The 131,711-nt window shown below is 34.4% G+C and overlaps 5 protein-coding genes and 1 non-coding gene across 15 annotated transcripts; 3 read left to right on the top strand and 3 right to left on the bottom strand.

Annotated features, from left to right (window-relative positions):
• Positions 1-39,516: 39,516 nt before the first annotated feature.
• Positions 39,517-49,953, bottom strand: LOC147071786 (RNA-binding protein 1-like). Of its 2 annotated transcripts, XR_015070633.1 has the most exons (5): positions 49,824-49,953; positions 49,468-49,677; positions 46,818-46,886; positions 45,199-45,846; positions 40,807-40,936 (listed from the first exon to the last, which is right to left on the bottom strand). XR_015070633.1 is itself a non-coding variant. In XM_085947128.1 (4 exons), the coding sequence occupies exons 2-4, from the start codon at positions 49,674-49,676 to the stop codon at positions 40,768-40,770; spliced, it is 447 nt and encodes a 148-aa protein (XP_085803254.1). In that variant the 5' UTR covers position 49,677; positions 49,824-49,953; the 3' UTR covers positions 39,517-40,767. The 2 variants fall into 2 exon arrangements, 1 of the variants encoding a protein (XP_085803254.1); XM_085947128.1 differs by lacking the exon at positions 45,199-45,846 and having other exon boundaries at positions 39,517-40,936.
• On the bottom strand, positions 48,645-48,813 carry LOC147071787 (small nucleolar RNA SNORA53). The gene has a single exon (XR_015070737.1). It is a non-coding gene; the product is annotated as a small nucleolar RNA SNORA53 (small nucleolar RNA).
• A 7,961-nt stretch (positions 49,954-57,914) lies between the features above and the next one.
• Positions 57,915-68,952, top strand: KFase (kynurenine formamidase). 4 transcript variants are annotated; one of them, XM_085947124.1, is made up of 6 exons: positions 57,915-58,165; positions 59,714-59,815; positions 62,319-62,451; positions 63,914-64,015; positions 66,329-66,542; positions 68,446-68,952. In XM_085947124.1, exons 3-6 carry the CDS (start codon positions 62,340-62,342, stop codon positions 68,909-68,911), a joined length of 894 nt encoding a protein of 297 aa, XP_085803250.1. In that variant the 5' UTR covers positions 57,915-58,165; positions 59,714-59,815; positions 62,319-62,339; the 3' UTR covers positions 68,912-68,952. The 4 variants fall into 4 exon arrangements, with proteins under 4 accessions (XP_085803250.1, XP_085803249.1, XP_085803251.1 ...); XM_085947123.1 differs by lacking the exon at positions 59,714-59,815; XM_085947125.1 differs by lacking the exon at positions 59,714-59,815 and having other exon boundaries at positions 57,915-58,447.
• A 2,245-nt stretch (positions 68,953-71,197) lies between these two features.
• Positions 71,198-83,939, bottom strand: LOC147071784 (RNA-binding protein 1-like). 2 transcript variants are annotated; one of them, XM_085947131.1, is made up of 4 exons: positions 83,871-83,939; positions 83,441-83,661; positions 76,489-76,584; positions 71,198-72,100 (listed from the first exon to the last, which is right to left on the bottom strand). In XM_085947131.1, exons 2-4 carry the CDS (start codon positions 83,647-83,649, stop codon positions 72,028-72,030), a joined length of 378 nt encoding a protein of 125 aa, XP_085803257.1. In that variant the 5' UTR covers positions 83,650-83,661; positions 83,871-83,939; the 3' UTR covers positions 71,198-72,027. The 2 variants fall into 2 exon arrangements, with proteins under 2 accessions (XP_085803257.1, XP_085803258.1); XM_085947132.1 differs by lacking the exon at positions 71,198-72,100 and adding an exon at positions 73,738-73,929.
• A 594-nt stretch (positions 83,940-84,533) lies between these two features.
• Positions 84,534-93,456, top strand: CkIIbeta (casein kinase II subunit beta). 2 transcript variants are annotated; one of them, XM_085947129.1, is made up of 8 exons: positions 84,534-84,578; positions 84,782-84,857; positions 84,949-85,051; positions 86,188-86,287; positions 88,301-88,392; positions 89,751-89,940; positions 90,732-90,835; positions 93,192-93,456. In XM_085947129.1, the coding sequence occupies exons 2-8, from the start codon at positions 84,786-84,788 to the stop codon at positions 93,194-93,196; spliced, it is 666 nt and encodes a 221-aa protein (XP_085803255.1). In that variant the 5' UTR covers positions 84,534-84,578; positions 84,782-84,785; the 3' UTR covers positions 93,197-93,456. The 2 variants fall into 2 exon arrangements, with proteins under 2 accessions (XP_085803255.1, XP_085803256.1); XM_085947130.1 differs by lacking the exon at positions 93,192-93,456 and having other exon boundaries at positions 90,732-91,654.
• A 4,331-nt stretch (positions 93,457-97,787) lies between these two features.
• Positions 97,788-130,585, top strand: Mvb12 (multivesicular body subunit 12-like Mvb12). Of its 4 annotated transcripts, none has more exons than XM_085947118.1 (7): positions 97,788-98,287; positions 100,541-100,914; positions 125,888-126,134; positions 128,322-128,495; positions 129,134-129,239; positions 130,039-130,269; positions 130,368-130,585. In XM_085947118.1, exons 2-7 carry the CDS (start codon positions 100,662-100,664, stop codon positions 130,452-130,454), a joined length of 1,098 nt encoding a protein of 365 aa, XP_085803244.1. In that variant the 5' UTR covers positions 97,788-98,287; positions 100,541-100,661; the 3' UTR covers positions 130,455-130,585. The 4 variants fall into 4 exon arrangements, with proteins under 4 accessions (XP_085803244.1, XP_085803246.1, XP_085803245.1 ...); XM_085947120.1 differs by having other exon boundaries at positions 97,822-98,232; positions 100,582-100,914; XM_085947119.1 differs by having other exon boundaries at positions 97,829-98,232.
• The last annotated feature ends 1,126 nt before the right edge of the window (positions 130,586-131,711 follow it).

Raw genomic sequence — 131,711 nt, 5'->3', positions numbered from 1 at the left:
TCCTTTCCGTGGTCACCCTAGTGTGCCGAAACTTTTCCTCTGCTTCATCTTCCTAGAAGATCACCCAAAACTACCAATTTTCAGATTCTAATGTTCATATCGAGTACCCAATATGCCAGAAAAAAATCATAATGTTCGTAGTTACGAGTATATTCAAAATTATCTAAAAGTTCTAAGCTTCCATATATTATATCGTTTATCGTGATACTGTATGTATAGGTACATACTTTCTGCATAAAGCCTAAAAATGCGAAACCAGGAACGCAGTTTTCCCACCCCATCTCCAAACACGTTATGCTAGCGTATACCGTTATTTTACGAACGTGTCCCAGAACAAACTACACGTACCCAGTCGACGAAGACTTATTATACGAGGGTGGGTCAATAATTCCTTAGAAAAAAGCATTAAAACAGTTTTTATTTTTGTATTTTTTTTTATTTCTCAACATAATCTCCTTGGAGCTCAATACACTTGGTTAGACGTTTCTCATTTTTTTTTTAAACCGTCAGAAAAATAAGTTTTCGGAAGGTCCTCAAAATAAGCATTTGTCCGATCGATGACTTCTTCATTTGAAAAAAAACGTTGTCCACTTAGCCATTTTTTTAAGTTTGGGAAAAGGAAAAAGTCACTGGGGGCTAAATCTGGCGAATACGGTGGGTGGTCGACCAATTCGAACTTCAATTCTTCAATTTTAGCCATTGATCGTAAACATGTGTGAACACGGGCATTGTCCTGATGAAAGAGGATTTTTTTCCTGTTTAAATGAGGCCGTTTTTCTTCAATTTCGTTTTTTAGCTGGTCCAATAAAGATGCATAATAATCCCCTGTTATTGTTTTTCCTTTTCCAAATAGTCAACGAAAATAATTCCACGTGCATCCCAAAATACAGTAGCCATAACCTTACCAGCTGATTTTACGGTTTTCGCCTTCTTTGGACATGGTTCGCCTTTCGCAATCCACTGCTTTGACTGTTCTTTCGTCTCGGGAGTATAGTGGTGTATCCATGTTTCATCTACAGTCACAAAGCGACGAAAAAATTCATCCGGATTGCGTTGCATGAGCGACAACAGGGCTTTAGAGGCCACCACCCTATTGCGTTTATTGTCGACTGTGAGCAAACGCGGCACCCATCTTGCAGAAACTTTTTTCATGCCCAATTTGTCATGTAAAATAGAAATGACGCTACCTTTTGAGATCCCTGTAACCTCAATTATCTGACTCAACTTTAATCTTCGGTCACTTAACACCATATCGTGGATTTTATTGATCATTTCTGGTGTAGTCACCTCTACAGGACGTCCTGAGCGTGGTTCATCCTTTGTTGATGTACGACCACGTTTAAATTCATTTAACCAGTTATAAATAGTTGCAAGTGAAGGAGCAGATATGCCGTGAACTAAATCCAACTCATTTTTTATTTCCTTTGCTGTTAACCCTTTTATATTAAAATGTTTAATAACAGCTCTAAACTCAATTTTCTCCATTTTTGTAAACAAGCAAATTTTTTTTTTAAATGTACGAAAATAAAAAACAACAACCCGACCGATCTGATTGAAACTTCGCAGCATACTAAATCGGTAGTGCCGCTGCATGAAAACAAACCGCTTACAGTACTAGTCGCGCTACCTGTCGGCTTTTCTAAGGACTTATTGACCCACCCTCGTACTATGCATCAGTGGAACTTGAAAGAGTCCCCACTTTACGTGTGTGATATAAGCCAACATTTGTCTTTCAGCCATATACCAGGCACTGTTTCGTGGATGCGGGTGCCTTATCAGTTCCACTGTGAATTTTATGTGACTAGTTCTATGTTTTTATTTCTGTGATTCTCGCACGCAGTAAGACGCCGCGAGGGGTTTTGGAAGGTTGCAATGGCCGACGGGTCCAACTGGGGGTCGACTGAGTTTTGAGAAACTCTTCCCTTTCAACTGACACACGAGGAATCACCCAGTCAAAATCACACAAAATCTACCTGTTCAAAATGGAAATCATTGTAATAGTATTGAGCAAACAAGCTGTGGTGTGTGACTTACTATTTATTACAGCAGTACGGCGGGACAGGCATGTCAGGGAGCACGGAAAATTAGTATTCATACATTCACAAAAAGAGTGAGCGCAAAGTGCCAACGCGACATCTCCCGAGTGTCGTTTTAAACATTTTAAATGCCGTACACTGCCTCCAAGTGGACGGAAACTCGGATGTATTATAATAATGATTTCCGCATAATAGTTTGTTGACAATTTTGATTAATAGGATTGGGCGTGAGTTTATTTTTATACATGAAACTAAAGGTTGTGATTAGAGTTCTCAAGATGAGATTTCTCGGGAAATCATCAGAAAAGATAAATCTTGATCATCATCATCAGGGGCGCGACAACCCGGTGTGGGTCCTGGCCTCCTCCAATAGCTTCCTCCACCTGTCCCTATCCAGTGTGGCCGCTTTCCAATTCGGTACCCCCAGAATACGGCAGTCACTGGTAGCTCCATCCAACCAGCGAATATTTGGCCTCCCTCTTCTTCTACGTCTAATTGGATTGCTGGACATCACTCTCTTTGCCGGTTCATTATCATTCATACGGTGCACATGACCTAACCATCGCAGTCTCCCGGTGAATCTTGTAAGTTCAAATCATGAATAGAATTCCCGACAATTTCAGAAGTTTTTACTTGACATAACAAAAGGAAAAGTTGAAACGGAAAAAGAAAGCTCTAATTGGAATATCATTTTTTTAAATGGCTTAACTTAAAGCTCTCAATTGTATTTCTGTGCAAAATTTCTCCGTGAATTTTTTTTCACTAACAAACTTAAAAGCTCTTTACTGATCCAGAACTTCTTAAATTTCACGGCAGTAGGTACTTGATTATAATATTGATTTCTTTTCGAGATATCGATAAAATAAAATATATTATTGATTCAAGAATACTCTAATTTTGAAATATGAATAAAGTCGATTAATCGCAAGCTTTACTTGAATCAGGAAAAATATTTTCAATATAAATTAATAATAGATACTATGTCTCAGCGATGAAAAGCTTTTGGCGTGTGACATGTAACACATAATTTATTAATGATGGGCGAGGGATCCAAACAGACGTTTTGGACTATATAGAAATGCCCCATGTTTTGGAATAAGGATGTATAGGGGACAAGCGGGTAGTACCGATGTATAAATTTGATTCGTAAACTCATAAATAGGATTGTCCGAAACGTCACACCGCGGTGTTAAAGTATACAAGTCATCTAATAAATAAATTGGTTTCATACACAATATCTACTCATTTATTGCCATAGTAACGACAACAATGTTAGGTATGTTAAAGGTGGCGAATAAATACACAAAAACTTGGGTGGAAAACGATTTATATTTTACAGATCATGATAGAAAGCGTAGTTTACAATAATTATTATAAAATACATTAGAGAATTTAAATGATACTGCCGATTACTTCACATTGGAAATATGACAACCAAGATTGATACTCAGATGCCTAGTTTCTCGTAATTTGAGATCAGGTAAAATGTTTGTTACACACCTTATGCCGAATTTTGGACATTTATTACACTACTTAAATAAAACATAATTACATAATATGTTTTTGCAATGCCGTCAAATGTTTGTTATAAGATCGCCAGAAGCCGGTACCGACCTAATCCCCGAAGGAGGGAGGGAATTAAGTGGATGTTTCTTAATATATTATATTATATATATGTTTGTTGTTTATAGTAAGTACATAATAATATAGCACTACCCTTACAAAGTATTGGAAATTTTCAATATTTACGTGATTTTTTTTATTCAGCTACAGAAAAACCAAAAAGTGACATTTTCACACAATAAAAAAAATCTTGAATCATATTGAATCGACATTCTTTGGTCAACGGACGATCTCTCAGAACAATAGAGATCCAAGATCAAATTAATGCGAACCAATGATTAATATGAGTAATAAATGTTCTGGGATTTATATTCAACTATGATTTTTTATGAATGTTGAAAAGTCGCTTGTGGTGTCAGATGGTTACATTTAAATTTTACGTAAAACCAGTGCTCGAAATGGAAAATTTCACGAACAGGAACGCTCTATAATTTTCCGAAAAAACGGTATGCTTAATTTTTTTCTTTACATACGTACGTACGTTGGATGTATAAATGCAACAATAAACTTTGAACTTCTTACGCGGATGTATATTGAGCAAGTGGGCAAGGATTGTCAGCGCCGCAGGCGAAAGAACCTCGTCTCCACAAAGTATACCGTCAAGAATTGTATTATTCTTTACTCTTACTTTATCTACCACCCATAATCAGCAGGCATGTTACTTCTACCACCACTCGTCACTGCTTATAACTTATATTACTGTCTCATTTGGGATAGTTCAGTTTGTTAATTAATTAAACTTAAAAAACAACATATCCACATACCTACCATAAAGATTCAAATTAAAAATTAATTTACATATAACAAATTTTACAGATTATAGATTCAAGACGAGCACAGAATATTTTTAAAAAAATTAAAGAAATAGTATTAAAATAGTATTTAAAAATAAAGAAATAGATGCAGCAACTATTAGAAAAAATAGTAAGTACCTATACAGAGACGAGTAAATACAAAATTTATACAGTACATATCTGTATACCGATAGAGCTAACTACGCCATTTAATTATTTAAGAAGTTATCAAACTAAGAATTTATAAATCGTTCACATAAACTCGTTCTCACGCAGGAGGAATATACCAATATCCGAAGCGATTTGGTTGAACACAGTGTGTAAGCGTTCTTAAGATAAATCAATCGGATAAAGCCATGGATGGCATCCACACATCTTCAAACAAAGGATCCTCAAAGATTTCTTTTGGACCTTCTCCACCATAAGGGCCATTAGGCCATACCTACTTCTAAGAAAAGCTTCAAGCCATCATCACCACACTACGTAATTATAGCATTTTAAATTACCAATGGTGTATCATTAATTATCGGCTTTTGAGTTTTGAGAATCGATGTCTCCGCCGAATCTTAGGGGTACATTGGTACGACCGCGTTACAAATACTCGAGTTCGTGAGCACAGCAGCCTTCGGTGATTGAAGTTATCACGAAGAGACGATTTACGTGGCTGGGACACGTATTCCGGATGCCGCCAAAGAGTGCGGCACTTCGTACCCTTGTGGCACAGCCTCAAGGGTTCCATCGCCGTGGCCGCCTCTCCCTCACCCTGCAGCGTTGCTACAAAAGCGACCTATTTGCTGCAGGTCTGACGTGGCGGGAGGCTCATGGCGATGGACCGAGGGAAGTGGCGCCAATGCTTGCCCTATGCCCCAATATTAAGACATGACAGGGTAGAAGAAGAAGTATCATTAATTATATAAGATAAAACATGACGGAAGGTGCAACTCGAGTTGCTAAGCACGATTCCTATAGAATAATATAAAATTGTCATTAATCAGTAAGTACCTACCTATATTCAACATTATAAGGACTAATATTGTAGTGTATGTATATACCTATACCATAGGCCCCACATCGTGAAGCTGGCCCCCAGGCTAGGATCTTTGGTGGGGCCCCCTTCTTATCGCTAAGAATAAAGGCAGTATGTACGGGGTAACAATAATCTGTATATTTAGCGTTTTATTGTATATTTTAAAACATCCATACGAATTATGGAGATGTCGAGTATTGATAAACAATTAAGAATTGTTTCGTATAACCACATAACTATAAATAATAGTATTGTAAGGAAATTCTTTTTTTTTACTATTAAAGCAAATTTGTGATGTGTGTTTATCTCACTTATCTGGTCGATTCGCCTCGCCGGGCTCCTCCTGAGCACGGGCTCCCAGGCTAGAGCCCTTTCAGCCCCTCGTTGTGGAGACCATGACATATATGTTACAATGATGATGCTTTGGTTACCATTATTGTAATATACGTACACTTACCACCTCAGATTAAAGAACTTACCACCGTATTTATTTAATCTATGACTACCATCTAAAATTATTTGTTGTCCGCACTGAACACGTACCTACCTAATTTGTGAGTGTATTTTAAACTAAACGATTCAATTTGTGATGTTTGTCCTTACCTAGTCTCATTATAGTCATTATTATTGCCACGGTGATGAATAATGATAATACAGAACAATAATTTATTATTATGATAGTAATAAAATTTAATTGGAGGATCTTTTTTTTTAAAACAAATTTACAAACAAAAATTAACTAAAAGTTCTCTGCATAGTAGGTATCTATTATTTCTATGTTTTTAAAGTAGCAAGTTACAACGTATGTAATAACACAATAGAAACGTCCCTTAAAAATAAACTAATTACGGTAGGCTATTCAATAGTTTCATACCAAAAACATTTTTGTAGGAAAATGGCATAATGGTGCATTTATTTATTACTCATTGTAAAAATAAGGGTTTACGACACGTCATAAATATTTTTAACACGTCGAGTCAATTGTCGAAATGACATTGAATCAGAAAACCCTGTTTCAACTGTATTGTCGATCTTAAATGCTTATCGGAGTGAATTCTTATTTTTTTAGCAGATTTACACGAAGTACTTTACTTATATTTACTTATAAGTAATTAAACCTTCATAAAATTTATAAATATCCACTCATATTAATCATTTTCAAAACGAAAAAATTCTGCTTGTGGCCACTGGTCAACAGCATTATATGTTAAATCAGTTTGGATACCAACGACAAAAAATATACTTATATGTAATATATAGAAAGGTATCGCCTGCTGAGATGTTTAACCAAATTTCAAGAGAACAAATTTAAATAATACAAAATGTTTTAAAAAACAAGCGATTATCACTAATAAGTAGATTTTAGCGGAATTGTACGATTTAAATTACCAAACTTTATCATATTAATTTTACCACCGAAAATTTTGCCCGCAAAAATAGACGTGGGTATAAAATTAACACGGCGATTAGATGGCGATGAAAATAAATAAGTTTTATCACTCACAATAAAATATAAGTAATAAATTAGTAGGTAAGTAAATTCGCAATGCATACCAGTCAAAGGTAAAAGCGAGACTGTACTGAGATATTTCATACTTTAGAAATTATTATACAAATATGTAGGTGCCATCTTTATTTTTTATTGAATTTAAGTTATTTAAGTACAAAAGGTTTTCAAACAATGTCAGCAAAGGCACAATTCTTTTGTAGCTTGCAGCTGTAGTTACTTTTTTTATGTAAGTATGCAATTATTTGGAGTGTTTAGACAATGCATTTAGACACGGATGTATCGACACAAAAAAGAAAATTGAAAGAAATTTAGGGATGTCATAAATTTTATTTTTAGCCCTTGCACGCCCGGCATGACATAACTTCGTTAATTTTTAATTTTGAGAAAAACTTTAAAAGATACATTCACACATAAATACCTCAATCTAACGAACCGCAACGCAATTTTAAATGAATCCACGAGCCGGAACGGTATATTTTGGAATTCCACGAACCACAACGGCGCTCCGGTGCGTTCCTGTCCATTTCGAGCGCTGCGTAAAACATTTCTCCGTAGCACAGTTCGCCGTGAGCTTTCTATCGGAAAGAGATGGCCGTATACTATACGGTCACCAATTTTATTAGATTCAATATGAACATTAATTCAATTTTCAACGCCGATTTTGACAAAATACATGAATTCAATAATGCAAACCTAAACTAACAAACAATCCAGTATATCACCTATTTTCAAACTTTGTTTGCCGCTGGCTTTCTGTAAACCGACATGAACCGTGTTTTATTTACACATGAATTTTATCTCAGTACTATGAGACCCAAAGAGGTTGGACGATCTTTAATATACTTACGACGATTTATTTCCGATACAATATTTCACGGTGAAGTGTGATACGGCGAACTGTATACGTACAAAATTTCCAGACACGGTGCCAGACATACTATAATTTAGTATGCCATAACCCAAATAGAGTTAATGTAAAGTTAATACTAAAATTTGCATGCAATATACCGTTGTTGAAAGCTCGTATGTTATTAGGCAAAAATAACATTAATTGTAACGATTTCTGTTTGATATTTCGCACCATCATGCGAGAGAGTTACTACTTGGGTCGACCGGACGCGCGAATAATTTCAAATGTAACATACACAGCAATAACGAGGTGTAAAAGCTCCAGTGGCCATGTTTCACTGCGAAATTGCGGCGAACCTTTTACGAATACCGTTGCCAACATTAGTATTCTATTAGTCGTTCTCTTTTGTTTTACTCTTTTTAACATTTCTATAGAGTTGTTATTAAAATATTATGTACATACTCCTAGAGAGTAAAACACAAATCTGTCGGCCACTGATATCCCCAGGAAAACGAATTCTGAATTTAACGGTGAGTAAACGCAGTGACGTCTTATGGGTGGGCAGTTAATCAAAAGGCGGCAAATGAGGAGAATCATTTGGTATATTATATAAAAATAGCTACAATTAAAGAAAATCACTGGTTGGAAACAAAATGTATTAACTAATTTAGGTTTAACAGGATTGTATTCTTTTTTTATCGGGTTCGTGATGTCTAGTTTACTTCCGTTGCCCTTCGAGTCCTTGGTGACCAGAAACGCCATGTGCAGATTTGCGAATAATTACAGTGTGCCTTATTAACCAGTATACACGGAAGTTGCGTTGGCCGTTGAAACTAATGATGCACCCCCCTCTTACAGAGCGTCCCACCTACCGCTCCTGGTCTACGATTTTAGTCTGTATCGAAGGGTCGCACCGTTATTATATCGATTATCGATGTGGAGCGGCATTTTGTCTAGGGATGTCGCTGAGTAATCGTCGTTTTGATTTAATATATTAAAGCGCGATCTTTCTCCAAACCAGAGTCACATACTACTCGTACCTTAAATTTTCTCAGGATGTTTGTAGTTCAGGGAAAACTGTTGTGGTTACAATAAAATGTTATCAACTTTATACTTACAGATTTTTGACATGTATTTCCACAACGTGTACTGAAGTTATTTTCATTTATAAATGGTACATTTTTATAATAAGATTAATCAATCTCTCGCAGACTCACACCGGACTAATGCAAGTAAGACTAAATAAGAGATGCGTATGTTCGGTATCAATTTACAAACGTCGCTCTAAGCGATGCTGCATAATCTTTGCATTATCATAATTCTTTGAGTATTCCTGACACTTGCAGAAGGTGTACAACCTGAGTTTGTCTTAGTAGGTATACATATTAATTAAAAAATAACATATTATTGAGCCAGTCATAAATTCAACTGAGGTAGATTACTCGGATTATCAAAATGATACTTTGATTATGTTATTCCTTCACCAGGCTACTTCAATCACGCACTGGCATCTGAATATTATAGGGCAAACACAAGGTCATATAGTTTACCATATTACCTACACAGTGGCGGCTCGCCGACTTTCTAGGTGGTGGGGTTTAGCCATTAATTATTAAATATACATACATACCTACCTACTTTCTCATATTATACAAATTATACTTATATATAAATAATATGATTATCTGAGTCGTCCTTAGTCACATCGAAAAAGCGTGCTTAAAAATATTAACTTAATTAATACCTATTAATAATTATTATAGATTTACCATTATCAGTTATGAACAACGACGTACAGTGAGCGTTTTTACTCACCATGGGGTCATTTGATTCGCTCCCCAGTATGATAAAATAAATTAAATAGTTAATTTAATCATGTAAATAAGTATGTATATCGTGAGTCGTGACAGTGATAAAAATATCGAACTTGTATTTTTGACATAACGATGTGGGGATGGTCCCTACGAACCCTTGAGGTAGAGCCGCCGCTGTACCTATACATATTATGTTTACCATATTAGGATCGGCTACTACGACGCTGAAATCCGTCCGGTTGTACAACAGGAACAGTGTCGTGCTCTTGTGTGACATTTGGAATATGTACCTTTCCCAGCTTCGTAAAGCTCCGCTTCCAGTGACGTCCCGTGGGGGTAGGAAGATTGAGCGTCGTTTGAGAGCGGCAGTTATTCGAAGGGCGGCAAATTAAAAAAAACTCACCTCACTGGTTTGAAATAAAATGTAATTAACATAAAATATTAAAAAGAACTGTAATTATTTTATCGGGTTTGCGATGTCTAGTTTACTTCCGTTGTCCTTGGACGTTATATCATTGATGACCAGCAATGGCACTTCCAGATTTGCGAAGTAGGTATATTTGTATTATAGGTAGGTACACACTTACCTAATTTAACTAACTAACTAGTTTAAATTTAACTAACCTAATTTAAAATGTATCCAAAAATATTTTTGCCAGTCACTCGCGAGTTTTGGAAGTTGTCAGGTATATTTTTAAATGTATCTGAAACAGTGGACTCGCAATATTGTCTATTGAAGCAGAGATCGCATTTAAATAAAATTAGATTTAGTGATAATTATATTTTGTTAGTAGTATATCCATACAACACACTTCTTAGATATTGGAGTCATGAAAGGATGATAAAAAAAATGGGGCGGCATTTTGGCCCTGCCTAGAGGCGGCATATTGTCTAGGGACGTCACTGTCCGCTTCCATGATCACATTTGTCACCAGGAATTGTCTGCTGCTAAACTCGAGTGTATGTAATGCAGTCGTACCTGTAAACACCCATGATTCGACAGTGACATGGATTCTCATAATTCAGAAGTCAGCTCAGCACAGCGTAAGTAAATACGATTGGAAAAGAAATCATCAAAATTGACATAGCGTAAGCGTCGCATTCAGCTCCCGTGTCAAAGGTTGCCTGCGACATCGTCACGCCGAAAAGGTGACGACTCGCAGTGAATAAAATTATTTTCGCGGGCTTTCTAAAAGCTTCGTAAAGGCGCCATTTGCATTTATAAATGAGCTCTTAAATTTTACATGCGGACTTTTCTTTAAAGCTACGTAGCATTTTAAATTAACTTGTTTAGTATGGCTTTTATATAAATCTAATTTATTTATCCGAATGGCGTTTGCTCGACGTCTAGGATGGCCTGCCTAAATTCACGAAATATTTATTAGATTCGCATCTCCTTCGCAAAATAAAAATTAATATTATACCAATTGTAAAGGTACATGTATTTTGTATTCGTCTTTGTTTCATTTTCTAACCCTGGAATAATTTTGTTATTTATGATTCTTTGGATTTTTAATTTAGGTTTTCGATGTCAACATCGAAGATTACATAATAAATCATAGTAAACACCATTCAAATAATGATAATTGCCAGTGGGGGTGTATTAACCAATTGAGGTCCCTAATCAGAGTAATAATTCACCCCCCCTCCTTTAAAAGTATATACTCTAAAATAATGAATGACATAATAAATCGAACTGTATTATTAATACTAGGTAGGTATAATAAATCCACATAATATTATATACTAGGAAATGATAAGATAAGAAGTAGACTATATTATTATATAGTTATATTTGTTATATGTTCTTGCATTCACCAGCGATACAGATAATATATTCTTTATTTTATATAGTACCGAAATTTTATAAAAATCCTTAGATTAACTCGCTGAAAGGGATTTTTTTAGCTCTCAGTCTTAAATTTTCTCAGAACTAGCCTAATCCATCCCTATCTCAGCCTAATCGGTGATACACAAACAATCTACGCACTGTATCATTGACAGCCTATAGTTGTTGAATCGAGGGAAAATGTTTCAAGGCTGTGACGTGATAGAGCAAAGTAAACTTATTTAGGTAAGTACATAAAATTTAGAAAGATCACCTTTATTGATGACATACTGATATTCACCACGACACAAGTATGTTAGTAAGTACCTAGATCAAAACAATTATAAGGTAAAAATTATTATTATTAATGAATAAACACATTGCAGATAAAATCACCAGACTGTGGTGATATTGTAAAAACGATGACGTTTTAAAACAAAACTCTACACGTACCAATGGCAAAATTATCTCAAAGCACTTCTATCATTCCATTTCGTCACATCAAAGCTAAACAATTTTATTCTCAACCTAAATAATATATTCAAATTATATAATTAAAAGAAAAACAGCCAACAAAAGCTTTTACGCGACGGCCTCGGGGTTTCAAAAAAAAAAAAAACACTTCGCTTTTTAAAAACAGCCAATTAACACTCGAAAGTGTTGTCGCGTTAAAAAAAATAAAAAGCATGCATAAACAAACAAGCGAACACATCGCCATAGACACAAATTTCGGCGCGCTTTCGACAATCACATTAACTCTTTAAGAACCTGGAGAAATAAAAAATAAAGCTTAAAGTTTGTTTTTTATCAGGATTAGCATACGGTCACACTGTGAAGGTAAACAGACACACTTAGGATCAAGACTCCTTTTAAAGAAAGCTAAACGAAACCTCTACAAATACAAGCATATGAGAATAGGACAACTGGACGCCCCACTGTCGTAGACACGTAAATAGAACGTAAACGATGAATTTTAATCAGTTTAAACATAATGTTTTTTTTATTGTGGATTGAGAATTACCATGCCGAAGGCTTTACATAAAAATAAAAATAAACTCTTTTTTCGTTGGAACTTAAACATATGCCCGATTAAATCATTATTTACGTGTGCATATTTAAATCCTCACCAACTATTAAATCATAATATAATAATTTAAATATAAATAATAGTATTAAATATTTTTTAAAGTACGTATAAGTACCTAACGTCTATTTATTTTCGAATTGCGCTGCGTCCAGTTGTCCCGGCGCCAAATCGTCCTAGACCCACCGGAAATAAAAAGAAGGATCGAGAAACCTAGACTGCGGTGGATGGAATGTGTACGAAGAAATAAATACAACATCCCTGGGACTATGGCAATGGAGGAAATTGAGATGTTTATTAGATGTAACCGAAACCCTCAGCGGAATGCATTGCCAATGATGATGATAATGTCAATAAGAGACTTGACCATCCATCTTTCTTTTTGTACCATATCAGCTGTTATCAGACGTCGGCAATGTTTTCCTATCCGTCACTGCTTTAAATAGGGATGGAGTGCTGAGCTCAAACCAGTATCTGAGATTCGTAAGCCAGGACATTTTTCTTCTTCCTGATCATCGCTTACCAGAGATTTTTCTTTGAATGTAGCCCATTTGTTTAAACAAATTATGCGAAACGTCGATAATGCACGTTTCACACGGCACACCTGTGTCCAGCCACCGGTGTGTCGAGATGTCGCATGTACATATAAATGAACGCGACACTCGTGTGTCCCCGTCTAAACGCGTCCATTCATTTATGTGTAAATGCAGCCGCTCGACACACCGGTGGCTGGACACAGGTTTTGGCAAGATTCCGTATTTACATATAAATGAACACGACACTTGTGTGTCCCCGTCTAAACGCGTCCATTCATGTATGTGTAAATGCAGCCGCTCGACACACCGGTGGCTAGATACAGGTGTGGCGAGATTCCGCATTTACATATAAATGAACGCGACACTCGTGTGTACCCATCTAAACGCGCCCATACAATTATGTGTAAATACGGAATCGCCCTCAGGTGTCCCACGTGAAACGGATCTAAAGGTCATGACCTCCATCCAAATACAGATATTATCAATAAATTGAAAAAAACCAGCGCACTGGGACTCGATCTGATAATATTGCTGTCGTGATCAGTATTGATTCAACGAACCGTTGTTTCATTTTCAAACGTTGTAATGTACAGTATGTACTAAGCTAGGTTAGTGCTTAAAGTTTTGTTTAAGTTTATTTTGGGTTGACATTTCTGTCTTTAAAAAAATATGTCGTCTGTCCTCAATGAGCTAAAATTATAAACCCGTCTCGCAAAAAGGACTCCGTAAAGCAGCGGAGGGTGGGAGAGGAGAGTGGGGTTATGTAGACGCGGCGAATGGAGGTTGCTCCGTTCTCTGAAAGGGGACAGCATTTGTATACACTTTTCGACGGTTATGTAAATTTGACTAACGCCGTTTTAACTAGGCATTATTTCCATAATGGCTTTTGCGAACCTCTGCAGTGGGCTTGTTTGTGAATTTTTCGTCTGTGTGACGTCACAGAATGAGATAGTATCTACTTATCTAGTCGTCTCTTCACAACAAAAAGGTTATATCGGACTTTTTTGATGAATATCTGTGTAAAATAATTATCAGACTTGTATGTATAAAAACAATAAAGATCGCGTGATGAATTCCATCATATTGTTAAAAATATTGAAGTACGTAGGAAGTGTGTTAGAAACTAGAGTGACTTCATAACGACTATGCCCGATACAGTCTGAATCTGCATAAGACTGCCCATTCAAGTTTCAGTCTTTCGTAAATAGATAATTGGTTTCAAGCGGAATTGGTTGATATTGACCAGGGCTCGAAATGGAACGGAACGCACCGGAGCGCCGTTCCGGTTCATAAAATCCACAAAATTATCTCTCCGCCTCGTGGAAATATTAATTTGACCGTCTGAGCTAGATATTTCATATAATAAAAAAATAACGCTTATTTTTATAAATCACATTTACAATTAATGTAGTATAGTACACTATAGTTGATATTTTCGTAAAATTATCGAGCGCTCCGGTTCGTAAAATTTTCCATTTCGAGCGCTGATGTTGACTGCATTATGCTAACATTACTATACCGCCAGGTGTTTATTGAAAAAATACAATATTGTGTTTAATTCAATATTAAATTATATATATTTACATATAATTTTACGTAGGTAAGCTTAATTTTTCCAAAAAAGATGATTGTTTACAGATTGTTATCAGATATCTTTCGTTTAAAAATTTGGCAAAAGTGTCCGCTTTACTGTGGATATCTTGTTTAAGAGGCTGTATTATATACGTTTTTTTACGTCGTGGCTGGGACATGTGTTCGACACTTCGTACCCTTGTGGCACGGTCTCAAGGGTTCCGTCGTCATGTCCGGCCCACCCTCACCCTGAAGCGGTGCGGTCTATGCGCTGCATGTCTGTAATGGCGGGAGGCGCAAGAGTTGGCGATGGATCGAGGGAAGTGGCAAGAACTTGCGCTTGCCTTATACCCCAATGCTGGGTCATGACAGGGTGAAAGAAGAAGAAGAAAATTTTTCATGTTAAAAAAACACCTAAAAAGACACCAAAACGCATGTTTTTTCACGATAAAAATACATGCGTTTTTGGAGTCTTTTTAGGCCATTTTTTCATGTTAAAAAAACGCATAAAAAGACTCCACAAACGCATGTTTTTTCACGTTAAAAATTTTTCATGATTTTTTTTCAAAATTTTTTTTCAAATTTTTCATGAACAAGAAAAATATATATATTAATGGATATAAATAATTTATAATCCAACTTTCAAAAAAATCTTACCTTTTTAAGGTACATAATTTATTTAATAATCATACTATACCTACCTATTCTGTCCTGCTAAGTAGAAAGACAGTGTTTTTGATTTTAGTGAAATGAAAACCCAAGTTATAAACTACATTTTCTCTTACACATAGTATGTAAAATTATTGGATTGTTTTGGCAAAATCTCTAAATAAGCAGTGTATATTTAGAGATTGTTGAAATCATAGTATAATTTTCAATTAAATTGTTTCATTTAAAACTATAGGTTTCTCATTTAGTAAGGCGGAACATTTCCTAAGGCACAATTACTGTATGTAAGTACTACCACACTGTTTTTCACTATCAGTACAGGAAATTAACGTGAATTTTAGAAGTTTCATAAAATTAAAAGTATTTTTTTTATTTTCATGTACTTAATTAACATTAAATTATTTTCTTTTTAAGTGTAAAAAACTAAAGCAGTTAACAAACCTATAATTATTATGACTGTGTACAAAGTATTTGAAATCTTATTGGCATTAAAGTAAGACAATTCTTTTTATGTTCTACGGCGTAGAGCCCTCTACGGTGATTATCACGAGCCAAGAAGCGCTTGATCAGCACATTCAATAACAACCATCATATTATTCTGATAATAATATAAATAACATACTGCATATTATGTAATCTTTTACTTCAATAATACGACATATTATGGAATTTATACAAAATAATATTAGATTTTATATTAATATTAATACGACCAAAAGTTGGTATCGGCCTCCTAATATTCATGTCCGGAAATTTTTACGTATGCAGTTCGCCGTATCACACCTCACCGTGAAATGTTGTATCGGAAATATATGGTCGTATACTAGCCTCTTTGGGTCGTATAGTACTGAGATAAAATTTACGTCTAAATAAAACACGGCTATTGTCAGTTTACAGGAAGCCAGCGGCAAACAAATTTTGATAATAGCCGATATACTGGATTATTTGTTAGGTTAGGTTAGGATCTAATAAAATTGGAACATTATTGTCTGCAATGATCCACGAACAGCGCGTATTTTTTTCATTTCGGTGCTATTATAGAGATGACCGTATAGTATACATCAACTGTGTATACCGTATATAGTATATAGTATACATCAACTGTGCTACGGTGATTAATGTAATATGTACAATTCACATGTAACCCTAATTATTACATTATAACATTGAAGCCTATCTATGAGTTACATGGCATCGTATGGATATCATGGAGCTTTGGGGGCCCCCTTACCTATCGGTAAGGATAAAGGCAGTATGACGCTCTACAGTACCGTTTTCTAAACGGTGTACGCGGAAAAAATAATCCGTATATTTAGTGTGTTATTGTATATTTTAATACATCCATTTGAATTATGGAGATGTCGAGTATTAAAAATTGTATCGCACAACCATGTAATTTTAAATAATAATATTGTTGAAGGGAAATAGCAGCGCAGGCGACTTTTTTTTTACTATAAAATCAAATTTGTGATGTGTGTTTATCTCACTTATCTGGTCGACTTGCCTCGCTGGGCCCCTCCTGAGCCCGGGCCCACAGGCTAGAGCCCTGTCAGCCCCTCACCTTGTGGGGGCCATGATGGGTATCATAGAAGCATCGGACGCTTCTTCGCTCTTGATTTGACGCAAGCCTCGCCGTTATCCATGCGGTGCACGTACCCTGCCCACTAATTTCATCCAATCGTGATATGGTCTCATTATTATGGGATATATTATATAAATTAAGACACATATGTGCATGAAGAAATGAATATTGTACAAAACAATTCACGGTCATTTAGGATGGTCAGATGCACATTTATGTAATGTATAATACTATAATTAAGTATAATATGCGTATTTTGGATTCCGCTAGAGATGGTCAAATAAATTCACACACCGATGTTCGTAGATGACTGATAATCCACTAACCTGAGTTAGTCCAATAAGCTCTCCGAATGATAAAAAAAGAACTGGCAAGAAGAATGTCATGTAGGTCGACTGACCCCCCCCCCCAAACTATATTCCATAAACCATATTCTATATGCATATCCAATTGATTTACAATTTAATTTAAATCATTTTTAGCGACTCAGGTTTCACCTCTCAGCATCTCCAGTTATTATGCATATTCACGGCCCGTGTAACATGATAACTAATAATATACAACTAACACAAAATAGAATTTAGAACTTCTTTTTCCTTATACACTTATTAAACTAACATATTGAAATATTCTAAAAAGATATTATTTTCATATAAAGAATTGGCCAGCCATTGGAGAATTATTTTAAGTGTGTTGGTATTTTTGTTTTATGAAAATACGTAGGTAACTACTAAATAAACATACAAACAATACTAAAACGAATCAATTTGAACAACAGAAATCTTAGAACAATTTATTGTCTTTACCTAAGTAGTGTTCATCTATATAATACACATAACAATATTTAAAATACATTTCTTCAGGAATTAATAAAAACGAAAACAGTGTTCACTTACCTAAGGCATAGACGTATTGCAGAGTGATTCATATTTTACATACTCTGTATTTTAAAATTATGTATTAATTCACCGATAATATCTACAGTTTTACAATGGAGTGATTGCGTATGACGATATTCTCTATATTGCAGGAATCGACCTAATTCTAAAAACAAAGAAACCGAATTTATTATGTAGTGTTGTATTTCGTTAAGTAATTATATATGTAAATAACTTTTGAAGTTATACTTCTTTATGCGCGTTTGGAAAATCAGATCAGCGTGTATTTTTGGCGTGTGACATGTATCACATTTTTTTTCACACAAAAAAATACTCCTGATTGGATTCGAACCAACCATTGTTCGGTTATCAGCCTAACGCACAACCATTACGCCACAGAATGATACTGCAATAGTGACGATTATACAGTATAATATTATAGTTTAGAATTGTTCCATTGCTAGGCAGCGAATTTATTATTGTCGTTCATTTGCAATTACTTACGTAAACAAACTATTAAACGTCATTGTGGCAGTTGTTACTTTAAAAATAAAAACAACGATAAATAATTTAGTAATATAAGTTAAAGTGTGTAGAAATAAACCAACGGCGTTCCAATAAGCGATCCTTTTTCTTGAGTGTGTTTATTTTTTTATCGTTTAAATATGATTAAAAGCTAATTGAAGAATCTAGTTTATCACAAGTTTTGTTTTTGTTTTATTACGCCAAAGAAGTATAACTTCTAACACGCGTACATAAGTACACACACCGATTTTTTTTAACAAAGATTTATAATTATTTAAGAATGGTTGCGACATTTAACAGTAAAAATGCACATCCGCCAAGGAAAAGCCACGAACGAAGCCGGGTACAAACGCTAGTTTCCTATAAAACAGAAATGACAATATATAATTTCCAAAATATAAATTTTATAGTGTCTTCATAATATTGCTACGCGGATCATACTGGTACGCAATCGTAGCGCTAACGTAGACCTCTCATTTTTATTCCACTCAAATAAATGAAAATGTCGAGCATTAATTATTGATGTACGACTGATTGCTTTTTAACTCATGATATTTTTCAACAAATCTGCTTCGAGGCGAAGCATAATTGAAATATCTATAGGTGGATACTCTATAATCATATTATGTATCCATATAAAACAGGGTATTTTACACATGGTTCAAGTTTATACATTTCTAGTGAATGCCAGGTAACGCATTTCATAAAAAAAAATATTGTATTAAATGCGTCGCACAGAACGTAGAGATAGATCAGCTTGGAGACGCTTTCATTCAGCAGCGGAATGGTCCAAAATTATGATGATGATATTAATAATATGCATTTAATTGCAAAGTCTTCGTTTCACCACCAAAAGGTCAAATCAATTAATCTCAAACGCCCGCCGATTTGATTGATACTCTGTCACCGAATTTGTTCAGCCCTTATTCGATAATAAAATAATCATAATGTAATTTCCGTGTTTCATTAATAAAGGGTTGAGCGGGCCGTGGCATAATAATATTGAAACGCGGTGTAGTTAATACCGGCGCGGTGTGACGTGGCAATATGGCGGAAGTTCCGGCGCGTCAGAGGCGCCGACAACCGGAAACTCATTAATAAACGCAGCTTTAATGGATAATACGTGTCATTATTCAGATAATTACTGCGTGATATTATATTTTGGTGACGTTAATCCGCCAAATTGAACGTTGGACGCTCCTTTTCAAACTGTGGGATTTCTATATATTATCATGAACATTATCAACCAATGTAATTGTAATAGTAAATTACCATTTCCTCTATATTATAGGTATAGACGTTCATCGAGAAGATGTAATTTTTTTAGGAGGAGTGGTTGTTAGTCGTTCACCCAACCCATTAAATCCTTTTGCTGGATTAAACACACAGTTAAAAAACGGCATATGGGTACCTAAGTGTTGTCAGACAGGGTATCAAACCCACGTGTTCTAAGATAGGGACTCCGTCGGTGATCGATGATGTAATTAAATGACTCTGAATAGCAATAAACTTCGAAAAGGTTATAGAAAAGTTTTAATAGTAGAATATCTATTCATGTGACAAGTAGAATGAAATCTGAATTGAAATCTTAGGGCCAAAGCACACTGCAAGTGACCGTGCGAAGCGCGCGTGGCGCGAGAGGCGTGAATAGCAAGCACTTGCTTTGCGCACAGCGTGGCACGCAACAACGTCAAAACTAACCGTAAGATGTAGTATATATACGGTATTTTGCTGTTTTCCATTTTTTTGTACTCTTACTGAAAAAGCTAAGAGATTAAATTTTCAATAGCTATGACCAGGGAACTCAGAAATAATGGGAACTGAAATACATAACGGGTAAGGCGATAGCAAGTAACCGACTCGAGTAAGGAAGAATCCGGGTTAAACTTACACACGTGTCAAGAATACGTTTTACGTCGAATACTGAAAACTGCTCTCGGTTTATGCATTTACGCTCATTTAATGTTGGTGTATTACACACACTATTGCACGTGCATAATGCGTGCTTCATTTTCGTAGGACACTCACACATTCAAAACCCTGCATCAAGATGCGGCGTATTGAATATAGCCTATCGGTATTCTATTTATTATCTGTTCTGTGGTCATGACAAAGTTCCTCTGGCATAAATATGTATATTATCATCTTTATTATGTTGGTAATTTTATTAAAGGTATTATCAAAATGCCCTGTTCGTTGTTATGTATTCGGTAATTTGTTAATAAAGATTTAAGAAAAATAAGGCAAGAAAACATCATAATCGTGACCAATACCTAATGGCCGCGTGGCTTAGTCTATAGCGTCGTGGGTCCCAGGCTCGAATACTGGGTCTGGCAAGTACCTACACATATAGTTTTTCAATTTGTGTACGAGTCAGAATATGGACCTAATAGATTGAACAAGTGGCTGACATCTTAAACAAAATCTGTCAATACAAACCTCCAATCAGTGGAGGCCCATAATTCTATGATTAGGATCGGACATCGTCGAAAAAAAAATACCTAGGTGCCTAATCATCTTTCACTTATAACAATTTAGAAATATAGTGACGAGATGTTCATAAAAGGGGTTTTCATAAGTTTGACATTTCCTGTAAACGACCGTGTACACTGTACAATAAAATACTGGCACTTGTGGACACATTGGAAAACGGCGAACATTATCAATCTAGTTGTCGCGCGCGGGCCATGTCGCTTTTCCGCGAGTCACTCAGCTGCGAGGCCTAATTCACAGCTTATACCTATCATATTATTATTTTGGATAGCTATTATAGACACCTACCCGCCTAATATTTCACATACCTTGTTCATTAACCCATCAACTGTCTTAGTTATAATAAATTAACTATTTAAATGTTTCTCTCACATCTCCGAAAAGAACGAGATGAACCTGGAATTCACTAGTATACATATTGTAAATTTAGCTGGCAGTGAAGAGAATATTATTATTTACATTTAAGCTACTGTCAGATGGCTAAGCGGTAACGTGTTGGCTTATAACAGTGGTCGGCAACCCAAATGCATTGGCGTGCCACAAAACATGTAATTCAGAGTACTGGACACTCAGCGTGCCACTGAAATAAGACAAGTAAATCTATTGTAAGACAATTTTATTTGACTATAATAATACACGCTACATAAAAATTACAATATTTAAACATTAGCGACTCCCTTGAAGTTCAATAAAATTTTGGAAGCTAACACCTCAATATTTGGTTCATAGTTTGAAGTTTTTAACTTTATGCACATTTCCGAATTTTCTTCAGTTAAACAATTTCAATACGGGTTTATAATATATTTCATAATTATTGAGAATGTTTGCTCACAGTAGTAAAGTTGTACTGAAAACACTTAAAAGAGCGACTCAATTAATTAGTGTCCGCAATCATCGGCTCGTGAAACGGCGACCAGTGTATCATCACAATATAATATTACGTTCGTTACAGTTTATAAAATACCGAAAATTTTAATAAATAGTCATTTTCGAGGCGTGCCACCAAAAACCCTTTTGCGTGCCACCTAGTGGCACCCGTGGCATAGGTTGCTGGGTGCTGTACTATAATGTCGTGAGTCTGGCAAAAATCCACGTGTTATTCTTCAATGTGGCCAACATCCATTTCTCGTACAAACAAAAATATTTTAATACAAGCTTCATACTACGGGGGTCCATGTGATCTTCTTAGATTCGAACACGGTAAAAACCCCTACGAATTTAAGGCATATTTTGACAATATCTGCACATAGAATCATCTAAATTGTAAATCATGTAATTAACTAATTGGGTGAATTAAAAATTTTGGTGAAATGTCATGGTAAAAGTGTGAAGTTCTTTTTAAATGCACCTGCAACTCGATCAGTGTACCAGCCATCGGGTTTCTTTTTACTTTAATTTCATATATTTAAGAAGAACATTTTTTGGTATAAAAAAAGTTATCTGTCAAGGATCTTTTGACTCTTCGAATAACAAAAAATATCCTTAATAATTATTATATTTGTTTTAATGGATCTTTTATGTTGTCATTTATTTTTATATTATTAATTATTATTCTTATGAATATAACTGTGTATTGTTATTTGTCAGTGGACGGGTTAAGTGCCACCGTTATTCACGCGACATGGCACATTTTCATTCTCGTGAAAGTGTTAATTGAATTTCGCGCGGCGACCATAGACAAGTGATGATTGATTGCAAGGGATGATTACCACAAACAACGCAAAATGGCCACCATTATAATCAAAATAATATTATACAATATTTACCCTTCGTCACACTAGGAAAACTGTTACTATATAACATTAGTTTCTTATTAAAAGTTCATACATAATTACTTAATAATTTTAGATATAAGTATATATATATATATATATCTAAGCCCACAGGAAAGATTTCAATTTGGAAAAAAAAACTAGTGGCATTCGGTTAGGCTAAATATTGTAGAGGACGATGAAGAGCTCCCTCTAAACAGACTATATCAAGAGTACTATTGGGGGGGGGGGGGGGTTCACTGGCACAAATTAATGCCGGTAGGGGTGAAGCCAATAAGATAATGATAACCATATCGTAAATATGTCATCGACGCTTTTCTATGTTCGTTTAATCATTGTTATTTAAATAATATAATATATTTTTTAAACTATCGAAAAAGCCACAATCTCTACACATCGTATTTAGAATAAATGATAAATTAATAATAATTACGCAGCGAAAATATTTTATTTTATACTTTCAAAATACAGTGGTTTTTGTGCAAAAGAAAAATCTAACAACACCATTTTTTAAATATAAAACTGATTGTATTCGCGAGCGCATTTTACTAATAATTCAGCTTCGTTAATTCGACCACTGACAATTTTTTCTTTACGCAAATGATGCAATCGATTCACCAGAAAATTTAAAAAGGGGCCAGAATCAGTTCAAACCGGTTATATAATTATTAAATTAGGTATACCAAAATGTTAATAATATTATTGATGTAGTCAGTCAGCGCGTCGGGCATATACGTCACTAAGCGCGTTACTGAATTATTCAACTCATTCCTTATCTCCTTTTGAATTATGAAATTTTGCAGGAAGATGGATCAGGAAGGGAAGATATTAAGAAAGGTATATGGAATTGTACACTTTCCACAATCATCTCCAGGCCATGTCTCAAGAATGGAAAACACTCAACCACCCAATATGCTCTTCTTCATAGACCGGATGTGTTTGGGTTATGTAGAAAAGATAATATTATAATCAGTCGCTTAGTCGTCAAACCCGCTCTGGACGATTTTTCAATAAAATTACTTTTGAATCTACGTACCCTATGTGCTATAATATATAGATAAGTTTACCAGCCTTACGAGGTGCGAGTTTTAAATTCCGCCCTGTTTCGTCAAAAAATCAAAATAATTATTGACTTGAGTTGTCAAATCGGCTGTAGGATAAATAACAGGTTTCTAAATCCGCTCTACATAGCCGACCCATCAAACGTCGTGATTCAAATTTTAGCATACGTTTAAATCGCTATACAAACGTTACCACTACTAGCATCGACGTAAATTGCACAAAACAGTTGTTCGTGATTTACACGAAACTCAAAAAACCTCCAGAGCAGATTTAGCAACTGAGTGAGCTATCCATTTACTTATTATTTACATAAAATACATGTCCGTAAATAGTAAATACGCTGCTAAACCATGAACCTACGAATGGTCGGAATCGCCTCTTCGCATTAAAAATTGAGCTTTTACCATCCCTATTCATATTGTATAATGGTAGGGCGTTTCGATTTCAAGTGAAGTGGAATTTTATTGGGGTGCCTAATAAAGTAATTTGTTATTGGGGACATCTACATAATAACAATTTTATTGTATTTGCTTACACGAGGGATGCTAACTGACTAGATTACTCACAAACACTAATACTTAGGTCTTAGATGGAGTTTTTATTGCAGGAATAATTGTAATTTATAATTTACAATAGATTATGTTAACGAAATTGGACTCCTGTAGCAAAATTTTATATCGATTCCAGCGCATCTATTTTATACACAAGACTGCTATCGGCCACTATCGGCGGCTATCGAGGGTAGTTTTTCATAATTTTAGATTGAGGTATTATAATTTTTACAATAAATTAGTTGTAATTGTTAGAATAAGTGCTATGTTTTAACAGCACCTCTCTTGGCTGTGCGAACCTCAACTATCATCAATAACCGCCGATAGTGGTCTTGTGTGTAGAATCGATGCTGAGAATGATTATACAATGGTTGAATTTATAACTTGGTAGTCTGAACATAACCGGATATGAATAATAAATGATATACTTTATTCATTATTGCCTCGTGGTTTATTCAACATAGTATATATTATGTAATCAAAATCGAATACATTTCAGACTCTATTTCACACAGAAGTGATCATAATAAATGTTGAATGTATTACGCAAATGGTTTTGAATATATGGCAATCTGAAAAAATATCTTTCCCTTGTCAATTAATTTATTTTTCAGGTCCTAATTTATTCTAATTAACTAATTCAAAGCGTTTTATGCTTCATTGCGGTCTTGGTTAATAAATCTCAGAGGATGCACGTGAACCTAGCTACAAGTGAATCTGCAATGCAGCTACTTTAATAATAATTGAATAGGTATAGTTAGTTACCTGACGATTTTTTAATGGATTGATTCGATCATTGTTATATAATCATTCATCCCCTTTAATAGACCGCTTCCCCGAAAAGAACTGTTCGTTGTAATCAGCATTATTAGATAAAGTCACACACTGATAAACACAGCACTAGTGCAACTAAGAGCGATGCTGCAATAATAAACTCTGCTTTGCCCCTCGGGGTTGATAGAGGTGTCGCTAATTGCCTCCGAGTGCTCAGCGTCGTACAAAATGCACTCTTTTATATATTCCGTATGAATTCGCAGGGGAGAATAGGGCTGTTCATTAGAATTATAACACCCTGTATATAGCCAATTAGTTAGATACAACGTGTATAACCAGGGCCTTTTAGCGGTGACGTCCGGTGGGGGTAGGTAGGTCGTGCGTTGCATAGGAGCGGCACGTTCTAAAAGGCGGCGAATAAATGAAGGAATACGAATAATAATATATCTTTAAGAGGTCCTGAGAAAGTTTATCTACCTACTCTTAACACAATCACTGCTAACCTTTTAATTACCACATTTAATTACACGTTAATTATATCTAATGGTCGACGGCTCCAAACGCGCCAGTCGCAGTGTTAAGCACTAAATGAGTTTTAATATCTGTGAGGTGTGAGGTGTGAGGTGTGTACCTATATAAGAATGTTAACGACCTTCCACTTATTTTTCCGTTTCATAAATGACCTCACAGGATTTTTGGTTGTTTTAACCCCAAAATTTCTAATGTTTAAACATAACATTAATCAAAATTTATAAATAAATGTAATTAGTTAGAAAAAAATGTTATATACAATACATTACGCACGTTTCGCCCTACGAAGATCTAATTATAATGGGCATCCATAGACTATAATATTATGTATCAACAGATTTTTGTTTTTACGATAAATGGATGTTAGCCACTTGCTCAACCTATCAGGTACCTACATAATCTGGGTCCAAACACACTTTGAAAAATAATGTGTGAATTTGCTGGACTCGGTATTGGAACCCACGACCCACGACATTACAAGCCAATACGTTACCGCTCGACCATCCTGGAAATTGTGATTAATTTTGAATAATCGAAAATACTTAGGATACTGATTACTGCCCCTTGATATGTATAACTATAATATTATATTGTGACCTTACTTTAATATGTTGAGTACCTAAACTACCCGGTAGAATAGTGGCACAGTGGCAGTGCATCTGCCTCTAAGCATGACGTGTATTGACACCCGCTAGTTCGAATTCCACCTATGGAAAATTCACAATATTGATGGTCAAACATTGGACACCTCGTATCTGATATTCAATATTTTTGACAGAGGGTCGTTAAAATATTATACAAAAACTATTAAATGATATTAAATAAAAACAAAAATACGCTTAGTGCAAAAATAATTTAGTTTATTTTTAATATAACTATATTTTTGTTTTTATTTATTATCATTTAATAGTTTATGTATAACATTTTAACTACCCCCTATCAAAAATATTGAATGTCAGATACGAGGTGTGAATCATCGATATGTTGTTTATATCAATTTCAGTTCAATAAATTGAGCGAATAGCTAAATAATTCGTGTTGCAATAACCTCTACTTTGTGAGACGCGGTTCATCTAAATAATATTTATGTGTATTGTTTCATTTTCATGTGGATAATAATTAAATGGTTTATGAAAGGTACTAAGCTGGTAGGTAGGTATTGCAAATTTAAACTTTCGAAATCAAACCCGTCAAAGGATATACGTTTCTTTTTATTATTTATGGCTACTCAACCTTTTATCGAGAAAATGTTTTATTTACAAAAGCACCGCGAATTTGTCCCCCCAAAACACAAGTCATGTATTTTTCATTCGGGTGGCTGGACGTTTTCTTTTTAAGCTTGTGACGCTTGAAAAAATGAAAACGGTCCGACAAAACGGTGTTCAAAAGTGACCACCAATATTATTCTTCTGCTCTGCACTGCAAGCCCGAATGAAGCTTTTTTAAATATATATTATTCAGGTACCTAAAAAGCATCGTGAGGATGTTTCAATCGAGTGTTTGGCGAAGTTTAACAGCAATAAAGCAGAGTTTTTGCGTCTATTTATAACCATGGATGAAACATGGGTCCATCATTTCACACCTGAGACGAAAGAACAGTCAAAACAATCGACTGAAAAATGAGAATCGGCTCCAAAGAAGGCGAAGACAGTTCCATCTGCAGGCAAGGTCATGGCGTCAGTTTTTTGGGATGGAATTTTCATTGATTATCTTCAGAAAGGAAAATCAATCAACGGCGTGTATTATGCAAACTTATTGCAGCGTTTGAGTGTTGAAATCTAGAAAAAACAACCGCATTTGGCGAAAAAGAAAGTTTCGTTTCATCAGGAAAAATTCATCAGTTCACACATCCGTTATCGCGATGGCCAAAATCAATGAATTAAAGTTCAAATTGCTTCCTCACGCACCCTATTCACCAGATTTAACCCCCTCGGATTATTTTCTGTTTGCAAACTTGAAAAAATGGGTCAGTGGTAAAAAAATTGCCAACAATGAAGACGTGGAGTCTGCGGTTAATGGCTATTTTGAGGAGCTTGACTATTCTCACTATAAACAGGGTATCGAAGATATTCAACATCGCTGGGAAAAGTGTATCGACCTAAAAGGAGACTACGTAGAGAAATAAAAATATTTTTTCCCAATTTTTTTGTTTTTTCTTTGTTAGGTCGGGTACTTCTGGGACTACCCTCGTATACAGCAAAGATGTCGTTCAAACCTCAGAGTAATAATCTTCTTCGTCATGTCGGGTCTTCAGTAGCTACAATGTCACTCCAGAAGTTGGCGAAGGCAACACCATTTTCCTCGGCTTGTAGGATCTCGTCGAAATTGCAGCTTACTGGGCAAGCCTTGCATGAAAAAAGGTGCTCCATGCTTTGCATTTCACGGCACTCGCAGGTTTGGTCATCGAAGAACCCCCACTTCACCATGTTGTCTCGAGTGCGCCCTACCATGGTTCTCACTCTGTATAGGGCTTTCCATATACGGTACCCGAGACTGGCTCCGGGTGGGGAGATGCTCTGCTGGCTTTACCCAATCTTCAAGACCATGGCCCCCACATCCTGAAGCGGGCCCCCAGGTTAGGATGTTTGGCGGGCCCCCTACCTATCGCTAAAGGTAAAGGCAGTGTGACGCGCTATAGTAGCGTTTTCCATGGTGTACGCGGTAAAATTAAGGTGTATTTTTAGCGATTTTTTGTATTTTTAATATGTACATCCATTTGAATTATGGAGTTGTCGAGTATCGGCACACAGTTAAAAATTGCATCGTACAATCAAATGTTTTAATTATTAATAATTAATGAACTAAAATAGCGCCGCATGCGACTTTCTTTACTATTAGACCAAATTTGTGGTGTGTTTATCTCACTTATCGGTCGACTCGTCACGCCGGGCCCTTCCTGAGCCCGGGCCCCTAGGCTAAAGCCCTGTCAGCCCCCCCCCCCCCCCCCCCCCCCCCCTTGTCAGACCCTCAGAGGCTAAGTTCGCCTCCAATGCGGATAGTGTTGCGAATAATAATATGTTCAATCAGAATACTTATACCAAACTAAGTAGGTATTAAGATGGAAAAAGAGAGTGATAAGACATTTTTAAAAGATAGTAAAAAGCATATCAGTACCTATATTAAAAAAATACCCACATACAAGCTTTGTTATACTTAATCTATCTTAGATAGGTACCTACCTGCGGAAATAATTTATAATCTGCATTCAATGTATGCAACATCTTTGGGATGAACAGATTATATATTTTTAAATATTATAATATGTGATATTATTAGATAATTTTACGTTTTCACTCATTGTGGCCCAGCGAAGTCAAAAAGTTAGACATTCATATTGTAACTAGAATATAATTAAAATTAATTATTACATTTCTTAAAAATTGTCCAATAATAATATGCCTAGGTCAGTGGTCGGCAAACCGCGGCTCGCGAGCCACATGCGGCTCTTTGGGTATTGGAGTGCGGCTCTTTGCCAAATTCCCAATTCACATTTTTTACAAAAAAAGGTATAATTGTTGTCATTTTAAATCCGTCCATTGCAAAAGTCGACAAATTAAATTTTTCTTCATTTCATATTGACACGATTTTTTGTGGATTTAACAAGCAAAGAGTTATGTAGCTTCAAATTAGTAGGTCTTTCCGGTATAGCTTTCCGAGCTCATATTCGAGTCTACATAATATGAATGTGAACAATCATTTTCAAATATGAACAATATAAATAGCATTTAGAGAAGTCAAATAACCAATGAGAATTTGGAGTCACGCCTAAAATTGAAAACTACAAGTTACATACCAAACATACAGACACTCCAAAGAAATGCAAGGAAGGTCATTGTTCACATTAGTTTTAAAGAATGCGTGAAAATTGTATGTAACTCATTTTCTGTTAAAATTATATTTATAACTCCAACAATAAAAAAACTTATATTTGCGTTAGTTTTATTCGCAAAATCTTCTTCATTTGATAAATAAACAATAACATTCACTGAAATAAATCATATTTATAAAAATATATGTATGGCTCTCGAAAAATTTTTTAACCGTTGTGATACTCATATTTGGCTCTTTTGGTCCAAGAGTTTGCCGACCCCTGGCCTAGGTAGATAACACCTAAATAGACAAGCACATAATATACTTAAATTTAATCAGTGGAAGTATTCTCAAATCATACCACCAACTATTTTAAACAAAAATATTTTTTCTGAAACGAAAAACTTTTGTAACGGAAACCACCCTTCATAAATAGCAACACTTCATACCCTAACTAAGTGGCAACCAATGGCGAACACATTTCTGAATTCTATCTGACCAATGAACCTTGGCAACATACAATTTGCTTTTAAGTGCCTTTTATTTTATAAAAGAGGGCGATCTCAGATTTGTGGCCGTGGAAACGAAACGGAATTTTCATCCACATGTATATTTATTGTGAAAACTTACCTACTTCTTTTGAAATATTCTCAAGTAATTACATGACGTGTTGTATTAATCAACTAGGGAGATGTAGTTATGATTTATAGAAATAATTAGATACTAGCTGCCCGGTACTACCCTCATGGCAAGTGTGGCGTGATAATTGCTACTTGATGGTGAAAATAAAATTATTATATTGCACTTTGGTTTTAATAATAACAAAAGAAGAATAATAAAATTTACCATTCAAAAATAATTTGTAATGTACGTTAATAATGTTTAACTTACCCACTCCTCTCCTCAAGCAATTTTGTTAGATGCCAGATTAGAGTTAGATTGTCATAATATACAATAAATATCTATCATATGCTCGGGAAAAACCGAATGAAAATTTACCATTAATATTATAAAAGTGTTAATATAAAAGTGAAATACTATAATCGTAATATAATGATAAATTATATCATTATTAATATTCATTTGTAAATAATTTTATATATTATTTACCTTGCCCACTCCACAAGTAATTTTATTAAATTAGGAAATTCATAATTTATTTACAACTTCTAAGAAGAAATGTAGCTGTTTTGTTAACCCAATAATACAACCACTGCCCTCTAGGTAGGTAGGTCCGATAGGTTTTTAAATTCGTAGCAATCAATAAACAAAAAATGACACTTTCTCACATTAGAGAATAAATTGTCATAATAAACGTATTTATCCGGTAGGCACTTTCTACCGTGATCTTTACCATTGTAAAAGAAAGAGAAAAATCGAAAAATATTTTTTTAAATTTAATTTCTCAGGCGAGTATTTTCCGACTAGTTTTCTTCAAGGCTCACCTTTCATTCTCTTGATGCTCAGGTCACTTCTGCTCTTAACCCATTTTTCTTTGCTATTACGTTGTAGTTTCCAATCCTGATATTCTGGAAAATTTGAATCTATAAGCACTCGTCAATTACACAGTGCTACGCAACCGGTGTGCCGCGGCACACCAGTATGCCGTGAGACGATCCTAGGTGTGCCGCGGTGCTTTGCTTTCAAAACAAAAACACAAATAATTTTGTATATTATACCAGGGGCGGCTCTTCCTTTGGGTACCTAGGGGACAGACCCCGGTCCCCTCATCATCATTCTATAATCAATATTCAATTGATATTCATGTTATACGTTCCTACCATAATACATTGATTTTGTATAAATTAATTAAGTATATATTTTATTTGCACCGTTTACCCATCCCTAATTCTTGTTTCGTGGCGCAACCCTGTTAATGCTTCAGTCTACCTACGTAGCAGGTACGTACAACGATAATGTCGGGTCACAGTTCTGAGAACTTTCCGAGTTCCCTTGCAGCCGGGACCGTCTGGAATGGACCCCGTCAAATCAAAACAAATATTTATGCAAGCAATGCAATTATGAGACTGTGTAGAGCATTAAGCACGTCATATGCACGTTTCGCTGTACATGTATTGGTGCTGGCTAAGGGTCGCCACTAGAAATACCCACTCCTACATAAAAAATGTTAGTACCTAGGTAAAAGTTGACGTACATATTATTATTATTATAATAATACAACATATGTCACAAGTTGTTTTAGTTTGCCAGTCAGACGTCAGTGATTAACGGTCATCCATCTATTTAAATATGTTTTAAATTATATTTGTTAATACATACTCCCTATTAGTATTGTGAAGTTTGATTAAGATTTGATTTTTGAAATTTGTAGATAGTTTTCATCTCACGTTACTAAAATAATTTTGATAAATAATATTAAGTAGGTACTATGATGAATGAGGTGGATTATTTATTGAAATATAAGTTCAGTACATTGACATTTGAAGATAAACTAGAAGTGAAACGATTAGGGCCTCATCAACCTAGTGATTTAGTTATTGTGTATGAACTAGTGAAACCAAAAAAAAAATTGACATTTAAATCGGAATGGTTTACTAAAAAAACGTGGTTGACTGCAAGTGTATCCTTAAAAAGACTATTTTGTTTTCCTTGTTTAATTTTTGGTGGTGAAACTGTTTGGGCTCAATCTGGTTATTCAGATTTAAAACATTTATCAGAGAGGCTAACTTCACACGAAACTTCGTCGTCTCACATGAAAAATGCTGTGACATTAAAACTTTTTGGTAAATCAAACATTGTTGAAAAATTAGACAGTGTATATAGGCGTAATATTCAACGCCATAATCAAGAAGTTGACAAAAATAGATATGTACTTTCAAAAATAATTTCTGTGTTAAGACTTTGTGGTTCGTGCGAAATTGGAATCCGTGGCCGCGATGAGACTTCCGAATCCTTGAAGCCGGGAGTGTTTCGCTCAGTGTTCCAGTTACTATGTGAAGATGATCTAATATTAAAAAACTATTACGAAAATTCGCCGTCATTTAAAGGGACTTCAAAAACAATTCAAAATGAGCTTTTAGACTGCATGTACGATTTATATAGAGAACTCCTCAAAGAGGAGATATCTACCACGAATTTTGTTTCAATCCAAGCGGATGAAACAACCGATGTTTCTTGTAAAGCACAGTTGGTTATAATATTAAGGTATATTACTAAACTTGGGACTGTTACTGAACGATTTGTGCAGTATTCTAAACTAGTGGATAAATCGGCCAGTGGCCTGACAGCAGAAATAAAGTTAGTACTGAGTGAATGTGGAATCAATCGCGAGAAATTGATAGCTCAAACTTATGATGGGGCGGCAGTAATGAAAGGAAATTTAAATGGTGTGCAGGCACAGATTAAGGTTGATTTCTCATACGCACATTTTGTGCATTGTTACGCTCATCAATTGAACCTTGTAATGCAGCAACTGTGTTCGAAAACACACAAGGAACTAAAAATATTCTTCGGTAATATTTCTGGGTTCTCATCATTTTTCTCAGTGTCCACGAAACGCACCTGTTTATTAGACAATGTTGTGAACCAGAGGATGCCAAGACCTAGCGCAACAAGGTGGAATTTTTCTGGGCGTATGATAAACACTGTTTATGAAAATTTGAATTAGATGCGGGAGTGTTTTTTTAAATTTCAAGAAGATCCAGGGTGGGATGCAGTAACTTTAAGTGAAGCATGTGGACTCTTAAATCTTTTATACGATAGGTTATTCTGCTGCCTTCTTTCATTTTTCGCGCAAGTTATGCCGGAAGTTGACATTTTATTTCAAAAACTTCAAAAAGTTTCCATAGATAATATTTCAGCAAACTTAGCTATAACACACTTTAAAGCAGCCATATTAAAAATAAGAGAGAAAACGGATGAATTGGGAGACCTCTACGCTGATTTAACATGTAAAAGAAATTTTTCCGCTAGTGATTTGAAGCGCGTGATGAAAGAAGCATGCGATGTCATTGTTGTGCATGTCAGCGATAGATTTTCAAATACTGACCATCTTACCGCTGCAAGATTGGTGGATGTGAGATTTTTCAAAGATTTTTCAAAAAAATTTCCCGATAAAGATTTTGATATAGCGGTTAAATATTATCCATTTCTACTTAAAAATAAATTAAGAACAGAATTACAAATTCTGTATGGACATGAAGAGATATTTACTGAAGTCACCAAACTTTTAGAAATTATTATCACGATACCAATGACGACTTCAGAATCAGAAAGGTGTTTTTCGACGCTGAAACGTATAAAAACATCTTCAAGAAATACAATCGGTGAGGAACGGCTGAATGCGCTTTCCATGTTATCAATAGAAGACGAATTCATCAAGTCCGTTCCTGATTTCAACAACAAAGTGATTGACCGGTTCGCCAAACTAAAAAATAGAAGAGTAGAATTTAATTATAAGACTCTTTCGGACACAGGAGGCATATGAAGATGAAGTAATAGCTACAAAAGGTATGTTTTCTTTGAATTATTTATAGAATCTAAAGCAACAGCTACTATACAAAATAAATCACTTAAGTACACACAATTAATGTTAGAATTCAAAATATTAATAAAAATAGAATATACGTTTTGATTGACATTAATTAGGTATACATATAATATGTATTTCATATGATATTTCACGCCATCTGACCCCACTTACTAAAATATGCTAGAGCCGCCACTGTATTATACAATACTTAGCCTACTTACTTAATAGCCAAATTTGCGGACATAGCTGGTAATATATTTGAGCACCTGCATGAACTTAATAAAACAATGCAAGGTCAGAATGAAAATATATTGACGGGATCTGTTAAATTAGAAGGATTTAAGACAAGGATCTTTACAAATGTACCAAAGGACCTACCAGACCAGTGGCGCACCCAGGGGGGGGGGCAAGGGGCGCTGGCACCCCCCATACATGAAAACTATCAGAATGATTTTAAACATTGAAATTGAAAGCCAATAAACTATACCTACCTTTAGGCTTAGACAAATAAAAACACGGCAAATAAATGATTTTAATTTCTAACATAAAAATTTCGAAACACTAATGTCGGATTTTCTTAAAAACCCAATCCTTAGTGGAACTGTCAAAAAAATCTCGGTGTCCGCCCGAATTCCGGAGTGGTGTATGTCATGGCTGGGGAGGGCTGACAGGCCTCTAGCCTGGGGGCCCGGGCTGTGGGGGCGCCGACGTGTCGGGTTGACCAGATAACTGAGACAAACACACATCATAAATTAGCTTTAATAGTAAAAAAAAAGTCGGCTGCGGCGCTATTATACTTCATGGCCATGAGCATTTTAGATTATATAATTGTGCAATATATTTTCTAATTATTATGTGTTGATACTTGACAGCTCCATTATTAAAGTAGATGTATTAAAAATCGCCAATAATTCACTGTATAAGTACTCTTAATTTGAACTAAAACACAATTTGAAAAACTTTAATGTTGTATTTCACACTGCCTTTAATATTAGCGGTAGGTAGGGGGGGCCACCAAATATCCTAGCCTGAGGGCCCGTTTCAGGATGTGGGGGCCATGGTGTAGGTACACCGAGTGCAGTAGACAAAAGACCGATAAACGAGAAATTAGGCTGTGTTGTGTTGAGTAGGTTTGTGTATAAGTTAAATGCACTAATACTTTTTTTGTTCATTTTCAATTAATATTTTGGAACCTCAATATTAAATAACCAAAAATTGACGAATTGAACATTCAGCGAAAAGAACGACTACACCCACTAGTCCGTGGTAGTGTAAGTCAAAAAAACATTTTTTTCAGTGGAATTCGGCATTAATATTGTAGCTCTTTAGACCAAGCAGGTAGCACAGCCGATAATATTTGAGCAATGTTTAGCATACTGGGCGCACATGTCCAGCATGTTCGCTGTTAGTCACTTTCAATCCGCCAGTCGCTGATGACACGCTCGACGGTTACCGCCATTATGCATCCAATTTAATAAAAACTAAGAGAAATTGTACAAATATACCGCCGTGTATTGTGATATATCATACTACTCACTGTCAGACAAGATCTAGGCCAGGGGAGGGCAAACTTTTTGGCTAAAGGGCCAAATTCAAGAATTCAAAATGAGTGGCGGGCCGCAAGTAAAATACCATTTTTAAATATACACTATTTATTATCATGAAAAATAAACATTATAAAAAAAATAATGAAAAGAATGAAACTGTTGTACATTTTTGAATATTTTTTTCAAATTCAGGTGTTAATTTTGTAGAAATTATCAAAACTGCTTGTAAATGGGCATCGGAGATATTTGATCGTAAAGAATTTTTATTGAGGTTCATGATCGAAAATGTTTGTTCACATATATAGATTGATCCAAAAATAACGAACATTTTTCTTGCATAATCTTTAAGTTGGTCGAATTTGTCTGAATTAAGAGCATTGTAAAATTTGGAGATTTCTTCACGACGATGCAATTCTCTTAAATCAGTGTCACACTGCAGATCAATAATCTCAAGTTGTAGCTCTGTCGGTACACTATCAATATCTATTGAAAATGGATCACGTACTATTGCTAAACAAATTTTAATCTATTGTCAATATTTTTTAAAAAATATATAAAAAAAGTTATTCGTTATCAGAAGTACAATTAATGATATCGGGCCGCAAAAAAATACCCGGCGGGCCGCAGTTTGCCCCCCTCTGATCTAGGCAATAACCAGAAGTCGAAGTGCAATTAACTAAATAGGAGGGGCTTGTTACTTCACAATTTTAACACGTGGACAACTCGTCGATAACCGGAAGTCGTCGTAGTCGAAGTGCGGTTAAAAGTAGGAGGGGTTTATCACTTACACGTTGACAAGAAGATCTTGTTCGACAGTACCTGTATGCATTTAGCTCATTATAAAATTGATTTCATAAAGTGTAGGTAATAAGATTCTATAAGTAGAAGTAACTTTCTTTCGACTGATACTGATATTTTGCATTTTTTTGGAAATAACTCTTTCACCGACAAACATCATTAATTTGATACCAATACTTACAAGTAGGTATCGATAATTTTTGACAGTTACCCTCTTTCAATATAACAGCCCTATTTGCAGTGTAACATTACTTGTTTAATAAAAGATGGCTCATGAAATAAATGCTATAAAAACTTTGATAAAATATCTTTTATAATCTAATAGCCGCCTAAATATGTACTTATTACATACCACAAGACAAGGCCAACGTGCAAGTCAAGTGATGAAGTCATGGAGGTGGTAGCGACCTGGCTTACTGGAATATCTTCAAAAGAATTGATGTCATTGAGGAGAAATGAACTCAGTCCAAGTCATTGAATAATAAATATCATTTTTTTCCTGAGGTATAACGTAGATCATTATTTTACAGTGCATCATGGACAATTCACATGTGTATTAGTATTATTTGCTATGCCCGTTTCAATGAGTAATCATTACCAATCAACTACAAATTGCCTTGGCATAGGTATGGTGCCACTGTAGAATGAATCATCCATGGTTTAAAGAATTATATCTAATACGAAATATCTCTCCTGGGCCATAGTTCTTTTCTAAGATTTGTTGTATTTTGTTATGAAACATAAATTTTTAATACAAAAGCTAGTATTACTAATTCTGTAGTTCAATTTCAGACACAACCCATGCTTCTATAACCATAACTGAACCTTCATACAATTGGCCAAGCCTTTCACATTTGTTTTGATGTACCTACCTCACACGTACGTCTTCACAGAGGATTTTTCAGAATGATCAGGAAATAACAAATAACACAAATTATCTTATAGTATATTTCTATTCAAATTTACAAATCACTGACAAAAATGTAACATTATCTTATTTTATAGCAAGTCACACTAAAATAAACCCAACTTGAGACGAAAGTGTACTTTCTAATAGAGCTCATTATTTGACATTTTTCATTTCTCGAGAACTCTCGAAATCGAAAATATTTCTTTTCTTGTGAAGTCGAGAATGATTATTTGATTTCCTGAGTATACCCGAGATTTTCAAGAAATTGTCATTATTTCGAAATTACTTCTTTTTTATTATTATTCAGATACGGCAAAAAAAATTAACAGGTAGATTAAAAAATTCCATTCACATCAAAAGTTGAGGTGTTTTGGCTCTTTAGCAAAAAAAAAAAAATATCCTACCAAGAAATTGAAAAAAATCAGTTCAAAATTTCCATTCCAAATATTTCTTAATCACAACCTGTACTTTCTTTGCCAACTCTCTCCTTTCTAACGAAAATTTTTAATATTTCGCACCCCCAGTAAAATACTGTCGTAAGTCTGAAATGGGCGTTTTCGAGTTATGGATGTGGTTGGATTCGTATTTTTTTTTGCTATTTTAATAAAATACTATCATATCTCAAACTCAAATAGTGTCGGAGAGAAAGCACTTAATACAGTACATTACTTTCCGAAAACTGTTGAATAGATAATAAAATAGTGTTGTAACTAAGTTACGACAGTATTTTACAAGAAGCTTTCTAAAAAACTAAAACAATACTTTTCAAAAAAATACTGTTGTAACTCTGTTACTACAGAAAAATCTTGAGATACAGCGTAATTTTCTCACTAATTGCATGGATATTATTGTTCTAAAGTATTCAAACAAAAAAAACTGGAAGCAGCAGAGGCAACAATTTTTGTTATCAACAATTAAATGGAAGTAAAATACAAGAAGTATGCAAAAAATACTTTATCAACACATTTGGGGTGAGTGAAAGGTACTGCTCCACTGCATGGAAAACAAGAGATCTTCTTTCCGGAACGCCAATTCCAGAACAAAGAGATCACAAAAATCACAAAAAAATTAGTGATGTTTAAAAAAATGATATAAGAGCTCACATTAAGTCTTTCCCAGTGATCGAGTAACATTATTTGCGTGCACAGACGTCCAAATTGTATTTAGATGGTAAATTAACAATTGCTGAAATGTATCGGTTATACAAAAAACAACAAGCTGACAGCAATATGCCATTTGGAAAAGAACACTATTATACGCATCTATATTTAATGACGAATTTAATATTGGCTTCTTTAAGCCTAAAAAAAGATTTGTGCGTTGAATGCGACCTATACAATAATTCTTCACCACCAGATGAAAAAAAACAACTTCAAGAAAAATATGAGACACATCAACCTGGAAAAAAGAGGCAAGGGATGAAAAGATCAAAGACGTAGCAGAGTCCCGAACTAATGGCCAAAATAGCGTCATTAATGTAGCTGTATATGATTTGCAGGCTGTTTTACCGCTTCCTTGCGGAAATGTATCAACTTTCTATTATAAACGAAAGTTTGGCAATGTACAATCGTACAGTCTATAATATCACTGAAAATATTGCAAACTGATACATGTGGGACGAGAGTCAAGCTGCATGAGGATCCAATAAAATTGGTAGCTGTGTACTCGATTACAATGCATGTAAAAAATATCACCACAATGAGCATTTTATTTTTTACAGTGACAATTGTGCCGGGCAGAATAAAAATAAATACATTGCTGCAATGTATTTATATGCCACCGGGAATTCACAAAAAAAATACAACGATCTCTCATAAGTTTTTGGTCACCGGGCATAAACAAAATGAAGGCGATATCGTCCATTCTACAATTAAGCAGCAGAAAACCAGGGCTCTAAAAAGTGGACCAATATTTGTGCCCAGCCAAATGATTACTATTGTACAAACAAGTAAAAAAACAGGACAACCATACATAGTTAAACCCATGACGACAAATAATTTTCTCAACATGAAAAAACTAGCAGATGAAATCGGTAAAAATTACAACACGGATGAAAATGGAGAAAAAGTTTTGTGGCAGAAGATTAAAGTTATAAAAGTAGACAGAGACTATCCATACATTATTTTTTTTAAAACCAGTTATCATGAAGAATGTAGGAAATTGAATGTTCGACAACAGCAAATAGGCAAACCGTTACCAATGGATGGTCTCAATATATCCAAAGCATATCAAGAGTGGCCAAAAATAACGACAATTAAAAAGAAGGATTTGCTTTCCTCTGCACCGCTAAACATCGTGAATTTTATTATGATTTTTTGCTTCTCTTCCAAGTGATGTTTAAAAATTAAAAATCGTATATAAAAAATTTATTTTCCCATTAAATTAAATAATTAAGTATTTTTTTGTTGTTTTGAACTAATAATTGTATTTTTCTTTTTTTTTCAATAAATCTTTAAAGATTGTACCATAACTTAATATTTTGAAAACCTTCCTTTACAGTGCCCAACAAATTAGTTGAAATTATTAGAGTGATGGTAGGGAAATTTACATAGAAAGTATTGAGTTGATTCAAATTTTAACATGAAATTCTCAAATATCCTAATAAAATACAGTCGTAACTCAGAAATATTCAAATATCTCCGTTTGTATATGTTTTAGAGAAAAATGATGAATACAGTTGAAAATAGATCATGTTTTTCCATAAAAATGAGTAATAATTTTTACATTCAGACTTTTCCTGTATTTACAAAGAATATTTGAAACTTCAAATGGCTCTCCTGCAAAATGCCAATTTTTGACTTACTACAGTATTTTACTGGGGGTGCGATTTATAATGCCGAGATTAAATACTGATTAATAACTTATGATAAGGTCATAGTAAAAAGTTACTGTCAATTAAACAATTATTACGAAACAATGCTTCCTCTCTTTAAAAAATGTAATCCCTTGTTTTGTCCAAATGTGGTCAAGTTATTAATTATTACATATTATTCATCTATGTATTGATATATACATAATTGTTATAGTGAAGTGAATAATGACTAATTTATAATAATATATTAAACAAAGCTCAATCTTAACATCCAATCATCTTATCAATAAAGAAAGGAATGCAAACATATTCTCTTGCATTCATTTAGGGAAATACATAGTATTATATAATACAAAATTAACCGTACATTAAAAATATTAAATGAGATATGGAAAATTATAATTTAACCAAAAGTTACACACTAACATTGGTGGACGCTTTAAACTCAATAAAAAAAAAAACAATTGCGCTGCATAAACTGATGATTCGTAATATTTTTGCTTTACTGTTTATAATATTCAAGCAAAAATATGTGCATAACAGGCTCCACAGAATATTATTTTACGCAATGACTGCCTGATCCCTTATTCTTCACTCACAATTGTACAGGAAACTAAATATACAGTGGAACCATAAAAATATAATATCAATAGAGGCATTCTACGGTAAATTACCAATAATGCTTATACATACAATAAAGCATCTTTTGGTGATACTATACCAAATTATGTTTCACATAGTGAAAACGTTAAATTAATAAATGAATGACCAATCATCTGCTTCCACGTCCAAAATATGACAATAAAAACAACCAATTCATTACGTTATAGGTGCACTTTTAGCAACAAGACAACCCATCAATGTTCCTCCCTCGTTACAAAATACATCTAGTAGCGGTCCCTGCTGTTGGCGGATCGGCTGCGCCTGTCTCTCGAGTAGGATCTTCGTCCGCGCGGTGACGGGGTCCAGTCTCTTCCTCTAGAGATACTTCTTCGCGGAGAATAAGAGCGACCTCTTGACGGCGACCTCCTACGTGGGGGGGTTCGACTGCGAGATCTGAACATAACAGCAAGGAAAGAAAATATTCAATATAGTTACTACACACCGTACACTATTGTTCCAAATCTATCCTTAAATAGGTTCACATGAATACGTGTATTAAATAAGGCTCTAAGTACCAAAAAGTAGTATTGCCTGTAGTTACAAAATACCGAGTCATTGCAGTAAAATTTCATGAAGCAAACCTTTTGAAAAATGTAGTATTACAGTGTGAAGCAATCACGGCAGCTTCTATAATTTTAGGGATTAAGAACTCTCAAGTGTCAACACACCATCGTCAGCTATTTTATATTCAATGCCGTTGACCACTGCAGTGCTACTTACACCATTATAAATAAAACACGCCAAAGGACTTACAACGTCGACAGGTTTAATTATTTTGCTGTATTTTTTTGACTTGCTTTAGGCACTTAGACTATAGTTGAAGTTATTGGCGTTGGTATGTAGAACAATTTTCTATAAAAATGTCAGTTTTTATTATTTTGGTACTTAGCGCCTTAATTAATACACGTATTCACATTATTTATACATAGTGAGGAGGCCGCTCAAAATATTAATAATTACTATCACAAGTCATATCAGCCCTCTGGCTGATTTTCATTTAAATGTATTTTTGTAACATTTAATATCGGCCCCTTTGAGTCTTTATACTTTACAGGAGACCCCAAACACAAGTAAATTTACATTCCACAGACATTAAAGAAAGTGTTTGCAGGAGATATGTATTGACTATCTTTTATCCAGTTTTTCAAGTTTCTTTTGTCACTTGACATAACATGTCATTTCATGTCGAGTACCATACGTAACTCAAAATTGTTAAAAATTGAGATAGGTTTCTTTGACTCTAAGGGGCTGATATCATGTTGAGAATATGGATTGCAATCCCAGACAGAATTATCAAAATTACAGTTAAAATCGAGGGCTTAGTGTCGAACAACACTATCTACAAAAGTGCAACTTTACAGGAGAGCCAAAAATCGTTATTTTAGATTCTTGTAACTTAACAAGGGAAATGTTTATTTAAAACCTAATGTTAATATTTTATAATTTATTGTGTATTGTACATTTATCTTGCTTATGATGATGTTAAAATTTATAGGGATAGTTTTTAAAAAATATGATAACAAGGGTAACTTATGTAATTAGCGTTAAACTTTACTGACGATTTAATAAGAAATTAGAAAAGATTGACATAACGTTGTTTGACTATCATGTCGCCGGAAATGTAAAATAACGTTATCTCAAAAAAAAAAAAAAAAAAACACATTTTTGTAGTTAACGTTGTCTGACTTTAAGCACTCGAAATGGTGGACGATTTTGACTATTTCAGCCAAAATGACAGCCGTAGCACACCATGTGTAAGACGTGTTGATTTGTATTACATACTGAGCAGTAGCACTATGCATATACAAAGTTTCCCCTTTACGGAAATTATTTCTGGAATACTAGAATAAAAATTGTGTGAAGTTTTTTTAGCCTCTGTAACAACCCCTATAATAGAAATAATATATGCCAAAGAAAAATATAAAATTATATTTAATAGTACTTTCAGATTATGATTAGAGATAACGATGTTTCATAGTTTTATATTATGACTGATCAGCAATCCTACACAGTTAGAATATTAACATGACTGCTGTTACACACATAATAATAGCACTTAAGGCCATGCATTAGTTGAGACACGGTCTAAAAAGATCGTCGCTAGGCGATGCGCGGTTTGCGGGTCGCGGGTGCATATGAGGCCTGTCAAACCAAATATTATTTGTCTTATAAATCCAACATGTGTCCATTTAATGTTCTGTTTATTGTTTTATCAGTGACAATAATAATATATTCATTGACATGTTTTCTTTTTAAAGTAAATGGGTAACGTTTTAAGTCATCTTTACACGATTTAGGAATTATTACGGCCGTCGCCATCACGAAGCAAAATGACGTCCTTCCAGCTCTACATGCTCTCTCAGAATGGGAGCGAGTGCAAAATTTCGTCGCGCCTATGGTAGAAAATTATTTGGCGTTTCACTGATGAATCACCTTAATACGTACAACCATGTTTCCCAAAATTCCGGGATAGCACACCCTAGTAGCAATGTTATGTAGAATTGCAATCAAGTTATCCACTTTTTTTCAATATAAATCTAGCATAAAAAGAAATATTTGACAATAAATCAAATTAACACAAAAAGAGGTTTACCCTTACTTTTTTTTATTAAATAAAATATTTCATAAACTGTTTGTCTTGTAAAAATATATTTTATTAAATCAAAAATAACTAGATATAAGCAAAATAACTAGATATAAGCAAAAAAAATTTAACTTAAAAATGATTTAATCGAAGAGATCAAAGGGTACTACGAAGAGATCACTTTAAAATCAATTCACAGAAGTCACTGCATAATTTGAAATGCATTAATTTTCAAAAAGAAAATAAACTCATATGTCTCCACTTTTAATCTTTCAATACCATCGCCGCTTATTAATTTTAGCATATAATAAAAACATTGAAATGTTTCAGAACCAAGAACTTTCATTGAAATATGCATGTTTTAATAGTGAATTCCAATAATTAATAAGTACAAAAATTTTTTACTCTTGGTTAAATGATAAAAATAGACCATTGCTATGTAATGGATAAAATATTTTTCTCATTAACAAGCTTTATACCTAATCAATAACAGAACAGTAACTTAGGACCGTATGCATAGACATATTTATAATACATATAAACATATGGAGATATGCAAGATACATTCCAATTCCATGTAATGCATAACGCATAACCTCACTTATTTAAGTATGACCATGCATATGGCTCATAGTTAATATTATTTTCTCTCTGAAACATTTAAATTCGATCATTTAAAATATCTATGACAAAACTGCTGCATCCGACCCTAGAAAAAAATTAATCATTGGTTGAATCAGATAAGCAAAAGGATTCCAATACCAGACCACCACTGACAAATTTTACCACGATGATTATCAAGGAATGTTAAATTAGTATGTACATACTATAGATATAAATACATATTTTTTTAAACTTAAAAGATCACTTTTAAGTTACAGGCAAAAACTAGGTTTGCAAATTGAAACAGGAAGGGTGGGGTATCTTTTGGTAAGCTTTTTATCAATAGTATAAAAAAAATATATAAAATGAGATCAGGTACCAGACCACATTGTGTTGAGAAGTTCTAAATGATGAGAAGCAGGCAGAGGAAAAATTTGAGGTTAAGTCACCTTCTTCGTCAGGGAAAGGATCGTATCGCTGAATGAAATCCAAATTGTTATTACTGATGGATTTATTTATCTACTGAATTGGGGACCATATTTTTTTTTAACACTTCTATGTGTCAGATATAAATATTATCGACTTAATTTTTTTTCAATTGGCTCTACAATTCAGCATGAATCTTGGCCGCCTCACACAGATGCCATCGCCTGTCTGTATATATTATGAGGTATGTTTCTGCTACACTTCATTGATAATAAAAATAAATGTGATTTAAAAATTAAAACTTCATACTACTCACTCAGTGGCGAGACTCAATAGTTACAAAGCTAACATTGATACGGTATGAAGAGTGTGCCACAAATAATGCAAATTTATCTGTTTGTCCGTATCCAAATAAGGCACCACTGATGTGCACTGGTGACAACTATATTACAATATAAAAGTTCTTTTTATGGTTCATATGAAATAATTAATAGTGAAATGTATGAAAAATAGCGGTGGTAAAATAGAAAATATCCACAATTTCTAGGAAAATTATAAACACCGCAGTTAACATTTGCAAAGTGAGATGTGTCAAACAAAGACGTGCCAAAGTGTCACCAGGTAAACACAGCGTGGTGTACCCTCACAGTAGGTGTGGTTATTTATTTTTTTAAACTGACAATGTAGAGCCCTTGTTCACTACAACGGCTTGACACTGCAACACATTGCAGCAGCTGGTTGGTGAATAGACATAACCACATGCAGTCCACATTATGTATATATAGTCTGGATATGAAGAGGAAGTGAGGTAAGGTATGTATGAAGTGGCACGGAGCAAGAGGGGATCACTCCTCATCTGGCGTCATCATCACTCAAATATCTGGCGGTTAGGCTCACCTACCAACCATTGCAACACGTTGCAGCGTCATAACAGGCCCGAGCTCTCAATTAAAGGTGCCAAAAACTTCTTCAATGCACTCGGTTAAACACTTTATTCAATGTTCTTTGACTATAAAAATTTAGAAAAACCAGTCCCTATTACCTCATTATAAATTCCGACATGTGAATTCATCGTTGCTTTCTATGGTGCCTGCCTATCCACGAATGACAGATTCCCATCGAGCCAATCAAGGTTATATTCCAAAACTTATGTCATCCATGAGTTCAGGAAATTATTCTTAGTATTAGCCTGAGCTTATCACAGCCAAAGCCATTGAATGAAGAGTCGAATATCCATTGCAGAGGTCCAAAAATAGCCGATAATCTTTTTAGAACGCAGTGATGAGTTTTCAAATCGATTGGTGTTCTTTCTGTCCGGGATAGATCCGAATTGTCACACTCGTCTTCGTTATCAAAATCGATATTTGCAAGACGAATATTTAATCTAGCCTTAGTTGAAAGAGCATAGGTATCATTTGAAAGAGAACGGTCGGCAGAATCAACGGGTAGACTAGTTGAGGTGCGAATGGGTGCAATATCGACGGCGACACCAATCGTCGAAATAGTGTCATTCGATACGATTGGCGGAGAGGTAGAGCGATTTGCGGAATCAGTTGTCAGTCGAAGAAGGGTGGAGCGAATGGCCATTGCGGTCGGCAAACGGTTGTGGAGTAACAGATGTGGTAGATTGGTGGTTGAGGTGGTTGTGATGTAGTTGGTGGTGGTGATGATGGAGACAGGCCATTGGCATCTGAAAACGGCCCAACACCCACCACAATCAATCATTATACGGTGCCATGTTTCTTTTTTGTCTATTGACTCCTTCCACCACTCATTCTCAATTGTACATATTTGGTATATTATATCTACATGACATTTCCATCACAAAATTTGCCAGGCTTAAAAAGTGAATATATTAGTGTTCAAAAATAACCTGGTGAACAGGATACAATCTATTAATTGAATCTGTAAAATACACCAAATAAATAGGGCTGTCTAGCTATTAACTAAAAAACAAACCAAAAAATTACAGCAAATTAATCGTCCAATTAATAATGCCATGATAATAATTGCCTTTAAATGACTATGTCACCTTACAGCCAAATTGTTATTTTGAATACTAAAAAACTTTTTCTATTTATCAACCAAACCAAGATATTTTTTTGGTAACACATCCAGTTTGAAATGTCAAGTAAATATATTATCCCATTTTTAAATGGTTACACGGCGAGGAGTATCACTCCTGTAAAAATAACAGCTCAATCAACATATTCTCACATCACAATCATCCTATATTATTCAAAATACCTAACGGAATCTCAAAATTAGTAGTGAATATGTATGAATAAAGAAATTCATATATATATTATATAAAGCTTGGCACTTTTTTGTTAATGGCGTATAATATGTGCACATCAGACTAGCGTAAATAGAATATTCTGCTTGTGCAGGCGAAACAAGCCATGAACATAAAGGGAGCCACACCTACTGCATGTTTCTTTCATTCAAACTACAATTCATTCATGTACTTACGGTAAGACATTAAATTTTATCCTCTAATCACACAAATATAATACTTAAACATAATTTGTATGATTCCTTATAAAAACATTACTAACACTCACACAGGCAATTTCTAAATTGATCATAATTTCATTCATACCATAAATAATTTATTTTATGCAGAATAAATTGTTTAAAAAATTATATCTGAGTTTATACCTTCTGCCACCATCACGCCTTGTTCTTCCTGAAGACATCTCTACACGAATACGCGTTCCACAGCAACGCCTGAACAAAAAAAACATAGGTAAATCAATATACCTGATTTTTGGCACTAAAAACCATTAGCAAGTCTAATTAATTGACCTCTTCCAAAAACTTTCTCCATCCAAAACAATCATTATTGCCACTTTCTGATTGCTTTGCACGAGCGCTTTTAAATCCCCCGTGGCGCAGCATACGGCAGATAACGTAAAAATTAATATAGGTAATATAAAAGAATTATTATATTAATAGGTAGATCAACGAATAAAAAAAGAAAGGAAGAAACATACTGATTCATTGCAGTATAAAAACGGGCAACCAATCTGGAAAGCAACGATTTTACGTAAACAAATATCACACGGTCTGTACGTGTGCGTCAACTTCGTATGTGTTTGTGTGTCACGCAATGTTGACCATATTTGCCGGCCTTTCCGATTGCCATGATTTGTACATAGGTAATCTCATTCCTTCTTTTTTTTATTCATAGAGGTAGGATCAAAGATAAACTCCCAATATTTTTCAAATGTCTCAAGTTGTGTAAAACAATCGATCGAAGGAATGCAAGACTTGTTAAATTACTATGGACATTGAATGGCAGAAGCCTTTAACTATCATGGGCACTTCTAGATGCCGTTAGCGGGACGAGGGTTAAATATCAGCACAAAGTACACTCGCAAGATTAAATTTCCATTTGACATGACATGACCATAAAAGGGTGTAAAGCTCAAATTACATTGGCAGATTGCGTCTGGCCCGATCGTCTGCCACGACTATCAAACTCTATTCTCTATGGTTTTCAAGGATCGTGAGCGATCGGGACAAAAGTGGAAAATTTTCTATTATTCCGTCGTACGATCCATTCATTAGCAAGCGAAGATTGCCAAAAGCGTACGAAAATAGCCGAATACGCGCCCGCTCGCGAGCCACACAAATGGTTGTTCATTCTACTGCTCGATTTCAACAACTACAAGATGGCGAAATCTCAAAAAAATGTATGGACTAGCGCTGAGTACACAGTCCTCGCCGAAAAATGTCAAACGGCATTTAAACAGATGCTCGCTAGGTTTGACAGCTGTTTTTTTTATGTAAAATTACGCGGGAATACGTTCAGTGTAGCCACCAACCCAAGAAATATCTAGTTTTCGGTCAACCTATATTTTTAATAATAGCAACACTATTTTTATTTTAAACCAATCAAAAGCAAGGACCAACGCGATTGAATCGTTGCTTGTAAATGCAAATAGTTTAAAAACGTTGGCCACGACGGTTATTGGATCAGGTTGGGCCTGCACGTCTGCCAATGTAATTAAGCCTTAAGAGGCAATTTTGTCAAAGGTGTCAAATTTTTTTTGGTTTAAATAAGTTAAATGGCCTAAAATAGATTTAATGTCAATCCACTGTGTACAGACACGGGTTAAATAAATATGAATATACAATATTATCGCTGCAATACCTCGAAATAATAATTTTTGTCTCTCAATATTATGGATCATCCGCTATTGCTTTAAACCCATCAACAAGCAAACTATTGGCGGTCTCTAACATTTTAATACACTAATCATCTTGCCATTTTAAACAGAATGCAACAAAAGAGTATTATTAAAAACATGGTTCATTTGCGGTAGATACTGTCCATACAGACGATACGTGTACACAATTTTATAATTTTCACATTTTCCATAATTAATATTATATTATGGAGTAATTTACCCACCATAATATTCTATGAAATCAATAAGCATTGTAGTTTTACAGGCGCTCTTAAAATGTAACAAGATTAAGTTGTTCCCCATCATCAGCTAAGCTCCTAATCCATAAAAAAGGAGCGCAATTAGCGCTGATTTTGAGATTGGAGAGCATGAGGACTGAAGATGGAGGTATTGTACTTTTGCACACTTATGACTCAAGCGTTTCCTTAGGAAAAAACAGAAACGGATCTAAGGAGCGTGCGTATAATATATAACAATTCTGAATTAGGTTAGGTTAGGTTAAATGGAAAAATGGAATTAATTGAATTCGCCGATTACCATTTTTCGGTCGTAAGAAGTGTTTAAATAAAGCAGGGCATTGAAATTTCTCGAATTCCCCGTTATGTTTATGTGACAAACAAAAAACTTACATTTTCAACACGTCCTATAATTTTTGCCGAAATACTATCGTTTCTTGAACCGCCAACTTATAATTCGATGACAAAAAGATAGCTGAATTCCAAAATGGCGACCGACAGCTAAAGACGACGGAGGACCAGTCACAACCACCACGATTAGTTATAATTAATGGTTATAACAAGTTCAGTAGGTAACTGACTGACAGTTGACGTATTGAAAATATATTCACAACATGAAAATCACTAATATTGGGTAAATAATAAAAAAAAAAAAAATGGAGTGCCGTTTTTAATTTTATTTTAAAAGAGAATGGAGAATATCAACACTCCACTTCATGCAATCTATATAATTACCCAAGAAGCAATTAATGAAGATATTACGAAATAAACATAATGGCGTGAAATCAAACTACCAAACTACAAACACGTGATATAGGTAGGCAGGTACGACGTTCAAAATATTGCGAGGATATATTATTAATTTGGTTTATAACTCACGTTCCATCAAGTCCCCTCACTGAATCCTCGGCGTCTCTTCCGTCCTCGAATTCAACGAAAGCAAATCCGGGTGGATTTCTCGCTACCCACACGTTCTTAATAGGGCCATATTTGCAAAAGATCCTCTCAATTTCATATTTAGAGGCAGATGAACCCAAATTTCCTACGTAAACCTTGCAGGAGAGATCCCATTCTCGGTAATGCGACATTCTGGAACGTGAATGAAAATCAAGTGCTATTTATAGTGTACCCAATACGTCCGACAAAAAGTAGACGTCCATGTTGAGAAAACAGAAGCGTAGCATTAGCAATAATATGATTCTTATGAAGTCATTATCTAAATACGGTAAACCTACCCACTCAAAACTGTTTAACGTTCAACGGAGAAATTAAATATCCAATAATATAAACACTGGATGTTTAAAAATGCCAAGACAATTAGTATAAAATGTAGCACGCCATGCGGCATGCGATAAATTTCGGAGTGATTTTTGGTCTTTTGGATACGGAAATTGACAGCTTTCCAGAGAACAGTGTTGCCCTAAGCAAGCGACCATAGATAAAAAAACGTCAAGGATAAATGCAACCATAGACTAAATGCATAGACTAATATACTAACTAAATGCAACTTTAGTCTATGGATATATGAGAGGCAGAATAGAATCGAAAAACTGTTCGCAAAATTATCGCCAGTATCAAATTTTAATCAGTTTTCACTTTTTAATTTATTTTGTAGGCGTTGTAGCAGTACTATGGCAGTACTCGTGGTGGGTATAATGCGACCTCTTTGATAAAATGGAATATACCTAATCGCAGGTATAATATTATATTATAATGTAAAAGTGATCAAGTTTAAATTAAATACTTTAAGGTGAGTACTAAATATATAAATTACACAGATATAAAATTTGTGAAATTACTAGCACACGCGGTTGATAATCATTTTATTTATGATATACCTATTAGTCTATTCTATGGTCCCGCCAAAGCGGTAATTTCGAAATAAATGTGTCAAGCCTTTCATTATGGTCATTGGCACAGAACAGATTAAATTATCGATTTTCTGTTTTTAATATTATACATATCGCTTTGAGTTTAGATACATTGAATTTAAATAGTACCTACCTATGTCATATGAAAATGATATCCAGAAATTTCAAAATTATAAATCATAATATTATATTACTTATTCAAATGCCTTATTCGAGTAGGTACGGCGACACTTTTGTTGTTAGACGACGCTACAGGTAGATATGCATGCGTTGTAGGTATGTCTCGCGAGACACGTCTGAAATAAGTTTGGGAATCTATGTAACCACGACGATAACCAATGAATAATGACTCCGAATGCGTTTTGAACTGGTAGAGATTGAGTACGCATCAAAGCTATTTGAATTTAGCTAAAGGACTCTCCCAGGGAACTCAGAAATAATGGGAACTAAAATATCTAACGGGTGGAGTAACAGGCAACCGATCTAGAGTGTGGAAGAATATGTACACTGTAGTTTGAGTGTAGACAGTATAGCTGTAGAGCAACATTCGCGTTATGCAACACATGGGCAGCAAATGTTTGCCGTATTTCGACACAGTATCGGTATTTCAACACGCTCCAAAGAGCACCAACATTCGCTTTGCTTGGGCCGTTGTGAAGGGAGCATTGATACATAGTCATAGATAAATAGCCCTAGAATGCTCCCCCCCTCGTAAACGACTAAACTTCTATACCTTTACATTTGCAGATGGGGCCAATATTTCTTGCTACGACTCTAACCACTACTTAACGCACTCCACTGGATGCATAATATTATGCTGTATTAAATTACATTTTTATATCGTTTTTGCATATCAAATGACGAAATAACACAACACAAGTCGCACAGAAGCCATGTATTGTTTCGTTATAGAGCAGGGATGGCCAGTGCGTCGATCGCGAAGGTATTTTTGGTCGATCGCGGACATAATAATAATATATTATTGTACCATTTCTTGTTCAAACGAGTCAAAACTACTCGACGTTCCAGCTCTTAAAATCCACTAGTTCTTATAATTCTCTTTTCTTTCATATCATTATCAAGAAATGCAGTCATGCGAAGAACACAAGTGATGAGCTTAAACTTGGAAGATATTCTACAGGAAAACATTAATAAAATAAATGTAATTCGATTGGTTTTTAAAGACATGTATTGAATACAGTGACAAGAATTATTAATAGTTTCCAATGAAGGAACGATCCAAAAGAGAAGATATATTTAATGCATTTAAGTCGTATTTATTAATCGTACTCGATGTCCTATTCATATACTAGTATCGATAACAACTTATGGAGTTCCTGTTATGGTTGGGAATCATGTTGGGTTTATTACTTTATGTAAAAATGAGGAAGCAATACCCACTTCTATCAGTTATCATTGCATTATACACCAGCAGGCATGGCTCCCACAAGGGGGATCTGACAGGGCTCTAGCCTGAAGGGAGCCCTGCGTAGCGGTTCGACCAGTTAAGTGAGAAAAACACAAACCACAAATTTGCTCGAATAGGTAGTAAAAAAAGGCGCTATTTTCCTTAAGGCCATGCATTAGTTGAGGCACGGTCTAAAAAGATCGTCGCTAGGCGATTCGCGGATTGCGGGTGGCGGGTGAAAATGACGCCTGTCAAACGAAATATTAATTGTCATATAAATCCAACATACGTCCATTTTATGTTCTGTTTATTGTTCTATTAGTAACAATAATAATATATTCATTGACATGTTTTCTTTTTAAAGTAAATGGGTAACGTTTTTAGTCATCTTTACACGATTTTAGAATTAATTGACCCGTCGCCATCACGCAGCAAAGTGACGTGTTCCTGGGTCAACATTCTCTCAGTGAATGGCAGCGAGTCCAAAATTTCGTCGCCCGTACAGTTGAAAATTATTTGGCGTTTCACTGATGCGTCACCTTAAGGGATATTTACATTTTGCATGGCTGTGCGATGCAGTTAAATGTGATATGATTATTGATGTAATTAAATGATAATTATTCATATACATGAATTCTATACATACGTATAGAATTCATTTTACGTAAGTTTCCTGGCGAACGGTCGCATGTTACTTGGCTACTACAAGATTTCTAATATTCAATATACCTACCTACAGGTAAATTGTGTAACTATGTCGAAATTACAGTTAATGTGTACCTACCTACCAAATTTTAAAAGTTAAAGACATAATAATATTATAATATTATTATTGTCGTTAATTCGATTTTTTGTATCGTTATTTTTTATATTTACCAATTAAAAAATGGGGTTTTATTGTTCTCGCATGATCATTATAATAAATTATAAGTGATATCAGTCGATCGCCATAAATAATTATTTTATCAACTAGTCGATCCTAGAAAAACAAAGTGTGCCCACCCCTGTTACAGAGTATAGACTCTCCTAATATAGACAGCTATCAACATAGTTACAGGTTATAATTATTATACATCGATGTCTAATGTCAATACCCCGTATCTTACATATGTGACGAAAATGACTTTTTGATGTACCTACTATCACTCCCCTCCATTTTGCGTGTGTGTGTGAATTTTTCAACTGTCACTTTTTGTTTTGTTTTCTTTTTTATCGTCTGTATTTGGGATGAAGGTGGATAATTGACACACTGGAATGGTTTCGGAAACGACGAGGTTTATTTGGGGTTAATATATACTATATGGTTACATTTTTTATAATTTTATTCTACGGATGGCGAAATGTACGCGTTCGCGATTTTGCTGCTTGTCACGATCTCAGCGCCAAAAAAAAAAACCGTTGGACTCGCGAGCTGTGCACAATGCGACGTTGCCATACGTGTTTTTTCTTTGGACAATGTTGCCGGTCAGATATTATTTATTAGTGGTATTATACATTATTTAATTATTTTCGCAATCAGCCGTTATTATTTGTTGGCTTTGATACCGATTCGGGCGTCTCCAGGTACACAAAGACACACCCAAATGGGGACCATACGGGGGCGTCACACTACTTACTAAAACAACAAAAATACTGCCCATCACCTGCGAAATCCCATATAGTAGGGATCTGCAGTTATTTCAACAAAAATGATACAGCCATTTTAGTAATTTCCCGTATCTGAACATTGCAGAAATAAACCTGTAATAGCCCGTATCTTGCCACTAAGCTGTCAAGCATGTTGCATGACGTGTGTTGAATTCAGCTTCAAAATGTCACTTTCGAATACAGTAATATAACACATTTGAATGTTTATCTGTATATAAGTATATGTCACATTTTATTGGATGTTATCATTATATTAGGCGTTATGTGCTTTGCTTTACCACTTTTTATGTTATAGGGTTATTGACATGCTGTGTAGTTACAACATGCGTGAACTATTAGCAGTCAGTTACGGGATATTAATTATTTAGTTTTTTAGCTTCCTGCACAATTTGTAAAAAGTTACTCACGTGATTTAGGCCATCGACATGTAGATATTATACAGTGACGTCAGTGACGTCCCGTGGGGGTAGGCAGATTAACCGTCGCCTAGGGTGGCAATTACTCAAAGGGCGGAAAATCGAAGAGAATCATTTAGAATATACTCGTATAGAAATAGCTACATAAACTTAGTACCTACCTAATAACGAAAATATATTTCAATTAAAAAATTCATCTCACTGGTTTTGTCGGGTTCGCGATATCTAGTTTACTACCGTTGTCCTTCGACGTCCTTGGTGACTAGAAATGACACGTGCAGATTTGCGAATAATTACAGTCTGACATTTTGTTAGTAATGTATCCATATAACACATATTATCTAATGCCGTGTCCACAATGGCAACCTCATTAAATTTTACGATAATTATCATAATTGCTTAATAATTATCGTAAAATCTAACGAAGTTGCCAGTGTGGACCCGGCATTAGATATTGGACTCATTCTTCTTCTTGGTCGTGCACTCATGGCTGAGGATCGTGACCACATTTAAATTTCGCCATCCTTTGAGCGACCAAGACTTTCCATCCTTCTCGATCTTCCGCTTCTCTCAGGGCAGAATGGATGGTGCCCCCAGTCAGCTCTTTCACTTGGTCGCTCCATCGCGCAGACGCTCTTCCTCTGCTTCGCTTTCCCTGGAGGCTACCCAAAACTACCAGTCTCTCCAGGTTGTCCGGTCCGCGCCCGACAATATGTCAAAAAAACTGCAGAATTCTTCTCAGACATATCGTCGAGAGCCGTTCCTTTATCTTCAGTCCCTGGATGATTGACTGGTTCGTCCTGTGCTCCGTCCAAGAAATGCGAAGCATTCGGCGCCAACACCACATCTCAAAGGCATCAATTGCCTTCCGTTCTCTTGCCTTGCTTGTCCACGACTCGACTCCGTATAAGAATATCGAGAACACTAATGTTTGCACAAGCATCATTTTTGTGGCAATCGAAATTCCCCGATCCTTCCATAAAGGATGATATAAAAATACTAATAAAAAAATGGGGCGGCATTTTGGCGCTGCCCTTTAGCCAACACTCGAAATGGAGAATTTTACGAACCGGAGCGCTCGGTAATTTTATGAAAATATTAACAAAGTTATCTAATTTTATGTGTTTTATAAAAAATAAGTATGTGATTTTTTGTTATATTGTGGCCATTCTAGCTCAAATGGTAAAATTATTTTTTCCATGAGACGGAACGACAATGTTGCCGATTTTACGACCCGGAACGGCGCTCCGGTGCGTTCCGGTCCATTTCGAGCCCTGCCTTTAGCAGACATTCTACAGTAAAGTTATGTTCCTCAAATGGTATTCCGCGGAACTCCAAGATACCGTGACGTAAAATTAAGGGTATTCCGTGTATTTTAGCATTTTTTTGTATTCTCAAATAAATCCACTTGAATTATTGAGTTGTCGGCACTGTACAAGTACTGACCGCAACCTCTTTTTATGGTAGCCAAATAACATGTGACTCTTCCGCATGTTGTATAAATGGTCCAGCAAATCACTAAAAATATTTGTAAAATAAAATTCTGCATGTGAATTAATTTTAATTTTAATTTTAATTACTTATATCAATCATAATCACACCGTTAAATCAAAATGTTAATATTCTTTAATTAAGATATCGCTTTTTACTATTAGAGCAAATTTGTGGTGTATGTTTATCTCACTTAACTGGTTGAACCCGCCATGCCGGGCCTCCATGCTAGAGTCTTGTCACCCCCCCCTTGTGGGGGTCATGATGTCGATACTTTCTAATGGAGCGACCGCATCGTCTGCTTCGTGGAAATTCCCCACTTCTTTGGAAAGTTGTACCTATATTTGTATTCGTTCCTTCATTCGCCTCCCTTTATGTAACGCAATACCTGCCTACCCCCACGTCACTATAGATAGAAATGTGTATATAATATGATTTCTAATATTCATTCAATGATTTCCAAAGGCCAAACAATAATATACCACGATTTTGTGATTTTACGCATTACATATGGAGTGACGATTATTATAAAGGTGGCTTTTCACCAGTGAGCAGAAAAGAAAACACAATTTATTTTATTCTCGACATGATAGAGATAGGATGCTGTGAGTGAACAAATTCATTTATCGTCAACCTCCAATTAACTAGGTAGGTACAACGTATGAATTCCAGGATTCCAGCGTTATTCTAGAATTTATAAAAATTCTTTTGCGTAGGTAACTCATCTAATTGACTGTAAACTAGAATAGTATTCCAAATTTTAACGAGTACAGACAAATCTCCGTAACCGACTCACCATGTCTAATTCACGTAAGGACCAGTGAACTCGGAAATAATGGGAACTGAAATACCTAAGGTTTAGCAAGTAACCGATCTCGAGTTAGGAAGAACCCGGAATAAACTTAAACACGTGTCAAGAATACGTCACACGTCGAATACTGACAACTACTCTCGATTTATGCTACAATTTAATATTGGTGTATTACACACACTATTGCACGTGCTTCATTTTCGTAGGACACTCACACATTCAAAACCTTGCATCAAAATGTAGCTTATTGAATATAGCTTATCGGAATTCTATTTATTATCTGTTCTGTGGTAAGAGGACAATAAAATTAACCGTGGGGACATTTCACCATGAGGACAAATCATCGCGGACACAATTCAATGCGAGGACAATTAATTCACCAAGGGAGTGCATAATAATAATAAAAAATATATATATTTTTATTATGCCATAGGAAAAAATTATAAAAGATCAGAAATTACATTTAACCATTTATTAACCATTTGATTTATTTATTTAAAATGGTTTATACGTTTTCCACTGTTTTCATCTTAAATCTAGTACCTATCTATAATTTTAATTAGTACCTACCTACCTACCTAGGTATATTATCCACGATATGGATCTAGGTGGACGCTCCCCGAAGGTCTTAGCAAAGTTATTTATGATAAATACTTGTTAGGTACCCGCTCAACGTGATGTACCCATGCTCTGAATCCAAACACTCACTGAAAAACAACATGTAAATTTTCCAGACGCGGGACTCGAACCCGAGATTCACAGCATCAGAAGCGGATATTCTACCACTCGTTCATCGCATACGGGTTAGAAAATATGTAAACATCTGACCTGCAAGAGTGTTCACCTATGAGTTATTGCGACTGTCGCATCGACAAATGGTTGTCAATTGCACGTGGCTTAACTGCCATAGTTATTAGGATTGTCAGTGTCCGTTTGTGTCGTCTGTGCTGTCTAGTCTTTTAGATACACCGCATCAAAATATTAAGCCAAACATTGGGTGGCCCAGTTATACCAATTTATGAGTGCCGTCATTCTTCCAGTGACTATAATGCTTTGCATATCGAGAATACCGAGAGAAATGGGGCCAGTCCGTTGAAAATGCTGTTAGGCAGCAACCGGGTCCCGATCCTCAGTCGTAAAGTCCGGACGAAGAAGAAGATCTAATAGGTAGGTATTCCATTTACCTAAATAATTTGTATTTTTCCGTTTCTGGGGGGGTCCGGATTCGGAAAACATGTGCGCGCGCGTGTTGCACCTAATAGTTTTTAGAATATACTTGTCAGTATGTTTGCGCGTGCAATAATTATTATTTTCCGGGCATGGTTTTGCTGGTTCGTTCGCGACTAACCGGTCAAAATCCAGTTTGTGAAAATATCTCGATTGTGTGACTATACGAACTCTGGTTTGACGATATTATGAATGTGGTTTTTCACCCGGCGAAAGGAATAAAATAAAGCGGGCGTGTCGCAAATCGCAACTGCTCAAACCGGAGCGAATATCAACCAACACACACGCTGTTTTACCTTTGGAATTATGAATTTTATTTTATTTATTTAATTTTTGTTTTACCGGTAAGTACGGAGTTCACCGGTGGACTCCCAGCTTAATAATATTATGCTATAAGGTTTCGGTACCTACCTAGTTCATTATTTATTAATTTATTTACGTGTCCAAAAGCTATCAGTATCGGTTCGACCAATGTCAGCATAAGGACATGTTTACACGTTCACAAGCTGTATTAATAATAAATTATCATCGTTTTATCACATAAATTCTACAAAGTAATTGGGTACCTATCGATATTGCAAATAGGCAGTCGGAATTTAATAATACTTTTGTCTTTTGCTAAATTATTATCATGTGCAGTGGTTAATTAAAATAATATATTGTGTTCATCGGCGTTAATTCTCTAGTTTTCTTTATTAGTGAAAAGGTAACTAATATAACCACAATATTTTAAAAAAATAGCTTGTTTTTTATAGTTAAAAACTTGTTTTAAACTGACTCTAGAATATAAATATCCCACCTACTCGCCTGGCTCTGTTGAAATGAATATTATATTGTATACTAATGACTACCAGGGCCGCACTTTTCATAGGATTAAGTAGGTGGTGCATAATTAGTTTGTACAATAAAATTGTGCGGTTTCTAAATACTAAGCCCAATAATTCTATGCACCTTTCCAAACGTTGATTTCTGTGTGAATTTGCTACAAGTAGGTATACTGATACATTGAAATAACTGCTATGTTGATAGGTGATTTTCCACATTGCGACGAATTATTAAATAATTATGCATTTCACTTGCATTGGTGTCAATATATTTTGAATTATATTATATTTTGGTCTTCATACAATGTTTTTGAAAAAAAACCTACCCTTTTTTGTTAATGAACCTATCGATCTGAAACCTTCACTAATAGGGTGACCAAGGGGCGGATTACCACTCTTATAGGCTTTATCATGAATATAATTTATTTCAGCATTAAATTAAATAGTTTTATGGCTAAATTATGATATTATAAAATAATATGTACATGCCGGAATACGAATAAGGTACGCAAGTCAGTGATATTCCATAATGTCATATAGCTATAGGTAGGTATTTGTGTTGTTTCAATATTCAATTGCTAAAAACATCAATAAAAAAATTGTTGATAAGTAAGTCGCCTACCCATTATTATCAACGTATCAATGCCAAATATGGTCTAATTCAGGCCTCGGCAACAATTTTGGATGAAGGGCCACATTAGGAATATGAAATGAACGGCGGGCCGCAAATAAAATACTATTTTTAGAGATACTTACATTATTTATTATCATGAAAAAGGAATTTCAACATAAAAAAATAGATGATTCTCTAATAGCCAACAACTTAATAATAAGAATGAAACGTTTTACATTTTTCAACATTTGTTCATTCATCATCAGTGATCCAGCTTGATCGTAAATAGTTTTTATTGAGAATCATAATTGAAAATGTTTGTTCGTGTACGTTGACCCAAAAATAACCAACATTTTTCGAGTTCTTTGAATTTGGCGAAAAAGGCATTAAAATACAGAAAAAAGTAAACTCTTTTCAGAAATACGATCAAAGCTCGCGGGCCCCACAGAAATACTTGGCGGGTCGTAGGTAGTTTGCCCTGGCCTGGTCTAATTTAACATGATTGGAAGATCATTATAATAATAAATAGTGTATACAAATAAACGTCACATCTCAAATCAGTGCACATAACCATTCGGCGAAATGCTACTCGAAAAAAATGTCAATGATTTTCTGCCATCTGCATGGGTACAAATATTTTTAGTCTATAATCACCAAAACAGTGCATCTATATCCATCATAAGATGACAAACCCACCTTCATATTATTACCAATTTTTATTTAGATCTTTATATGGAAATCCGATGTTTCGGACATATCAATATTATTAATAGATCCTGCAATGAGTTCGATTCACAGGAAAAATTATTTATTTCAGAGACTGGGCTAAAGCCAGTGACGTCCCGTGGGGGTAGGCAGATTGAGCGTCGCTTGGGGGCGGCAGTTACTCGAAGGGCGGCAAATCTAGGAGAATCATTTGGTATATATAGAAATACCTACCTAAACTAGTAATAACGAAAACAAAAAGTATTAATTACCATAAAATGTTTAACAGGAGTTTAATTTTTTGTCGGGTTCGCGATGTCTAGTATAGATACTTCTTTCGACGTCCTCGGTAACCAGAAATGACCTGTGCAGATTTGAGAATAATTACAGTCTGACTTATTAACCAGTGCGTCGCAGGGCTCGAAATGGACTGGAACGCCGTTCCGGGTCGTAAAATCGGCAACATTGTCGTTCCGTCTCATGGAAAAAATAATTTTACCATTTGAGCTAGAATGGCCATAATATAACAAAAAATCACACACTCATTTTTATAAAACACATAAAATTAGATAACTATGTTAATATTTTCATAAAAATACCGAGCGCTCCGGTTCGTAAAATTCTCCATTTCGAGTGCTGGTGCGTCGTAATTCCTCAAGACAGTAAATTAATGTATCACAAAATTGACATGTAAGAAACCACTAAATTACTAACGTCAAAAAAATCCCCACTCTTAGCGAAAAATATATATAAATTTAATTTTGTATGTTTTAGTGGTAGATAGGTATATATTTTGTTAGTAATGTATCCATACAACACATTTCTTAGATATTGGAATCATGAAAGGATGTTACAAAATACTGTGGTGGCTTTTTGGCACTGCCTAGGGACGTCACTGGCTAAAGCCCAGAATAACCGGGTAGGTATCTACCGAAATATGAAAATAATTTTCTACTAAAATACATATAAAAAAGTAATGCCCAACCGCGATTCGAACTTGGGCTAGAAAATTGTAGTGTCTCGGTAGTTCAGTGTTTTGTCGAAGGAACCGTTTTGCATTAAATCCAGCACGAAAAAATGAATACGAAAATACATCACTGTAAATATGTCAAGATTTAATACCTATAGCCTCAGGTTTTGACATTGTGCGTGTGTTTTTTAAAATACGTTTGTAATCGTTTGTATTTGTTGTATGCTTGGAATATACCAAGATAGTTAAAGTCTTTGTTAGATTGTATTTGTGTTATAGCTCGTTACGTATTACTGGGATTGGTACGTGCAGTCTGGTTAACCAAGTTTATAAATTATATTTTTTATAGGATATAAAATAATTAAGTAATTATTTAAATATGTTAATAGGAAATTATTTTTAATAAGAACGTAGGCTTTAAATAATCGCCCAGTATGGAGTCTTCGCCACTGCGCTGGCTTCCTCGTGAGACATTGGAAAACAACTTTCTCGTAAACTGGTTAAGAAAATAAAAATAGGTATTGTTAATGCTTCCCTTCAACATTTCAATGAAATCATATTATTAATTAATTCATATGTTAAGTGTACACATTTTAAACATAGTAATGGACAAAAAATATTTTAATATCTATATAGTATTGGTTAAAATCGGTTATTTTATCATAGGTCACCGACCTTTTCGTTATTAATATAATATGTATAATAAAATGTAAACTATTTTTTTATTAATGTAATAAGTAGTTAAAAAATTAACATTAGCAATATAAAGGAAACAATTTATAAGGGAGCAAATAAGAGGAAGTTTTATTAATGTGATAGATATCACCAAACCTCTGAAGTAGTTGCAAATGGGCTGGAGACATCGCTCATCAAGTGGATAACTGACAAACAAATAGTCATACACAGTGGCGGTTTTAAGAACATAGAGTTCCAAACGCTGACTGATCTTGAGACCCCTCAGATTAGTTAGGCCGAGTTAAATGTATTGCATTTAATCTATTTGCATAACGTATAGATAGGCCAAACGACATTACCTGGAGCTCTACAACCTCCTCCAAGAAGAATGTACCTCTGCATTCATTGGTAGACTTCAATAGGCGGGCCATGTAGCAAGAATGGACAGTGCCCGGCCGCCGAGTGACACCCTGGATACCAGACCGGACAGTCGGAGGTCAACTTACAGGCCCAGATTCCGGTGGTTGGATGGTGTCAACATGGATGCTAAAGCGGCCGTTGCAGGCACCTGAAAGACATTGACTGAGGATAGGAGGAGATTGAGGAACTTCTTGGAGGAGGGGTTGATAAGCCACTGATGATAATGATAATATATAGATGAACCAAAAAATGGATTGCAAAATGGGGCCATGTGCAGTGCCCGTAAATTTTATAGGTAATCGACATTCAGCAGTGGATTTATCCCAACTAATGATTTTTTCAATGACATTTGAAAAAAGGAATCAAATTAATTTTGCATATAAAGTCAATTTCTGCAAATTGTATATTGTAATAAATTGTAAGTTATAACTTTGTACAATGAAACAATGATAACAATAATAAATGATTTAATTACTCTTTAATTACATATTTAATTGTGATAACTATATTTGCATTTTTGATAATTGTACGTCTTTACTCTATCGTCACTATAAACAGTCTGTAGTTGATTTTGTAATCCTTTTGAAAAACATTTCCATAACAACATAATTTAATTAGGTACCTACTGATTAATTTATACATTTTGTTTTAGACATTTACATCCAGCACCACCATGTCCAGGAAAAAGTTAGATTTAGAAAAAGAATTCTCTCCTAGTATGTGGTCGAAAAGATTTCAAAATCGGGACGACGTGTTGAAACACCACATCGAACACACAGAGCGTGGTGAGTCAACTTACTCTTACATCTTAATCAGTCATTGAAGTATTGTGAATGCCCATATACCAATCAAATCTCACATTTTCTTTAATCCACTTTACTTAATAATATGTCAATCAAATAATAATTATTGTCAATGCTGAAAGTTGTGTACATAATGAATTCTTTCAGTAGACACATTTTGAAATCCCCCTTTTTTTATAAATTGCAAGACATTTAGAGGCCATCCATGGACTGAAACCGTATGCGGTTTAGATCCGTGTGCTATACTAAACTTATGATTTTTGTTCATGAAAATATATTTTCACTAAATTTGTAAGTGTAAGTGTATGGTATAAACGAATACGATCAGATGCTTATAATATAGTTTGTGAAAATATATTTCCATGAATAGAAAAGATAAGCTTAGTATGGCACACGGTTCGAAACCGCATACGGTTTCTGTCCATGGATGGCCTATTATTTGTCATAATTTTTTTATGTCAGTACAGTTAGTAAAAAATTCAAGCAGTTTTATTTTTCCAGTCACAGGACAGATTAAACGACCTACGTTCCCTGTAATTTTTCTATTGTGTATGCGAATCATAACCTCATCAGTAGTAAACTTTGTACAAAAAAATATATGCGCAAATATTTATGTACCTACCATTTTTTGCATAGATAAATGAACTCATCAAATTATTATGCTGCAAAAGAAAGTACCTGCTTAACAAGGATGTAATTATTGTGAAGAATAATAGAATAATGTGATAATATGCGTAGGTAAATGTTCAGTATATTCATGAAAATCAAAAATCTGGTACTCATCGCATACTACTTTATACAAAACGTCTATGTGCGGAGGGATTGGAAACATTAATGTGGACAAATTTCTAAAAGTGTGCACATGCACAACTAGAAGAAACGTTGCCTGCGACCCATGGCTTCATAGACTCTACCAACTTAGCCACCATGAGTGCTATAAAAAGTATGTGAGACAAACATATTCAAACACTAGACACCAATACTACAGCAGACGAATAAACTAGGAAAAGGATAAAACCATCATCGGTAGATTGTCATTCACATGTATTTCACTTGTTTTTTTGTCTCTGGTAGGTTGGTCGCAATTCGCTTATCTTTTTCTATCTTGAGAAACGCATAATTCTTTATGATCAAACTTTAAAACCATCATCCGTAGATTGTCATTCACATATATTTCTTTTCAAACATACAGCTTTCTGCAGTAGGTTGGTAGCAATTCTCTAATCTTTTTCTATCTTGAGAAACGCATAATTCATCATCGCGTGTGCTTCTGTGTATTTTAAACTTGTCGAATAGACCGCAATAATGTTTCCAGTGGAGATGTAATATAAATAAACAACATCGTTTTTGTGTTATCATATTATCGCACCAGCAAGGAGTCTTCGCCACTGTGTGTAATTTTTTAACTAATATAATTAATATACCTATAGTCATGTCTTTACAGAGAGCAAAGAAGTATTGAACCATTTACAATACGAATTAAACATTCCTTATGGTGATTCTGAGGGAGAGAAGTTCGATGTACTTGGAACGGACCTATCGGATGGTATGAATATTATTTATATAGAAACAAACCACACTTACGACCATATGCATAGTACATATTATTTCTTATGTGAATAAGTAGGCTTATGCATTATTTGGAACGGAAAAAGGTGAATGTGACAATAACATAATAGCATTTATCATGCCCACCGAATGGATAATTTCGAAATTTCAGAAAAAAATATTTTCAAGTGGGTATTGAAAATAATGAATTCAAAGGAAATAATCAAATCCGTCCTGTGTAATTTATACACACTAGAAGAAATCGCATCTAAGTTCAAGATTAAATTGTTCCATGTAACGTAAAGCCCATTTATTTACATCATCAGTATGACTATGAATAGGGTTCTTAAGGGCCCGCTGAAGAGCCCGCCGTTCAAATATAATTCAGTATAAAAAGGACCTCGGCGTCGTAACTACGTCAATTTAAATCGATCTTTTCGCAAAAATCACTAATCATCGGAGATTTTATTTCAAGAAATATTATTATTATTACTGATAATTTCTGCCGCGCGGAGAATTATTATTATTTTATGAACACCTGCGAGATGAAGCCGATCAGAAAACAGGGCTGTCAAAATAATATTAAGCATTCATATTTTTTAAATGTTAATTTCATAATGGTTTTTAATCAAACCTGTGCAAGTACGTACTGATAACTTGGGTGGATTTTGTAGCAAACATACTATTGATATATATACAGGTATATTATTATTATAACCCAATTCAAATTGAACATAGGTTGATACTCAAATACTATTATAGTATGTTTATGATTTCGAGAAAATAATACGATGGTATAATTAATCCATATCAATTATTTGAAAACATTACATTCGCACTTTGCACAAAATTACAAACACATTCGAAGTTTGCCGCACACGTACAGACCACGTGATATTTGTTTACGCAAAATCGTCGCTTTTCAAAATGGCGAATTTGATTACCAGATTTTACTGCGATGAATCAGTATGTTCCTTTTTGTCTTTTTTTATTCGTAGGTTTGTTTACTATGTACACCGAGAAATTTCCATTTATAAACTCGGAAACGATTTTTACAGAAGAGTTTTGGAATATAATGCAACCAAAACTGGAAAAAATTCTATCATGGGTGTTGACTTCCTGAATTAGCTAACCCCAGGTCCATGCCACTACGTGAACCACAGTGGATATTAAGCCATTTCCACACTGGCAACAAGTTGCTGGCAACCTCATTAAATTTTACGATACTTACCATAATTGCTTAAGAAATTTTACAATAATTATCGTAAAATCTAACGAGGTTGCCAGCAAATTAACTTGTTGCCAGTGTGGACCCGGCATTAGATGCACAAAACTTAAATAATATATATTATAAATAAAAATTTAAAATTATAAATATATATTATGATTTATGTCTTCGACAGCCCTGATGAAATAAATGTGAAATATGAGTCGGATCAGTCACAGAGCAAATTTATTAACACAAACAACTTTGACACGACCTTTTTATATTAACTAGTAGACCAGATATTATGGACCACATGTTAAAAAATCATATTTTCAATTCTCAAGGCCAATTCTGTAGAACGTCCTCTTAAGCCACTGCTTTATAGTTTGAATTGGTTCAAAAATTGACACCATCAAGAAGTTGCTAACTTTTTTTTGAGGAATAGGAATTTGATACGTCCATTTCTTGTCGGAAGTTATTGTTTCAACAAAAAATCGGTGTGGGTACTTATGTAATGTACGTTAGAAGTTATACTTCTTTGGCGTAAGAAAACAAAAACAAAACTTGTGATAAACTAGATTCTTTGACTAGCTCTTATACTTATCTTGTTAAATTACACACTCAATAAAAAGGACCGCTTATTGGAACACCGTTGGTTTATTTCTATACACTTTAACTTATATTACTAACTGACGTTTAATCGTTTTTTTACGTAAGGAATTGCAAATGGCCGACAATAATAAATTCGCAGCCTAGGCAACGGAACAATTCTAAGCTATAATATTATACTGTATAATCGTCACGATTGCAGTATCATACTGTGGCGTAAATGTAGTGCTTTCGGCTGATAACCGAACAATCGGTGGTTCAAATCCAATCGAGTGCGTTTTTTTTCAATTATGTGTTACATGGCACACGCCAAAAATACACTCTGATCTGATTTCCCAAACGTGCAAAAAGAAGTATAACTTCAAAAAACTCACCTACTGTTTGACAATCTGAAACAACCGATTTAATTATAATGGAATTAAGATACGAAGAATTCACTCCTTTGCCCTTATTTCATGAAACTATTTAGATGTTGATGCTGTTTATGATTTCCAGATGCTCCAATTCTCGCTTTTGTCCACGGCGGATTCTGGCAAGAGTTGTCCAGGCAGCAATCTCGATACCCAGCCGGTCCACTTTACAAAGCCGGAATTAAAACAATAATTATTGGATACGACTTATGTCCAAAGGTATCCTTGGCAACAATAGTGAAGGAAATTACAAAGGCAGTACAGGCGGTGTTCACATATGCACAGAAGAAAAATTCAAGGTAAACCATTCAAATATATTTCTTTTTAATTATAAACATGTCGAAATTAGAACAAAACTTTCTAGTTGAGCAATTATGAAATTACTTGTGAATGAGACACAATATTATTTTAATCAATCAGCTCATTGATAATAATTGGTAAACTACCGTTTTTACTCCAAGACCAGTTATTAATTAATTGTAGACACTTATTGTTCGAAATGGAACTTCTACGTTGGCTATATAGCAGTATATTAACACGTGTCAATACAGAATGCATCGGATAATTAGTCATAGAAACATTTAGCAACCATCTCCAAATGTTTTACTTATTGACATAAATAGAATTTTCACTTGGTGCAGCTGATATAGGTACATTAAAAATGCTTTTTTGAAGTTGCTCAACCCATTGGATTCATTATTAAAACCTTTTTGATAACAGGCTAAAACTAATCAGTGTCATATATTCAAACAATGAAGTGCTTACTTTGAAAGTTGAGCTTGTTTAGGTTTAAACAAAGCAACCAATACACCAGTTACTATTGAAGAGAATTTTTATTGCAGCCATATTAATGACAACATAAATCTTGAGAAATTTAGTTGTAATAAAATTATCATATTATCTATTTTTTATTTTTTATTTTATTGTTGTCATATTAATGACAACATAAATCTTGAGAAATTTAGTTGTAATAAAATTATCATATTATCTATTTTTTATTTTTTATTTTATTGTTGTCATATTAATGACAACATAAATCTTGAGAAATTTAGTTGTAATAAAATTATCATATTATCTATTTTTTATTTTTTATTTTATTGTTGTCATATTAATGACAACATAAATCTTGAGAAATTTAGTTGTAATAAAATTATCATATTATCTATTTTTTATTTTTTATTTTATTGTTGTCATATTAATGACAACATAAATCTTGAGAAATTTAGTTGTAATAAAATTATCATATTATCTATTTTTTATTTTTTATTTTATTGTTGTCATATTAATGACAACATAAATCTTGAGAAATTTAGTTGTAATAAAATTATCATATTATCTATTTTTTATTTTTTATTTTATTGTTGTCATATTAATGACAACATAAATCTTGAGAAATTTAGTTGTAATAAAATTATCATATTATCTATTTTTTATTTTTTATTTTATTGTTGTCATATTAATGACAACATAAATCTTGAGAAATTTAGTTGTAATAAAATTATCATATTATCTATTTTTTATTTTTTATTTTATTGTTGTCATATTAATGACAACATAAATCTTGAGAAATTTAGTTGTAATAAAATTATCATATTATCTATTTTTTATTTTTTATTTTATTGTTGTCATATTAATGACAACATAAATCTTGAGAAATTTAGTTGTAATAAAATTATCATATTATCTATTTTTTATTTTTTATTTTATTGTTGTCATATTAATGACAACATAAATCTTGAGAAATTTAGTTGTAATAAAATTATCATATTATCTATTTTTTAATAAATACTACTAACCCTGCTGGTAGACATTTCGTGTCAGCAGGCAAGTTATGCGTCACTTAAGGCAAGGCATTATATGGGGGTGGCAGATTACGGAACAAATATGATTAATTTAAAATTTGATGGAAGAATCCAAAATTTTCTCCTACAATACTAATATTCAGTAAATATTTGTAGAGTTGTGAATCGGTAGGTTCAAGATTTTCCAATATAGTTATGAAATGTTCAGCCAAACAAAAAAAGTTGGAAATCACTACCTTAGACCAAAACACATTAATCAAAATAATAACATGAATTCAACAGAGATGTGGTATTAAAATCTGCAATCATTTTCCCACATACAGCTTTGTTTAACCAATGTTTTTTATTGTGTATGTTCTCTTTGTTGGGGTTTTCATATATTTTTTTGTAAATCTTTCAGAGGTCTATTCTTTGCTGGACACTCCGCCGGTGCACATCTGATAGCCAAAGTACTAGGAAACAAACAGTTCATCAATTCTATCATAGCCAGTGATACTTTCAAAGGCGCCATTCTAATATCTGGAGTATACGACTTGACCGGAATCGTGAGCACATCTATCAACGATCCTTTGCACCTCTCAGTCGAGGAGGCAAAATTACTATCTCCTCATTACGACAGCTATTTCCATTTGAAACCTGCCAAATTCCGAACGTACATCCTCGTGGGAGAACATGACAGCTTCACATTTTGTAATCAATCGAGAGACTTTTACGACATGCTGATGGAAAGCGGTGAAGAAAAGAATGTGCACTTTGAAATAAAAGATAATCTTGATCATTTTGATATCATGGAGATTGTTACGAATAATGATAATTATTTGAAAAATATTATTGCAAATGATTTACTGAAACATGCTGCCATGTAAAGGATAAAACAATTTATATACATATAAACAGAAGTTTCTTACGAGATGTTTTTCATTAAATTTTTATTGATAGAGTAAAATGATATTCAGTGGGCCGGCCGCATGAAAACAGGCTGATGGCCACGGGTCGCCCATATCTGATTTATTATATACAGTCAAACTTGGTTATTACGAGGAAAATGGGACCGACTGAATTTTCTCATTATAAGCGGTACTCGTTATATCAGAGAATAGGTATTTTTAAATGAGCGGTCACATAACAAAAGTCGAAAATAAAATTCTGAAAAACAACATAAAAATCCCCGAAACAAGCATGGCCTTCATAAACTATAAAAGAAGTTATTTATTGTAATGAACGCTGGTAGGTACCTACGGACTTCAGAAACCGTAAATTTTTCAACCATGTGCGTGGATACTTTTTTATTATTGTCGGCGAAAACAACAATTAGACACCTAACTAGTGTCATAAACTTAATCCGTCCCCCGGCGGCATCCTGTCCGATCAGATTTTATTGCTTAGGGTCTTATATCCGATAAGTTGCTCATTATAACAGTGATGAAGAAAATCATACCAATGTCAACGAATGTTTCCTCATTACATCTGAGATCTCACCATGTCCAAGATCGTAATAACCGAGTTCGACTGTATGTATTTATATTGCGTGTTATTAGTTTATCACGATTAAATATTCTCAATTTGTTAGCTAAAGACCGAAATTTTTAACGTGAGGCCTGATGGCGGCGCTCGTGTCGTATCTTGTCTATGGTTTTCGATTTTGAAGTATTGTAAGTACTGAAATGCGAGAGGAGGGGTCTAGTTCTCCAAGCCGCCGCCCATCACCGTAAACTTTTCGCACTGTACCTTAACGCTTTCGCTGCTGAATAGATAATGAGATTTTAATTGCCCCCTTTAAAATGCACGTTAATTACATCGATCGGCCGCCTGGTCATTACGCACCGTGTGCGTCTTCCGCGTCCAAAGTATTAAGGACTTACTTGTGTGATTGGTTGAATAACAACTTACAGATCATTATAATCTCCACCGGTATTTCAATATTTGAAATACTCTAAATTGTGTACTACTGTCATTTGATTTTCTGTAAAGAGGTTATACAACAATGTAATTTTAGTGTTTTTGTCAGTAAGCATTATAAATCTGTTGGTAGAGACATTTACTAATATTTCCATATTTCCAACATCAATAATTCATTTGTAGTGACAATACAGCTTGATCTGAAGATAAACTATTTACCTACATATATTATGCCCAATCCACACTTTCTCCGAGCTACTCAGCGAGACTTTCCTGAGGTAAGAGAGGCAGAGTGATACTATTCGGTACTCTCGTGCTTGATGGGTTTGGTGACTATCTGTCCTTTCTTTAAGATGGTGCTCATTTATCTAAGCCTGTTCTCATTTAGACATTTTTTTTACCTAATGGAAAACCTACTTTTTTTTCTCTAGGTCTTTGAAGCAGCAAATCCAAAAATGTACACTTTCATAGGGACAAAAATACAAATCCATATATACGGATTTACAAATTTAATGTACCTACAAATATTTTGGCACATTATTGGCACTAAAGACCAAAAGCTAGAATGCGAAAAGTCCAACTTGATGTGTGGCAGCTTGGTGTACATCCCCTCTCGCATTTCCCTATTCATTCACCAAGCCATGAAAGCATTTGATGTTTCTTATTTTTTGTAAATCATTTATTTAGATGTGTTAATAATGCAAAGTTTTAAAAAATGATGGTAGGAAAATTATAAGTCATATTGAGGGTAAAAATGACAAAAAAAGCTTATTTCAGCCCATAAATAATGTCGACGATAACAGTTGATGCCATATAACTAAAAATATTCTAAAACAATGAGAAAAAATGGCCATGTCAATGTATTTTATATTCCTGTTTTTATCAAGTGGGGAACGATATCTTCCAATCCTGGTAATACCCTCACAACACAAGACTCAAGTTAAACATGTTGTATTCTATAATTTGACATGCGGCTTCTTCGTGACTTAATAGTTCGCACTATGCTGGCAAAATATATTTGCCGCTGTCTACTATGCATTCTCGCATTACAAGGCGAGGTGACATAATTAATTTTTGAATGGGCGAACCGAATTGATTATAAAATGATATTATGTCACACATTAAAGTCTGTCGAATTATCTGATACAAATTTTATTCTTTCGTAATAAGGAGGAACGGGGAGCCAAGGCAAGCGTGCCTACTGACACTCTTGTGCTCCGACGGTGGAGAGGATATTGCATTAAAATAAAAGATTTCTTTGAGAAGCAAACACTGTATGTATTCCATTGTAAAGATACATTCTTTCATAATACATTATGTAGAGATACAGTAATATTACATTGTCAATAATTATATCATTCTTATTTATAGTAATCAACATACAAAGTGAAAATACACAGTCAATTACGAGAATTTATTATGTTTACATACTTATGACAAAATTTGATTGTTATATTGTGACCATTCATCTGGGAATATAAAAAACATCAGTAATAATGATATTAACGACTCGGTGTGGAAATATTTTAAAACTTATTCACCCACTAGTAGTATAATGAAAAAATTATACAGTTTTACATGATATCCTTTAATAAAAAAAATAACCTAACAAGCTCAGCTGCAATTTTCACATAACTCATCATCGATTGATCGACCTATTCAATACAAAATCATCGAAATAATACAAATGAGCTTATATAATTAGTGATTAAAAAAGTAGTTATGATTTGATAATTCCAATTCAAATCATGTATGGTTCCATGTCATGGAAAATAAATAAAACTGCAGCAGTGATATGGCAAAATGGAGTGAGATAAGAGTTATCATACCGAAGATATGTGAAAATTATGAGTTATCAAGAAAAGGTTGACATTATTATAATAAATGAATTCGAGATTATTAATTTACTTGACATAACATATTTGAACTGTTCAAACTAAATACTAGTGAATGCACAGTTGAAGGTGAGATCACATCTATTCAAAACATCACTAAATAAAAATCAATCGGTTTCCTTAACTTAGAAATGTTTGAAAAAAATTTGATAATGTTGCCGTTTTAGGAATGAAGGTGAAAGAGTGGCTTAATATCTATCCCTGGAACTGGACCGGCTTTTGCGCTCCCTGGAACGACTCCTTGACTTCGGAGAACGAGATCTGCCGCCAAACACAATTAATTAGTATATTGTTAGAGCAATTGGATTAATTTACTTAATGAAGGTTTTGTTAATTTATTAAATCGTGAGTGGATTATGTATTGTCGTTTCGAACTTTAGAAGGGCAATTTATTGAATCGTTAATAAGACTTATTATTATTGTGCATTTCACTCATAAAATGAGCAGCATATATTTTTGTATTTTTTATGGATCGGATTTTGGATATTAAAATATTTTACAACAAATCATACATAATCCATCAGACGAATGGTGAAAGACTATTAAATTTCAAGAACAGAAAGTTGTTAATTACCATAGACAAAAATCTTTCCCCGTTTTCACAAAAATCATAAACAAACTCCACCCGACTGATGTTGTCATCAATGTAAGGTTCTTATGAACTTTGGTAGATATTTACAGAAATTTCATATTTTCACGGATGAACGGAAAGTAGACATCAAATTGCAACAATGAACTCATATTCTGATATAGCGATATGAACAAATTTACTTATTTATTGCAAAACCAATTTTGGGTGGCAATTATTTTTGTAAATTTATGAAGTTAAAAAGGAGTTTGGTTATGATAAAATGTGTTAAAAGAATAATTAAACACAGTTTGTATGTTCACCAATATCAAGATGTTGAGATTTTTATAAAAAGTAATGACTTGAACTACATTTATCAAGAACTATTAAATGCACTGACTAGTCATTAGGCAACCAAAGTGACAAATTGGTATTTAAAATTAATCAAAAACATGTCAAAACATTATTAAATGACATGACCTCATTTCTTGTCTTGGTGAATAATTGAATACATAAGGGTCAACTACAATAATGAATAAAGAAAAAAACTTTTACAAATTAAAATTAGCCTTAATCATTTATCATAAATATAAAGGGAGCAAATAAAATACTATTATCAATCATTAATAATTCTAATAATTTATATAAGTAAATAATCATTGCTTTCATGTATTTCAACGCAAATTGACTTTTTGGCCAATAATTTCTAGAGGTTTCCTTTCCTCTGTATTGCAGGTGTGGCCACAATTCAGATTCAGTTTCCAGTACGTCGACCACAGTTTTGACTTCTTTATAAGAGGAATATCCTAATATTTAAAAACGTGAAGTGAATCTCAAGATAGAAATATGCATTATGGTTGTTATACAGAGATTGCCCCACGTGAGATTTCACAATGTATGAATTGGTATATGTATATTGTATATGAAGAGGAAACCCCCAGAAATAGCCATAAATAGAAACCGAAGATCACATTTACTGTTTGCCTTTACTGTTAACTAATCCATAATTAATATATTCAGGATTCATCAAATAAATTGAGCATGCAGTATTTATTATATTGTTTAAATAAAATTAATTAAATAAAATAACACTCAAATATTTTGAATGACAAAATCAAGGGATCATACCGGAGCTTTCGTATTTGGAGGAAATTTAGAAGTAGTAGGTTGAGCGATGATGTTGTGGGTCGATGGGTGAATGATAAAGTAGTGTTTGGTAACAACTGTTTGACTGGCAGCGACGTGCTAATGTAAACAGGCGGCGGTCGCCCTCCAAACAGAAGGGGAAGAGTGCCTTTAAAGGTGTCTTCGTGGCAGGGCCAGTAGAGAGACGACAAGAGACTAAAGCTGATGCTAATTGTCCAGTCTTGCCAGATATCGGAGCATGCTACCGTTGCCGCCGCGCGGGATTAAGTGTGATTTTTTTCAGCCGGCAACGCCTGTCGCAATTGACTGGAGACGGTTTCAGGGCGGATTTAAGCTAAGGGGAATTGTAATGGGAGCACTGGGCTGTGTATGAAATCTGAAAAATACAAAATTCAAACTTCATTCCAGCTCGTCGACAGACGCTCAAATTCAAACCACCATCTTCTACTAATTTAATAAAATTCGCGTCAACTCTCTTTAAATTGATAATGATGTCAATGCATCATTCATACAAAAAATTAATATTGCGTGATTAATGTAATAAATTCAATTTTAAGCAAGACAATAAAAACAATAAGTCACTATTTTTGGCATTGTAATGTAAATGCCATTCAGGATGAGACGTTTCACAAATTTAACAAAAATTTCCAGTAAATCAAAAAAGTAACATGAATCGATAAGATTGAAATTTTAATTAGAAACTTATTTATCCTTTCTATAAAAATATTACAAATTTAAAAAAAATCATAGCTATTGTTGACTTATTGAATTTCATTAAAAAATATTTGATAACTAAAATTATAGCAGAAAATGATTTTATCTCAAAATTGAAATAGGGCTTCACAATAGGATAGTAAAGAAATTTGCTTAAATAATAAGTTATTAATATTTTTAAAAGTCAATATCACTGAATTAACTGATTATAATAACAAGTCTGGAGATAATATTATTAAAATAGGAAAACAATAAAAAATAAAGGAATTATATGATAAATATAATATATAATATGTACACATAATTATTATAAACACCCCGATTAAATTATTATTGACATTAACAAATAAATACCTACCAAGTATTTCCAAATGGCAAGACATTCACACAATCGGCAAAAATGCATACCATCAAGTTATTACTGTAATAAATTATTTTGAAATAACTATTTTCAGAATATAATGCTAATAAGATTACCCAATATTATAATATTATTATATTCCAAAATGTTACTCGCTTGATTCTTTCGATGATGTAATAATAACGACAAGCATCTGTTTGCACAAATGTGAAAAGTAAAATTCTACTCAAAAGCGTTGATTAAATAATTAGAATTCACTCATTTAAATTCAAATTTGTTCACATGCACACACTATGGATGAATTAATTATTAGTAACAAGAAATTCATGTCATTATCAAATTAGGAAAATCTTTGATAAACGTTACTAAAATGGAAAGCTGGAGTGCACAACACAAAAATAAAAGAAATATTGAAACAAAGATATATAATATGTACTACATTAAGTCATATTCAATAATATATTGTATTTAATATAGAAAACGTCTTTGGTTGGAAACCCTTCCTAAATACTATGTAATTTCTTAATAATAAATAAAGTTATCAAAACTATTCATCAGAACATGAAATATTATTTTTTCCCAAAAATATTCTAATTTTTATTTGGACCTCAAAAGCAAGACACAGTGGAAAAATTAGGAACCGTCCAAATGAATTTGAGTAAATATAAAATTTGTACCCTCATACAATTTATACTACAGCCGGGAGGATATAAATATTATCTTCAGATTATCCATTCCATATTGAACCTGTAGAATCTTTAGAGCGGTGATTACTAACTGGGTTCCGTGAGAACTTGCAAAACTATTAAGACATGCGAAACCCCAGTTTCACATAAAATATTTCAAGGTTTCCACCAAGTGAAAGAAGTTGGGAATCACCGATCTGAAGGGAAGCAACTATCGAACGAGTGCTTTTAGTTAACCTATTTGATAAAATTGCAAATATTCATAGCAGAGGAGTCAATTCATTATAAGATATTAAATTATAAAAGAATTATCCTTATGCACTGGTAAATGAGGTGAAGAAAGCTGCATAAATATTTTGCAATATCTTTCGCAACAACAAATGGGGAGATAAATTATAACGCCTAATTTTAGTGAGTATTTAGAATCTATATCAAATTAACTTGTTTGAATAAATAACGTGAAGAAAAGGCAGGATTTCTAATAATAATGTGAAGTGGCCAAATGATCCGGGAATTTAAAAGAATACAATAAACATACAAAGTTAGGAGTAGTTTTATATTACATTATTACTTTGTAAAAAAAGTTATAAGCATTTTATTTCATACATTGGATTATATTGCATGAACAAAATTTTATCATTTTTTTAATGTACCCCGTCAAACAATAATAATAATAATGAATCAATTGAGAATGTACAAAATAGTTTGCTAATGTAGAATTTACAATAAAATTGCATATTTAATTCTGTGAATCCGATTCCGTTACATAATATGCACATAGTTTGTTTTTACCTCGAGCTCGACTAAATGTTTGGGTGTAACAAATATAATATATTGATTGAATGAATTCATGTAAATTTTGACCAAATTATAACTACAAACTTCATCAGGCAAGTTTATTAAATCAACATTTACATGTTTGTAAATATAAAAACATTGAAATAGTAGCCAAAATGAATATTATACATTCACCTCCAACATCTGAATGGCTATTGATAGAGATCAAATAATATAGTAGGTGGGTGTAGGTACTTAGCCACATTACATTGATTAAAAATGTGTCCTGTTTAGGTGGGAATATATAATTATAGTAATATAATAAAACAGTAGGGTAGTTTTAGTAAAGCATTAAAAATTACAGGTTATGAGTTGATATGGAAAAGGATTTTTGAACCTGGAATGGCGACGTGGTGCTCCCCTGCCTCCTCGGGGACCCTGGCGACCTCTGCCTGAAGACATTTCAACACGAATGCGTGACCCACACACCCGGCTGGAAAAGACAAATGGCATTATTATAAATATCACTAAAGCTGGTGAATCGCAAGTAAAACAAAATAAAGGTATTTTGCCCACATACAGTGGTTGAACCTGTTTGATCCATTGAGTCATTATAGGACAAGTGATGACTTATCCAGGATAGATACTGACTAAAAAGCCTTGATTTAGCCGAAGTGGGGAGTTGAGTTTTCCTCTTCAATAGCTTTAAACCCCCAATAATCAATACTCATACTGACATCTAAAATATTGTTGACACATATTCAGTCATGACACAAAAACTACTACCTACATGATATTACACTTTTTATTGATATCACTTCAATTGACTAATGGTCGCACATTTTTTAGTGGTTATCCGGTTATCCCATTGAAATATACCAGGAAGACACAGTCCATACAAAATTTCAATATCAAAGTTAGCGGAATAGGTTAATTCAATTCAATTCAATTCAATTCAATTCAATTCAATTCAATTCAATTCAATTCAATTCAATTCAATTCATTTATTTTTTAACATATTGTGGACATTACAAATTATAAGTTTAAGACGTTCACAACATGACATTTAGAAACAAAGATATATAAATATAACAGTATTACATAAAAAAAGAGATATATCAGTAGATGAATTAGATAGGTACAAGGAAGTACACCGGATGAGCTAAGCAGACCCTATTTTAAGATTTTATAAAACAACATCCACCTAAACTCATTCTCACGTAGGTGGAATATATCAACACCCGAAGCAATTTCGTTGAACATAGTTATCACTCTCCCAATTGGCATTACCAGTGGCAGGTTGGTTCTGCACCTTGGGAGAATAAACAACTGGTGGTCTCTATTTCTAAGATAGTTATCAGGGACACACAGGTCAACACTGCCCAGAATGGCAGAGTTCTCATTTATACCTTGTATAAGTCGAAAAAAATACGTAGCTAAATAAAGATTTCTTCTAAATTGCAGACTGCAGTATGTAAGCATGCCTAAGAGAAAGTCAGTTGGATAAAGCCACGGATAGTATCCATACAACCTCAAGTAAAGGAGTCTCAAGAATTTCTTCTGTACCCTCTCCACCATAAGGCCATACTTCAACTGGTGCGGTGCCCAAACAATAGACCCACTCTCAAGTCTGCTTCGAACTAAAGAATTAAATAAAAGTTTTAATACCGTAACATCTGAAAAGACCCGGGAAGTACGCATGACGAAGCCCAACATTTTAAGCGCTTTGTTACAAATGGTAACTATATGGCTAATAAATGTCAGTTTACTCTCAAACGTAATGCCAAGATCCCTTACAGATGATATTCGTGACAGAACTCTGCCATGCATCGAGTATTGGAAAAACAACACTTTTGAGGCTCTGGTAAACGATAAAAGATTGCATTTATCAATATTGAATTCTAGTTTGTTACGCCTGCCCCAATTTAATACATTATCTATATCAAGTTGGAGCTGACGACAATCGTCCAAGGTGACAACTTCCAAAAAGAGTTTCAAGTCATCAGCGAACAACAAAAACATAGCATTTTTTATTACCAATGCTATGTCATTTATAAAAATCGTGAACAGCAACGGCCCTAAGTTTGAGCCCTGGGGGACACCAGAAAATGTGTAAAAGGTCTGTGACTGATAAAGGCCGTACGATACGTATTGTTGACGGTTCCTAAAATAACTCCCGAATAGTTTCAAAAATCGATCCGACAATCCAATAAGTTGGAGTTTTTCCATCAGGATGTCATGATCGACCTTGTCAAATGCTTTCGAGAAGTCATTGTAAGAACAGTCAACCTGGTGGCCTCTATCCAGAGCCGATGACACATAATCGGTAAATACCATCAGGTTAGTTTCCGTTGATCGGCCTGCTCTAAATCCATGCTGTTCATTTATTATGAATGACTCAATTTTTGGATAAATCATGTTGTGCATAATCATCTCAAGAACTTTTGCTGGTGCAGAGAGAACAGCTACCGGCCTGTAATTCTCCACTGATGACTCTGTACCACTCTTATGGATTGGAGTAACCTTCGACATCTTCCACGTTTCCGGGAAGATACCTGTCTCCATTGCGAGATTAAATATATATGAAAGCGGGCCTTTAACGAAGTCAATACAACCCTTTAAAAAAAATGTAGGAACATAATCAGGTCCCAAAGAGCGAGTATTCTTCAGTTTTTTAATAAACTGAAGTACATAGCCCTCATTAATTGAAAAAATATCGACGGATTGGGCACCACATGACGGTTTTCCTGACGTTGAGGCAACATCCAGATTTGGAATACTACTTGCGTAGACAGACTTGAAATGACCAGCAAATGCTTCTGCCACTCCATGTCCGGTCACCTCTTCGCCTTTCCAACTCATCCTATCAGTAAACCCACCATCTCTTCTTAACGATTTTACGTAATTCCAAAACAATTTAGGATTTTCGCGAATGGAATCTCCTACCGTTTCCATATATGTTCGATAGGCCCGTCGAACAGCTTGTCTCACTTTCGAACGATAGATGCTAAACATGATATAGTCAGTCTGATCATGCCCAGCCTTCCATACTGTATGATATTTATGCTTGACCTTAATGTCCCCAATAATCTCCCGAGAAAACCACCTCGGGTATCGCCTTCCACCACGACATGGCGACTTCCTCGAAAAACATTGATCAAAAATATTATACACAATATTGTAAAAACATTGTACCGCCTCATTCACATCACAAATTTCGAGCAACTCACTCCAGTCCACTTCACTCATCAATGAGTAAAGTAGCTTGAAGTTTCCGCCTTCAAACCTCCACCCGCCGAATTGGTTGGTTTTGTAAGAGGGAATTGGAGTCTGAAGCGGACGAGTCGACCGAAACCTGAGCAGAAAAACTAAAGTTGGATGATACACATCTTCGCGTACAAGAGGAGATATGCATCGTGAAAGCGATAAGTCGATATTGCTAAATACCCTATCCAAAAGTCCATTGCTAGAGTTAGAGACATCATTGTGCTGAGAAAATCCAAAAACAGAAGATAGAAATTCAAGGTCATCGCTGACTCTTTTACCACTACGTGCTGAGTTTAGATTAAAATCTCCCATTACAATAATCTTTCTATCTCCAATTAAGTTGATATTAGATAGCATACTCTCAATAAAACACTTATACACCTCCAAGTCACTTGCTGGTGGAAAATAAATGACGCAAACGTAAATAGTGTCTCCGTCGTAGGTCAGTTTCACCCAAAGGTCCTCATTTTGAGTCTCCAAAGCACGGAAACGTTCGGCCTGTAACCCTTCCATACTTCTAACCCCCAAAAGACAACCCCCACCCTGCCTGTGGCCTGCGCCGGAGTCTCGATCCCTCCTAAAGACTGAGTACTCACTTCCAAAATATTCACGACTAAAAACACTATCATTGAGCCATGTTTCAGTTAACCCTATGATGTCATAGTCATCAGCCAAAACATTGCTCAAAAAATCGACAGATTTTGTTTTCAAGCCCCGAACATTCTGGTAGTAGAATAATAATTGCTTAGGGCAATTCTTATTTTTATTGTTATTATTAAGTCAGCTACTCGGTAGCCGTGGTGTTTCCATCCTGGCAACCCATTCTTTAATAAATGAATGGCGGGGCCAATTTTCCGCCTTCAAAACCAACGTACTTAGCTTAGTAGGGATCCCTACCTTAAATGAAGCGTAATCACCTTTTGACTTCAGTTTAACTACTGTGAAATCAGCAGTACAATTAGTAATTTTTTTAATATAGTCGTTCAAGTTCGCAACTGTGGTGTCGCGATGAAAGGGGTAGAAGTGGTAATTTTTAACCACCTCCGCCCCCCTCACCGCCCCACCAAAGCTACCACGAATCGCAATGGCTGCCCTCTTCCTCTTCACTACCGTTGACCATTCTTCACCGGTAGTGGAGTTTCCAAGAGACACATCATTTGCTGATACCGGTGTCCCATCAGATTTCTGAGACGTCGAGGCCTTGGGAGTGACATCTCGCTTTCCCGCTGAAGTCTCCTTTGCACGAGTTGTGTCCTTCAAATCTCCGGCAATTTTTTGTGATCTTGTTATTATAGTTGTTGCACGGGTCTTTGAGTGTTTTTGAGCTGTCAGTGGTTTGGGCTCATTAACAGCTGCATTAACGTCGATTACGCCGATTAGCGTCGGTGCAATTAGTGGCTTCGGTTTTAACTGCGGAGTGGCAGGCGGTAGCGGGGGAAGACGTACGCACTGACACAAACACGAATAATTATTAATTTTTTCTTCCAGCTGTTCCACTTTTTTCATTAATAATTCCACCAAAAGCAATGTTCTCTCAGGAACCGACACATCCTCACACTGAACATATTTGTCATTAGTTGGCATTGTTGACTGACTGTTAATACCAACAAATGATAATACGTATTCTTTAAAAATGCTGAGAGCGCAAAAAAGACGTTGTTACAACGAAGCGGTAAGCTAAAGACAAGAACACAAATTTGCAAATATCACCCTTATTGTAATGTAGGTATTTTTTTTATTTATTTTTTTCCGACCATGTCCGATCCTAATAGGATCATATGGGCTTCCACAGAGTAGAGGTTTGTATTAACAGATTTTGCTTTTTAGGAGAAATGGATGTCAGCCACTTGCTCAACCTATTAGGTCCATACCCTGACTCACACACAAATTGAAAAACAATATGTGCACTTGCCAGACCCAGGATTAGAATCTGAGACCCACGGCGTGATAGTCCAACGCTTAAGCCGCGCGGCCACCACGGGTTTCAGAGTAGAGTATAGAGTTGATTTCTTATGCCATCCCTTATTGGAGGTCAGCCACCACCAGCTCGATCCTTGCTCTATTATCTGCTATTAAATATTTGACATCTGCGGAATAGGATAACAGTGCTTTAAAGCAGTGGTGCACAAACCATTTGAAAAAAGGGCCGATTTAACCTTTTTGTAATTTTTCACGGGCCGCAGTAGGTAGAAGTGTTGAAAAATAATGAAACATTTATACTAGACGAGACATACAATCACATATTGGTGTTGAAGTACTTATTTTGGGCCGCAGTTTGTGCATCAATACTTTAAAGGTATGATGCAGTGTAGGTTCAATCTATTTTACAACCATATTTTACTTGAGACTGAAACTTTTTTTTTTTTTAGAATTATTAATAACCATGTCCTTGCTTTTTCGTACAAGGTGGTTGTTAGTAATTTTGAACAATCACAAACACCCAGGCTTTGAGAAAAACACATACATGTTTTTGTCATGACCGGGAATTGAACCCAGAACTCTCGGGTGGAAGGCCAGCGCCTTACCCACTGCACCACGAGAGCCGCCGAGACTGAAACTTGTATGGGCACACTCGGATGTCTTTCGCAGTAGACAGAGGGGAATGGAGACGTTTCCTGAATACGCCCAAGATCCATATTGGGTCGAAGTGTCAATAATGATGAATAGCCCTTGCGATTTCTCAAGAATTCGAGATTGGCTTTTTGATTATCAATTATTACTTTAACGGGAAATTTTATATTCTATTGGGAATCAAAGTCGAGAGCTTTTTTTAAACTCTTTCGGCCAATATCACAGAGATATCATATTTTCTTCAGAAACTTAATTTAGTAAGAGATGAAATTTTGGAAAATTAATTAATATCTCAAGATTCGAGAATGGCCTTTTCTGATTATTTCTCGAGAATTCGCAAGACGAGGTTTCTTGATCACAACCTTCAATGATGACTCTGATGTCTATGAACAGGCCTATTTGCGAAGTCAACGCAAAGCATTAATATTCAATGGTTAGCTATAACTGATACCTATCATGCTCGGTCTCGGGCTGTGCAGTCTGAATGGATCCAGAAGACACAAGAAAGCAACAACTACAAGAAAGGCTACAAGAGAAGTTAGTTTTTAAATATTTAAAACGTAGACCTCCTGTAGATACAGTAGAATCATAGAAATCTAGGAGCAAAATTGGCAAAAAAAAAAAAAAAAACTACAAGGTATTTAGACCCAATATATTGTGAATATTGGCAGATGCACAAAAACAGTCTGCGACAATCAGATATATCTCTGACATAATTTATGCTTAATGATAATTGATGTGAATGAACAATAAAATTGATATTTAAAAAATAGTTTCGAGGAAAGCTTATACACTGTTGCAGTGGCGAGGGGTGGAGGTAGGCTATTAAGATTTGACATGAATAGTTTATATTATGTTCATTTTCTTGTTTAGCCACGATAATACGTAGTCAGCAGTAAACCCATGCACGTGTAAACGGTCTAGGTACATTGGTATAAAGCATGTTCAATCAGTATTGTTGTTATACCAGTAGTGTACTCGGTAGCTTTTTAATGAGACAGGAGTTCCACACCAATTACCAATAAAATTAAATATGGATTATAAGAATACCCATATCAATTTAGTGGAATATGTCTATTGCTCAAATAGGTATCACTGATGTTAACATTAGAAGAAAACAGTTGAAGCTACCATTTTCCATGTAGTTATTGGGGACATACAGGTTGGCATTGCTAGAGAATGCTAGTTTAGGGGTTGCTCTCTGATGGTAATAACCACTATTTTATTTTCTATAGTTTGAAAAGTGAATGCAAAAAAAAATATGTGGCACTATTATCACACAAATACCTACCATACAGGTACAACATAAAAACACAAATCTTCAATGGGTTCGACTTTTAATTATTAAACAATAAAGATTATGACGTAAAAGATATTGAAATATTAAATTATACCTAAGTAGGTAGTAGGTAGCTAATAGGGTACAAGACGAAAACTAAAATGGACACCATTTCATACTTACGTCGTAATGTGGAAAAATATTTTAGTTTAAATTTAAAATAAACACTTACGTTCCATCAAGGCCACGAACCGCATCTTCCGCGTCTCTCGGATCTTCAAATTCGACAAATGCAAAGCCGGGCGGGTTTCTTGCGACCCAAATATTTCTCAAGGGGCCATATTTACTGAAAGAGTTCTCCAGATCATGTTTAGATGCAGACGATCCTAAATTTCCTACGTATACTTTGCATTGAATATCCCATTCCCTGAAGCGCGACATTTTTTAATAAATCTGCAAACAATAAAATCAGCACTTGTAACGAAATCGACCAGCAATCTACAACCGACACGACAAAACTAAACTGAATTTTACACAAGCCACATTTTTTATAATATTGCACGTACTTTCAGTATTCCGCGAGAAGTAAAATTTAATGTTGCATAAAATAAGTTACAGTCGATATATATAACTAAATTCAATGAGCGAAAAAAAGTAATTACCTTAAATTAAGAAAATATTTTAGGTAAAAATGTCAAAAGCGGTGCAGCCAAGATAGGATTTAGAATATTAATTTGTTAAGCTGGTTCTACTGTAACCGTGATATAAATAATAAAGTTGGTATTACTAAATTGCACTCTGCTGTAAACTTTATATTTATGCATATGCACATTTTTTATTATGTGATACATAATACAAGTTATACAGTAAATTTTTGGCTATAAATTTAATATTGTGAAGATTTGCTGAGTAATCGATGTTGTAGCATTGCATTGAACCAAGAACTATTAAATTATCTAGGTAACTAATTTTCAAAACAACAGTTGCATTTGGTGCAAATAGGTCTGGTCAAAAATCTGGTCTTTCAGACACTACAAGCGACAATCTATAATACGTAGATTATTATAGAATATCAAACAATAGATCTTATCTACCCATATGACGTTTTTTTGAACGTTTTATATAAATAAGGTAGGTACGTGACAAAAAGTAAAGTGAGTTGAAATAAGTACATTGTAACGAAAACTCTCAAAAATGAGAGTCCTAATATATATTTCGTATGTTGGCTAAAGTGCATTCTGTGAAACATGTTCCGGTACAATCATCGTTTCATCTGGCAATTCTGGCATTGCACGATTGACTATCAGCTATCTTCATAAGTAACTCTCTTCAGGAGTATCGTTAAGCGTGGCTAATCAGGGAACGAAAAGGTGGGAAGTTTTACCGAAATAGTAGTCTTTTTACATGCATTATTGAAATATAAATCGTCCAGTTAATTTAAATTTTCAATCAAAAGCTATCACCAGTGTTTTTACGGCCTCAAGCGGTGCGAAATATCCATCCGAAACCCGCAAGTATTCACCGTCAACCATCAAAAGTTGCCCCAAACAATACTAAATTTTTATCTTTGCAGAAAAATGAGCAGCTCGGAGGAGGTATCATGGATTTCTTGGTTTTGTGGGCTGCGCGGTAATGAATTCTTCTGTGAGGTATTTAATATACTTTTTATTTAATCAATATTATAATATCAATTATGACGTTTGTCACACACCCTCCACCATTTTTGCATTATTGTTTCAGGTTGATGAAGATTATATACAAGACAAGTTTAACCTAACAGGTTTAAATGAGCAAGTTCCACATTATAGGCAAGCATTAGATATGATACTAGATCTGGAACCAGGTGAGATGCCTTTATTGGCCTATTTTCACTACATTACTTATTGATAATGACACCTGTGTTTATTATGTGATTGAGGTCTTACATTCTGCTGCAGAGTATGTAAAATCTAATCTAACACTGATGTAATACACATTTTAATGTAAATTATGCTCTAATGACAATGTGCAAAGTTTAAACTTTCTAAAATAATACATTTCAGATAGTTAAAAGAACATAAGTGCTTTACTGCAGATCATTTTAGCACAGCACAATTAAATGAAAATTTGACATTGAAGGATAGACAATCTATTAATAAGTGTGGTACTGCCCAGGCCCTAGGAAATGCAATCTTTAACCGAGTCCTTAATCCTTGGATTCGTGGATTAATATTTTACAATTCCGGTATTGGCCAATTGGTGCCAAATGAAACTTCACACAATAATTTTTTTACTGGACATAATGTGTTTTGATTCAAAACCATCAATCGTCTACATTGAAGAAACAATAAATCTTCCAAATTGTACATACGAAGAAATAAAAACAAGAATTTACCGTAAAATCTTACATATGAGGAGGTTGACATTATTTTGTCATAAAAATAAAATTATGCTGGCTTCGTTTGTAATTTATGTAGATTTTAATATTATTTTTTATTTAGTAAACAGGCACTTTTTATATTGTTTATTTAACAAAAATATATAGAAATCGATTCTGGGATATCGGAATTGTAAATTTCGGTTCTCAAGCATTTTAAATTAGGTACAGGCACAAAAGAATTTTAGGTAAATATGCCGCAGATGCCCGCATGAGATTTTATAACATTCTCATTAGACCAAACTTAACCTACCCCAACCTAATATAATATTAGTTTGTGATAATGATACATCAGAATGTATGAAAACTTTAAATTAACAATTTTTGGATTGAAAAGCATCTGCGCCGACAGAAAAGTGTATTTAATATTTATTGTTAACATGGAATAAAATTTTTTTGTTAAAAATATATATAAAAGATGCGGCATCTGCGGCACAATTACCGAATTTTAGATTCCAGAATTTCGGGATCAACAAATTGATTGAAATCCCGGATTTCGAACCCTAGTACATCGAATGAAATTTATTGCATTTAAATAATCTTTCCGAATATTATTTTTACAGATGATGACTTAGATGATAATCCCAATCAATCGGACTTAATAGAACAAGCTTCAGAAATGTTGTATGGCCTTATACATGCCCGATACATTCTCACTAATAAGTAAGTGACTAACTCCTTATGCGCAATTATATTATTTCTTTTGACAACATTTATCCTTTCATTGTAAACTGCCAATACACTAAAGAGCTGCTACAGCTGATGATTTTTATGCCAAGTAACTATAGTATCCACGTTGTAGTGTCAGCGTTACCCTATAGGTCATGGGTTTATAACCCTGTGTCTGATTAATTCTCATATTTTTTCAATGTGAACTCAATCCAGAGCAGGGCCACAATGGGTTGGATGAATTCCTCCCAACAATTTTTCATTAAAAAATCGTGGAGAACCATAATATGCTTCTGCTTAGAAGTGAAAATGATAGCTCATTATAACACTTTTGATATCGTCTAATGAACAGTCAGTTGTATCTAAAGTCATTTCTGTTTCTCTCAGGGAACACAAAAATAATAAGAAGTGGGTTATCTTTTGGGTGTGTTCATTGGTGGCCTTAGGCCTGAAAAAGTAGTAGGTCAATTTTGAATTATTTTAATTTGCCTTTTCGTTATATACTTAAAAGACGTATTGCAAATTGTAATTATTTATTATTGTTTTGTTCATCTGTCATAGACTTCAAATAATGTTCTGTTCAAACCGTGCGAAAGACATACCTGTGCGCATTTCAGGCTTAATTATTTTTTTCAATGTAAAATTATATATAAGATTATATTATACAGCTAACTTTGTGAGTGACCAAACACAGTGAGCAATCTTTGACTATGATGCATAACGGTATCTCCAATATAAATTGCGAAATAAAATCTCATCGGCTGCACTCAGTGAGATTTGCATGAATTTGGGCTGCCGTGTCGCCGTTTAGTGCTTTCTGGTTACCACTGTATGACAGTATTATTTATCCATTGGTTATCCACTCGCCAAGAAACAGTGTTCAGGGAATTGGTGTTTCTGCAGTTTAATGACATGCATGTATCATTCATTACACATGCTCTTTGTGTGTTTTTTTATTATTCATTTATTTCCATGTTATGCCGAATATGGTCCTTTCCATACCATGTTGTAAACAAAACAATTTTAAAAGTTATACTTTTTTAGGCGCGTTTGGAAAATCAGATCAGTGTATTTTTGGCGTGTGACATGTAACACACAAAAAAACAGTCGATTGGATTCGAACCAACGATTGTTCGGTTATCAGCCGAACGCACAACCATTACGCCACAGAATGATACTGCAATCGTGACGATTATACAGTATAATATTATAGTTTAGAATTGTTCCGTTGCTAGGCAGCGAATTTATTATTGTCGGCCATTTGCAATTCCTTATGTAAACAAACTATTAAACGTCGTAGTGGCAGTTGTTACTTTAAAAATAAAAACAACGATAAATAATTATATAATTTAGTAATATAAGTTACAAGTGTATAGAAATAAACCAACGGCGTTCCAAAAAGCGGTCCTTTTTCTTGAATGTGTAATTTAACAAAATAATTAAGAGCTAGTCGAATAATTTAGTTTATCACGAGTTTTGTTTTTGTTTTGTTACGTCAAAGAAGTATAACTTCTAACGCGCGTACATAAGTACACACACCGATTTTTTTTATTATCTTCTGTGGTATATGTTCGACATGTGTACTGATTCGTTTGACATTTATAATTCATTCAAAATTTCACAAAGGTCACTTGACAGCTAATTGTTAAGGCGTCCATTTGCGCTGTCAGTTTGGTTCTCCAAAAAATATCTATACACAATACGTATGGTGACTTGGTATTTCTTGAAATTGATTCATATGTGTATTTAATTTGTTTTACGTTGAACCTAACATTCATTACCGGCCAAACATAGTTTTTAGAATTAATGTTCTATTAATAAAAAAACTACAGATGGAAGTCATTAATTAATAAATGTTACCTTAGGACCTTCATACATAATAAAATTTGCACAACGTCGACCACAGTGCATACATATTGTAATAGGAAAATTTTTCTGAATTGTTTTTGTTGCCAACATTGGTTGAAATATATTTTTTTAATTTGAACTTTTTTATTAATTTTTCAGAGGAATTGGACAAATGATGGAAAAATACCATTCAGGTGAATTTGGCCACTGTCCTAGAGTATACTGCGAATCACAACCCATGCTACCATTAGGTAAATTATTTAATAATATTTATCGCTAATTAAATATGTTTGCCTCTATTGAAAAAGTTGTACAATTTAACAGATCTTGGTGCAAAATTGATGTAATTTGTTCATCAGAGTATTATGTGAACAAGCGTGTTTAGGTTGATCACACTTATACTTTATGTAGCCAATTTGTAGCCGATTGCTGGACGCATAACGTATAACAAGTGACTTCTCTAGGCACTAAAATCCGGTGTGGGCTCCAATAACCTACAACATTGCTCTCCACCATATATTTACCTTGCCCTGGAACACCAGTTGAACATGCTGAAAGACTAGAGGCCGATTCTTACTCTGTCCAGCCACCGTAATCATGGTATCCTAGCTCATTGTCATCCCTTTAACATTGTCGATGTTAAGCGATTCGATGCTGGTGTGGTTATTCTTTCTGTCCCACCCAGCGGAGTCTTTTGAATATGTGGTTGTCAAGTAAATGCGTACTGTAAACGGAAATATAGCATAGAATGGCGTGTACTCGTTTCGGCCAAATCAAAATTGTACCAAGCTTTGATTATCTACCGATTAGAAAGGACCATTGGTTTGAATAATTTGCAATGCTTTTAGTTTGTATCGATAATCAATTGAGAAATTAAATAAACAGAATACTAGACATTGTCTGCGGTGCATGCATTTTTACAAATAAACCACTAAGCGACCATAAATTATTTTAAGTTAAATTTACATTATGCTGTTTTTAATTTTAAAGTATTTTAAAAATTTACAAAAAATCATAATTTAAAAATGGTAGGTATCACATTATTTTATTTATTTTGAGTTATTGAGTTATTTGAGCTCATGATTAGTTACTTTTACGTTACGTCTACATCATTGCATTTGAGTCTTCTAATGAGTTACTACTGTCCGACAAGAAAATCTAGGCATTAAACAGAAGTCGCTAGTGTGGTAAAAAGTGGGAGGAGCTTGTTAGTTCACAGTTTTATCACGTGGACAACTCATCGCTAACCGGAAGGCGCTTCAATCGGAGTGCGGTTAAAAATGGGAGGAGCTTGTTAGTTCACAGTTTTAACACATAGCCATGAAGATCCTGTTGGACAGTAGATATGTACATACAGTAAATGGAGAGGTTTCTATTTCACTAGATTTCGAATAAAAACATTGCAGGGATATTTATAATGTGCAGGTAGTTTCAATAATTAATTACACGTTTTTAGCACTTAAGTTACTGTCAAAATATCCAATTTTTATATTTATAACTTATCCTCCATCGTTCGATATCTCATGTAAATCCATGAAAATTCGCTTGAAATTAATTGATGAACACGTGATTATTTCATTGAGATTAATGTTAGCAATGTTTTTCGTAGGTCTATCCGACGTTCCCGGTGAAGCAATGGTAAAATCGTACTGTCCAAAGTGCATGGACGTATATACTCCTAAATCATCTCGCTATCATCACACGGACGGAGCCTACTTTGGCACTGGATTCCCGCACATGGTGTTCATGGTCCACCCGGAGTATAGACCAAAGAGAGCACTCAATCAATTTGTACCTCGGTATGTCTTCTCTGTCTTCTTGTATCAACCTTACAACATCATTGCGAAAATGTGTTTTAATTATTGAAAATATGCAAAGAAAGGTTTCAATACCGTTGACAAGTATTATTGTAATATTGATACCATGATGGCACGGTCATGGATACACAAGGCGTATGTCGCTCTCTACACAATGGTGTAGAGCTCGTCATCTTTGGATCCGCCTTACTTGGCCCAACGTGAAAGGGATCATGAGAATTGTAATGATGGGTAACTTCATTCAGTTGGTAGGACTGGTGTCCGTAGGCAAAAATACGATAATGTGTATGGCCGTAATGCTCCCTTCACAAATGTGCAAGCAAGGCGAATGTTATATTATCCCAACAGAATTAGAATCACTCCAATATTATCAATATATTTAGGCGGTATATAAATAAATGGTTTACTTTCATTTCTTAGGCTGTAAATTAAACCGCCGATTGATTTGTAGCAACAATCACACTTTTGTGTTTTGAAATTTTTTGTCAGAGTTGCACTGACATATCATGTTACATGAGTATTACAAGTGTAAACATTTTTTTTATACAACTATCATATAGAATATTATACAAACCACAAATATCTGCTAGTAACAGGAGTATCATGCATACAATAAGTCAAAACAGGCTGCCATATTGTTAATGCCGCTAAGGCAATAAAACGATTCAAAACTGTTGATTTAAAGAAACTCGTTTCTTGAATGTTCAAATTTTTCATAATAAACATGTTCTTGGGTGTGAATTATGTATTATCTGCAATGTTCTCTATTTCAGGCTGTATGGCTTTAAAATCCACCCTCTGGCGTATCAGATCCAGCAGCAAGCAGCTTCCACATTCAAGGCTCCGCTCCGAGGAGTCACCTATAACAACGGGAAACGTTAGGCAATATTATTAATGATATCTTTGTTCCCTGTATTGATTCCGGTTATTTAAACACTGAACCGTAAGCAATCTATGAATATCGTCTCGCCGCTTTGAGAAATGATTTTTGAACAGTGCTTATATATTAATATTGCGAAATTTTATGACAGTTTAACCAATTATTAATTTGTCTTGCACATACACAGTGAATAATTTTTATTCAGCAAAGTGTTTTAACTATTGTTCGACAACATCTTCTTGGCTACGCTTCTAGGCGCTGCTGTCTACTAAATGGGAGGAGCTTGTTAATTTATAATAGAATTCCGGGTAAAAATGGGCAGAGCATGTTAGTTCACAGTTTTAACACGTAGCCAAAAAGATGTTGTACAATAAACCTCAATTTTTCTATTTGGACATTTCTTTTATCAATCCGTATGTTTGTATCTTTTGTCTGACAATTTTAATTCTATGATGTATTTGTCAAGGGCAATCAATACCTGTCATAATATATCTGTTTAATTGTAATGTGGATAGAGGCATTTCAATTTGTTTTCACAATCTATTATGGTGTTTAATTTAATAATGACCCTATCATTTCATCTGTTTAAATTATATCATCTTACCTATCGGATGCGGCAGATAATATTGTAAGGAATAGATTGTGTATGCTTCAGAAAAAGCAATGAGGACTTAACAGTACAGGGAACAAGATCTACCTGTATGAGTACGTCTAAAATGACAGCAGTGAAATTTCAACTTAAAAAGTGCTGAACATTTAATATTATAAATACAAAATATTTTTTTTTACTATTCAGTTTTTATTTTATTTATGATATAATAACTATTACTCATTTGATATTGATATCAATCACATGAACTAACCCGTAACAAAATGACTTGCAGTTTTTTTGTCCGGATCGAAAAAATTAAAAAGTTGTGTGAATCTGCGAATGGCTCGAGTGTTTTGGTGTGAGAGGTTTTGTTTTCAGATCGAATTCAAGGATTCGCTCGGCATAAAATGTAAACAATTCTTTTGTGTACAGTTTAAACTATTAAAACCCTAACTTTTTATTTTCATAAAATGGATACAAATTTGTAAAATCTATAATTTAAAATAGGTACATGTTTACGTGCACTGTCCATAATCCTAGCTAGAATTAAAATGGTACAATATGTAAGCAAAATAGATTGCACTACAATTTCATTGTATGTATCTAGTTATTGTTTCCAATATACATTGTTTATTATAGTATAAATAAAAATAGCACTTTTGCACCTATGGTAACAAGAGAACAAATAGAGTAATTTTATAAAATTACAATGTGTACTACTTACTTTAAGTACAATACAATCACCTAGATCTTTTGGTTATCAACACGGTATCAGTTACCTGTTTTGTTTAAACTGTCCACAAGAGTTTTATTTAACATTTAAGTTATACTAGCAATTAAAGTATTTGTTAAAATAATTTGTTGTTGATGTCATATATTTTGTATTTTCCTATTGCCAGCCTTCTGATCTTTTTTCTTATGATACATATAATATGGCATTGGTTTTACTTGAGCATATCAAAGTTATTTTGGCAAGGTCTTTCTGATTTATAGAAGTGAACTATCGTAGAAACATAATATTTTGTTTTGTCAATTTATTGCTACATAGACCAAAGATATAAATATTGAAGCCTAGGTTAAAAGGATAACACTGCAAAGGTTACATGTTGTTATTCCTTATCAATGAAATCAATATAACCGAAGGATGATTGACAATTTTTTTTTTATGAAATATCGATCTTCATGGGAGAATTTACATGTTTGCAATACGTAAATCATTGAACTTTTCATCCTTGTTGTTGATTGTCCTATGTAAACTTTGTAGTTTACTTCTTATCCTACGCTTCCTTCCGCATTTAAATGAGTTGCGAGTCAAAAATCAATTTCTGTGGTGTCAGTAATGTGTTGTACATTTAAAGTAAGCAGCTTTACAAAGCTGTTGAGAAACTCATAATAATTTGAACTAATCATAATAAATGAAATATACTTTAGAAATAATATTTTAATATCACAATCATAGGAATTGTTTGGTTACGGTCACACAAATATGAATGTACATGGATTCTTTATTATGTTAACTGTAAGCGTGGTATTTTTCATTCCATTTCCGTTTTAAAGAACTACATTAATAATATATCAATAGACTGGATTTAATAGTTGATGGCTCATAGCAATCAACCTTGCCTAATGATTTTCGATACCATATGTATATTCATTCCCTGTTGTGAATAGTATAGAAATGACATGTATGTTTTCATTATCTTTGTTTACGCAGTAAAAATAAATGCATATTTTTAAACTTGTTTCATTCGTTTTTCTTAGATTGATGATGGTTAAAAGGGGGAGACAGAGAAAGTCAAAACCAGTGGAGAGATTTCAAATCTAATGGAATGACATGAAGAATAGTCACTAAAATTTTATTAGTTTAAGAGAAATTTAATGACAAAATATAATCGTTACTTGTTAATCTACAATGATTGAATAATTAAACAAACAATATTTATAATTTATGTGTAGCTGTAATATATTATTCTGTATTGAAAATTTGATTTTAGTACTGTAATTGAATAAATTTATTAGGAATTCATTTTTATTTTTTCATTTACTTTTACTTCTGAACCAATGCGGTATAATTATTCCACGTGTGCTGGTGACTGATGGATAACAGGGCTGGATTTACACTTGAAAATATTTTGGCAGTGGCGAAGGGTGGAGGTGCACAGTTAACTTTGTTAGTCATACTTAATTTTTTTCATTGAACCAAGAATACAAATTGCAGAGGGTAGGTATTGGTTAGTTTTTAAAAATCAATGAAACCAAACTATTATTATGGTTTGGTTAGGCAGGGCTTCATGAATTTAAAAATCTAAGCAACAATCTGCAGTTTGTCTTAGTTCAATAAAAACAAATATGTGACAAAGTTCAGTGTGCACTATTTATATCGGATCTTAACAGCTTACCTCCACCCTTCACCACTGGATTCTGGGCTAATACTTATTGGGGCTCCCAAAACTTGTTATAAATATAATTTTGTTCACAATAATATTTATTTGCTTACTGTATTATGCATGCTCAAATTGTAAAAAATATAATACTTCCTCAAAATTTTTGATTCTCCCACCAATTATATTTCGCGAGCCTAGTACTTACAAGGTTGTAAGTGTTTATTTTTGGACAAAACACACCTAACAGTGAAGTTTGTAGTATTCTAAACTGCATCATTGTTTCTCCAAAAATAAACACTTGAACGTTTAGCTCTGCACTTGCAATGTGTTGAATTCTTAACATTTCTTCCGGCACCGTATTCTTTTGTGTTGATTTTCATGACATATTTTAATGAAAATACCAAGTTACGTCAAGATTGGCTTGGAGTAAGATGTTTTTCAATTTATTTTTCAAGCATTGGGACCCCTTTTGCTGTATGATAAATCTGGCCCTGCCCACAGATAAGTAGATTAACATATTGGTTTCATTCAATATCTAGTGGATGTATGGCAGATCAATGGATAGCAAATGATCAATGTAAAAAAATCTATCTTGGGGCAGGATGATCACTGACAATGGTTAAGTACATGGGGTCAGCAAATCGCTGCCATGGGTTTGTGTATATGCATGAGGCTTTAAGAAATATTGAATATAAAAATAAAACCAGTATTTTCTATTACCAAAAATTAAACATTTTTCACATATTATTTAGGTTGATTTAATTTGTTTTCCAATTTAAAAATAAACTCGTTGAAGTTATGGAAGTGTTAAATATTACTACTAATAGCATTCAAATTTGGATAGTTTTTTTATTTTGGGAGAGACAACTAAAATCTGACTCGAAAGAAATCTAAACTGTGTTATGTACTTGTATTGGGATCTTCAGTGTCAAAAGTTTGTCAACCCTGAGATATTATATACAATAATTCAAGTCGACTATGTAACATGATATATCACCATGTTTGATCATAATGGACCACCATGGAGTAGAGGTTGTAAACAGTTTTTTTTTTGTTTTTACGAGAAATGTATCTTAGCATCTTGTTCAACCTGTTGGGGTCCATTCTCTGTATCCAAACTCACGTTGAAAGACAGTATGTGAATTTGCCATACCTGGAATTCGAACCCACAACATACGCTGACACGTTACCACTTCGGCCATCGTGGACGTACCAGCGGACAGCAATCAGCTGAAGTCTGAGATTCTTTTAGTATTGTATAAACTAAACATACATACCAATGAAACAGCATGCAACGTAATACCACAGATTTTAAAAATCTCAACTTCCCCTTACAAATTCAATGCTTGTCTAAAGCTATGGGGGAACACTTTGATATTTAGCTAGATTAAATGGTTCACTCCAAATAAACTTTTATAAATGTCATGACATTTAAATGATGAGACGAAGCAAGCCATTACTTGTTGACATCCTAACAAGAAAATGCATCATGATATAAAAGAACACTAGATACCCGTCGCTATAGGATTGGTTTGTCGAATATCCGTTTTTGTCAAAATCGACGTTTTAATGCTGAATGTTTTTTTGTATCTAAATGGATTAGAACCATCCTTCTCTTTAAATTACTTTGTAATGGTAATGAATACATCATTCATATGCTGTAAAAATAACAATCTAATTATCTCCATATATTTAAATATAGGATTATGAAATTTGTTTTTCGTCTCCTGAACATTTGGTCTATTCGACAAACCAATCCTACAGCGACGACATAACTACCTACAACTTATTAGATTAGTATTCAAACGTTTTTTGATTCACAATACCTTTAGTATACAATTCAACATTAAAAAACCTAGCAACTACGTCTCACTGCTGATTAAAAATTCATTATACTTCTACATAATATCTTTTGCCTCATTACTGATGATGATCAGTGAATTTACAAGCATTGTCAACAATCTCCTATCTGGAGCGATCCTGTGCTAATCTTGTTGCCTTTCGTTATCGTTAATTCAGTCACTCCATCTAGAAGACACACTTTTGTGACCTCCTCCCTTAGAGATCACTCTTCTCTCCAGGCTACTCAGATCTCTTCTTAACACGTGACGGAAGCATTGAATCTCTTGCAGTTAGCCGAGAGACGTTCTATGATGCTGCCAAGATCTTCCAGTATAGAGACATTTGTATGTCTATTGAATTTTCTGAAAGTCCAGGTTTCAACTTCTACACTATAGGACGATTGAGATTATTTGCGTTTTAACCAGTCTTTTTTTTGTGGTATTTGTGGTGCTGCGATTTTCCCATATCGGTGAGACAACTCAGCATTCTTAAAAATTACAATTCTTTGCAGCTACCATTGTCATTGTGGCTTGAACTGAGTTATATGAAATCGCTCACTCGTTCCAAATGGTGAGAACAAGCTTGTCAATTCCATCAACAATAATTAATTTGATCATAGATTCGTTAATGCTTGGGCTGAATTCAGCGCATGCTTTTTCAATCTGCCGAAAGATGTTACACATAATATAATATTATCATACACAAATTCATTATCCAGTATTCAACAAAAACATTAACCAACACTTGCAGTGCTGTGTTAAAATTTTGAAACTTGTGACAATACATCAGCCCGTTGAATTAAGATGCATGGAATTAGTACATTTTTAAAATACCCTGGGAATTAATCGCAGCACTGAATTGAAAACATATCTGTGTCTTATACAAAATATCCTTATTTGAAAATATATCTGTGGCTTATGGTGGGTGGCTTTATAATTTTTAATTTTCCTAATGACTTCATATTGAAATTTAGCTTAGGTAAGTATGATAATATTATTTTGATTTATCAATAATTTTTATCATTGAGACTTGGCTGAAAGGTATTCTAATTGGATGGATACACTGCCAACTGCAGTAGGTAACTCAAATTGTTATTTACACGTCATAATACCTACTCAATAAATTTTATTGCTTTAGATTTTTGGTGCTGTAATTATTTAAATTAGCCATTTTACTATGATGCTAGTCTAGATCGTGAAAATAGTCATAAAATACAGAAACCTATTATTAGCTTTTTTCTTGAGTATGGATCAAAGAGATTGGGTCTTTCAATCTCTTTGGTATGGATGGTGTTCTATGATATTAACAGTGGTAGATAAGCAGTAACGTCCCGTGGGGGTAGGCAGATTGAGCGTCGCTTGGGGGCGGCATTTACTCGAAGGGCGGCAAATCAAGGAGAATCATTTGGAATTTTTATAGGCCTATAGGCCGACGCATAAGCCGCGCAGTCATCGTGGGTATATCGAAAATATCTTTCCATTAAAAAAATCAGTTCACTGGTTTTATCGGGTCCGCCATATCTAGTTTACTTCCGTTGCCCTTGATGACCAGAAACGACACGTGCAGATTTGCGAATAATTAGTCTGATATTTTGTTAGTAATGTATCCATACAACACATTTTTTAGATATTCGACTCATGAAAGGATGATAAAAATACTGTAAGTATAAAATAATGAGGCGGCATTTCGGGACTGGCTAGGGGCGGCATTTTATCTTGGGACGTCACTGTAGATAAGGTATTGGCTCATTTAGAAAATAAGGAAGTAGAGCACTCATAATATAATATCAAATAAATATAATCAAGATAGAAGACTAGGCACCGTCCAATCTCTTTGGTAATTATTAGTGTTACAGATAAAAAGATAATTATTTTAATTAATATAAATCTCTGTTTAGGAATAACTTTCGCTATCATTATTTATATTATCCATCTACCCACTTACATGCTGATCGATCTATTTTTTTTTAAATACGTAGGTATTTTCCGAACGCAATTGGTAAAACCCAAAGATCACCGATTTAAGTATCACCATTTGCAAATTCTTGTATTGACGAATAATACAACGTATTTCGCCATATATATATATATTTTTTTAGTGTGGACAGTTATGGCAACACTAGTGATTTCTTGCTGTCAAAATATTATTTTACTTTCAGGCTGGCTAGGCTGGCTAGGCGGAGTGTGCGTTGTGTTTGTGATTGTTATTGTGTCACGACTTTTTATTATGCCTCAGTTTTAATAATATTATGCCGTGACTGACTTTATTTACATCCTGGGGCATACGTGTGGCTATCGAGAAATTATCAGTTAACGCGAATAAATTATTTGCTAGTTTGTGCACCTTGGTGGACGTTTTTGTGATTTCTAGTGATTCCAGTCAACAAAGAATAGTCGGCGTTTCATTTTTCGAACGTCGCGCTTACGATGACCGGTAGAAAATATATGATTTTGAAATCGTCTGACTGTTTTTATGTTTTGACCGGTCTAATAACAAATGTGCCAAGTGATTAACGTATTTTAATATGGTTTAATGCGTTTTCTTGACGCATTAAACGGTCTGAGAAGAAACAAAAGGTTGTTCACATGACTATTGTTTTTTAGTGCTTCATGGGAGTCTGCAATACAATAGGTATTGACAATTATTACGTTTCTTGCGTGAATGATTATGACGTGCTACTTTCATACATAAATAATTAAAGAAATGTCCTATTCTGAAGAATCGTGGGTAGATAGCATGCATAAGTGAAGGATCGCGACCGGTGGGTGACGACGGTCGAGGCTGTTTTAATTGATTGAGATAATTAAATATACTTAAGTACTTACCCATTTGCAAATTCATACTAATATACCCTGAAAGCAAATTTTGACACAGATTTATTGAAAATTTACCATTTTTCTGTACTTACAGGTTGACGAATTAACTTCTATAATGTAAGGAAATTGTCGACGAACACAATAATTTCATTGCAATGTGATCATTTTTAATACTCGGCAGCATTGTGTAAAATTTAGATGAACAATCAATTTAGATTGACACGGTCAGTGTCAGTGGCGCACCCAGGATTTAATATTGGGGGGGGGGGCTAAGGAGGATAATGTAAATTAGTCCCATAGGATCTTTTTCTTCTTTAAACCCTAATTTCTCGTTTATCGGCCTTGTGTCTATTGCACTCGGTGTACCTATACCATGGTCCCCACATCCTGAAACGGGCCCTTAGGATAGGATATTTGGCGGGCCCCCTACCTACCGCGAACATTAAAAGCAGTGTAAAACACTACATTAACGTTTTTCAAATTGTGTTTTAGTTCAAATTAAGGGTACTCATACAGTGAATTATTGGCGATTTTTGATACATCTACTTTAATAATGGAGCTGTCGAGTGTTGGCACATAATAATCAAAAAATATATTGCATAATTACATAATTGAAAATGTTCATGGCTATGAAGTATAATAGCGCTTTTTTTATTGTTAAAGCTAATGCATGATGTGTGTTTATCTCACTTATCTGGTCAACCCGACACGCCGGGCCCCCCACAGCCCGGGCCCCCAGGCTAGAGCCCTGTCAGCCCTCCCCAGCCATTACCTACACCACTCCGGAATTCGGGTGGACACCGAGAATTTTTTGACAGTTCCATTAGGGATTGGGTTTCTTGGTTTCTAAAAAAACCTGACATTAGTGTTTCGAAATTTTTGTGTTAGAAATTAAAATCTAAGAAATTTTTCTGAAAAAGGTGCTGGAGAATTACAAATCATTTTTTTGCCGTGTTTTTATTTGTCTTAGCCCAAAAGTATAGTTTATCGGCTTTCAATTTCATTGTTTAAAATCATTCTGATAATTTTGGGGGGTGCCAGGGCCCCTTGCCTACCCCCCCCCTCCCCCTGGGTGCGCCACTGGTCAGTGTCAAGGGGTATTAATTTTAATATATACTTATTATACCTGAATAATATACCTAGTTATCGATTAATTTTGATAGTTATTTTTATAATGTGATATTTTGACTAATATAATGCTATGGCAGGTTACCTAACTAACTGTTACGAAAATTTAATACCTGTAATCCTGCCAGCCAATGTTGAAGAATTCCATTGAAGCCAGTGTTGCCATATTTTTCTATGGTGATTATAGTACAAAGGCGTAAAAATTATAGTATTTCTGAAAAACATATAAGTAGTACACGAACATTTTTCGTCTTGAATCCTTTAAAATTATAGTAATTTGGTATATTTGGTGTAAAATTATAGTATTTTACATTTTTCGCGAAATCAAAATTATAGTATTGTACTATAATTATAGTACGGTTGGCATCACTGATTGAAGCTATCAATCTGTAATATTATTTTAATAATAGAATAGCACCATGTCTTTCGTTTTAATATCGCATGTCTAATGCACACGGGGAATCTATTAAGTCTCATCACAGATACCTCTCATTCATTAATAGACCGTCGTTACTGTGCAGCACTTAGTTTGTGCACCAAGCCATGACGTGTGTCTACAATTCTAAGTATTATATATTATTAAACAAAACATTCATACATACTACAGAAACCAAATTAAAATCACATCACAATGTTATCATGTGCCTAATAATTATTGCTTTTGTATACAAGATTCTTTGACCTCATTTCCTTCTTCCAATAATAAATAATATGTAAGGGCTAAGAAACTGCTGCAAATCAACACAGTCCGCAATGCGTCAACGCAGGTTTTACTTGATTCTAAATGTATCCAATTTGAATCAAGTAAGAATCACAACAGTTCACTTAAATTTGCTATAAATTGCAGCAACGTGTATCGTAGCCCTTTGGAGTATACCTATATCATGTTTTATTTCATGCCAACTTTCATCCATCATTAAATAAAAAAATTCTGATCTAGATCCATTACTTACACATTTTCTTGAAACTTGTGTGATAAAGAAAATCTTAATATAAAATAAGTGGTTGATAATTGGAGCACTGAGTTATATTATATAGTATTGGTGAAACTCATAATAACTATGTCGAGCTCAAAGACAACGACCAAGTTCTACATGGAGCCACACCTCGGCGGGGTGATGGGAACGTTGAGTGAAACACTGCCTGACGAGAGACCCATCACTGACATAGCTGTGGTGGAACACGCCAACAAGTGTCCCGCTGGATTCTGGCCAGTCATGAAGACCTATGACGAAGACTCTGATGCTGATCTTTGGAGACAGTCCATCATGTTTAAAAAGACGTGCCGCTATCTGTGCCTCTCCAAGTCTGAGGGTGAGTGATTTTATTTTTTCAGCGGGTGACCGATGACAAGCTATTTATTTTTTAAAGAGAGAAAAACAACTTTTCACTATTACATTGGGAAATTATAGAACATACACAACAAATAATTCATTCATTGTTGGCACTATTATTCAAGGTGAGTCTTATGCCGTGTCCACACTGGCAACAAGTTGCTGTCAACCTCATTAAATTTTACGATAATTATCATAATTGCTTAAGAAACTATACGATAATTATCGTAAAATCTAAAGAGGTTGCCAGCAACTTGTTGCCAGTGTGGACCCGGCATTAGCCACCTATAAGAGACAACTCCAATCCCCACAGTTTGCTGCAAACTGCCTCAGTCTCAGAGATCTCAATCAACCCAGGTTTCCTGACCCTCTTTTCCCCTTTTGGTCTATAAACGACTTCCTGATCAGTCAAATAAAATAATTAAGATAACAGTATAATAATATTAAAATACACGTATTTACAAACAAGAAAATATTAAAAAGTATGGCAAGTTAATACACTGCTTGGAACGATGAAACAATTCATGAGCAGTAACTCAGAAAGGAGAGAATCTATTAATTTTAGTGTTCAGCCGGACAAATTAATACAAACATCACTTCCTTAGCACTCTCACTTGATATTATATAATCAGTAAATCCACTGACTACCTTCTTGAGGGATTATACCTATTACAGTGATAATTATAATAGCACGCCATATGAGGCACCCCTAGACGAAGTGCGTTGATTGTTTTGCAAAAAGTTGTGGCGTTGTGGCTTACGGAGCTTGACAAACTCATTTCACATTTGAAAGTTGTACCTATTATATTAATTAAACCATTGTCTGGACTGGCCATTAGATTTGTCTTATTTACCTACATTGCTAGATTATCTCTCAGGAAAAGATATTAATGTTATTAGGTATTATCAAACAATCTTATGAATCCATCTTTTGTTATTCTTTTTGGTTTCATAACATTGCAGCTTTCCTGGAAAATATATAATAATATGAAAAATTAATAAAATATTTCATTACTAAGTAGCAGTGGCGAAGGGTGGAGATAGGCTGTGGAGATCCAACAAAAATGATGTATGCTTTGTCAGTCATACTTATTTGTTTACTAAGAATACAACTTGCAGATGGTTTTTAAAATTCGATTAAGTCTTGCCTAAACCAAACCACGATAGATATTAAGTACATAGTTTAAAAATATTCTTCTATCATGGTTTGTTCAGACAGGGTTGGGGACAGTCATTGAATACATATAAAAAAACAAACCGGTTTTGTTTTTAGTTCAAGTATGACTGACAAAGTTTATTATGCATTTCTTTCTCGGATCTTCACAGCCTATCTCCACCCTTCGCCACTGCTAAGTAGATACCCCATCGCCTAGAGTTATCGTTATCACCATTAAATTGGTATGTTTTTACTTGAAGTAAGTACATTATTTTATTATATATGTATGTTGTGCTCTTCCCAACCTTTTTATACCTACGAACCGGTGAAAATAGGAGAAATATTTTGCGGACCTCTAACGCAGATATAACAACTATTATCTATTCTATATACCTATATAGATTTTTTATTAAATTTTATATTATAACAGATTAGATAAATACAACAGACATACCTAGTAATATTATAACAGTCTGATTGCGAATACAAAAAATATGCGCATGGCCTGCCTTATCCCACTGATTATTAATTCATAGATTGCGTTTTAGAAGATCCTCATTTACAGAGCAATAACGAAAGTTTTGAGCTGTCGCTTTTCAATGTTGACTTTCCAGAGTTAAAAAAAAAAACAAATACCTAGTAGGATCCTTTCTAGACCGCGCTATTATTGACTCAGACAAGGAGCCGTTTTGTGGTAAACACCTACATCTATCCACTATCGTTGCAAATAAGTAACAAAGATAAAGATTTGAATTAGTGGTTAAATTATTGACTCATTAGTCACTGTATTCAATCTATAGTAAAGTTGTATTCAATACCTACCGGCAGTGACGTCCCTAGATAAAATGCCGCCCCTAGGCAGCGCCAAAATGCCGCCTCACTTTTTTACACATTATTTTTATCATCCTTTCATGAGTCAAATATCTAAGAAATGTGTTGTATGGATACATTACTAACAAAATATCAGACGAATCATTCGCAAATCTGCACGTGTCGTTTCTGGTCACCAAGGACGTCGAAGGGCAACGGAAGTAAACAAGATATCGCGAACCCGACAAAACCAGTGAGTTGAATTTTTTAATGGAAAGATATTTTCGTTATTACTAAGTTTAGTTAGCTATTTCTATATATTCCAAATGATTTTCCTCGATTTGCCGCCCTTAGAGTAATTGTCGCCCCCAAGCGACGCTCAATCTGCCTACCCCTACGGGACGTCACTGCCTATCTTGTCTGCGTTCACTCTTCACGAAATAAGTTTTTGCACCAAGATCTTTTGATTGAAGACACCGACGTCATATTCCTACCTAATTCTTAGTAAGGAAAAAAAATCATCAATTAGGTAATTATTCAGACGAATTATGTATGCTTTCGTTTTATTTCTAGGACTCTACTAAATTTATTTACAGCCTGGGCATAATAATTATTGATCTCCAGCGTCAGCGTCGTAGTTATAAAATTTCTTGAAAAGAGAAGTCTAGAAAATATTGGCCACCTTATTTCAATTTTTTATAACAAACCGTTCAATGTTAATATACGAGGGTGGGTCAATAATTCCTTAGAAAAAAGCATTAAAACAGTTTTTATTTTTGTAATTTTTTTTTATTTCTCAACATAATCTCCTTGGAGCTCAATACACTTGGTTAGACGTTTCTCAATTTTTTTTAAACCGTCAGAAAAATAAGTTTTCGGAAGGTCCTCAAAATAAGCATTTGTCCGATCGATGACTTCATCATTTGAAAAAAAACGTTGTCCACTTAGCCATTTTTTTAAATTTGGGAAAAGGAAAAAGTCACTGGGGGCTAAATCTGGCGAATACGGTGGGTGGTCGACCAATTCGAACTTCAATTCTTCAATTTTAGCCATTGATCGTAAACATGTGTGAACACGGGCATTGTCCTGATGAAAGAGGATTTTTTTCCTGTTTAAATGAGGCCGTTTTTCTTCAATTTCGTTTTTTAGCTGGTCCAATAAAAATGCATAATAATCCCCTGTTATTGTTTTTCCTTTTTCCAAATAGTCAACGAAAATAATTCCACGTGCATCCCAAAATACAGTAGCCATAACCTTACCAGCTGATTTTACGGTTTTCGCCTTCTTTGGACATGGTTCGCCTTTCGCAATCCACTGCTTTGACTGTTCTTTCGTCTCGGAAGTATAGTGGTGTATCGATGTTTCATCTACGGTCACAAAGCGACGAAAAAATTCATCCGGATTGCGTTGCATGAGCGACAACAGGGCTTTAGAGGCCACCACCCTATTGCGTTTATTGTCGACTGTGAGCAAACGCGGCACCCATCTTGCAGAAACTTTTTTCATGCCCAATTTGTCATGTAAAATAGAAATGACGCTACCTTTTGAGATCCCTGTAACCTCAATTATCTCACTCAACTTTAATCTTCGGTCACTTAACACCATATCGTGGATTTTATTGATCATTTCTGGTGTAGTCACGTCTACAGGACGTCCTGAGCGTGGTTCATCCTTTGTTGATGTACGACCACGTTTAAATTCTTTTAACCAGTTATAAATAGTTGCAAGTGAAGGAGCAGATATGCCGTGAACTAAATCCAACTCATTTTTTATTTCCTTTGCTGTTAACCCTTTTATATTAAAATGTTTAATAACAGCTCTAAACTCAATTTTCTCCATTTTTGTAAACAAGCAATTTTTTTTTTAAATGTACGAAAATAAAAAACAACAACCCGACCAATCTGATTGAAACTTCGCAGCATACTGAATCGGTAGTGCCGCTGCATGAAAACAAACCGCTTACAGTACTAGTCGCGCCACCTGTCGGCTTTTCTAAGGACTTATTGACCCACCCTCGTACCTACTAATAATATATCGTACTGGCAATGTGAAATTTATTGTTATCTGTCGATTAATGATCGGCATACAGTTCAAACATAATACTACATAATATGAGGAAAAGTTGACATATAAATAGTTCCGTGAACATATTCCAACAGTATTATAAAAGCCATACATTTTCATCCACCAGTTGAATTTGCTATTAAAAATTTATCCTCCCGGTTTAGGTTTGTAACATTTTTCGGCTTTTATCGGGATTCTTGACAAATACTTCTTTTACGAGATAATCCCGGCCAACTTGTTGTACGTATGCAGTTGGCCGTATCATAATCATGGCCCCCCACATCCTGAAGCGGGCCCCTCTACCTATCGCCAAGGTTAAGGGCAGTATGCTTTTCGACAGCTGTAGTGTTCCTCAAATGGTTTCCGCGTAACCCAGAGTTAAGGTTTTTCTGTGTATTTTCAGCAATTTAAAAAAAAAATCCAGTTGACTTATTGAGGTTTCGGCATTCACCATTTATTATTATGAAGCACTTATTGCGACCTCCCTTTGTAGCAGCCAGGTAACATGCAACCCTTCGCCAGGACTAAACTAAAATTCTATACGTGAATTATCATTTAATCATATCACACCAAATTGCATCGCACAGCCATGTATTTTAAATGTAAATATTCCTTGACTTTTTTTTACTATTCGAGCGAATTTTTGGTTTGTATTTTTCTCTCGTAACTGGTCGACCCGCCACGCCGGGCCCCCCTAAGCCCGGGCCCTCAGGCTAAAGCCCTGTCAGACCCCCACTTGTGGGGGCCATGATCATAATTCACAGTGAACGGAAATATGATGTATTCGGGTGGTTTATATTGCGTATTTCAATATGTACTTTATTTCATGTTATCTCAATATTATACACCATCTGTTGCCGGTATTATAAATAGCTCACGGTAAACTGTGATACGGCGAAATATACCTAACCGAGACAGTTGGCGACCCTAGCATATTGTAGACTCGATAATTTAATTTGTAAGCGTCCTTTAGTTTTTAGTCGTGGTTAGTAAAAGTTTTTAACTAAATGTCAGTCACCAATATTCACTACTTAGTCACTAATTTTTCATCCATTGTTTTATTGAATGAATGATGAAATGAATTTAATTTTTTTATCATTGAAGTAATATTATTCATTAGGTAGGTATCTAAAGTGATATTATGATTGTGACAAGATGCAAAATTTGGTGCCAGTTTGTGTAATATCGAAACAGACTAAAGACCTTTTTTTTTAACCAGTAAATGCCAACTACACAAGTTTTTAATAAAGATAATACTGTGCAGGTTCATACATATTTATGACAGAATTGTAATTATATATTCATGTTTTGTGGTCAGTGATCACCTGATCACTGTGATCAGACTGATCACCTTGTTTCTCACAGTAAGGTAATTTGCGTTCGCTGGCTGACCGGCGTCTTCCAATTTTTGTGTTACACAACAATAAAAAAAAAACATGAATATAAAACAAAGTATTAAAATTTGAGTTCTCCCAACTGACAATATGTAAACAAACAATACACAGTGTGGTCGGTAAACAGTATAGGTAGATAGATATATAAGTAGTTGTGGACTTCAAAGTTACAGAAGAGAAAAATAAAGGCACCCAGTTCATTATTAATTGACCCTAAAGACTAAAGAAATGAATACACAGACCAGTCCTCTTTGCGAAAATTATGTTTGCAAACATCCTTATTATTTTCATTCGTTTCCTGCCTGAGCTTTAAAATTAAAAACACTCTTACATACAAGTAAGTTGGCAGGCAGTGGTTTGCAACCATCTCAGGAATAATTTGTTTTAGTTGAATATATCGATGAAAGTTTCCCAGTATATATTATTATGTAAAGTTTTTTTAAGTGTGATATACCTACATAGTGGCGGCTCGTCCATATGCACTGCGATACTGCAGCACCCCCAAGCAAATTGAGACAAATGTAATATTATACTATACATAAATTATGTATATTATATGAAAATATCAATATTATTAAGCGTGTAATCAGCTCGCCCGCGCATCGATACATCCAATGTCCAATAATATTAGCATACACCGCGGTAGGTACTTGATTTTGCACAGTACCGATTTCAATATAATATTCTCGAGTCGGCGAAGGAGGGCGCGGGCAGCGGTGCTCGCAAATGGAAGCCTAATCGGTACTGCGGATCAGACAGTCAGATTTCAGTATTTCTCCGTTTCTGCGTCGCGCGTGAGCACGCGACGCAAATATAGCTATAATGTTTTATTAACATTGTTGAAATTTATTTCTGCAAGCAATTTATGCAAAGTTCTTTATTTTAATTATCAATATAATTAATTATTAATATTTAATTTTGATGTTAATAGTAAAATATAATCCAAATAAAAGTTTATTTTTAATCAACCGCAGCACATATACGTGTGGAGAAATATGGACCAAACTATTTTTCAACGAATAATTCACAAGATTTGACAATGTAACATTCTTTATTGAACATAGATAATTTGAAAACACTTCAGAGAAATATATAGCCACTATAAAAAATATTTTTGTAAAAAATACGACGCACCGGTGTGCCTACCAGCTAAGCTACATGCGTCCTATCTAATTGAGACGAAATCAATCAATATTTTTTTTACTGAAAAATATGTTATTTTCAATAGTTGCGTCTGTATCATAATATGCATTAAAGTTTGTCCCTTAAATGAAACACGTATTCAGTCTTAGAAGACAGTTGGCGCGCTTTGTGTGCTTTCGGTTTTATGGCCAGTCACAAAATATTTTTTATTTTTTTTTATTTATTAAGGAAACAAACAGTTACCAGAAACAACAAATTCCCTCGATTTCAAAATCTTGTCCATGGCAACTGGCTTTCACATTTATTTGCGGCGTTCAAATACTCGTTCTTCGATCACCATGCCAGAACCTAAGTATTCATTCCTAAAACAGTTTGTTTCTCCAAATAATTCCATTGTCCAATAGTTTTAAGAATTCATAAATTTTAATACCTACTTAATCATATTATCACAGAACAATAAAGCGAGGGAACCGTAAAAGGGTTGGCTAAATAAATTGTTTGACACCAGCTGTCAGTGTTTCCGGCCAGCCCATCGTTTATCGCTCGCTATTTTTTTCTGTTTATTTCGTCTGCGTTTCAAATTTAAAAGTAGTGGTGTTTGTTATTTCACCATTTGCGAATTTACACAACAGTAGGCCATTGTTTTGTGGGAATTTAGGTTAACGCAGTTACCCTCAAAATGGGTGACATCGCTGTCTGTGCACTCATGTCATTTTTTCGTTAAGTATAATATTTATGAAGGATCCCTAATAAGTAATAACGTATTATACTAGCAATACTTAACTAAGTAGGTTCGATTTTCCGATTTTTTTTGTTACTTCCTTGAGATTCGAAGATTGATGAATTCAAGATTTTTTTCGAGAATTTCGAGATTGGTTTATTGATTTCTCGAAAAATATTTCTACATATTTCCTTTTTTTTATTCATCTGGGCCAATTTTTTTGCTGGACGAATCCGCCTGACATCAAATTTGAACGATTTTTTAAGTTTTTCTTGCGTACAAAAAATCACTGGTGAGTTTCGAAAATTCTTTTTAGCTTTTCTTGTCCAATACAATGTTTACTGACGAATAAGATATGTATTCCGTTCTGATTCAAAGGCAATTGCTTTTTTTCCTCAGAATTTTAGAGTTCCTTTTTCCGTTTCAAATTCCTTTTGTTATTTTTTCCTAGTTACAGTTTCTCGAATTTTTGAGATCATTGACGATTTTTTGAGAAATAAGAATGCCTCGAGATTCGAGATTCACATTTTCTTCTCCCTTCTCGAAAATTCTTATTATAAAGAGATTGCTGTTTGAGAACCGCTTTGCTAGTCATCTACTAATCAGTAGATCCTTTTAACCATCTAACCCATCAAAGACTGATAGCGCAGGCATCCCGCTGTTATCTTTGAACATTATAGTGTTCTCTTTTTCTGGGGCATTTCTCAATACTAACCAGGACATCTATTAATTAGTTTTGTAATCGCGAGCTGGTCTTTCTATTTCTAATTTGACAAGAATACCTCTTGGAGACTCGTCAAACCGTTACCTAATCCATTTACTTACTGAAAGGTGGGCAGGTGATACTCTTTTATCAGGAACTTTTATACGTGTTAATAATACGAAAATATGTTAAACCAAGTACACAATTGTTAGATAGTGTTATCGATATTTACCACTGCGAAATCATTATACCTAGGTTTTTATCACCTGTGTCAACTAGCTATAAAATCAAAATGAGAAACAACTTCATAAAGTTCGTCGCAGCGGATCACACAGAGGTGATTCGTAAGTCGCTGACACGATAAAATAGTTATTCTAACTTAATATCCCATCATTTCATTGGTTTTGATTGGAGAATAACAGGTCTGAACACTTTTTTCTTTTCTTAAAACGACGAGGTCAAAGGGTTGTCACGACCATCTAAACTTGCATTGTAGCCTCTACTGCGTACCTACATGTAATTTAAAAGTGAGCTCCGTTACCAACACTTGATTAACTTAATTGTTCGGCATTTTGACAAACTTTATTATTTTTGGTTGTCTTCATATTGAGCGGGTACTTTGGTCTAGGACGATTTGGCACCGGACAACTGGACGCCACGGAATTCGAAAATAAATATACGTTAGGTAAAAAATATTTTATATTATTATTTATACTTCAATGATCATATTATGATTTAATAGTTGGTAAGAATGTAAATATGCAGACGTAAACAATGATTTAACCGTGCATATGTTTACGTTCCAACGAAAAAAGAGTTTTTTATTTAATATAAAGCCTTAGGCATGGTAATTCTCAATCCGCGATAAAGAATACATTATGTTAAGAGTAAAATGAATTCAAACTACTAAGTAGTAGATAGAAACTGATTAAAATACCTCGTCTACACGTGTCTACGACAGTGCGGCGTCCAATTGTCCGGAGGCCAGTCGTCCCATTCCCGGTACTACGTCTTTGGATTCTGGAAGATAATACAGTCAGCGTACCGTTACACGAACTTTGTATTTATTGCATCTATATTACACGTCTCTCATGTCAGTATCCGTACTATCTGTGACATATTATATATTTTAGTACGTAGGTACATCGACTTGAATGACAATTTTTACAGAATGAAAGCTCGCGCTCACCAGCCGTTGCGACGTGTATTTAGCGGCTGGTAGTCGTAGTGGACGCAAGCTCTAACACTGTACATTTCGGTTCCTTGCACAAAATATATCCATCTATTTAACATTAAAATTTATATTCATATGTGACATATAATATAACAGAAATTACGACTCCCTCTGTAGAATACATTACTCAGTCATGTATGTACCTATGCGCTTGGCCACAGTGGTCGGGCGGGCAGCGGTGTGTACAACTCAAACGTATAAACGTATGTGAAATGCCCAAAAAAGCCACTCTCTACGAACATATTTCACATACGGTTATACGTTTGAGTTACGCACGTCGCTGCCGCGCCACCGCCCGCCCGACCACTACGTTCTAGCACTATAATACCATACTTCCTTGGGAGGGGGCGATTGTAGGGAATTATCAATGTGCATACATAATTTGTTGGTAGGAACGTAATATTTTTAAAAACCGTTATTACCTTTTTCCAAATCACATTTTGTTTAAAAAAAAAAAACGACACTGATAACGTTTATCGATTCAAAAGTAAAACAGCAGTACATTTTCCCACAATGACTTCGGAATTGGACTGACTAATCGCTTCCTTCGCACTTTTATGCATTTATGTTAATTCTAGATTTTTTAAAGTTAAAAATAACAACGACATCATTTTATATAATATTAACGTGATTCAATATTATCGTTTGTACCGTAATATTGATGAGATCCCACTATTCCACTGCTTCTTCTATTTTGTAGTTATATTATACCTACTACATTAACCCGACGCCAGGTTATACTTAATCGTGACAAAAATTACGTTAAATTTAATCACACTAAGTACTTATTACAGACTCTTACGTGTCCGTAACATACTGTAGTCCCGGATCGTGGGAAGATATGTGCATCATGGCTAATAACCTTTAAGAAATGTTGCATTAAATTCTCATACTATTGATAAGACAGTCGATGTGACGGTAATTCATGTTATAGTGGGAGAGTGAAATGCAGAGTGAAAGATCAATTGATTCGGTAGCTTCCGTGAGAAATATACTGATGTAGGTACTATTTCTAGGGATTAGGTATAACATCCTGAACAAAACTTGCGTGTAATTTCTGGATTAGTTATTCGCGATCCCGAGATTGGCGAAATCATTATAATATTATGATAGTTTGATTATTTTTTTCCAGTAGTAACTACCAAAGTAGATAATATATTAAAATCTATATTTTTTCAGATTTTGAGAAAAAAATTCTTATGATTTAGTTAATTTAGAAATGTGGCAACATATGCATGTACGGCTGCAAGCGACTGCTGTGGTCGAAAGTACTGGGACGAAGAAGCAAAGTGCAAACTCTATATACCTATAAGAGTTATAAGACCATAAAGACTATGGTTGTGAAACACGGTGCCTAGAAATAAGTTTTTATCAGTCTTTGAAAAAAAAATATTACGGAGAATCTTTGAACCAACTTTATATAATGGGGCCTACAGAAGAAAAAATATCACGAGCTGGACATATTGATGGAATATCAAACCATTGGTAAAATCTGCAAGACGCAGAGATTACGATGGGCGGACCGCATCGAGTAAATGCCTACTGACAGGATACCAAAAATCCTAACCAGGTGGGACATAGCAAAGAGTGCATTTTTCAAAATGACATGTCTTCGTAGCAATCGATACCTAAACCTTAGGCTGCGTAAGTTTGGTTTGCTGATTTGTTCTCTCAATTATTTTCTATGTTTATGGACGGGAAACCAGGAAGCTAATCTTCATTTTTTTGGACTATCTGGATGATGACGGTAGATACGTTGTTCAAAGTATGTGAGCACTGTCAACATTTTAAAAATATATGTGTTTGAGGGTGTTGGCGCTGGATCTTCCAGGAGTGAGGAAGTTTTTGAAGGAAGCGAAGACCCGCCAAATGATGATGATGGTGATGTGTACATGCATCTGTTTATAGTGTCAATTCAATTGTTTGCAGAAATTGTGTGAATTTACAAAAACTAAGTAATAAATTAAATTGAATTGTATATTAACAGTGAGTTGTTTACAAATAACGTGTGCATGTCGCGGGATTTGAATCCGCTACCTCTAAGTAGTGAGGCGATGTAGGTTGACGAATTTAAACCTTTCTAATTGAGATAATCTAAATATTTGACGTTACTAGCTACTGCTAGACTGTTTTGGAAAGATTACGATCTAAATTCTAAAGCTAAAGAAAGTTGAATAAGTCTAGTCGCATTGTCGAATTTAAACTTAAGTAGTAACCAATCCCCGACTTTACATTGCAATGATGGCTAATTGAAAACGAGAAATTCATTCATAACCAGTCCCATACTTTAATTAAATGATACAGCGTTCAATTTAACCACAGTCCATATTATTAGTCTCTCTGTATCCATTGCTCCGTAAATCTCGATCCACAATTTCTACATACATTTGTAGGTACATACTTAAATCCGTGATGTTAATTATACACATCCAAGAATTTACAGCATGAACTATGAGGTACCTACCTAATATTACACTCATCTGTGTTTGTACATATTATGTACTGTAATTACGGTGACCATACGTCCTTTATTTATTACTTATATAGGACTTTCCCTAATTTTAGAGTCTCGTTTTTTCCCAGAAACATACTACTTTCCTTTATTATTTATTTTCTCATTTAAAAACTTCATCAAATCAGTTTTAAAAACCCGTGCACAGTTGCTGTTTACTTGAACTACATAAGGCGTTCATTATTTTCTATTTCTAATAATGAGCGCATTGAAGCAACTCTGGGTGTTTTCAAACATTGCAAGTGGGTCCTCGTGAGCCTGCTAAAAAATATGTAATAAATACGTCCAATTAATGAACGCATGTTAGTAGTTTATGTTTGCTCTCTTAACTCTATAAAGGTAACTTTTGTGCAGTGTAGTGAGGGAGGATTGTGTAAAATAATTTGCAAAATATTATACATGTCGAGATTGGTGTGTGGGTATGGTGTTGAAGTATTGAATCCTGAAAACATTTCAATCAATGCCACCAGGATAACTTCGGTTCTGCTAACAGAGTACCCGATATTTTTAAAACCGCTTGGTAACTGGAAATGAAACATACCCATGTTTGCTATATTACAGACACCCTGAGTCAAAAATGCATTATATACAGTGGAAGTACAAGACTTCTCCCACCCTTAAAAGTGCGAGGTGGAGAAATTTGCTAAGGTTATGGAAACTGTCTTCTAGGGAAAAAATGAATTTTGCTCCTGGAGTAGTACATACTGCACAAATAGCACAATACAATCAACAGAAGGGATTTGCACATATCAAGGAGAAACGTCGTGAAAAGTTTACGTCTACATTTTGCTCCATTTCGAGAACTCGCCGGTGCACATGTCGACGAAGGATAAAACTGCCGGCGTGGGCTTTAGGAGCTAAAACATCTACCGTATAGTGTTGCTTTGACTCCCTCGGATTACTTCCTGCGCTGAGTTTGGCCAAGAAATGTCAGCGTTTAGCGACAAGCAGGCGGGTGCCCCTCGTACATACTGAACCACTACACTACGTTTGAGTAGATAACCTCGGAAAATTATTTCTAGTTATGAGAATTATATAGATTTCTACAAGTACCTAGTTGCAGGGAGAATTTCGTTTCATTAAGACATCAACAACGGAAGGAATGATCGGCTAATTATACCATTACAAATAGTGGCTAAGCCGTAATTTCACTACATTTTATCAAAGAAAAAATCAAAAGCAAAATGGCTATTCTCCCATATATATTGAGTTATAAAAATAACGGCAGTTTTGTGAGGTTTTTGGGTACAGTATAAGTTTTATTATATTATTAGACTAGTAAATTGTACTGATCACTAATCTACTTTGACCATTGTTTAAATTAAAAATAATAAAGTAGTTTGGTCTAATTTGAGCAATTGAGTGAAGCCGTTTTCCTTCTTACCTACTCAATAAGTGCAGTTCAAGTATACTGTGTCCACTATTCTTTTTCGTGGAATATCTCATTATTACAACATTTTTCTTAGGTCGTATTCTTATTTGTCCGGTACAAATAGAGTTAAACTAACTTACCGACTAGCTAGACATTTGAAACTTTTAGAATATATCAGAATACGATGTCGATGCATTTTTTAAATACTTTTAGCCATCTTTAAGGGGGGGCATGCTCAGCGTACGTCAAAATGGAGCTTTTATGCTATTTTCAAAGCATGATCCTGGACATTCCTTAAACGTTGTAGATAATCTATTTACATAAATTTGAAGCCTTATTATCCTTTATATTTATTTTAAACATTTGATGACTGCATAAAGTATTTTTATTACATAAAATAGTATTTAGTACCATTTTGATGTACGCTGAGCATGTGGACCGTTTAGTAGAATTGAATTTCTTTTATTTTGTTAACTGTCAATTCATGGTGGAACTGCTGCATTGTATTGTTGTTTTTATTTAATAAAACGCATTTTTTTTAGTACTTATTCCACTTTTAATCAATAGATTAGGACCGGTTTCGTCCGCCTCAGTCCCATGTGGGACATTTTCCACTGAGGCGGACGAAACCGGTCCTAATCTATTGATTAAAAGTGGAATAAGTACTACAAAAAAATGCGTTTTATTAAATAAAAACTATACAATGCAGGTCCACCATGAATTGACAGTTAACAAAATAAAAGAAATCTTGTAATTATTTTATTTATGGTTCAATCTATATGTCACCATGCCAATCAACTAACCCTTCTATATTATGAATTGGGACTGTTGTGAGAGTCAATATTGTGGTAGTAATAGATAACAATAATATGTTACCAATACACGTCCTGTCTGAAAAAAGACAGTAGATACTTAAGGCGAAGTCTTCACTGAGCCTTTTTTAAAGAGGCACCTAGCGGAAAAATACGGAGCTTGCAATTTGAGACATTTTTTGATAATTTACAATTTCAACTGTATTAATGAATAAATATGTATCTGAAAACATTAAAAATAAAAATATTTTTTATTTTAAGTCAAAGACAAACTTACAATTGTAAAAAATGTAATAAAATGTGAATTTGTTCTATCGGTCCGCACCCTATTATTACATATATTTTATAGTCATATTTATTATTAAAATTTAGTTTATTAAGTTTTCTAAGCATCACCTAAGCGATTTTTGACAAATTCATAGTTTTAATATTTTTTATATCTATTTTAAAAAACATCGATTTTTATAAAAAATATAAATGTGTATAACTTGAAATCCTTTTTACTTATATTAATATTAAATATTTTATTTATATTTATAAAAATAATTGATTTGATATAAATAAAAAGGATTTCAAGTTATACACATTTATATTTTTTTATAAAAATCGATGTTTTTTAAAATAGATATAAAAAATATTAAAACTATGAATTAGTCAAAAATCGCTTAGGTGATGCTTAGAAAACTTAATAAACTAAATTTTAATAATAAATATGACCATAAAATATATGTAATAATAGGGTGCGGTCCGATAGAACAAATTCACATTTTATTACATTTTTTACAATTGTAAGTTTGTCTTTGACTTAAAATAAAAAATATTTTTATTTTTAATGTTTTCAGATACATATTTATTCATTAATACAGTTGAAATTGTAAATTATCAAAAAAATGTCTCAAATTGCAATCTTCGTATTTTTCCGCTAGGTGCCTCTTTAAAAAAGGCTCAGTGAAGACTTCGCCTTAAGGGAATCAGGTAAAATTTTGTAGGTATTCTAAAGAATAAATATTTTTATACTTAAACGTCATATTTTACTACTGGGTTTGTTCTTTATTGTAGTTAAGAAAATATGGTCACCCTAATTAAAAGTGTATTCTGGGTACTCTGACTGCGAGATACTGATTACATATCACGCATACTATAGGTTAAAATATCAGAGATACAATATTCTTACTAATTCATATTGGAACCTGGATTGACGAGACATTTTTTATCTGCAGCTACCAGTATACTTGTACCAAAATAGTGGGCTCAAATTGTCAATATTATACCTACGTCTTGTTTTGTGGCCTTACATGTCTTATATCACTATGTGTTAATCAATTTGCCCAATAAACGTCCATTCTTTGGCGTACGACTACCGTACGTGTCGGTTTTATAATAATTTATTTTACCTTATGTAGTGAATGTGTATCAGTGATTCCAAACCTTTCCGGATTGTCACATATCACAATGCCGCCCCGTAGTATTTTTTTTGTATCAAATTGTACATAAATTCATTTCCGCTTACACGACGTTATTCCTATTTATACGTCTATAATATCATATTTAAACGAATAAATGTAAAGAAAAGCTTAAAAAAATAAGTGCTATTTACGTCCACAAACAGCCATTAGTTAAACGCCGCAGGCGAAAACAATGTCATCTCCACGGAATCTTCAGTCAAAGTTGTAGGAATAATAATTCACATTTTTTTCTTTTCTTCCTTATTTTTGCCAGTCCCTTGGAATTGTCTGCCTCTAAGCAACGCATAACCTGTAAATAATAATTGAAAATCTTAATTGAATATTTATTTCCTATACCTACACGATTTATCTTTACATATTTCCACATAATGCTACATTGTCCGAATCGAATTGGGAAGCTTAATGATAAAATGATACACACTTAACAACATCGAATCAATAGTACAGTAAAAACGAAACAATGATGCGGTTCGTCGATTGTATAAGTACGTATACGCGGTCATCGGCTGCCAGGCATTTATTACGGCTCCCTAGTCCCTATACTCACGCACATTATCGACCGACCGCATTATTGTTTCGTTTTTACTGTACCTACCTATCAATCATTGATCTACCTTACCATATATGAGAGGCGTTTAGATTCAAATAGCTTTGATGCGTACTCAATTTCCATCAGTTCAAAACGCATTCGGAGCCATTCATTGGTCAGCGTGCTATTGGTATCAAGTGGTTATCAGCCAATGAGATTATATATCGGGGTTGCCCAAACTGAATGTGGTCAATGTACGATTTTCATTTGTAGGAACGTTTCCACGAGCGTAGCGAAAAAATCAAACCTCATTGGTATTAATACTACCTTTTTGTAATTATGTATAACGTTAGCATGCGAATTTTAAATGCTTTGACAAAAACAAAAGAAACAATGCATTAGATGTTTCTCAACCTTTATTCCTTTATCGCCTCACAAGTAGAAATCTCGTTAACTAGGTTGTTACTGCAATAATATCTATGACGAGATATCTAATCAAGCTAAACTTTACTTTTATCGAAAGCTTTTGCGAGTTCTCGCGGAAACGGGTTGGGAATCACTGAGTTAACGATCGAAATATTTCGTTATAGATTCGGATTATTTTAGACCTGGCAATAAGGTGACTAATAAAATGTTAATAAGGAAACGATAGACATTTCTACCTACGCAAGGTTATTTTATTCGTTCAAAACATTTGGTTTTTTCTGCAAAAAACCCCAAAGATCGGAAGTTGCACTCATTTTGCTTTGGAAGGTTAGTTGGTTGTAATTAACCATATTATAAGAAGCACGTCTCCGATGTTTTGGCACGAATTTTTAATGAGTTTCGCAATTTGAATTTAATATTGTTTGAGCATTTTCCTTCAACTGGGTTTTAACCATGACTTTCATGGTTAATAGTTATTATACTTTATTTTTAGGCTGTCACTGTGTATTCTTCCTCCTGCTTTCTTCAGCATTGGCATTTCGAGAAAATGGCCTTTGCAACGAACCCGAAACGCCTAGGAAAGAATGAGGAATAACCAAAAAATCAAATGCCATAACATAACACTCATAACCATAACTTATGATATTTTTTTTTTTAAATATACCTACACCTACTTTTATTTCTCCAATAGGTACTACATTAATAGTGGGAATGATTATTGAGACTATTCTGTAGTGTTCTGCCTTCTTTCTCTTTTAAATTCTGGCAGTATGTAAACTACTACAAGCCTTTCATCAACCTTGTAAGGAATACTTAATCAACTGGTCTACTTTATCAGCTGTAAACTCTTGGCAATGGTGCCTCGTAAAATATGTAGGTAGGTAGATACTTGCATTCATTTCTTTAGGTCACATTACACGTGTGTTGTAATAGCACTCTCGTCTTGAGGCATGGTTTAATAACTTGTTATAATACCGGTTTTACTTAGTTATGTTTTCCATGCAATATATCAACATTACTTCACTTAATAATATATTGATTGGTTTTCGATTAATATTAAACCTCCATGTTGCGAAGTTCCATATTCAATTCTATCTTCCGTGCCATGCTGTTATGTTTGTATCTGATTAATTATTAGTAGCAAATTGCAATATTATTATTCTGCTGCCTGTAGTTATTTAGTACATCAATGGCCGCTAGAGTATCTCTTTCCAGAAGTTGGTAAAGGTAATACCATTTTCCTCAGCTTGTTTCCAAGTTGAATTTTAGGAACATAACTTGCATGGAAATAGGTGCTCAATACTATTAAAATTTCGCCGTAGATATACGCCAAATATACAATGCCGCGCCCTGTTGATTGCATAATAGTGGGCTTAAATGATCGCTATGCATTGTCAATGTTACATTTCTCTTTATTATTCGTTTCAAATAACTGTTGTATTAAATACGTACATAACTGTGCCATTTCTTTATGTCGTGGATAGTTCTCACACTTAGTTAAAAGATAAAACAACCAATTACTACGACACATACTTAGGTAATATCTAAAAAATCTGAATTTGTTTTTCTACAGTTTTGCCAAAATACCAAAGGATAAAAATGCGTCATGTTTATCTATAAAACACATTAAGTATAATTGAATAACAAAAGATAATGACTAATGTAAATTCATATTATATTATGTATTGCACGATAGAACTTAAAATTGTAAAAAAAAACACTAAATATAACTTTAAAATATATATATATGTAGGTATTCAAAAGATCAATACATGGCTCATTTGAAAATGATTTCAAGCACATGGCCACCGCGGCTGTTCTTGGCGAAGTGCATCCCGGACGTCACTTTTTCGAGCTGTGCAGGCCGTGTATCACGAATAACACGAACAATATTGGCATATATGGCGTCAATTATTACTGGTTTTGGCCCCACAGGAAATATTCCAGGGGTGTCAAGTCGCACGACCTTGAAGACGAATAATTTCCATTTCTCGAAATCAATTTATCGCCAAATTTTGATCCCAATAAGTCGATTGTTGCCGGGCACGTATCGCCACCCTGTTGACACCACAACTCGTCCGGATCAATGACATGAATATTTTCAAAATCATTGATTTTGGTCTGGTAACGATCTTCACTGACCGTAACGTGAGCTCATGCCTTATTTTTAAATAAATAACATCTGATGATGCCACCAGTGTGTAAACAGCGCCAAACGGTGCATTTTTGTGGATGTAATGGAGTATGTAGGGTGCGGGGCGGATTGATTTGAGGGGTCTTTGTTTGTGTTGTAGGGTCTCTTATGGATAGGTCTCAATCTGTTTGCGGCAATTTTGCTTATTAACAAACCCAGGGCCGCACGCACCTACGGTGACTGCCGCCTGGGTGCCAGCTCAAAATTGCCGCTCCCCAACCCCAAATAATAAAAAAGTGGAAATATGAAGGATATCAAACCAAAGTTTAAATAGTTATTTTATTGTCATCAAAATAATCATGAGTTCTGGGTTCGATTCCCGGTCATGACAAAAACATTTATGTGTTTTTCTCAAAGCCTGGGTGTTTGTGATTGTTCAAAATTACTAACAACCACCTTGTACGAAAAAGCAAGGGCATGGTTATTAATAATTCTAAAAAAAAAAAAAAAAATCATACAAATTGACAAATTTGACCTAAGTATTACATAAGTATATAAAATTCCGAGTCATCACGTGAAGCGACTTAAAACGTTCAAATATATATGATGTGGATGGATGGTGGAGCACGGAAGCACAGTTTATATTGAGAAAAAAAAATGTAATAACACGGAAGAGAATTGCGCCGCAGTTCACTTTTTTACTGTTCATGAAACAAACTTATGAGACTAAGTGTTTTTTTTCTTTTAATGTTTGTTAATCTCATATTCTTTATTATAATTCACTCACTGCCCGCCCCTGTGGTAAGTGCCGCTCATTGGCGGAGTGCAACGAACACAGTTACTTCATTTATTTCATCATACAATTCAGTTAATGTAATTAAATAACATGTATTTTTCAATAAAATCATTAAAAAATATTTATTTTCGAACTTGTGCCGCCTCTTATTTCGCTCCCCTATCACCCCCGCTTGTCAACAAACTCGCAAGTCAAAAATGCGCCGCATCGCTGAACGCAATTTTGCGGTAAAAAAACGTTTCTTCTATCATATTAGTATTCTATGATGGAATCTTTGACACGTTTATATTTTGTTTGCATATTATCTTATAGGTACCTAATACTTCGTCTCTTTCTCGAATGCGAGTCAAAATGTCAATAACATGTTACATGTTATAATATAGATAGGGTAATTAATATAAATGATAAATTCACTTATGACATCTTAATACGAAATAAGTGATAAGATGTCGATAACGATAAAAGGCCAAACAACCAGCTATAATCTGACCATCTTGATATCGCTTTCTGTAAAGCAGTCCATAATACTATTCAACTATTCTCTTTATAATGTGCAGTGACGTCCCGTGGGGGTAAGCAGGTCAGAAGCTTAGAAGCACCACTTAGGAACGGATACAAATATTACAACTTTAGAAAGCAGTGGCGATTTTCCTAGAAACTCGGTTTTCCGGTGTTTCCTCTTTTGTTATAAAGTACCGAAATCTTCAGAGAGTAACCGAAACATAAAAAAATCTTGTCAACTAACTTTTGTTACAACTATCGTAATACTCTATGGCGGATAAAATTTTCACAAGGAGACCTCCACATACTTGAGAATATTATGTTTCATGGAAATGCTCTAATCGTCTAATAGTCTAATGATGATTGATCTTTAATCTAGTCGTCAGTAGATGACGTGTATGCCATTTTATCAAGATTTTTATTGCGTTTGTCTGTTCAAGATAACCTATAATAAACAATTAAAGGTATGTAGGTATTTAACGTATTCGCATACGATTTGCCTAGAAAACGTCACTGACAATGAAAACAGTATTTCTTCAATCTTCGATTTTAAATTGTTGTAGGTATACGCTATACTTAAATAAGCAAAGAAGATTAGAACCCCATTTCTCGTTTTTTTTTTTTTAATGTTTATTAACCTTTAGTGATGTGACCAAGATCCACATCGGTTGTACAGTCATTTTACGGCTGATTGTACATATAGTAAAATTACATTACTTATTTATGATGTCTGGGCGGCTTGTCATTTGTTTGGATGAGTAAATGCGAACGCCAAAAAATGGGCTTGAAATTTCCTCATGAATTAATATTATGATTCGACTACATATTATTTTGACAACACTCAATTTCCTGCGCTTATTTTAGGATATCACTACTATTATCGTACTTGGTACTACTATCGTACTATTATCGTACACTAGACATTGGAAATTGGTAGCATATTGCTTTTCATATCACGATAACCGATAATACCTCTACTTACGTTCATCTCATCGTGTGTCATATTAAATTCTATCACAGAACAATATCAAGTAGTGTCATATATTTTTCCTAAGGGTAAAATAGTGTATAGTATATTAGTTTATGGGGTAAAACCTGCGTAGTTTCCGCTCTTGAATTAAATTGAATAATTTTTGAATAGACATATTCGGAAAATCCAACATTTATTACATTTTGCTTAGCAGTCGCTGGTCAATCCGTGAGATCCGTGAACAGGTTTTTGAACAGGCAAATAGGTAGCTGTGTCGAACATTTTGTTCTCGAGAGAAAGGCGGTAATCAAAATGTATAATGAATAATATTTGCGTTTGGAATTATTATCTCCCAATGAAGATATTCTAACGTGAGATTTTAAAAAAATGTAATAATTATCTATGTGCCAACGTACTACAGGTTATTATGTACTTATTTTTATCAAATTGCCATTGGATATATTTATAGATGGATAACCGCATTTTGGTTCTAATTTCGAATGTTATGATAGGTAGAATAATACATTTGTGTAATGCGGTGAAAGTTCATTTTTCATAATACAAGGAATATTATTATTACGTTGATTTATAAAGGTTAGAACTGATAGTCAATGTGTCACTACGGGCATTAAAATAAGTTTTGAAAGTGCCGGTATTCAAAATTCATAAAATTACGATATCGCTTGTAGGTATCATGCTTCAAATTTAAATCTGACAGATTCTCAGAAAAAAAATGATGAAACATCTGGATCTAATCAGTTTCTCTTGCCAGTAAAATATCATTTTTATTTATTTTTTCTTGACTTGAATAATATCTAAAATTTCATAACGTAACATTGAGATTGGCAGAATTTGTGCCAAAATAAACAGAAATAACATTAGTAAAACTACTTTATAGCCATTTAATTTTTGCTGGTGTGTGCACTAGTGTATATATAAATACCTATAGGTCCTATAGTATGTAGAGAAGTTAAAACATATATGCTAAGATGTACTCTTATTCCGCGGGTCGCAGATTTGAATGCCGCGGCTGGCTCTAATTGACACAGGTTTTCTATTAATATTTATACAAGTATTTTTGCATCCGGTGCATATACAATGCACCTAAATATGCAACTAATTAATTGAAAGAATGTCTGCCATGTAATCCTAGTAAAAAGAATCTCTGCTGACATACATCCATACATATATACTTACCAATGGTTGCAGCACATGAATAATAGATTAATAATTACTCTCGTAAACAAGCGTTCTCATAAACATCCGGATCCGTCAAATAAATTTCATTATTTAGTTAACAGATCGATACTGATGAATGTGGTTGATAAATGAACCTCTTTCTACATTTTTATATTGCTCGTTGATACAAAGCTGAGTCCATGTCTTTACAGAATTGTTTTATTCTGCTAACGTGTATGTAATTAATTATACATTACTAATTGTTTATAGTGTACAAAATTAACTCTCCATACACTGTAATAGGTGTGATTATTGCGCATTTGCGTTCGTGCCATTGGCCTGTTCTCCACCATACTGTCCATTCTTTGCAGACTTCATACCATCGTTTTTAGACTTGGAGTACAAAAGACCATACGGTGATTTCCGATGATCATCACCCGTTACAACTTCAACTAAATTCCGTGAAATTCTCAAGAACTATCATGACATTATCTAATGATTTGATATTACGGTCTACGTATTTTTACGCACGCGAGTCGATGGTGTTCAATTACTGCTTCTTGTAACTACAATCGAATGACGATTGTATGACTGATTCATACACAAGACGAATTATTTATCGTTTTGTGATTTTGATTGTTTAACGCGAACTCGCTCGGACATAAAATTTTTGTTTTTCTACAAACATTCGAAAACGGTACATTCACCTGGTTATCGAAAATTGTATTGTTAAAATCGTAATTTACTCTATTAGCAAAGCATGTGCGCTGTTAGAAGATGTAATTTTTTGCCTTGCGGTCATTTTAGAACGTATGTACTCAATGCATACATTATTCTAAATTAATGTCACACGAAACTCTTTGCATAGCATACAGAACTACTGTGACCATAATTTTCTTCGTTGTCGGTTCCTTTTCATAATCATCCAATTGATAATTATTCTCATTCAGAATCAGATTTGCGACCATTTTTTAGGTTTTTATGAGCTGCTAAATAAAAAGGTAATCATAAATGCATTCGAGACGTTTTTTAATTTTTGCGAACTAAGTACTTACCTAAAGCAAACCATAATACGAGTGCTTAAAGTCAGACAACGTTATTTTACATTTACGGCTACATGATAGTCAAACAACGTTATGTCAACCTTTTCTAATTTCTTATTAAATCGTCAGTAAAGTTTAACGCTAACTACATAAGTTACCCTTGTTTTCATATTTTTTTTAAACTATCCCTATAAATTTTAACATCATCATAAGCAAGATAAATGTACAATACACAATAAATTATAAAATATTAACATTAGCTTTTAAATAAACATTTCCCTTGTTGAGTTACAAGAATCTAAAATAACGATTTTTGGCTCTCCTGTAAAGTTGCACTTTTGTAGATAGTGTTGTTTGACACTAAGCCCTCGAATAGATATTACATAAAAAATATTCTTCTATCTATAAAATATCTAAAATTATGCCATTAAATCCACCCTTACATAATTTTAGATGTGTTATAGGTAGAAGAATATTTATGATGGTTTGGTTTTCGCACGGCTTAATCGAATTTTAACAACCGTCTGCAATTTGTATTTTCAGTTCAATGAAAACAAATAAGTACCTACTACTGACAAAGTTGCATTATTTTTATCAAATCTCCACAGCCTACCTCTACTTTTATGGTTTGGTCTAGACAGGATTTAATTGTATTTTAAAACTAACTAATACTATCTGCAATTTATATTATTAGTTCAATGAAAACAAATAAGCATGACTGACAATGTTTAGTGTGCACTATTTATGTCGGACGAATCTATATCTGATGTGTTTTCAAATTATGTATATTCAATTATAATAGGGATAGGATGCTATTACCTACTATAATAACTAGAGACCTTATTATATGCATTTGCATATTTAGCCCATTCTCACCGGTTATTGCATATTTTACCTAAAATCTAGTGATGCATATTTTCGCTATATTTACAATATTGTGTAGTATAAGTTGTAGCTGGTCAAACCTATTAGTCGCACGGCTCTTAGAGCGCACTTAGCAGCTGCTTGTCTATTGTTTTGGGTAGGAATGGTAGGATAATATTACGAAGCCAAGTAAAACACAGAGTCACGCGAGAGAAGGATGGACGATACCGTTCTGCGTCGCGCTCGCGTACTGCAGCACTCCTCGTACTAGGCAATTAAATTACGCATGCTATTGTTGATGCGCTCATTGCATCAGTTTAGTTTTTTTTTTTATTCATTTGTGCAAAGTTTAATGTGTAGGTACCATTAATGGGACGGATGAACTTTTGCCAGAAACAATAAGTGCTAACATAGCACCCAAATTCAAATACTGCCCAGTTACCTCAGTGGATGTGGATCGGTCCTTTTCCACTTATAAAGATATTTTGAGTGATCGAAGACACAATCTTACTACCGAACATTTGGAACAGTACCTGATTGCTAACGTTTGCAAGAGTAACAAAATGTTAAATAATTGTTAATTAATAATTATTATCGTCGATGCTTACTAATTGTATGTTGATTTTGAAATAAAAAAACTAAACATTACTATTTTGTTATTATTTAATGTTGCATATTTTGACACTTTTCATGCATATTTTAAGCATTTTTCATGCATATTTTAATGCATATTTCAAGCTTTTTATGTTGCATATAATCCGGTCTCTAATAATAACCTTAGGCAACATAGACAATCAAAAAATAAAAACATTGTTTATGAGGAGCTTAGTTCATCAATAGTAGAGAGGGAGACAGGGAGAAGATGTATGAAAATGTTGACAGAGTGAGACACTTAAATTATCACAAAATAATTACAAATGATATAGGTAGAAAATGTTTACTTCTAACCAGTGCTGTCGAACTTAAACATTTCAACACGTAGGTGTTCCCCGGGTATTATAAAATATTTCAAGGTTTCCTTAAACTAAGGTTAGGAATGATTGCATGGCTGTAGACGTTTAGTTTTGTATTTTTCTGGATGTCATCTAATTTATATTCATGTTTACCATTATCTGTTATTTCAGAATTCTCTCCCGGGATGGCGGTGTCATCAATCCGCGTGGTGGCATCAAGCGACCCCCCTCCCCGCGGCTACAGCTACGCTGCTCTCACACATGATACTGGTGCGAGGGCTTGGCGCAAGAGAAAACTGTGCTTCCTCCTCTCCAAGCTTAATGAGGGTGTTCAAGGTGGTATACAGACACCGCCGATCACTGATATCATCCTTTGCAGCCGCCTGAAGAAGGCTCCTGAAGGATTCCAGTATGCTGGGTAAGAGTGAATCTTCTAATTGCATTCTAAACTCTTACCTACAATAATTAATGTTGTGTTATGTAACTACACATACTATTATACGAGGGTGGTCCGTAAAATACGACAATAAGAAAAACACGTTTATTTGCAATCAATTATACATTGTTGGAAAGCTTGGACTTTCTACTATTTTTCTACATAATCCCCGTTGCGATCGATGCATTTTTGTATGCGGTGTAGCATTTTTTGTATACCCGTGGCATAGAACTCTCCCGCCGTAGTATGCAGGTAGCAGACAACCTCTTCTTTCAACTCCTCGTCGGTCCTGAAATTTGTCCCACCCAGGTGTGACTTCAACGCAGGAAAGAGATGATAATCACTTGGTGCTAGGTCCGGGCTGTAGGGGGGGTGTGTGACGTCCCAAATTGGTTGATGAGGTCGGTAGTTGCACGGGCGGTGTGGGGCCGAGCGTTGTCCTGATGAAAACGCACTCCCTTCGTCAGCATGCCCCTTCTTTTGTTTTGAATTGCACGGCGAAGGTTCTTCTATACCCTTCCTATCCCAAAACACAGTCGCCATCACTTTGCCGGCAGACAATGTTTGTTTAACTTTTCGCAGCTTCGGCGATCCTGAATGCCGCCACTGACGGGACTGTTCTTTTGTCTCTGGTGTCATGTAATGTATCCGGGTTTCGTCGCAAGTGACAATTGAATCCAAGAATTCCTCACCCTCTTCTGTGTTCAACTCATTGCCGTTGGTGATCTTCGGTGAGCATTTTGGGGACCCAGCTTGCACACACCTTGTGATAATGCAAATGTTTTGTCAAAATCTTAGTAGTCTTACTGACATCAGGGGTCAATTTGCACAGATCTTGAATCGTCACCCGTCGATCTTCAAGCATTACCCTCTCCACTTTTGCAATCGTTTCTTCCGAAACCGATGGCTGTCCAGCACGCTGCTCATTATAAATGTCTCTATGTCCGTTTTTAAACTCTGCACCATTTTCGCACGTTTTTGATGTTCATACACTTGTCCATACACTTCACAGAACTCTCGATAAATTTCTATAGGCGTAGTCCTAGCGTAGCACATAAAAAACGAATAACTGAATGTAATTCAAACCTGGCAGTAGCGACGAGTGAAAGCTCCATCGCGAGCGGCTACCAAACCAAGACTATCCGTCGTAGACAGCTCGGAGTAGTGGGGATTTGTAGGCGGGGAACCAAGCTACAAGCCAGTGTTGCCGGATCTTGCGTTAAAGCGTTCCTCGCGACTCCAGCGCCTTGGAGACCTTATTTTATGGACAAACCTCATACTAAGATGTATGGAAAGGGGATATTATCCATCAGCATACCGTAATTCCATCCAGAGAAATTCAAGGGGTTTTAAATTGAGGGGTACAGGTTTAAAAAAGAACAAGTGACATATATGAGCATTTTATTCATAACATTGGACTACTTCCACGAACTGATGTGTATAAAGTATTATTATTATTTTCATAGACACCTATCTAATTTGAATGTTTTAACCTGACTTGTACCCCATCATACATTAAAAACACAAATTAATTAATGTAAATATTTTTTGACCTAAACAAAACATCATTTACAGAATGTTATAAACAGTGCATATAGTTTATCTTTGAAATCGATTTACTCAAATTGGTTACTAATGCACTTGGATCCCATTAATCCTCATCTCCTCAAATGTTTTATTGGTCATTCAACAGTTAGAGATTTGTGTTCAAATATTATTTTTTTAATGATTTTTGAATCCAGAACATGATGGACTTAATATGTTGAGCGAATGGCTAAAAACCATTTCTCGTAATAAAAAACTATTCAGAAACCTCTTCGGGGGAGGTCGCCAAGATCCACAACAGATGGTCGAGTCAATTTAAAAGAAAAATGAAAAGTTGTTGTATATTAATAAAATATTGGTCATCTCTTGTAATTAGTATTTTATACAGACGATAATATTTCTTCTATAAATAAGATTGGATATTTTCGCGAACTTAACAGCGGTCTTACTCAGAATTAAGTTATGTAAACATTGCATAGCTTCTGATGGTATGTGTTGCATCCAATATTAATCGCCTTTACAATATGTTGGACGCATTTTCTTCACTCTAAATGTTTTGGATGGATTCCATTATTCTCAATTTATTGTCTGTTTTATTAAGTGGATATCCTTTGTTTATTCCAGGGAAATTAGTGGAATGGTGCTATGCTTTAAGGTTGGCGGCACTTCAAATGGGCCTTCACCCGTACACGCGGCGGCTATTCTCTCCTCGCCTAGACTGCATCCCGACATAGCTAAATTGAATGTGAACGGCAGTAATACGAACTATGAAAATGTTGTAACGGACGTTAGTAAAAGGTATTTCGATAAGATTTTTTCCCATTTTAGCTATTATTTACTGATAATAAAAAAGTAATAAAGCCAAATTTATCTGATGTTGGCTATGAACTTCTGAGTTATCTAGCTTGTGGCTTAAGTCTTGATACAGGAATGGGAAGGTGAAAAGAAAATTAAATGATCTCTTTTTCTTTTGGTTGGCTTTAACAAAAATAATAACACATCGTCGCTGTAGGATCGGTTTGTCGAATAGACCAAATGTCAAATGTTCAGGAGACGAAAAACAAATTTCATTATCCTATATTTAAATACATGGAGGTATTTAAATTGTTCTTTTTACAGCATATGCAAATATTACAAAGCAATTTAAAGAAAAGGATGGTTCTGATCCATTTAGATACAAAAAAATATTTTGCATTGAAAGGTCGATTTCGACAAAAACGGATATTCGATAAACCAATCATATAGCGACGACATGTTATGAAACACTTTTAGCCATCATAAATACGTTATAGCGAAACTGTTGATAACGTTTACCTATCGTTCTGCGATAATTATATTGTGATTACTATTCAATTGACATGAGTAAGTGAACGTAAAAACTACACATGGGATTTGAAAGGTATGAAATTACAGATTGATATTTTTAAAATTAACAGAATGGTTCGAGTACCTCCAGAGAGACCTCCAAAAACTTCTGCACTCGTTGCAGAGCTAAACAGTCTAAACCTACACGAAAATGGAAGTCCATCACCTGGGAAAAAGGTACATTTCCAATTACTTTCAAAATCATATTTTTGTATATCTTATATTTTTTACATTATGCTTCTAAAATATGAAGTCTCTAGTCTTCACTTATTGATTAATTAATGCTCTATTACAGAGGTCGCCAACCTTTTCACCATGGAGGCTGCAATATAATATTTGAAAATATGTATTGTCACACAGCACATTTATTTTTTTAAATGCACAGTGGAACCCCGATTTCACATGCCCGGAATTCATACTCTCACTCTATTTGTGTGTAGTTTCTGCAATCCCGTTATATTTGAGTACATTTAATTCCCGGTTTTATGTTTTTATTTCTCGAAATCTAAATTTTTAAATTACAAATTTAATCAAATGCATGGCAATCATTGAAATGTATTGCAGACACACGTGTGAATTTATATTTATAGTCACATCTGCATTACTCAAAGGTTATTGATTGCCATTCTACATTTCAGCAGAAATCTTTATTCTTATTGTTTACATATTTTGTATGTTTTATTATTTAAGTGTTTTTTATTCAAATAGTCTCAGACCGTTGAAAGAACACATCGACATATGCACCAATTTGTATGATTTTTTAATAAGAACATTGTTGCTTTTGATAAATCTTTTAGGTTTTTTGTCAGTCCTTTAATAACATAAAATTCTTAGATTCACTGTGTAGCTAAGACAAATTTGCTCTCTAGATGGCGTTAATCAAATATATTGCGCAAGCATACTGATACCTGCTCTATTATACATAATATTATATTAACGATACCCAAATATAAAATTGATGATGTTAACAATCCAGAACCAAAAGCTACCAGAAGACGCATCAAATGACTACGAGCAATTGAGTCTTTCATATAGTCTGCAGCCTTCAAGGCCTGCGCCCCGGGCACCGATACCACCACGACCTGCCCCAAGAGGAATGCAGCGACCCGCTCTTGTCAGGACTCAGACTCTCGGCTCATGGTGCGGAATAGATGGGGTCCCATTTCAATTGAATTCAAAGCTGGGAGGCTTTTCACAAGGATATGGGGTAGGTCAAATTCATTTGCTATATCTGTGAATCATTTGTGCAGTACCCTTTTATATTTTATGTATACCAACTAACCACAATTGTTTGGTTTCTTTCAGGCCCAGTTACCAGTGATAAAGAAAAAGAGTAAATTTCTTGTAGATCAGGAGTACATGTACAGCTTTCGTATTGAACGGCAAACGTGAAGAGAATATTTTTAATCAACCATTACATTATTATTATCTCATACCATTTTTAAGTATGTCAGCTTTTTGACTATATTGCAGTGGCGAAGGGTGGAGGTAGGCTGTTAAAATCCGCCATAAATAGTGCACACTAAACTTTGTCAGTCAAATGTATATGTTTTTATTGAAATAAGACTACAATTTACAGATGGTATTGGTTAGTTTTCAAAATTCAATTAAACCCTGCGAAAACCAAGCAATAATAGATAATAGTAAAAAAATACTCATCTATCTATAAAATATCTAAAATTATGCAATTAAATCAAACATAACTTTGGATATTTTATAGATAGAATAATAATTCTTATCTATTATAGTTTGGCGTAGGCAGGGCTTATGGAATTTAAAAAAATGAACCAATAATATGTGTAATATGTATTCTTAATCCAACGAAAACAAATAAGTATGTATGAAAAAGTGTGCACAATTTTATCGTATCGCCTAAAATATACAAATACTATTATGGTTTGTTTTAGGCAGGGTTTAATTTATTTTTAAAAACTAACCAATACCATCTGTAAATTGTAGTCTTATTTCAATAAAAACATACACGTTTGACTGACCATGTTTAAGGTGCACTATTTATGGCGGATCTTAACAGCTTACCTCCACCCTTCGCCACTGCTATATTGTATATCTGTGAAATCAACTGATTTGATTATTTATATTTAAGTTGAACCATAGCAAAATTTTATAGACAACTATTATGTAAGAAGCTTTTTTGGTTTTGGTTTTTTCAATGCAGCCTGTTATTTCTACGTGAAATTTTTACATAGATTTACTATTTAAAGGAAATACTATACACTTTTTGACAGTGACAGCATTCTCCTTGTAATCACAGATTTGAATGATTATTTGGAGCCACAACATTTGCCAACAGCTTCAAATGGATGGTTTAACTACCGAGAGTGCCATATTATTTTATTGTGTACTACTTTGGGTGTGACAACGTAAATGGTCAGCCACCCTTTTCTTTATTTTTGATAACTGTAATGAGTGTTTTTCATCACCACAATACAACTGAGTAACTTGATTCATGCTGCTTTTGAGAATACTATCGAATGTGACACATCATTTCCTTCTCTTTTGTACATTTTGAACTCTACAACTAGGAATCAGCAGCTACTTTACTGACGCTTATATTTTGAGATATCCAATTTATTACTGTTAAAGTTTAGATAACGTGGGGTGGGGGTTACTGCTAAAAGTTGGTAAGTC

Source organism: Rhyacophila brunnea, unplaced genomic scaffold, assembly GCF_057557595.1.
Source record: "Rhyacophila brunnea isolate RB1 unplaced genomic scaffold, BYU_Rbru_1.0 scaffold_2, whole genome shotgun sequence".
In the NCBI taxonomy this organism is placed as follows: domain Eukaryota; kingdom Metazoa; phylum Arthropoda; class Insecta; order Trichoptera; family Rhyacophilidae; genus Rhyacophila; species Rhyacophila brunnea.
Note: the sequence above shows the minus strand (reverse complement) of the source record. Positions and strands in the feature narration are given on the sequence as shown.

Coding starts and splice junctions, on each gene's coding strand:
- Mvb12 (XM_085947118.1), top strand. CDS start 100,662: ATGTCGAGCTCAAAGACAACGACCAAGTTCTACATGGAGCCACACCTC. Junction 126,135..128,321: donor GAAGGATTCCAGTATGCTGG/GTAAGAGTGAAT, acceptor TGTTTATTCCAG/GGAAATTAGTGGAATGGTGC. Junction 129,240..130,038: donor GTCCATCACCTGGGAAAAAG/GTACATTTCCAA, acceptor TTAACAATCCAG/AACCAAAAGCTACCAGAAGA.
- LOC147071784 (XM_085947131.1), bottom strand. CDS start 83,649: ATGTCGCGCTTCAGGGAATGGGATATTCAATGCAAAGTATACGTAGGA. Junction 76,585..83,440: donor GTTCGTGGCCTTGATGGAAC/GTAAGTGTTTAT, acceptor TGTCTTTTCCAG/CCGGGTGTGTGGGTCACGCA. Junction 72,101..76,488: donor GCACCACGTCGCCATTCCAG/GTTCAAAAATCC, acceptor GTTTGGCGGCAG/ATCTCGTTCTCCGAAGTCAA.
- CkIIbeta (XM_085947129.1), top strand. CDS start 84,786: ATGAGCAGCTCGGAGGAGGTATCATGGATTTCTTGGTTTTGTGGGCTG. Junction 86,288..88,300: donor CGATACATTCTCACTAATAA/GTAAGTGACTAA, acceptor TTAATTTTTCAG/AGGAATTGGACAAATGATGG. Junction 89,941..90,731: donor CTCAATCAATTTGTACCTCG/GTATGTCTTCTC, acceptor TCTCTATTTCAG/GCTGTATGGCTTTAAAATCC.
- KFase (XM_085947123.1), top strand. CDS start 62,340: ATGTCCAGGAAAAAGTTAGATTTAGAAAAAGAATTCTCTCCTAGTATG. Junction 62,452..63,913: donor CATCGAACACACAGAGCGTG/GTGAGTCAACTT, acceptor ATGTCTTTACAG/AGAGCAAAGAAGTATTGAAC. Junction 66,543..68,445: donor GCACAGAAGAAAAATTCAAG/GTAAACCATTCA, acceptor TAAATCTTTCAG/AGGTCTATTCTTTGCTGGAC.
- LOC147071786 (XM_085947128.1), bottom strand. CDS start 49,676: ATGTCGCATTACCGAGAATGGGATCTCTCCTGCAAGGTTTACGTAGGA. Junction 46,887..49,467: donor GTGAGGGGACTTGATGGAAC/GTGAGTTATAAA, acceptor TTTTTTGTTCAG/GCGTTGCTGTGGAACGCGTA. Junction 40,937..46,817: donor AGGCGTGATGGTGGCAGAAG/GTATAAACTCAG, acceptor TGTTATGTTCAG/ATCTCGCAGTCGAACCCCCC.